Here is a 101,541-nt window from a genome sequence, read left to right as displayed (position 1 = left end):
ACTGTTTTTGCAACAGAGTTTGTCGTGTTTTACACGTTTACGATTGGGGGCATAAGATTTTATGGAGTTAATAAATCTAAAGTTATTTGAAAATCATAAAATTATTTATTTTTTCACATTAGACACTTTAACAAAAAGTACGCTTGATACCATGATACAAAAATGTATCCCTGTGTGTAAAATATACCAATATGAGCAAAGAGGGCACGATATCTCATACGAGAAATTGTAAAAGTGTAAAACACGACTTTATTATTTATTTTGTATGTATACGTAAACAAACATCAGCTGACAGTTTATATCCTCGAAAAGCTAAGTGTAACCAGCAAAGATTAACCCACTGGATCTATTAAACCCAGTGGGTTAACCTTCAATAGTGTAACCGGGGTATTAGACCATGTTTATATTATATCCTTTTGCAGGGTTAACCTTATTAATGGGGATTTATTTGACGTATACGCAAACTAATTTACATTTGAAACCCAGTGGGTTTCTTAAATACGGTTATATATAAACGTACTATTATATCCCGTTTGCACTTAACCGGATTAACCCAGTGGGTTTGGAGTTCAAATATCAATTCCATAGCGTAAACGTCAAATAGACCTTCATAAAGAAGGTTAACCAGCTCTAGTGCAAACGCCGTTTAATAGGCGTTTTAGTCATGAAGGCATTTGAAGATTATAAAATAAAGCTTATAGTATGTTTACATTTGCCAAGTCCACTCGATTTCAACTGTCAATTGTACCCCGGTTAACCCACTGGGTTTAATAGATCCAGTGGGTTAATCTTTGCTGGTTACACTTAGCTTTTCGAGGATATAAACTGGCAGCTGATGCTTGTTTACGTATACATACAACATAACACATAAATATCAAATCGACCTAATAAAAAAAAATAGTTTCCAAAAATTAAAGTGGTAACTGTAACTATTGATGCATTACAACATGTATTTAAACAGTATTGTGATTGATTGGAAAACAAAAAATATGGGACAAAATGCATAAATAATGAGCAAAGAAAACATTTACCGAAAATGTAATAAAGTCGTGTTTTACTCTTGTACGATTTCTCGTATGAGATATCGTCCCCTCTTTGCTCATATTCGTTTATTTTACACGCAGGGATACATTTTTGTATCATGGTACTTTTTGTTAAAAAAAGTGTCCAATGTAAAAAAATAAATAATGTCATGTTCCATGTGCTGGTTACACTTAGCTTTTCGAGGATATAAACTGGCAGCTGATGCTTGTTTACGTATACATACAACATAACACATAAATATCAAATCGACCTAATAAAAAAAATAGTTTCCAAAAATTAAAGTGGTAACTGTAACTATTGATGCATTACAACATGTATTTAAACAGTATTGTGATTGATTGGAAAACAAAAAATATGGGACAAAATGCATAAATAATGAGCAAAGAAAACATTTACCGAAAATGTAATAAAGTCGTGTTTTACTCTTGTACGATTTCTCGTATGAGATATCGTCCCCTCTTTGCTCATATTCGTTTATTTTACACGCAGGGATACATTTTTGTATCATGGTACTTTTTGTTAAAAAAAGTGTCCAATGTAAAAAAATAAATAATGTCATGTTCAGACGAGCGTTTCAATTACGTTGTTCGCCTGTCGAACGACGTACATGAATTAACCCGTTTCCACGACACCATTCGTAATTAACAGAAACATAAACAAAATTTCCTTCTTTTTTGTTTCCTTGTTTTCACGAAAATTTGAACCGAAAACACATAAAATATACATTAAATGAATAGGAAAAGCAATAGACTTTCCTTCAAATGTATCTTCTATATTTAACTACACACATTTCATTCATATTCTCCATAAATTCTGAATAATTTTGCATTTTCAATATATTTGTATATGTTTCTATTTTCAAAATTAAAGAGAGAGAGAGACGTGTCAAAACAATGTTTGTGTATACAGACTTTCAGTTACTTGTTTCCTTTTTGTTTCTGATTTTTTACGCGATTTGAACTAATGGACAACAAATGTGTGTGGAATTAAGAAGGAAACACATCCATCTTCGTTCTACATCTATATAAAATGTTTAGTTCATTCATTTCCATTCATCTTTTTCCTTTTTTCTAAAAATTTTTGTGTTTTAATAAATTTTTCAATTTTGAATTTAGACATGTCATAATTAATTTTTTCGATAAATTTTCTCATTTGTTAGGGATGAGACATACTTATTCGTCGTTCAGAGAGTATTTCTAATCGAACAACGTAGAAAAATCGTCGTTCGTTCATAGAATTTTGTGTGGGGAAATAAGTAATTTATTCGTAGTTATGGGTCGAACAACGAATACAGACCGAACGACGTACCGTGGAAACGGGCTATTATTCTATGATTTTCAACTAACTTTATACTATGTTTACATTTACGAAATCCACTCGATTTCAACTGTCAATTCCATTACTCAAACGTCAAATGAAATCCAATCGATTTCAGATGAGTTTTCATTTGACGTATACACAAAGGAATTGACAGATGAAATCGAGTGGATTTCGTAAATGTAAACATAGTATTATAAGTTTCTAAAGAGAAAGCCATTCAGCGCCATTTTTGTTCAGAGAGAAGTGAACATTTTGCAACTTTTTTGTTGTACGGAAACGCATTTCGGGGAAAAATGTTCAAAATGTGTTAAATGTGTAAAAACTTTTTAGTTCTGGAACGAAGCTAATATCTCATACGACCAATCGTACCTTAAAGGTAGAAACACAATGAAATACGCCGCTTTATCACGCTCAGTTTCATGTAAAAGACTAAGGGCCAAGTACTACCTAATTCAGATGAATTAGGCATCATTTGAATTAGGTAGTACTTGGCCTTTAATCTTTTACATGAAACTGAGCGTGAAAAAAGCGGCGTATTTCATTCTGTTCACACCTTTAAGGATTCGACATATAAAAAGCATGGCATTCTTGATAAAAGACTAAAGACCAAGTTCGACCTAATAAAAAGATTTCATATTTGAATTAGGTCGAACTTGGTCTTTAGTCAATTACCAGATATGACTTAAGCAAGAATGTCATGCTTCTTATGTTTCGAGGCCTTTAAGGCATGGGTACATAAGCTGCATTGCCTGCTTACCTTGCTTATTTCTGATAAAAGAATAAAAAAGAAAAGAGCAACCCAGTTCAAAATTTGCTCCTCCTCTAGTGCGATTCTCTCTTTTTTTGAGTTAACGACAAAACTAAAACGCAATATTACCCAGCAAAAAGTTTGCATCCACGGAAGCAGTTAAATCACTGGTGCAAGTGTCACGAAGTGCTTCTTTTTCTATGAATTCCTCAGTGAATTTTACAAGGGAGCGCGCAGAAAGGAAGCACTCCATTTTGCTTCCGCAGCACGCAGTTAGGAAGCACTCCATTTTGCTTCCGCAGCACGCAGCTAGGAAGCACTCCATTTTTACAATTTTTACCACTTTTACGAGTTTTGCGTTCCCGTACACAAAATTTGTATGAAAATCGTTTACGACTTTTACCACTTTGTAAAGTACGGGAACAGGCCATTAATAAGACATTTTAATTTTATTCTTATAGGCCGTTTATATATAACAAGGTTAACCCAGTGGGTCTGGGTTTCAAATGTCATTTCCATTGTATATACTTCAAACAAATCCTCATAAAGAAGGTTAACCCTGCAAAAAACTATAATATAAACGCCGTATTACTTTAATTTCATTTGTTGAATGAAAATTGAATTTTTTATCGTTTATACATAAAAGTGCTTGTTGGATGTAATCCAAATGTGAGGAAAAGGATTGCCTTTTTCATTAGTCCACTGGAAGCGCATCCATGCATGTAATGAAATCCTCACTCCAACTTGCACCACTTCCATTTTTTTTTGCTGGGTATGAATGAAACGCTCAATTAAAAGTTGACAACACTGTTGTTATCGGTAGAACTTTACGACTACTTTCTTTTGGTCGCTTACTTACCGAAAAATATCTTTAATTACCGAATTTATAAGCAATAATACAGGTAGCATTATCATGCCAGCTGATGGTAACATAATGTGTCAATTGCATTGAATTGATGTCAAATTTTGACATCTTATGTTGCCAACAATTACCGATGCGGCTACCTGTGTATTTGTACCATGCTGAGTTTACTTCCTCTGCTCTGCTTTTTATGACACCGCAACTGATATTGCTTCATCATCCAAATGGTTTTTCATTTTTCCTCCAACTCCAGTTCAGATTTCTAAAAAAACTCTAACTCCACTTCAAAAATAATTTGCGTCTCGTGAATTACAGCAATGTTCGTATCTTTAGTTTGTATTTCTTTATATTTTTAACAAATTCCTATAAGTTTAGACACTCACTCTTTCTTGTGTTCAGAAAAAAGAACTGCGACTGTAGGGATCAAAAAATTGGCTTGCTTGGCTAGGGATCTATAAGCGAGTGCTTCTAAAATATATCGAGCGGAGTGCATTTTTCATAACTCCGTGTGGACTGCATCGAAAGATGTATTGAAATCATAACTCTGCATTGAACTACTTCCAAACTTTTTGCTGGGAAAAAATGTAAGTGATGCCAAGTTTGTTTTTGAAGTTTTTTTGTCGCCCATTGTCTTTAAAAGGAAAAAAGCAATGGAAATCCGCTGCAAAAAAAAAGTTATGCACGTTTAAATTTTCGCTACTTTTACCGTTATAAAACAATAAAAGCGAAGTGACACAAACGAACCAAAGGTATTTTCGTTGTCCATGGCCCCCAACACGAGATAATTTTATAACAGAACGCTTGAATATTGTTCTGTAGTGGGATTCTGTAACTCATTTTTGTTGTTACCGACAAAAATCGGTAAAATTAAATCGCAAAATTATGACTAAAAACATAAAGAAAAGTTGGCATCACTGTTTGTGTCGGTAGAGGCTAGCGACTACTTTTTATTCATCGTTAACTTACCGAAAATTTTCGCTAATTATCGAAATTATAAGCATTTTAATTTTACCGACAATTATCGATAACAGCAAAAATGAGTTACAGAATCCCACTACTGGTCAACCTTTGTAGCACAGTGTCATTTATCGATAATGCGCAAAAGTCACGAAAATATAGAAGTAATCGATTTCGTGAAACACATAAGCCAGCCAAAACCAAGAACTGGGAGGGAAGGTAGAGGAATCTCCTGAAAAATTACGGCTAAACTGCCCTTAATTTTCTTGAAATTGGTCACTGAGTCCTAAATGACTTTCAGAAGATAGAAAATATGCACTTACATACCAAACAAATCGTAAGGATAAAACCTTTCATGGCCTTGTAACAGATCACACACCATCGGCTTAATTACATAACCAATAATCAAGTATAAATTTCCCCTTGATATACCTTTAAAACATGATGTACATCAGAAACTTGGTGAAAAGGAGTTAGTTTCAAAGACATAAAGTAATAAAGACCTGACAAAATGCATGCAACAAAAAAATGTTTACGAAACTTTGTATAGAAACATTACCCTTAACAGGTTGCAGTTAATTCAAAATCGCAACCAAGGAGGCACATTTCATGTAATGGTATCAGAAACGAAATTTATGAATTCAAGGATCTATTCAAGAATAATTCCATGTCAATTGGATTGGTAAATTCGGTTAAATACGTAAAAATGTATAAAAGAAAAAAATGTTATATCACCATATCGTAACATAACATTATGTTAAATTCAAAAGCCATTCACTGAAGAATGATAGCAAAAGAAATGTCTTATCTTGTTGTATTTATGTCTTTGTTAGTTTTGAATGTCTAAGCAGTAAAATCAGTATACCACCAAGTTTCCGGCCTTTCTTTGTACTCCAACACATAAAGTACAAAGGAGCTTCTAGGAGACATCTATTTATTAAGTGTGTTCTACACGGTATGTTTTTTACATATTTGTGCATACCAACTGTCACTTTTTACAAATCGGAATTTTGTACACATGGTGTGAACCATACAGAAATTTCAATGCATCAAAGTGTTATGTGCATACATATGTATATTTTTCGAATAGAACGCGCTCTATTCTCGTCTGTAAAACCAAAGGTAAACAGTTGTTTTGTCTGTACGCGATATAAATAAAGAAAACAACAGAAAACGAATGAAAAATAAAATTTTGCCGTGCAGAAGGAATTACATATGGGCGAAAAAAAGTGACAGTTGCTATGCATGAATACGTAAAAAACATACCGTGTAGAACCCCCATTAATGACTTATGATGTGTTACAAGGCCACGAAAGACTTTATCCTTACAATTTTTTTGGAATGTAAGTACATATTTTCTATCTTCTGAAAGTCATTTAGGGCTCGGTGACTAATTTCAAGAAAATTAAGGGCGGTTTAGCACTAATTTTTCAGGAGATTCCTCTACCTTCCCTCCCAGACCTTGGTTTGGCTGGCTTATGTGTTTCACGAAATCGATTATTTCTGTGTTTTCGAGACTTTTGCAAATTATTTAAACTATATTCGACTAAATATTCAAAAATAAGCAAAAATTCCCCTTATTTCTGCCGTTTTTATAATAAAATATAAACAGTTTTCTCTTTTCTAGGATAACGTTTTTCCTCAGCCCTAAATTTTGATAATTTGCTAAGAAATATGATATTTGTGCACATAGGAACAACGATTCTGTTCGCAATTATTAAAATGTATACTAATATTGCAGAAAAAGTTCGATAATGACCTGTTTTTGCCAAAATATTTAACAAAAGTTACAAAAACCGAATATTTTTGACGCATTGAAAACAGGGTTAACAACTTCTTCTTTGTTATTCTCGCTTATAGGGTTGCCATGGATCCATGTTAAATACATTTTTTAATTGCCACAGGACCAACATTTTTTTAAGTATTTGGTTTTTTGAATATTGGATATGGGCTTCTAAAATACTGAGGTGTTATTGTTGGTGAAATTTAAAACCGAATATTTTTGACACTCACTGTATAAATTGACCCACTCCAGTAGTGGAATTCTGTAACTCATTTTTCGAGTTACCGACAAATATCGGTAAAATTAAAATGCTTATAATTTCGATAATTTACGAAAATTTTCGGTAAGTTAACGATGAATAAAAAGTAGTCGCTAGCCTCTACAGACACAAACAGTGATGTGAACTTTTCTTTATGTTTTTAGTCATAATTTTGCGATTTAATTTTACCGATTTTTGTCGGTAACTCAAAAAATGAGTTACAGAATTCCACTACAGAAGCTGTCATCAACCCCCAAACCATAACACCATCCCACCATGTTTTACCGTGCCAAGAAGATTTTGTTTTTCAAGCACTGTTCCAACTTTGACGTCTTTTTATTCCAAACCAAGGCGAATTTAATTTAATTTCTTACACCATGTTCCAAACATACAGAACTTGCTTTCTTCCGAAAATATCACTTATTTCTAGAATTCTGGAGGCTTGTTTATGTATTCATAAGCAAATTCGATACGCCTCTGCCGTTCGTTCACTAGTGATATGTATGACATTCGCCGCGCGATTCTACCGTAATATCTAGCTTTATGCAGTACTTTTCTGGCGGTTTCTGCACAAATACTTTTTTTGGATGCCACTTTCACATTTTCGACAATATTCGAAGTTAGTTATCGGACGGTTTGTTTTAACTATATTATTATTGACGTAAAAAGTCCGGTTTGTTTATAGTTAATCATCACTCTCTGTATGGGCTAATATGTTCTACCACAGTTCCACCAATATTTCAATAGCTTTTTCCATAATTTATGTACCTAGAATTTTCCTTTTATCAATGCTAAATTTCTGACCTTCTTCTCCATTCTTGAAATAAATTACTCTTTTAAGTTAAACGTGCAAACGATCTCACAGAATGATCAGTTGTGACCATGACGAAATTATAAGGTGGCGTAAAACGGTCAGCTGATTGGTTTCAATCTGTCAAATATTTTGTTATTGTGAATAAATTGTATGAAAACGTAAACAAACATTTTGACATATTGAAGAATTTTCGGCCAAAATAGAGTTGTTGTTGTGCTACTTACGTGACCTGTTAAATATATCTTGGTTGTGACAATACTGAATAAAAAACTGGAGAAAACTGCAAAAAATTTCAAAAAAAAAAACTAACGGTACTACTACAATATTACTAAAGAGTTCAAATAAAATATTTATGAATGAAAAACTGTTCTGATTTACCCATTTATGTATGTAATGTTTTAGTATCTTTTTTGAAAAATAGTAAGGTGAACCAAAGACATAAATACAAGTAAGTAAGTAAGTAATTTTTATTTGAGTCTTCTTCTTTTCGATGGTACAGAGATACAAATTGAAATATTAACATGAATAGGGTTGTTAGAACTGTTGTTGTCTTATTCTAACGCACTATGAAAAAAATAAATATGCTACATGCGAACTGTGAAATATTAACACAAAATGGAACAAAGAATGATAAAGAAGAACAAGGTTTGCTCCCGACCTCAGCTGTGACGGGCAGAGCTAAGATGTCTGCAGAATAATAAATATAAACAAAACAAAATAAAAACAAAACAACTAAAACTAGATAACAATATCGAGACTATAAAAAAAATATAACAACAGTGCTTAAATACATAATAAATGTAAGTTCAGAGGAATTTACGGTATCACAGATGGATTTAAGTAATAAAAACGAATGCTCAGATGACGAGCTAATACATATACTATAAAGTAAGTATAAGTTGTGTTAAAGACGAAGGATAACAAAATTTTAAAGACTATAAGAATATTAGTAATAATAATTATCCCCTATGGGATCCAGGTACTGCTTTTGTGTAAAAGTGTGGCAGTGTGTAGGCGCCCGTATCATCGTCAGGAGGCTCGTTGAGGATTCCTACCGGCGAAAGATAAGACGATTCAGACCAAGAAGTGTATTTTTCCAGATCGTGTATTGCGCTTATAAGGGGATTTTCATGGATGGCCAGTTTTTCCACAAACTTCGTGTGTTGTTGCTGAGCATACTTACAAAATGGAACAACTTTGGAAGAGTTGTAAATGTAAGTATTTGAAAACTTCTTATTTTGAGTTTCATAATGTTTGTTGATACATTTTCTCAGGACCTTTCTTTCCAAAACTTCCAATTCGTTGGCAACTATCGGGGAAATAGAAAACCAGATTGGAAATGAATACGAAAGTACGGATCTGACAGCAACTTTATAAAACAGAAGTTTGGTGTTTTGGGGTAAGTATCTACTGTTGAGTATATTTGAAAATCTCCCTAATATTCCATTTACTTTTTGTATGATGGAACGGGCATGACTGTTGAATTTCATGAGGTTATTGAAATTTACGCCAAGGTATTTTATGGATGTTTTGAAGGGGATTTCTACCCCGTCCAGAGATAATCTCAGCTGCTTACTTTCAGGAACAACGTTTCTTGGACCTTTTCCTGATGCATTACGAATGCAAACCGCTACCGATTTTGAAGCGTTAATGTTGATACCCCAATGGTTATAATATTGGTTAATGGTATTGAGGTGATTTGAAGCCAGTCTCAAAGCGGCAGACGGTGAGGGGCTATGAGCATAGATCAAGCAGTCGTCTGCGTACAGGATCGCTTGAGAAGATTGCTGTGTGTGAGGGAAGTCGTGAAGGAAAATGTTAAATAAATATGGCGCCAAGATGCTTCCTTGGGGAACACCACTTCTCACAAGGCCCATTGAGGAAGTTGAATCTTTGATTTGGACTAAGAATTTTCGTGATGTGAAAAAACTGGTCATGATTTTGATGATGTAAGGGTCGGTCCCCAACAGGACCAATTTATATAGAATTCCTGTGTGAGAAACTGAGTCGAAAGCTTTCTGTATGTCCAGTGAGATGGCAACGGTACATGATTGACTCCTTAAATTAGTTGTTATATCACCATGGAACTTAAGTAATGCGTGTTGAGTGGAATGACCAGGTTTGAAGCCGAATTGATAGTTTGGTATTGGCTCAATGATGAAATCGTTATTTATCTTTTCTTTCAGAACCGCTTCCAGCAATTTCCCGATGTTGGACAAAAGGGAAATTGGACGAAAATCATCGACATTACAGTTGGAAATTTTCTTTTTTATGGGAATGATTTTGGCGATCTTCCATTGCGTGGGGAAGTATCCGTTATTGATACAATTGTTGAAAATACAGGTAAGCATATTTATTGTCGAAGTCGGAAATTTCTTGATGATGAAGTTTGATATTCCATCCGGACCAGATGATTTCTTTGACTTGATATTGGCAATAAAGCTTTTTATATTTTCAGATGTGATGAAATGCAACGTATCAGGGTTTTGAAGAGAATTGAAATTTTCGTCGAATGAATATATATGTGATGGTGTTGAATCGATACATGAAAGCACTCTGTAGAGTTGTAGCTATCCATATCTTGTAATAATGCAGTTTCTTCAAATATCGACGAATAAAAACTTTTAAATTTATCTGCAATTTCATTGCTATTTGTTATTATATTGTTGCCTTGTTTGATTTGTTGACAGAAAGGTGACTTATTTTTCCCTGTAAGACGAGATATTTCCTTGAAAGCGGTGGGCCCAGGTTTAATTTTTTCCAATCTTTTTTTAAAAATGTCAGCAGTTTCAATTTTGACCAGTTCTTGGATAATGGTTTTCAACAATTTAATTTGGTTTGAGAGGATGGAATACTCACGGCTAGTCCTGTTTCCTGAACGGTGGAAGATGCGTTTGAGATTACGTTGCCATTGATGTTTAATTTTAAGAAAATGTTTAATTCTATCTGAATAGGGCAGTTTTCCATCCTTTAATTCAAGTTTCTGTGAATGCAAATCATGAATACTAGAAAATTGATTTGTAAAGACATTGATTACATCATCTATTTCCTCATTCTGCAGGTTTCTGTTAATAGGGGGCATTATTTGGCGAGAGATTACATCCATATCCCGACGAAAGCTGTGCCAGTTAGTACTTTTATAGGAAGTGAAGTATTGAGGCGAATTTAGGGCAATACTATCGCAGTCAAGTTTGAGATCGAGCTTAATGGGGAAGTGATCAGAAAATGTAGGTTTACTGCTTATGCTGAAATTAGGATTGTTTCTATTAATAAGATGGGAACTCAGTAGGAAATGATCCAGAAATGAAGAACCATTTGGATACGAAGGGCTTGAATCACATAATCTGATTACTTCCATTGAATTGTTGTCCAACCAGGACCGCAGGACTTTGCCATTAGAGTTTTCATAGGAATCACCCCAAACAGGACTTTTGGAGTTCAGATCACCTCCCAGAATGAAGCCATTGTAGTTGTGGGAAAGATGAATTATGTTATTCAAATCAGCATCGAGTCTCTGTACAGGAAAGCTGCATGGAATATATACTGACCCAATCAGATAGTTATTAGATGAGTACATAGAAGATGTTTCAATGCTTATGAATGTTGTACTTATGCCCAAGTCTGCTGCGGGTACTCTTTTATATTGAATTGAGTTCTTCACAAGAATTGCAACTCCAATGGGTGAATTATCATATACGAATGAATATCCGCTTATTTTAATCCTCGTGTTGGTTCTCAAATGGCATTCTTGAATGAAGGCTATATCAACTTTGTTGCGATGTAATATGTTCTGCAGTTCCAACTGCCGACTTCTATCGATCAAAGATCGAACATTGAACGTTAAAAATTTTAGGGATCTATGGTCCATATTGTGACTGTACTTTTCTAAGAAGCGACAGAAATTGTTTCTTCGCTTCGGCTTTTGGCAAATTTTTATATTCCTTCAGGAAAATTTGAATTTCTTGCTCCAAAGTGAGTTCCTCAGGTTCCAGAAATATGCTGGCAAGTTTGAGAAAATCTTGGACTAATTGAGGTTTTGGATTATTTTCCTTTTGAATTGTAGGGCAAGCTCTGAAAAGACTAGAGAATGCTTTACCTGGTGAAACCAAAGGCATGTTTATCGCCTTTGAAACATTGTTTTGAACTTCAAGCTTGTCTTCCATGGCTTTGACCATCTTCTTTTTCCTTGCAAGAAGATATTTTTTATATGAGGGACAACCTCTCCAGTTTGCTGGGTGGCCGGGTTTACCGCAGTTTACACAATGCGGATCAGAAGTATCCTCCCTAGTTCTTTTACACTCCCTTGGGGCGTGTTGACTATCACATTTGACACAATTGTAAGCAAAATTGCAATTTCGTGAAACGTGTCCCCAACGTTGACACCTGTGACATTGAATTTCGCCCGACTTCTTCTTGGGTTTCTCCCATGTTATTCCTTGAAAGTGGATTTCGTCAATATGTGTTATATCTCCCATTTTCTTACCCGGGAGCAAAGATACAAGAAAAAGACCGGTCTCCCAGTTTTTCTTTATTGATGCTGCTGTTTTGAATTTTGTAACACTGGCAACCGTATTTGGTACCAAAATGTCGAGTTCTTGCTTTACGTCTTCCTCACTGTAATAAGAGTAAAGACCGCGAATGATCAATGAGACTCTCTTGTGCTCCTTTGGAGTGAAGGAGTATGATTCAATGTTTTTTGATTTTAAGACGGCCATCATTGAGGCATGCACATTTGGGTCGGCAAAATATAATTTGCTTTTGTTTTTGTTGGCGTTTTTGATTTTAAATGCGCTTTCTGGCACTGAAGCCTTCAACGTCTCCGTCAATGTTTTAATGTTGACATTAAAGACAAAGATGGGAGGACACCATGATTTTTTTGATTTTGGTTGGGGATTATTCATTTTTGGTTCTTTGGCTTTTGGTGTATTTAGGTTTTTTTCAGGAGTAGAAACTCCAATGTCAACGTCTGCCAAAGCACCTAAAATACCAAATTTGTTCTGATCTTGGGGGTTATAGTTTGCTAACCTCTGAGCAAGATCGGAAACATTTACATTAACTGGTGATGATGCGACGTCTAATCGCTGTCTTTTGCGTTCATTTTGTTTGATGGGTTTTGTTTTTGTAAACAATGGATTTGCTAACGCCGGTAGAGAATTGTTGGAAGTTGTTGCAATAACTTCCGCGACATCATGATCCATGTCATAAGGATTTGATTCAGGTTCCCCCATTGCAAATTAATGCAAGTGGATAGCCTGTGTTATTCGTTTTTTAATAAAAACGATGATATTTAGAAAAACTTTTGCTCTGATGAAAACAGTACGTGTTGTAGGTTTCAATGTTGCCACACTTTTTTGACATAAATACAACAAGATAAGACATTTCTTTTGCTATCATTCTTCAGTGAATGGCTTTTGAATTTAACATAATGTTATGTTACGATATGGTGATATAACATTTTTTTCTTTTATACATTTTTACGTATTTAACCGAATTTACCAATCCAATTGACATGGAATTATTCTTGAATAGATCCTTGAATTCATAAATTTCGTTTCTGATACCATTACATGAAATGTGCCTCCTTGGTTGCGATTTTGAATTAACTGCAACCTGTTAAGGGTAATGTTTCTATACAAAGTTTCGTAAACATTTTTTTGTTGCATGCATTTTGTCAGGTCTTTATTACTTTATGTCTTTGGGTGAACGCAGATACATAGTACTTGCATTCAAAAAACAACAAAACATAAGGATTTGTCAGACAATTTCCCTATATAAAAATAGCAAATAGCCATTAACATTATTGTTGTGATTCTTTACAATGTTGTTGAAGCTATTTAAGGGTGAAAGAGCATTATGAAGTTTTGCAAACATAGCCGGCATTTGTTGTTGTGGATGCATGTGTTTGTAATTGTTATACTTCCGCTTTATGTTTAAGTGGATATGGGTCATTCCATGAGGGGAAATATTAATAATGTAGTATATACATACATATGTATGTATTCTGTAAGTCCCAATCTCCATTTAGGCGAGTTTACTAGCAGCAAGTCTCTGTTTGTAGGAGAGTCACGTAAGGGAAATGGAAGTGGAAAAAATTGCTCGGCAATTTTCAGGTAATTCATTTTAATTTTTTCGTAATTGACATTATTTTGATTATTTTGTCCCAATAAACATAAGTCAAGTTTAGTTGCAGCGAGTCTCTGTTGGTAGGAGGGACACGTAAGGTGTAGCTCGTATTTTCAATGTTTTTAAAACAAGTCTTGCGGTATAGATTCAGGAGGCAATTCTAAAAGGGAACGAGAAATATCGGTGCTTAGAACCACAAGAGATTCTATTTAACAGAAAATGGAATTACCCATATAATTAATGATTTGAAGCAAGACAACTTCACGAAAACAACCTAACATGTGGGTGTTTGTAAGCGCATGCGTTTCCCCCTACTACAGCCGTATTGCAAATTTGAATTCGCATATGTATGGTATGCAACGAATCATTATGTACAGTACATATGTATGTGTGGCGTTTTGGACAAGTAACACTCTATGGACCATTTTTATATGTGTTCTTTTTCTATCTGATGGATTTCAAAACGCAAAATAAACCAAATTGGAGGCATTAAACATATCATTTTTACATTGAAATTTAATGTTAAGAAGCTCCTCCTTGAAATTCAATCATCACTTTTAACTTTAAGTTAACCGGAACGCTATAAATCTGTTCGGTAAATCCAAACTATAACAAAAAAGACTTATAATAATCACTTACAAGCCTCCAAACAATAAACTAACGAGTGTTTTGGTGTAATCGGGTGATATTTCCCCCACGTTCGTGTAATATTTGAATAAAATAGGTTTCTATTAAGGTTTTTGTCGATTTTTTTCGGCAAGTACTCTATGGATTTGTAGTCTAGAGACTTCAATGGGTGATCCGATATACATAGGTGTCAAATATAGCAACAGGTTATTCACAATTACAGCCGAATGCGTTAGATCCCTGCCCATATGTTACTTAAACCTTTGGTGTTAGCCCCATTCCTCTAGACTATGGTCTTTAATATCGTGTTAATAAATGTGGAAGATATTGTTCTCATATCTTGGAACATATAAAAGCCATTTATCCGCACTCCGTTACTGTAATGGACGCCCTGAAGATACAGGAGACTCTCTATAACCAACCTCATCGCTACTATATTCTGGCAGTTTTGGCTCAAGAAGTGTTCTGGCATTTTTACCGGTAATTTATAAAACCACCCTTGCAAGCCATTTTGTTTATGGTAGCAAACAATTGGATAAACTAAATACACCCACTCTCGTCCTTCATGGATTTTTGTGGTGAGTGATTTGATGACAAAAGGATTTCAACAGCAATAAAAGGAAAACAAAATAATAAACACACGCTCACACACAAACACATCGATAGGAACGCAACCACAAAGAACACCAAGGGGAAGTTAAAAGTTAAGAGGCAACCAACCATTGTCAGTTGCAATAAAGTAAGGAGTTGTTAATGTGTTGAAAACTTGTGACGCACACAATTCTAGGATTTGAAAAAATAATAAACGAAAAGAAAAATAATAAAAATAAATTCAAAAATAAGTTGAGCAAATCTATAGAAAAAAATCATAAAAAATGGGTGATGATGGCGGGAATCCGGAAAAGGAAGCTGATAAGAAGATAGTCCATGTATATCCTCTAGTTAAGGTAAAACTGAAGTGAATTGTAACATTTTTTGTAAGTTATTTTCAAAAAAAAAAAAAAAAATATATCCTTTCAAGCATTCGGATATGAATGAGGAAATGCGTACCGAGGCCATTGAACTGAGTATAACAGCTTGTGAAAAATATGCATCTAACTATGAGGTAAGCGGAATTAAAAATGGGATCTTAAATTATATACTAATTTTAACTATTTATTTACTATTTGTTGTTTTAGCAAGCTGCGCGCATTATTAAAGAAGCTATGGATAAAAAATTTGGCATTTATTGGCATGTTGTTGTGGGCGAGGGATTTGGTTTTGAAATTACCTACGAAACAAAAAATATTCTCTATTTATTCTTTGCCGGTAATTTGGCCATATTATTGTGGAAGTGCTCTTAGAAATAATTAAAACAATTTTACTCACAGATTATAGATTTAGATAGTTTTCTTTTGTAACTAAAATAATGTATTTTTGTACATGTTAATTGAGTGGGGTAGACTTTTGAAAATCCCTTTAAATATTTTGAAAATCTGTTAAAATTGCATGTATGTACCTAGAATAGTGGTTTTCTTATAAACGATAAAAATAATATATGAACTTAATATATTTTGTATAAATAAACAAATCTCGGTTGTTATGGAAAAAATTAACCATGGCAATGGAGAGGTAAATAAAAACCCAATTGCAACAGTTGCCACAAATCTATTTCAAATTTGGAACAAATCATGTTAAATTAAAAAACTTTAAAAACCATTTTTTAGACCTTTTTAATATGGATAAATAAGGATTATAAGTTGGCATGAAAGATGACAGTAAGAAGAAATGACAACCAAACTGACAGTTTCATGCTGTTTATAATGAAGAAAATCTGTTAACAGATGTAGAATTTGCAATGAGCGCGTATTGAAGAGTGGCGACCATAAAAACAATGAACTACTGCAAGGTATACTACCTTCAGGGTATACTACCTGTCCAACATCAATTCCACGGCAGTTGGTTTTACGCTCTACTGACTCGTCAACTCAACAATTATCAACCCTATTCTGAATGTATAACAAATCGTAATATTTTAGGCATCAATTGCTCAGCATCAAGAAGATGTAGTTATTCTCTTTGGTAGGTATGAATATACCATGTTAAAATCAATCAATCGCTAATTTTTTTGAGCTGGTTGATGCACCACCCGCCTGAATATATTACTCCATTCAGCATTTACATACCTAAGTTAAAAATCGTGCAATCACAAAATGGCAAACTAATTTCGAAATTCCCTCTCCCATTTTTTGCTTCTCCTACTCACTTCGTAGAGAATAGAGGGAGCATGACAATGGGACAATTTTCTCCCATGGAAAAAAAATCTCCCTGGGAATATTCGGAATAGGGCTGTATATTTTTTCATCATGATGCGGCGCCAGTTTGGTCCACGAATACAACTGCAACGTGATGGAAAAATATTCAAACCTGTCAGAATATAGCCCTGAGAATTGCAACAGGGTGCCTCCTCATACCTTCAGTGGACCATCTACATGAGGAGACAAAGATTCTTCAAGTACAACAACACAATGGCATGCATTCGTTGCAGTACTGCCTCGGGTGTTTCCGTGACAGGCATGTCAGAATAATTCATGATCTAGAAAGAGAGGTCCAACGTTATAACCCCTAGATCAAACCCGTTCGTGGGTATTGATTTGGTTACGAAGTTTTTCGGCAAATCACACACACGCGACCCGAACGCAAAGTAAGAGAGCAAATGTTTTGATTTTTTTACTTCAGTCTTGTACTGAATTTCATGCAAGCAGGTTGATGCCGCTTTATTTGTTTATTTTTGGGTACACAGAAAAGATTTTGCAGTTGTACAGCAAATATGTGGAGGGAAGAATTTGAAAATGATTTTTGTTTTGTATTAATATTTTTAATGACGCAGAATGCCTCGTCTGCAATGCAACAATAAAAAATGTATGTATGCTTAGAAAATCTTAAAAAATCATTTTCATATACAATTTGTTTTTTCTCTCAAAAAAATTAACATATGAAGAAAAATACTTTTCAAATTATGAAGTTATTTATATTATTTTTAATTTAAGTCATACAAAGCGAACGCGCCAACAATATATTTTTCATTTCACACTCAATATGAAAATCATCACCCTGTTCTGTCAGTGTAATTTTACCCACACATAAACAATTTAAGCGCTCGCTCTTCTTGGTCGGCTATGCCCTAGATCAACAAGCTTATCAAGTAGGTTTAAATAGCATTCACACGGATGCAGTCGCAGATGTCATAAACAACTATCGTGTGAATGCGGTCCTCAGTAGTTTTGGCTCAATACGCTCGGGATGGTGCAGTCGTCTAAATTCTTATAGAGCATGGTTTGATGACACCGTGCAAAACATCTGCCCTATAGCCCGTTTAGACTAGTCATTTTAAATCGACTCGATTTCTAAATCCAACTTTCAAATCCTGGTTGTTTAGACTAGTCTAAAATGATATAAGATGCCAGTCAGCTGATCTTTGTTTACGTATACATACGTGAATTTGCAAAAAGAATTGCTTTCAAATTAAAAATGGAATGGAATACTACACAAAATAATCTGACAAATTGCTATTAAATATGTTGTTTACGATTTATATTAAATTAAAGCTACATCCATTCTATTTTTATTTAATATTTTTTCTAATTTTCCGCTCCTGTTTGTTTTTGTGTGTTTGTGTTTACCGTTATTTGAAAAATGTAAATAATAGGGTTATGACTTTTTTACAACCTCATATCCCTGTGTCATATTTTGATGAGCTTTTGCATAAGATTAGATAAAATCTTAATTACAAAGTGATTCGATAGAAAAAAGCTCATGCACAAAAATCTTTTAAAGTTTTTTTAGATGAGCTTTTTGGAAAAATTTTGGAGTCACTTTAAGCTCATAAATAACTCAAAACAATCGTTAAAGCCACACGACATATCCAGAATGACATAGTTTTTTTCTCATAAATTTTGTCGTCATATTATTACATACATATAATTTTATATCATATATTATTCCATGTATCACATAAATTGAATGTGGTTTGTGCGGGACCTTTTTCAATATTTAAATGGAATGAACGTTGTTATTTTTGGCATTAATAGGCAAAAGTTCATTCACTCTCGCTACAGGAAATCATTTTTGAGAAAAAAAGGTCAAAAAGTCATAACCCTAGTAAATAAACGACACATGAACATAGTTGCCAATATTGGTACAGACTGCAATAGTTGCATTTTTAGGAGCAAAAAGCAGTGTTGTATATCAAAATATTTCGATTTAACATTTGATTTAAAACAAATCCAAGTTTTGAGTTGATTTAATTTTGTATGGTAAATCAGGGTGGATTTGGGTGGATTAAGCACTTAAATCGAGATAATGCCCTTAATCATCGTATAAGGGTATAGTCTAAACGGGCTACTACTCTACTAATTCCAGTAGCTTTGTGGGTATAACACATCAAAACAGCCACATTTCTAGAAGGCAGATCCAGAACCAGATCAAGCAGAAAAACGAACTTACAAATATATTATATACTGTTACAACAACAACAACTTTACTAAGATTTTCAAAAAATCTTTCAACTGAAATGAATAAAATATGTAATGTATTTTTCTCTATACTTACCACATTCATGAACAATCCCACGGCAGCGGGTTCTATCGTACCGGATTGACCTGAAACCATAGTGTTTCGGCCAGCGGCTGCCAACCCAGCATCAAACCTATGCTTCTACGTAGGTTTGCATGCTGCTACAACAACAACATTCATGAACTCGCCACAATGACTCGAGAGTTCTGTTTGCGCCCCTGCACTACTGTGTGTTGGTGATTTACCTCCCAATGCCTTGATATTTGCCATAAATGATATTTGCATTACTTAGCTAAACGCCAAACTGTAAAGTTGATCCGAAAATTTTTAAGTGGCTCTCGAATAGAAAAACACAATTAAGATATTGTGAAATCGTATTAAACCAATTCGTGAAATAATCAAAAGAACCAACATAGAAAAAACTCATTGAATTTGAGTATTCATTTTATATAAAAATTATTGTCAATTGTGTGGCAATAGAAGTGCAAATTAATAATCGTTGTATTGCTTAGGCAATACATTCGGAAAAAACGGGACAGGCGTCCCGTTATTTTTTACATATCGTTTCATCATTATTCAACTGGAATAAGACACAACAAGCAAAAGTGCGAGTGAGAAGTTAGACGATAGCGTTGGAATGGACGAGGACGTGGATTTGGAGTGGACTCCTCCATGGCCTCCGCGGCGGCCTGTAGGGAGTAAAACGAGCAGAGACAGAGACAGAAGCCGCAGCAAAAACCGAAAAGAAACCGAAGAACAACCACCGAGAAAAAAGAGAGGCGATGATAACAGCAATCAAGAGGGAAGAGTAGCTATGCAGAGTGAAGAAGACCCGTTAAATAGCCTGTGTGACAACAGAGAAAGCAACATTGAAGGTACCTCCACTGAAGAATCTAACGGTAAGAAAGAACAAAGAAATAACTACAATTTTACTTATGACGATAATCATAAAGGGCCTTTTGTCGTGTATATCGACAAAAAGCAAAATGAAGGTGAACGTTCACCAATCAATGTGGTAAATCTTGCAAGATTAGTGTATAACCTCAAAATTGAAGGTGTTACTGATATTATTAAAATAGGTTACGCTAGAGCTAAGGTGATCTTAAAAAGTGCTTTTACAGCCAATATGTTTGCAAATAATGAGTCTTTAGTTCAACAGGGTTTTCAAACAAAAATTTTCGCCCACTTCGTTTCTAAAATAGGTATAATCTTCGGTATACCGACCGATATCGATGACGAGGAATTAAAGTTTGCAATTCAATCCGAGGTAGAAGTAATCAGTATTACAAGAGTGAAAAGAAAAGATCAAGACAATATGGTACCGACGCAACGTGTGAAAATTTGATTCAGGGACCTTGAGCTACCAACACATGTAAAATTATACGGTTACCACAAAAAAGAAGTCAAACATTACGTCTCATTTGGCCAGTGCTATAAGTGCTTCAGGTTCAACCATTTTGCCGAGCACTGTAAGCAGAGAGTGCCGGCATGTAGGGACTGCTACTCTCCGCATGAAAACAGTCAGCCATGTAATGAATTAAGGGTATGCACGAATTGTGGAGGCGGTCATGAGCCTTGGAATAAAGATTGCCCGGCGAGGGAAAAGGCATATCAATTGAAGCGAATTATGACAATAGAGAATCTGTCGAGGAAAGAGGCCAGAGACAAGTGCTCTGCCTTCTTTTCTAATAGATTTGACCTGCTCGCCGAAAATATGGATGATACCTTCCCAACCCTAAGTGTAAGAAGGAATAATCGTACCGGCAATCCTGCGAATGACACCATAAACAACTTCCAGGAATCGGCAAGACTGATACATACTAAAGGCTCCTTTGCAAGAATGGCTAAGAACAATAAAAATAGGCTAAGAGAGGCTGAAAACGCAAAACGTACTATGGATGAACACCGGAGATTCTTAGCAGAGTCGAGCACAGGAGCGAGCAGTTTGCCAAATGGTTCGGCACTTCTCAAGAGCCAATCAACATTGGACACATTGTTGAGGAATGTAAATGATTTGACTTCAGGAAAAAAAGGTTCCTTAAACGAGGAACAAATGACCATGCTGAAAGAAATGGGTTCAAAATTGAGTAATGAAATCTTAGAATTAGATGTACGTCTTGTAAATCCTGGTCGGAGAATGATGAATGAACGTGAATCTATAATTAAAGAGGTAATACACTCAGGACGTTAACGCCCTTTTTTATACTTTTCAATATGATTAAACTGCTTCAATATAACATTCAGAGTTTAAACAAAAAAGAAAATAAAGACTTATTGGAATTATACATGGAAAATGAGAAAATTGATATGGCTTTGCTTACGGAAACATGGATTAGAGATGAAACAACAACCAACATAACCAATTATAATTTTTATGGCAAAAAACGTCATGATGGATACGGCGGTGTGGGTGTATATATAAGAAGGAACTTCAGGTACTCTTTGTTGAAATTTGATTTAGATATTGATATATTGGGAATAACAGTTTTAAATCTTAGGCAAAGGATGAATATTGTGGTAGTCTACATTCCACCCAATACAAGCAGAATGGCTTACAATACTATAATCTCCAAAATTTTCAATCAGATTAGCAGATTAAAGTTTCCAACGTTATTGGTTGGGGACTTCAACGCTAAAGCATCATTATGGGGGAATTCATATACGGATCACCAAGGGGAAGCAATCATCAATTCGATCAATAAACATGGTTTTTTGTGTCTCAACACGGGTGAACCGACTTTTATACTAAACAGTACTCAATCTGCAATCGATTTGGCATTCTTGAGTACCATGCAATTCCGAGTTAAGTGGGGAGTGGATAATACTAAAATTACGAGCAGTAACCACAGGCCAATTATTATGGAACTTGAAGGGAATTGTACGCCATATAAAAATACTAAAATGGTACTTCGCAGAAAGATGTATGAACAAGCGGGCTGCATCAGTGTAGGTGGAAACCTACAGGAGGCACAAAAAAATATGCAGGAATTGGTGAAAAATAATACGATTGATATTGACAGCAGAAATCGCTATGTCCCGAAAGCTTGGTGGAATTCGACTGTTGATGACCTCTATAAAGAAAGGACCATTCAAAGAAGGCGGTACGAAAGCACCAAAAATTATGAAGATTTAGTCAAATTAGCAGAAACGGAAAAAAAGTTGTACAAAATGATTGCTAGACTTAAGAGAAAAAACTTCAAAAAGTGCCAAAGTGAATTATCGGTAGGAAATCCAACAAAAGACATGTGGAACACTATGAGGAATGTGAAGAAATACCAGAAAGTTAAGCCTTTAAATAATAGTTGGAATGAAGAGCAAAATAGAGAATTTCTTGATCACATAAACTCATCATCGTTGATAGGATCTACGCCGGTTCCGGTAGCTTTTGGTGAAGTTTTGCATGAAAAACCAAAATTGGAAGTAAAAGATATGGAATTGTTCCTAAAAAATCGCAATCCCGATTCTGCGGCAGGGCCGGACTTAATCTCATACAAAATGATCCTAAATTTAAACAATACGGAGAGGTCTAAGTATTTAAGTTTTCTTGAAGATGTCTGGATTGAAGGAAGATTCCCGGATGAATGGAGGACCACACGAATTGCACCGGTGCCAAAAAGAGGAAAAAATCTAGCGGATGTTAAAAATTATAGGCCTGTGGCACTCATGTGCGTTGCTCAAAAGATTTTGGAATGCGCAATTAAACCAGTTATTCAGATGTTCATTGAGGAAAATCATGTGCTACCAAGAAGAACATACGCCTTTTCAAAGGGCAGGTCCACAAGTAATTGTATCAACGACTTAGTGAATACGGTTGAAGTAGCTAAAAAAACGGGGATGTCAGTTGTTGGTGCATGCATAGATATTGAGAAGGCGTTTGACAACACCGACATCGGGAAATTGGCCATGATTCTTTTCGAAAAAGGACTTAATACGCATGTTATCAAATGGTTGCACGAAGGAATGAGGTGTAGAACTCTGGAGCTGGGTAAGCAAAGAATCACCGTGAGTAATGGACTGCCTCAAGGCAGTAGTTTGAGCCCCATTTTGTTTAACGTGTATACGACAAAATTGCATAGTGTGGAGTCGCCAAACTGTATTCTGTTCCAGTTTGCGGACGACTTTTTTATATTATGTCAAGAAAGGAACTTCGATGATGCAAAAACATTACAAAGCAAGATTCTTGAATTTAAATCTCTTTGTGAGTATCTGAGATTAAGTTTCAATATGAACAAAGCAAACATTATGCATTTTAGCAGGAGACCCCGAAGTTTGGACATAATAATAGATGGGGAAAAGCTATGTCAAACAAATAAAATCAAATACCTAGGGGTAACCATTACAAGTAGCGGCACAGCAAGAGTGCACATTGAGGAATTAACGACCACGGTCAAAACGAGTTGTAATTTTTTGAGAATTTTGAGTGGATGCAGGTTTGGTATAAAGCCAATCCGAGCACTTCATTTTTATAAGGCTTATGCTAGATCCAAAATGGAGTATGGTGCAGCGACGTTGTCCAATTTAACTAAGGAATCCGAAAATAGGCTGAGAGTATGCACGCAGGATAATCTGAGAAAAGCTTTGGGGTTAATAAGGTCAACACCGGTGGAAATTATTTACAATATGGCAGCGGAGCTGCCTCCGAATTACAGATTCCAACTTGCGACGGCCAAGGAACTGGCTAAGGCGGTTGCCTATGACTTACCATGTGTAGAAATCTTGAAAACAAAACCACCGATAGATACCAGTTACGCTAGAGTATGGAATAAGTTCGAGGAGGTGCTCATTAATATTGCTCCAACCAAAATATACAGCAGTGCGGTCGGTTCAATCTCATTCTTCGAAAACTTCTTTAATAATATGGTTACAAAAAAGTCTGAAGCAAGTAAAGATGTGGTGGTTCAGCTAGCTGCAGAGAAAATGAATAAATTACAGGATGCAGGATATGATATTTTCTTCACAGACGGATCGGTAATCAACAACTTAACAGGAGCTGCGTTTGTACATGTAAACACCAACACTACTAAATCTTTCTTCGTTGAAAAAAAATTGTCATCGATGACGGCAGAAATTATAGCTTTTTTGCAAGTAATAGTATATTCAGAAGAACATAACATCAGGAAACTTGCCATCCTTACGGATAGTTTAAGTGGAATGCAGGCCTTAAGCAGCAAAAATCATAAGAATTATATCATCGATAATTTGGTAAGCAAGGTAAACAATCTTAATAGCATAATCGAAATTCATTATATTCCAGGCCATTCAGGAGTTAACTTTAATGAAGTTGCTGACAGGGCAGCGAGAAATGCTTTTCATGAAGGAACTAGATTAGAATTATGGTGGACAGTAGGCGATGCCATAAATAAAATGGCTAAAACCCTTTGGGATGAGTGGAAGCAAGAGTACGCAGAGAAAGCGAGTAATGGTAATTCTCATATTTTTAAAATTTTCCCAGAATTATTAAGGTCACCTTGGTTCAAGAGCTCAAAATTAAATCCAGTTGTAGATAAACAATTAAATAGAATATTGAGTGGTCACTGTTTTTGCAAGAGCACGTTGGCCAAAATGAATGTTGTCATAAGTAATGAATGTGAGGTTTGTAGAGTCGAAGACACACCGGCACATATTATATTTAATTGTGCGAAATATGACAGTCAGAGGAGATACTTTCAAAAGCTTTACGATTTCTTCACCGTAGAAGACTTCGTAAAATCACAATGCTTAGAGGGCCTAATCACAATAGCGAAATTCCTGAAGAAAGCTGACATCGATTTATAACTGGATACATTGATACTAATTTTGATGAATAATTGTAGACAAAGTCTACGTAATTTGTGGTGGCTCTGAACTTCTACTAACACCTAAAGAAGTGGGCCAAGGAGAAATTCTCTTAACTTAACTGAGGAAAAAAAAAAATGATATTTGCTTAACCAAGAGTTAAAAAAATCATATTCAGCCCAATCATGAATATCAACTCTCCGTGAGTTTTCTCACTTTCAACTTTAAGTTGAAATGGCAGAAAGACAAAACTAACGGGAGTTTACATTCATAATCACCCTGATTGTCGGGGGATGGCACACACATCGCTAACTTTCTTTTTCGTTGTAAAATTATAGCTTTGTTCCTTTACTTTTTTAATGGTAAGGTTGGTAAAAGAGAAAAGTGTCAAACTTGCTCCCTCATGAACATTTTTACCAGAAAAGTAAAGGAACGGAAAAATGGTAGATCTGGCAGCAATGTCAAAAAGAAACATAAAAAATCAATTTTCGTCTTTTATTTCACAGTTTTTAATTTGTCGAAGGTCACACTAGAGTGGTTTTATTGAAACTTTTAGGTATTTATAGATCGAGTTCCCCACTACAGCAACTTTATAATATCACTCTACTGTGAAACTCGACCTAGGAACCCTTGTTTTCATGAAATTGTTTCAATGAAACACTCTAGTGGAACCTTCGACTTTAGTTTTGTCAGCGTTCGACTTTTTCTTCTGTTTTTCGTCCATTTTCTTTTTCATTGTGAAATAATCGTCAAACAAAAGTCGAAAAATCAGTTCTGCCATTTTTTACCTGTAGAAATTTTGCTGGTAGCCTGTGGTAGAAGAGAAAGCCATTTTAGATCTCTCTCTCCACTCTCATTCTCTTAAAAAATGCTTCCAGTTTTGCCACTTTTCGGGGTTAAGGAACGCTTTGCAGGTTAAAAATGGTAACAAATGGTAAAAATGGTAACCCCGGGTAAGTAAAGGAACACAGCTTATTTGTTCATGAACCTTACTCAAAGAGAAATATATTTTAATTATTCACCAAAATCTCAATTGTTCCCTTTAACAACGTATAAAAATCACTTTAATTTGTATTAAATTTTGTATAGTATTTTTTATTTATAAATCTTGTTAAAAACGCATTATTGAAATAATTTGATGATATCTTCAGACACACACGCACAAATTATTTTTATTGAACTGTGTTGCATTCAAAAGTCTTGTATTCTTCATTAGGGCATCAAAATCGAAACAATATTTTTTTTTTTTTTTCAAAAGTTATTCTCTAAAATGTGTTCTTTTTTTTCTTGTAACAAAGGAAACTCTTAGTGACAAATAATTAGTTTAGATACTAAACTCTTAATAACTACACACTTTAATAATAATGTATGTGGATAAAACTACGCATAAACATCTTCACGATCTGCACCAGAACCATCACCACCATCTTCCAGATTGGCGAATAGTAAAAAGTGTGATGGTCTATGTATTTCATGATAGAATTCTTTAGGATTTGCCAGTTGTAGTTCATATTTCATATTCGGATCGTGGCGTACACCCATGAAGTTATAATTCCAACTACCCTGTGAGGGGACCATAAAGAATCCGAGGAATTTGTTGGAGAGTAACATTTGTACACGTTCATAGTGAGAGGGTAGGTAACCTTTGGGATTGTTACCCTTGTCTGTGTTCTTGGAACCCCATTCAAAACCGGAAGGAGTTAATTTGTAGGCGGTAAGGGAACAAGAACCTGGTGTAAATGAACAAGTTATGATTATTGTTTTTTCACCATCCCAGGTGGAATTCTCTTGCATTATCTTTGCATGTGTTGTAATGTCTTGTGGTGAAAGTTGAGGTAATTCATTTGGTTGAGTGTGAATCCAGCCTAGAGGCTCCATATCTTTGAGATATTGATGTGTTGGCAGGCTATTGGGTAAATTAATGGTTTGATGTGTACCCCATTGTGGGGGCATAACAATGCAACGGATTTCCTTTACTTGGGGATTGTCGGGTGGGCTAACACCATAGAGGTATCCAGCAATTTGAGCTCTTAAATCAGATATTGTGACAAATTTCTTGAGAATATTCTTGGGCAGAATGTAGGTATAACCGGTTTCTTTAATGTCATCCGATGACACGTAAATGTGATTTGTTCTCAAATGTAAATTAGTGGCTGAAATTGCACGAACACGCCATTCTGTTTTCGAGCTGAATGTTTGGGTCTCGTAATTTGAAGTGGTGGAGGTAATGATTTCATCACCATGTTTGTTTGTGGTTCTCGTGGTGGTGGCTGTCAATTGATTTTGTTCCTTGGTTTGTTTTTCAATTTCAGCAATCTGTTGTCTTTGGGCCGAAGGAGCACTAATTTCCATACCCAATATAATATCACGAATTTCCGATTGTGTTAGAGAGGCCACATTGACATTGTTCTTTTTACCATAATCGGCCAAGATTAAATCTTTAAGTTGAACTTCTACTTTAATCCATTCCTCATCGGTTAATGTGGGCCAAATGTGATGCGCTTCTGTTATGGTCGTCTTATCAGGTTTCAAAATAATCTTTGTTCTTTCAGTGTTTACATGGAGTGCTCTCAAAATCAAGATCAGACGACTGAAAGCGGTATAGGATGATATGGTTTTCAACCAATCATCATAGAGATTGAACAATACCATTTGTGGTTCGGTGGCCTTGAGAATCAAGTCTCCGAATTTCTCTACCTTCAGACAGGCTTGGAAGGGTAATTGCAACTCGGAACCTTTGATTACGATATTGGGGAAATCTAACAAATGCACTTCCAGGGGATCCAACATACCCTTACGGGTGACAATAATTTGTTTTGGTTGTTCTTCCACGGGTAAGGATCGAATTAGAGCAGCAACTTCTTCGGCTGTCTTCCATTTAGCCAATTGACCCAAACGTTTCTGACCAGCCCATACTGAGGTGTGAATAATCTTCAAGAATAGTTGACCAGTACGGGGATTGAAGATGAAAATTGCACCATTGATGGGTTTTGTCGTTAAATTACCCTCGAATGTCTTGTGTATGGTAACACGATATACATTGGTGTCATCAACGAACCAAATGATTTGATTGCTAAACAATTCACCATAATTTTGTGAACTCAAGTAGGGTTCTGTGGGTTCTGAGGAATATAGTTGCAAGGCCTTACGAATACGTTCTCTCAGCACATACAAAGCAGGATTAGCCTTCATAATCTTCGCCATGGCTTGTTGAATCAATGTCTTACTGCCTGGGAACCAATTGCCATAAGCCGAATGCAAATTATACGCCAAATCTATGGCAATTAGAACTCCAGTAGGTGAGGGATAAATTGACATATTATCTGTGGTATAATCTAAGAATTTCGCCCTAGCATAACGTTCCACATCATGAGAGTCATAATCACCCCAACGCAGCTGTATATCTAACCAATATTTCTGTGTCGTTGTATTGTCCATGGTGTCCTTAGTGTCGGCCAGCAACGATGGTCTGGAAACATTCCATTTATAGGCGGGGAAAAGTAAAATATCTGCACATGATGAATTCATTTTGTAGGATTTACGTGGATGAATAGTCTCTTTTTGTACCGTTTCAATTTCCAAAGCATCCAACTCCTGATCAAAGACCTGACACAAATCCATAACAATGGACTCGTGTATTTTTTGCCATAAATGGGCTCTGAAGATTTGAATTAGGGAAATTTTCAATGTGGGAATTTTACCGTGCATGAAAATACCCGTCAAATCCAATTGTACCTGGAAACCAACATAGACATTGGCTCTGTTGATGGTGGGCGACCACCACAAGGTGAAACGACGATTGGGAATTTGATTCAAACCTGATCTTTGGGCATTTGTTAGTTTTTTGTATTTCATTGATTCCTCGAAACCGGAGGCCTTCTCCCAGAAAAGTCCTTCCCATGTGGGGAAATAGGTACCCTTGAATAGTGTGTGCTCTAAAATACCCTCAACACCACCCAATGCTTGGATCATATCGGTACGGTAGTTATTTAAATTCCATAATTTACCATCATGCCGTTGGTGGGTCCACCAGAATGGATTTTGTTTGAGTACTTGATATTGTTTAAATTCGGTACGTATACGCCAACCTTTATCGTAAGCCAATGTGTGACGATCCTTTTGGAACAGCGTATTGATTCTGGGTATACCACGATCCCAACTATCTTCTAAATCTTCCAAAGTTAATCTACGATTTTGGGTGCTGGCTTCTTGTCTCTTCAGGGCATATTCTGCCCAAACACGTTGTGAATCAATGAATTCACTTTCCCATGGCTGAATATAACGATAAAGATTGGGAATCAATTGATCCTCATCATGAGACATACCTGAAAACGGAAAAATAATAAATTAAATTATTTTCTTAATATTGGGGTTTTATATAAAGAACCTACCCGATCTGAAATGTGTAATGCCCACATCAGTTTGTTTGGACCATCTCAAATCTGACTGAGGAATTAAAACGTGACCCATACTCAACATGCCCAAACCACCCAACTCTTTGGGTGTATAGAACACCACGGGAGGGAAACGGGAGGGCATTTTTGAATTTAGACCAATTTTTATACGTGTTTGAATTTTGTTTTCACATTTCACAAGCAAATCTAATAACTCTTGGGTATTTACCACAGCCTCACGGAAGTAGGTCATGAGACCAATTAAGGCCGTATTCCATTTGTTGACAATCTGTAATGATAGTTATTTGAAATAGCTGTCAAGTGAAAGTTTTCAGTAGCACCCACCTTTGTGAATGTTGTTGAACCAGATGCCATCAAAATTTGCCTAACACGGTTATGGAAACGACCCAACGACTCATCATCTACACGCAGGAAACACTGAGCTGTTCTTTCCTTCGTCACCTCATTTTGTAAATTCCAAACACCATCCCTGTGTGTGAATTCCTCATTTTGGGTGCGACACTAAATACAAAATAGGGGGAATTAAAAAAATCTGATCTTTTAAAATAGAGTATTTTTATAGGAACCTTTGGTAAAATTCTACATTCAAAGCCACACATATTAAACAACAGGTTAGGATTATCCTTGGAATATACAGAGACAAATGTGTTCTCCCAATTAATGGTGGTCACAGAACGTGGCAGGCGATTTTTAATATCCCAAAATACCGCACGACCCCTGAAACAAAGTGAAAATACAAACCAATGAAGAACTTTTTTATTTATAATGGATTAGTAGCTCGAACTTACAAATTTACATCATGTTTCATCAGACGCATTCTGGCATCTCTTGGCCAACATTTCTTGTTATTATAACCAACAATATTCTCGTTATTCGGATCAGGATGTTCGGTTAAATAACGTTGTATCAAATCTCTCGCCTCCTCGGCGGTAAATCTAAAGAACAAGTGGATGCGATCTACATAACGACAATATAAACGAATGGGATGGGCTGTTTCTGTTGTTGTATCTTGGAACGTTAAGAAATCATTGGGCATTTGTGGTGGTCCTGCCATTTCACTGGCACGATGTAAGCCCAATACTAATAAGTCCAATACCAAACCATAATATTGTGTAATAAATGAAGAGAATTGTAGACCACGTATAATGCCATAACTGTTGGTATGATTCATATCCTTGTAATTGATGACAACATTGTTTTTAGCTGTCATATAATCGGCAATATTATGATCCACAATTAAACGCAACAAACGATTGAGTAGTGTCAAATCAATTTTTTCATAAAGCTTTTCAAAACGTGATTCCAGCAAGACATTGCATTCACCCTCACCAACATCCCAGACATCTTGCAAATTGTTGATACCTGGCAAGGAAAAAGTAAACAGAAAGGAACTAATTAATTTTTATTAATAATAGCCACTTCCCCATTGTAATATTTTTCAAATATCCTCTATAAAGTCTTCCGTGTTAGTTTTGACTTCCTGGGCGGGATAAGTAAACTTAGAGCACTAAATGGTAGCTTTAGGAAAACAAATACGGAAACATTGGTAGCGACATACAATGGAGAAATTTGGAAACATCGCAAAACAATGCGCTCCGAGTTGCAATGGTTGTGTCCAGATGACCAGTGTGACATATAAGTTTGACTGGTTAGTTTTTCACACAGTGGATTAGTTGTTGTTGTAGCAGCATAGATTTGATGCTGGGATGGCAGCCGCAGACCGAAACGCTTTCGGTTGCAGGTCAATCTTACAAAGAACCCGATGCCGTGGGATTGTGACCGAATTAGAGGAGAGTACCACAGTTTGCCATACCGATATCTAAAACCGTCTGTAGTGTTCTTCTTCATTTCCATTCTCGTTTATATTTTTCATTCACATATTTTATCTCTTTTATCATGTTGTTCTAAACACCAAATCAGCGTGAGGTTTGCAACAAGGGGATTTCAAATACAAATCACCTTGCTTCAAATCACACGAAGAGTAGGCGTAATTCTAGCACGCGAATAACTTCAATAACACACACATACAAACTATTTATGTTTCTATTAACTTAAAAAATACATGATCCTTACCTTGACACCACTTGTAGGCCAACAATGGCGGTGGTTCAGTATCACTTGGTTTTATCCATGGTGGGAATAAACGCCTCTTATCTGCTTCATACCACAGATATTGATCCAAATAGGCATCGGTAATCTTCTCCAATGGTTCTACATCATAGACAGGTATAAGATGACTATAGAGATCCATAAATTCTATACCAACTTCCTTGAAAGCACGTTGTGTAAGCAAATGTCTTTTGATACGTGATAGAGCCTCATGAGGATTATCATAGGCCTGTTCAATGAGACCCAATTCTTCACGTTGACTTTGATTTAAACGTGATTTTACACTGTACGCCTCTTTCAAACGTTCCAAGGCCAAAATTAACAGTTTGGTATCGTGTTTATAGGACAAGGGAGGGAAAGGAATGGGACCAAAACGCCGAGACTCTAACCAATGCACAGTCGTGGTATAAATTGCCACAGCTTCTTCAGGTGAAATGTAGGGACCATCTTTCAAATAGTTATGTTGACGTTCTTGCTCGGCCTTTAAATACAAACGTGTTAAACGACCCAAATTCTTTTTGCACACTGTCTTATCAACCGTGGCACCACGTCGTATACGTTCACGATTGTAATGTGCCGTATTGGTCCACCAATCTGCTTTCATTTTAACATAACGTAATATCATATTTTCTATGGGAATGGGTAAACCAGGCACCTTCCAGGGGATATTAGCTTTCCAACAACGCCAAGCTTCAGATAAATGTTGTAATATGGTTCTGGCTTTGTTCTGTTTAATACCCTCAGGCATCATGTCAACGATATCGTGCATAACTGAAGCTCTTAATTCCAAATCGAAATGTGATTCAACGCGTTGTTTGGTCACTGTTTTGGCTACACCTTTAGAATGACGACCCTCAAATTGACGTGAAAGTAAATTACCCAACCAACGTTCCAGCAGAGGGGTTATGCCACGCATAAAGAAAAGCCAAACTCGCCAACCTGGGGCCCAAAAACCACAACCGGGACCCTTGCCAACAGGACCCTGAAATGATAAGAAAAAGAATAGATACCATAAGTTCTAAAATTACATGCAAGTTGGCGGGTAACAAAACTAAATTACCGTGTTAAAACGATAGTAAATCAAGTGTTTTAAATCCTTGCACATTCGAATTTGCCTCATAAGTTTGTATTTGTAACGATACATGCCGGTCAATTGGCCAACATGAGCAAAAATATATTGCAAACCATCGGCCAGTTGGAAGGCGTCGACGTTATTCAAGCGGTATTGGACATGAGAGTCAATGATGAGCTTTGTAAGACGCAGGATTTCACGACACAAATGGAAGGCTATTAAAAATACATATTCATTTAAATTCCATTTTACTAAAAATCTATTTTTATTTTACTTACCATTACCAAATCTACTCTTCTTACGTTCCTTGGTGGTCAATGTTTTGACGGGCTTCAAATTGAAATTATAATCCAAATGCAAATAATTTAAATTTTTACGATGAATCAATAGATTCAACATATTATAGCCCTGACGACAAACTTGTAGACCTGCCTCAACCCAATCCAAGGTGGTGGTTTGAAAGAATTTGGTTGATTTAAAGGAGCGGAAGAGATAACTAAATCAAAACAACGGTTAGAATAAAAGAAAATTAAAAGGATATTTAAAGTTTAGCTTACCGTTTTCTTTGTGGTTTGGGACGACGATGTTTCAATGCATTCAATACATAATATTTCAATAACTTTTGATAACTAACACGTACTTTAACCGGGTGACCTGGTGGACAATGTTCCTTGTACCAACTCTTTACCAGTGGTATATCAATTGCTCTACGACAACGTCCCGAACGTAAATTAAATGGTCTTGGAGCCCATAACAATGCAATACCATTGGCTGTATTATCAGTGTACAATGGTGTGTCCTGCAAGAAAGGTTGCACTTCTTCGGGCAATGAGAAATCTTCATCATCATCTGGCAATGGTTCGGGAATTTTTACTACATTAGCATGACGATGAGATATGGGATTAATTAAAGGATCAAAATAGAAGGCTGGCAAATCAGGATCTTCAGTTTTAATATACACCACATTAGGTGTGTGATACCTAAAATGAAGACAAGAAATATTTTAAAACTTAGTTTTGAATATTGAAATTATTATGTTCAAGGAGGCAGTAAGATCTGATCACCTTTAAATAGAGGGCAATGTATATAATGAAGGCCTTGCACCGAAAATTATAACTTTTTACCTATAAACAGACTTCAAAAAAGAGAAGCGAATAAAATTCATTTTTAAATTTTAATAAATCTTTGCAAAAAGTTTTAACTGGGAGAAGTTGAATTATGGAACGCCTAAAATGAAGTATGAAGAAACGAGAAAGGCGTCGCATTACTGTGTATTACAGCTGATATTAGATTTGAGTTTAGTCTCCAGTTTTACATGTTGGATACGGAGAAAAATAAATTCTTCAACATCAGTCTTATCTACCACTATATATTTTACTACCGTCTCGATAGACCATATGGCCCATGTCCCGACCATGACGATAATATAGTTCTAAGCAATTTAAATGCGAAAATTGGAAAAGATAATATCTCACGTCAGTCAAGGTAAGAGAGTCTTTATAGACGACCTGATGGAAGTCTTTATAGACGAGCTGATGGAAGTCTTTATAGACGAGCTGAAGGGAGACTTTAAAGGCGAGCTGAAAGAAGTCTTTATAGGCGAGCTGAAGGGAGTCTTTACAGACAAACTGAAGGAAGTTTTATAGACGATTTAGAGGGAGTCTAAAAAGACGAGTTGAAGGGAGTGTTTATAGACGAGCTGATGGAAGTCTTTATAGACGAGCTGACGGAAGTCTTTATAGACAAGCTGATGGAAGTCTATATAGACGAGCTGATGGAAGTCTTTATAGACGAGCTGATGGAAGTCTTTATAGACGAGCTGACGGAAGTATTTATAGACAAGCTGATGGAAGTCTTTATAGACGAGCTGAAGGGAGTCTTTACATACAAACTGAAGGAAGATTTATAGACGAGTTGAAGGGAGTCTTTATAAACGAGTTGAAGTGATAAGGCATCTTTATAGATGCTTATAACCGTCTTTATATAAGTTGCTTCTGACAACTTTTTTTAGTCCCAATGTAAGTACATAGTTTATGTCTAAAAGGTTTCCAGATAACTTATATTGAGTAGTATGTCCGACTTGTCCAGCAGCGTAAATTTTATATTTCTTCAAATAAACACTTGCGTCAACAAGTCACCTTGAATAAATTTATGTTTTTTTTTTTAATTTTAATAAATTTTGGTAGTAATTATTTTCTTATAAGGCGGTTTTATATATCACTTTATTTTTAAGTTCAAAATCTGTACTTATAATTTCGACTTTGGTTAAAAGTGACATTGAAGAAGACATAAACGATTAATTAAAAAATTACTTACCACGAGAGATGGACAAAATGTGGCATATTATTATACAAGTAGGGAAATGCAATTCTATATTCTGTACGTATGGGTTGGCGTATAATAACTTTGTTTATATCATTGAATTCATTCCAATCTTCATCACTAAAAGAAAGCAAAAAACCCCATGGAAAATTACTTATATTGCAAACAATATTGAATTTATTTCAACTTACCCCACATTATGATCTTTAATTAAAGGTTCAAACTTTGGTCCACCAGGTATAGCCATATTCAATGCCTTTGCTGTGAAAAAACTTTTCGGATCGAAGAGATAAAAGAAATTTGAATCTACCAAATCGGTAAGTAATTGATTAGCCAACCGATATAGCGTAGCCAATTGTGGTAGCGTTAAATTCCATTTACGATATGTTGAACCATTGACATATGGTGTTCCAACCAATGGACGATGATCATAAAACCATTTATAAACTGCACCATCTTCATCTGAATCCAATTCAATTTGTATAGCTTCCAATGGTTCAACATCTAATACGTTGTCAGCATAATCCAGTGGAGGCTCCTCATCATCGAATGGCGGAAAACGCATACGTTTAAAATGGCGACGATCACGCTTTTCACGACGCATCATAATCCACATAGTACCCCATTGGGCGATATACACAGGTTCTATAACCCAGGGTATTTCGTTGACAAATGTAATGGCACCCGTTATATGATACAGTACCTGGACATCACGAATTTGTTCCCAAGGCATTGGCATATTTTCCAGAAGTTTTAGAACAGCATGTGGCATATATTTTAAAGCGCCCAAATAGACACGTTTGTCATGGCGATACTTTCGTGAAGTCATGTCTCCATGATCTCTGATAATTTTGCGAATATGTTCTGGAGGCATGTCCTCTTTTTGGGCATCCACAAAACCAAACTTGCGTTTCTCGGCAAAGCGTTTCGACTGCAGCTGCTGCCATTTTATTGCCTTCTCCTGTAGCTTTTCTTCTGTTATCTCGGGTTTTGGTGTGGGAATTTGACCCAACTGTGGCTGCCCAGCCTGCGGTGGCATTCCAACCTGTGAAGGAGGTGGTAGCGGTGCTCCGGGTGGCGGTATTTGTTGTATTTGATTGGCCATTTGCTGGGCATGCAAGTGGGCCTGTTGGGCTTGGGCCGCAGCATAGGCATGTAGTTGTGCCGCCCAAGCATTGGGCGGAATCATATATGGTGGTATAGACATATTTAACAAATTATTTGCCTACACCCTCCACATATGAAAGAAATCTAGCAAAAAAATAGAAAAAAAAATACTTGATGAAATTTTGGCTTAAGTCTCGTTTAGTCTCCCGAGATATGGGTCTTGACATTTCGGGAAAGACCTAATTTAACACCATTACTTTATTTATGGGCAACTCTCGGATCGGGCTGTTTTCACTTTAGGTAGTCCTTGGGACCCTGATCACAACTATATATATCTTTCCAGGGGGAAGTCCATACTTCCAGAGATTTAAGTAGGCGGCCTTCGGCCGGGATTTAAGACTTTCTCCCATGGACAGGAGCAAAAGTGGGCTACGCGAACAAAAGTTTTTCCAAAATTATAAGTTTTCTTTAAGTAGCCGGCCTTCGGTTGGGATTTAAGACTTTCTCCTATGGACAAAGTCGTAAACGCAATCAAAAGTACTCACCACTAGCTTTAAAGTGATACCCATATTGCCCAAGTAAAAATAGTAAAATGTCAAGACCCATATATCGGGTAGTATGTACCCCCGGAAAAGTTATATATCGTTGTGATCAGGGTCCCAAGGACTACCTATGGTGAAAATTTCAGCCCGATCGGAGAGGTGCCCCTAACCGAGACTTGTTCCATTATTTTTTTTTTTTCACTTGCAAATTAGTGTCTACATATTTTTTGCGGCACATCGAATCGAGACACCACCACCGACGACCATAGTCACACACGCTCACACAAACAAGCCGATACATTTCTCAATACTTTTTTTCAATCACATTTATTGCAGTAAAATCTTAATATTTCAAATAAATTTTATGCGTACCTTGTAAAGTTTAGTTTGTATTTTTAAATGAAAGTAAATTTATTACGAATTTACATTAATTTTTTAATAAAATAAAAAAATTCTCTGGACCACGCACAACACACAGAGAAAACGTTTTCAGTAGATTTTAGGGATACGTAAGTCGATTTTAGATTTACGATACAAATACGAGTCGGGGAGAAATAAGCCTTAGTCACACTAGAGCTGTTTCATTGAACAATGTCATGAAACCATACATCACACTGAATGAAATAATTTCATGAAATTAGTCGTTCTTGAATTAAAGGTCTGCGTACATAAGCTGCATTGCCTGCTTACCTTTCTTGATTCTGATAAAATAATAAAAAAAAGAAAAGGCTTATCCAGTCCGAAATTTTCTCTGCCTTCTTTATTCTTTTATTTTTGTTATGTCAGAAATGAAGTAGGAAAGCAAGGCAAACAGTCGAGACAGCTTATGTACGCAGGCCTTGAGTTCCGCACTACGTCTTGTTCCAGACTATGAACATTTTCATTAAGGTGAGAACACAATGAGAAATTCATGCCGCAATCGCATTTGAATTAGGTAGTACTTGGCCTTTATTCATTTACATGAAATTGAGCGTGAATACATGTGCTTAATTGTCCTGTCGAAAAAAATTAAAAATGTCGTTGATTACTGAAATTAGTCCCGGGCCACGCTACAGTAATTTCACTGAAATAGTAGAGTAAAATCATAAAATTGCTGTAGTGGGGAGTTCGATTTAAGAACACATAATTTCATGAAATTTTTAAATGAAATTCACGCTAGTGTGGACCGGGACTTATAAGAATTTTAATTTTACGATTTTTGTCGGTAACTCGAAAAATGTGTCAGTCCCGGTCCACACTAGAGTGATTTCATTGAAAAAAAATGCATGAAATTGTGCGTCTCTAGATCGACCTCCATGGTACTCTTGTGCCAGACACTGACAATAACACATGAAAATATTTTAGCTTTTAGGAGAGAGCGGAGGTGAAGGAGCTTCCTTTCTCCCTTCTTACCCATAAGCTCAAAACATTTTCATGAAAATTTTCATAGTCTGGCACAAGACGTAGAGTAAACAAAACAAAAAAAAACATTGTTCCACAATATCCTATACGGGACAAGGGAGACTTCTCTCATATCAATGAGTGCACCCCGATTCATATTTAGCTCAATGAAATGGGACCTACTGTTTATCGCAGAGTCCGAACGGCGTGTCTTTAGAAACCACTTGTGGAGAAGTTTTTCAAGGCTGAAATACTCAGGAAATGTCGCCAACATTACTGAGGGGTATTTTGCCACCGTTGAAAAATGTTTGATGTTGCTTGGCCGGGGAATCGAACCCCCGACCTTCTGCGTGCAAGGCGGGCGTGCATACCATTGCACCACGGTGGCATCCAAGACGTAGAGTAAAATCATAAAATTGCTGTAGTGGGGAATTCGAATTAAAAAGAACACCTAAATTCATGAAATTTTTTAATGAAATTCACGCTAGTGTGGACCGGGACTTAGAGAATCGCACTACTGATGTTTTTTTATTTATTATTTGAAATAGCCCTGCCAACATTTTTTAAATTTTTGGAAGATTGTTCGCTTAGATTAATCTTCTGTGATTCCCCACGGCGATCATTGGGTGATTGCTTACATTTTTTTCTTACATTTTTCAAATGATCGCCGTTGGGAATCACAGAAAAGCCCTCGGCACATACGGCGCGTTCAGCGTTGCGTTACAACAACCACATGAAAACTTCAATAACAAACTTGGCATCACTTACACATTTTTCATGTGGTTGTTGTTTTCAACGCACAACGCGTCGCATAACGGACCGTATGTGCCGAAGGCTAAAGAGTCTGAAACTGAGCGTGAAAAAGCGGCGTATTTCATTCTGTTCATACCTATACTTGGCGTTTACACAAGACAGACTACCTAATTCAAGGTAGTACTTGGCCTTTAATCTTTTACATGAAATTGAGCGTGAAAAAAGCGGCGTATTTCATTCTGTTCACACCTTAAAAGTCGTGACAGAATCAGTTCGTTGCATGCTCTCAAATTATATAGGGGACGTCCAACGTTTGAGTAAAAGCTGGTACACATTGTCAGTTTTGAATGACAGCTTTGTTGTTGCTTGCTAGTGTGGCCGTTCATTTTTGTCATTCATGATGCAACCACAAAATGTTTTGTGGTTGCTGGATGGTTGGGCAGTTATCGATACTTGAGAAATATCGACATTCAAAACTGACAATTGGTGTGTCTTTTTACTTACTAAATGTTGCTGAAACATTTTTTTCTGCTACTTTTCCTTTATACAACTGTCAAAATCTGCAACATTAGTAATAATTATTATTAATTATCACGTAAAAAGACACAGCTAATGTCTACTGCTCTTTACGCAAACGTTGGATGTGTTTGTCCTGGTCCACACTAGAGTGATTTCATTGAAAAAATTGCATGAAATAATGCGTCTCTATATCGACCTCCATGGTAGAGTAAAGTCATAAAATTGCTGTAGTGGGGAATGAAATTCACTCTAGTGTGGACCGGGACTTTAGGGCATAATCGATTATGTCATGTTCACACGAGCGTTTCAATTACGTTGTTCGCCTGTCGAACAACTTACACCAATTAACACGTTTCCACGACACCATTCGTAATGCTATGTTTACATTTACGAAATCCAATCGATTTCATCTGTCAAATCCATAGGTTAAACGTCAAATGAAATCCAATGGATTTCAGATGAGATTTCATTTGACGTTTGAGCTATGGAATTTACAGATGAAATCGAGTGGATTTCGTAAATGTAAACTTAGCATAATAAACAGAAACATAAAAAAAATTTCCTTCATTTTTGTTTCCTTGTTTTCATGAAAATTTGAACCGAAAATACATAAAATATACATTAAATGAATATGAAAAGCAATAGACTTCCTTCACATGTATCTTCTATATTAAACTACACACATTTCATTCATTTTTTCCATAAATTCTAAATAATTTTGTATTTGCAATATATTTTTAAATGTTTCTATTTTCAAAATTAAAGAGAGAGAGAGACATGCCAAAACAATGTTTTTGTAGACATACTTTCAGTTATTTGTTTCCTTTTTGTTTCTGATTTTTTACGCGATTTTGAACTAATGGAAAAGAAATGTGTGTGGAATTAAAAAGGAAACACAATCATCTTCCTTCTGCATCTATATAAAATGTTTAGTTCATTAATTTTCATTCATCTTTTTCCTTTTTTCTATCAATTTTTGTGTTTTCAACAAATTTTTCAATTTTGAATTTAGACATGTCATAATTATTTTTTTTCGATAAATTCTCTCATTTGTTAGGGATGGGACATACTTATTCGTCGTTCAGAGAGTATTTCTAATCGAACAACGTTGAAAAATCGTCGTTCGTTCATAGAATTTTGTGTGGGGAAATAAGTAATTTATTCGTAGTTATGGGTCGAACAACGAATAGAGAACGAACGACGTACCGTGGAAACGGGCTATTAAGCTAAAAACAGATACAACGTTTGATTAAAGTTTTGCGTTGGGCGTAGAGAAAAAAACAACAACAACAGGGCGAAGACGATACGAAAGTCCAGCGTTTAAGCTGAAAACAGATACAACGTTTGATTAAAGTTTTGCGTTGGGCGTCGAGAAAAAAACAACAACAACAGGGCGACGACGATACCAAAGTCCAGCGTTTATGTGTTTGCCGGCATATATTTCAAATGAATTTGAATTTTTCGGCATCATGCCCAACAGTGTAAAAACGGCCAAAACGACACAAAACTTTACCCAAACGTTGTATCTGTTTACAGCTTTATCTGTTTGTCGGCATATATTTCAAATGAATTTGAATTTTTCGGCATCATGCCCAACAGTGTAAAAACGGCCAAAACGACACAAAACTTTACTCAAACGTTGTATGTGTTTCCAGCTTTATCTCCAGACAAAAGTCGACTGCGATTTTTAAGCGGGGTACACACGATCAGTTTTGACTGTCAGTTTTGCTCAAATAATCGGTTGCTTGCCAGTGTGGCCGTTCATTTTTGTCAGTCATCCGACAACCACAAAATATTTTGTCGAAAAATCGACAGTCAAAACTGAACTTTTGACCATGGTGGAATAAGAAGGTTTTACATCGATAACAATAATCGAGTCTTGTGAATTGCTTGTTTACCTTTTGTATGTAATTTTATTCACAATAATGCAACTTGACAACTAGTGTGATAATCAGCTGTTTTTGCCGCTGTACCTGTATTATTGTGCCATGCTTTTGACTGCAAAAAGTATATTAATCGATTAATTGAAAGTCGACTTACCTATCCCTAGTGTCGAGGCCTTAAGGGCAATCTAGTTCGAATTCGTCTAGGCCATTCTTTATTCTTTTTCCAGAAAAATCGACAGTCAAAACTGATTGTGTGTACCCCGCTTTAAGCTGAAATCACATCCAACGTTTGGGTAAAGCTGAAAACACATCCAACGTTTGGGTAAAGTTTTGTGTCATTTTGGCCGTTTTTACACTGTTCGGCATGATGCCGAAAAATTCAAATTCATTTGAAATATATGCCGGCAAACATATCAACGCTGGACTTTGGTGTCGGCGTCGCCCTGTTGTGGTTTTTTCAACGTCCAACACAAAACTTTACTCAAACGTTGGATGTGTTTTCAGCTTTAAGTTTTCTGTCGTTTTGCCGTTTTTACACTGTTCGGCATGATGCCGAAAAATTCAAATCCATATGAAATATATGCCGGCAAACATATCAACGCTGGACTTTGGTGTCGGCGTCGTCCTGTTGTTGTTTTTTTCTCTCAACGCCCAACACACAACTTTAAGCTGAAAACAGATACAACGTTTGATTAAAGTTTTGCGTTGGGCGTCGAGAAAAAAACAACAACAACAGGGCGACGACGATACCAAAGTCCAGCGTTTATCTGATTGCCGGCATATATTTCAAATGAATTTGAATTTTTCGGCATCATGCCAAACATTGTAAAAACGGCCAAAATGACACAAAACTTTACCCAAACGTTGTATATGTTTACAGCTTTAATCAAACGTTGGATGTGTTTCAGCTTAATTTCTCCAAAAAATAATCTATGGATCCCTATGTTTTATTCTATTTTCTAAAACCCTATACTTGTTTGTCTTCTTTTGCTGCCATTCGCTGTCAATTTTTTTCTTTCTTCAGGAAAAAAATTAATTTACACGTATCGAATGTGAAGTAAACATATTTTAAAGATCTAAATAAATTAATATTATAAACGCGAGTAATTGATAAACGACATGTTTGCGAATTTAAAGAATAAGTTGATCGAAGAAGTAAAGGCTTCACCATCGAAATTTTTCACACAATCAAATCAGGTAATGTACCACTTCCCCCTCCCAACATCCACAAACATTTTTCCAACAACATCATCATCTTTAGCGACCTCATAAACCATAACAGACACAGACAAGAGAAAATGACCAAATATCAAAACAACTCCATATAGGCCGTATAGGCAATGGACATTTCTGTTAAATTTGTCAAAATGGCAAAATGGGAACGCAGTTTGTGCTATAAATATCATAGTAATCCCCATATCCCCGTATCTATTGTTGTGTGTTTCCTTTTTATTTACACATTTTGTTTTATTTCTGTTTTTTTTTCTTTGTAGGCAACAACATCATCTGCGTCCTCTAGTACTACTACCGAAACCAATACTACGAATAATCCCACAAATGAAAACTTTTTCAGCATTACAGAAGAAGGTAAGAGGGCGGGGTTGAGGGCGTGGTGTGTTTGTTATAAATAATAATCTATTTATTTTTTGAATTTTAGATACACCACAAAATTCTCCTTATAAACCGTTAAAATTACCAGCTGGTGCAATACGTGGCAGGAATCCAACAACACCACCACAAAATGGAGGTGCTATACCAAGAACACGAAAACTTTCCAATTCATCTATCCAATCAGATATTTCATTTCGTTTACCCAATTGGGATGCTGGATCGGTAAGATTCGGGTTATTTTTTTAGAATCGTCATCAATGAATGTTGTGCTAATTTAATTGTAGAGAAAAAAGTGATAAAATATTTGTATAATCCCTAATACCTAATAATCCTGCCCCCTTCATTTGGTACATCACATTCAACGAATCCATTATCTTTTCTAGGTTTACAATTTCCAATCGGATTTGGATGAATCCGGCAGTGAAATGGGTGATGCGGCATCCACGGCTAAATTGGATGTCATAACAAAGGAACAATTGTTTGATGCCTATCGCAAATCATTGGATCGCTATCACAAATATCGATGTCGTTACACAGATTTGGCGAAAAAGTATAAGGATTTGGAGCGGGATAGTACCAAGGCAAGGGTATGCTTTTAATTTTTTACTTTTTATTTGTTTATTTTTACAGTTACTCATTCAAAAAGCGCGTAAATATAGGGCATATTGATAAGAAAATAACACCTACTTTAGGTAATAGTTGTGAAAGCAGATAAGAAACATAATTAGTTGTTGTTGTGATTTGTTTTTGTTATATGCATTACAGGCAACACTTCTTTATGATGATTTTTACAATAAAATTCACATTATATTGTGACAAATCATTGAAACAAAGGGACGTGGAGATTGCTGCTAGTTTTTACTGGAGGCCATTCTTCTAGTAGAAAACGGCAGACACACATGCATTGATATGAGATTTACTTAAGGTCTATTATTAAATAGAAGACCTTCGAGAGGTCTTATCAAAGGTCTTCTATCGATTAAATACTCTTTAAAGATCTTGTATGGGTCTTCTATGGATTGATTACCTCCCAAAGGTTTTCTATGGATAGAAGATCTCTTAAAGGTATTCTAAGAATAGAAGACGTTCCAAAGGTCTACTATCAATAGAAGACGCCTTAAGGGTCTCCGATGGGTAGAAGGCCTCCTAAAGGGCTTCTATAGATGGAAGATATCCCAAAGGCCTTCCATGATAGAATATCTCCAAAATGCTTCCTATGAATAGAAAACACCCTAGAGGTCTTCTATGAATACAACACTTTTTTTTATCCATAGAAGACCTCCTGTCAAGAGGATGATAGATTGAAGATAATAATGGCGTTAATTTTAGGTTTTAGAGAAACCGTCCCAATCAGACTTGAGGTACATAAGACAAATCATAATAGGCTGGATTGGATCCCACCCAGGCGTGTTACAAATAATCCTCATGACCTTCAAAGTTGGAGTGGCGAGGCAAAAATGGCTGCGGCATCCAACTATAGTCACCGAAATCCAGGTCTGGAGTAACATTAAGCGGTTGGTGTTCAATGTTACACATTGACTTCGACTTGGCAATCTTGGACGTTATAAGAGAGCCGTTAAGAGAGTACCTATCAGACATAGTCTCTAATTCAGCTCTTGTAATAAAAGAACGGTAGATCATAGCGCTTTCTACTGAGGTCGAGGGCAGTTTTTAGACGACTGTAGTCGCTGAAACGTCTTTGGTTGGGTCCGCTAAAATTAACTTTTTACATGCTAATTTGTCAGTTTAGTTTTCCTTTAAATCGTTTTCACTTTTCCTCCCAATCCATTAATCCTTCTAAAATATTTATTTTCTTTACCTTTTTATTTCTCATTACAGTCTGTATTAGTGGAAACCCAAGAAAAGGCCATACGTCGTATCAATGAATTGCGTGAACAATGCTCCTTGGAACAACAAGCCAAAGCCCATTTGGAAGAAGCTTTACGCATGGAAATCGATGATATGCAATGTAAAATGCAAGCTTATCAAACCAAATTGAAATTGCTGGGGGAAAATCCTGATAATATAGCTGCTGCATTATCGGGCCAGGTAGCAAACGAGCAATTAATCGATTTAGGAGACAACGAAGAAGCCAATAAAAGCAAAGACGACTCGAAGACGACATCCTCTACTAACAATGACGAGTTTAAGGAACGATTAGAAAGTTATGAGAAATTAATACAAGAACGAGATCAACACATTTCAGAATTAAACAGCAAATTAGAATTGCTTAAAAAACAAGAAGAAGAAAATGTTTTACTTTTGGCCCAAACTAAAGCAGCCATACATTCAGAATTGGAGAATAAAGAAGCTGAAGTCAAGAAACTCTCTGAAACAGTGAAACAAATGCAAACAGAAATGACTAAAAAAGCTGCCACAAATGAGGAACTAAACGAATTAAAAGAAAAGTTGAAACAAACTCTTGGCTCTAAGCAGGAACTAGAAGCAAAAGTCATCGCCACAGAACATATGTTGAGTGAGTTAAAGGAAAAACAAAATGACAAAGAAAAATCCACCAAAGCATTGGAAGAGAAATTGGCCCAACAGACAAAAGAAACTGCAGAAAAGTTGCAAGAAATGCAACAACAAAATCAACAACTAAATGAAATGGTACAACGTTATCAACAGAATCAAGTGTCCTTGGCTGAGGTGGACAACGAATTGAATCGCACGAAAAATGAAAATGATATTCTAAAGGCACGGCTAGAGGAGAGTGAAAGGGAATTCAATCAACGTTTGCTAACCATAGAAGAATTGAAAAATGAAATGGCCTCTAAAGAAGATTTACTAAAGCAGGCTTTAGAAGAATCCAATAAACTAAAGGAACTTTTAGAGGAAAAGGACAATTGTGAAAAGGAAATTCTCGAAAAGACAAAACAATTGGAAACTGAATTAAAAATGGCTGAGGAACAAAATGCAAATACCGAATCTGAGACAATAACAAATTTAAAACAACAACTTGAAAAAATGACCTCGGAATTCAACGAACAATTGGCAGCCACCAAAGAACAATTGGCCACTAAGGAGAAAGAACTAAAAACACTTACGAAAAAGTCCTCAAAATCTGAGAAACAACATGAATCCCACATGACCCAAATGCAACAACAGTTTGAAGAAATTGACAAACTGAAAAGCGATTTAATGCAACAAGAGAATCTTATTGAAGCTCTGCGTGAAGCTTCAACACAGCGGGAACAAGAAGCGGAACAGGAAAAGAGCGAATTAAAGGCCCAAGTAACGGGTATCCTTAGTGAAATTACCCAAATGGAGGAACAAATGCGCATTGTCCAGGAATCCCACAAAGAATTGGAAAACGAAAAACGTCTACTCGAAGAAAGAATTGAAAATATGCAACAACAAAGACAAAGCTCGGAGGAGGATAATGAAAAGTGGCATGATCTCTTGGAGCAGGCTGAAATGAAACTTCGTGAAATGGAAAGTAAACTTCAAACTGTAGAAAGTGAACACACCCAAATGGCAGAAAAGAATTGTTTACTTGAAGAGAATACCCATCGCTTAGAAATGTTATTGGCCGAAAAGGAAAGACAACAGGCGGCAACCGAGGAGGCCCTTATCAGTGAGTTAAGATTAAAACTGCAGACCACAGAGAATTCTCTGCAAAAACTCAATGAAAAAATGCAAGAAGTTTTACACGAAAATTCGCGGCTGCACAACAATCAGGAGCTAAATGATCACGACTACCGTAATCTTCAAGATAAATATGATGCCTTGGAAAAGGAAAAAGTCATTCTGGAGGATAATAGAGATTGTTTGCAACAAGAATTGGGTGATCTTAGAATTGAAATGGAAGAAAAACTGAAACAGTTGGAAGAAAAACAAAAAGTTTTGCAAGAGACTCAACACAAAGTGCTGGAAATGACAAAAGAAGTGGAGAGTAAGGACCAGGCCTTGAGTGAAGAGAAGAAACTAAGGGAACAATTGGAGAAGGAACAAGCAAGTCTCAATAATCAATTACAACATCTTGCGGACCAACAAAATGAAACCCATGGACTTAGTGAGAGGTTAAACGAAAAACAAACAGCTTTGAAGGAGTTGCAGAAACAAGTTGAGGAGTTAAGGGAAATGAGCGCGGCTTATGAAAGTACTAAGCAAGACTTGGAGGAAGAAAGGAAACACAAGGAACTACTGGAAGAGGAAAGAAACAATCTTAAGCAAGAAATCCAAGCATTAAATGAACAACAAAATGAACTGATAAATCTTAAAGAGAAACTCAGTGAAAAAGAAGTTGCCTTTGGAGAACTTGAAAAGCAAGTAAATGACTTAAAAGAGGCTCACAAAGAAATGGAAAAGAATAAACAAGATTTGGAAGCTAGATTAAATGATTACGAGTCCACTAACCAAAAATTAGAACAACAAAAAGAAGAAATTGTAATGCTTAAGGAACAAAATTCCTTCCTGCAAGTAGAGCTAAATGAAAATCACAAGAATTTAGAGCAGTTAACCCAAAAACTTGAGGAATCCAAGGCCCTACAAAACAGCAATGAACAATTGAACGAGAAGCTAAAGGATTTACAAAATAAAAATGATGGACTCTTCAAACAATTGCAAGAACTGCAAACACAACAAGAGCAACAATTAGCAGAACTAAATCTTGCAAAATCCAAAGAAAACGAATATGAATCCCTCAAACAAAATCTTGAATCACAATTAGAAACCAAAAACTTGGAGTTGCAAGAAATCATCAGCAAACTACAGCAGGAAGGCCAGGAAAAAGACAAACTTTTACAACTTGTAGCAGCATCACAAAAACAACTGGAAGAATTACAAAGGAAATACTCCTCGAATATTGAGGAAATGGAAAAACTGCAGGAACATGTAAACAAATTAAATTCTCAAGCCTCTAATACGGAACAATTACAGCTGGAATGTGAATTCCTTAATAAACATGTTAAACAATTAGAAACTGAACTTGCCCAGTATCAAGACAATGTCAAATTAAAGGACTCAGATACCCAAGAACTCAAAGATAAACTAAAATCTCTGCAATGTGAGTTGTATGTACTTAAAGAGAATGCCGAACAACATGAAATTGATATGTTGGCCAAAGAAAAACAATGCAAAGAGGCCGAAGCTGAAACCAAAAAACTACAGAATGATTTGGAAAAGGTGCAAACAGAATTACAACGTCAATTGGATCACATCAAGTACATAACCGAACAAGATGATACGGTTCAAACGGAATTACTTGCCACACAAAATAAACTTAAGGAACTGGAAACTTCAAAGGACATCTTGAACCAGGAATATGAACATTACAAATCCTCATCCGCTGTTAAGGAACAAGAACTACAAACTCTTAATGAGCAATTGAAGAAGGACTTACAAAACGCTGTGGAGGACCATGAAAAGCTACAAAATGATTTGAAACAACTCGAGACAGAGCTACAAGGAAAACAAAAATTGGAGGAAGAATTGAAATCTCTCAAAATTGAATTGGAGGAACGTGAAAATACCATTCAAAAAACTTCACAACAACAAAACAATGAATTACCAACGAATAATCTTCCTACAGATGCGGAACATTTGCGTAAACTTAACGACACCCTACAACGAGAATTGGAAGATCTAAAGCATAAGTCGTCAACAGAAATATCCAATTTACAACAAGAAATGGAAGATTTACAAGCCACCAACACCCAAATGTCAGAGCGTATCATGGATTTGGAACGTATCAAGGCAACATTACAGGCTCAAAAAATGTTTGGTATAGATATGCATGTCGATACCAATGCCGCAACCTCCTCCACGGCCAATAATAATGTCATTTCAAATGGCTCCTCCTCATCCGACTCCGATGCTGAGAAAAAAGAACTGGAGACCAAGTTAAAAACTATTATGGCCGAAGTCCAAGATGTCTCGAATCGTAATCTATTCCTGGAACAAAAATGTGAAAATTATCTCATTTTGGAACAATCAAATGAACGTCTAAAATTACAAAATGCCAAATTATCAAGGCAATTGGATGAAACATTGGTAAGATAAGAGGAAGAGAAATGTGATGGCTAATATTTTGTTTCTAATTTCGTGTATATTTCTCTGTTCTATTTGTCTACATTCTTTAGGTATCCATGCAACATAACGAGGGTATTGCAGCTAATACAGAATTTGAGTACTTAAAGAATATTATGTTCCAGGTAAATATAGACCACAAGAAAATTTACACGATAACTTAAAAAAAAAAACAAATGTGAAAAAGTTTTAAGGGAATTTTAACAAATCTTTAGTAACAATGAAGATCTTTGTAGACTGATATGTCGTTGTTAGGAAGGTGGATCATTAAGCAAGGCCCAGGATTTGTTATGGTCCGAAATTCAACGCAAGTGGACACTTACATCTATCGTGGTTTCAGCATTTAAGATCCTTACGGCAATTATCAGTTTGTAGGGGAGAGAGGGTGTTGAGAGGCAAAGGGTTACCATATGCCTCACCTCTCTCTACATCAAACTGACAGTTGCCGCAAGGAAAATTGCCTAATATAAATATGGACTAACATTGATCTTTAATTCTTATACAAGGCCTATACAAGGTCGGCCAATAAGCCCGCCTGATTATTATGTTTGTTGTCAAAAACATTATTGTGATTTAACCCTACGATCCATAACCACCTGGACGAACGGGAGTCCATAACCAGGGTACCCGGGTACCCAAGTGAAGTCTTTTCGTTTACATTCAAATAAAATAATATTTATATGTACAAATTATTAAAATCGCTTAGTTTTTACATCTCTACTGTACAAATTTCATGTTTGTTAGATAAAATTGGTTTCTATGAGCATTTTCTAGGCTAGAAAGGCTCACAAAAAAAGGACTGGTTTTGTGTTTTTATGTAGAAAATGTTGGGTTTTTTTATTTGTGTACCCGGGTACCCTGGTCATGTACCCCCGTATACATAAACTTTAAAGTCATTTTTTAGTTAATATATTTAACCAAATTTGATTAACTTTTTTCCAGTCTCTAAGTTTAGCCGAAATATCTGATGATCCGGAGTTTCATGTTGATACCTTCAATAATAAAGGTACAGCAGCACATTAAAGTTCAAAAAGTACCCGGGTACCTGGTTATGGACCCCCGGATACAAAAACTTTAAACTAATTTTTTAGTTAATATATTTAACCAAATTTGATAAACTTTTATCCAGTCTCTAAGTTTAGCCGAAATCTCTGATGATCCAGAGTTTCATGTTGATATCTTCAATAATAAAGGAATAGCAGCACTTTAAAGTTCAAAAAAGTACCCGGGTACCTGGTTATGGATCGTAGGGTTAAAATACAAAGAAACTCAAATCACAATAATGAAAAATCTATTATGTTTTTTGTCAAAAGTTGTCAACAGAATTCTGAATGGCCGACCTTCTGTAGGCCTTGCCTAGAACGAATGTGAACAAAAAAAGAATTATTAACATTTCTGTATCCGTTCAAAAATTTTGACGAGGAAAAAACGATTCTGAACCACTGTGTTAAGAATACATAACTGGTGAATCTACCACCTCATAAATAATAAAAGGTCGTCCTGAAAAGCTTAAAAGGGACTGTTAGGAGCAATTCTATAAAGAAAAAGGCGTGTTGTACACCTTTTTAAATATATTTTATTAAAAAAATCTATTTTTTAGTATCTTACCGGCTCAGCAAATGGCAATAATGAAACTTTGGTTAAAGTAATTTCCGCAGTTTTGAAATTTTCACCACAGCAGACACAAGTTGCTTTGGAAAAAGAACACCAGAGGCGGTCACTGGTAAGTATTGTCACATTATCTTCCTTTTCTACAAAATAATTTTCTTACTTTACTCTTTCTTCACACCACATTTTACAGCTTAGTAAAATTCTATAGCAAGAAAATGAGAAAAGTTACTACATATGGTAGCAGTAGCATATAAAAAAATATAGTAATATAAAAAAATTAACATGTAATAAAATTATTAGTATATAATTATATACCTTAATATATGTATAGTATAAATTATTATTAACAATTTTTATAGGTTTTAAGCAATAAGAAAGAAAAAATAATAGTAATTATGTTAACTAAGTAACACATAAAGTACCTTTTACTGAAAATCAACAACAAAGTAAAGCAACAATAATAAAAATTATAGCCTACACAAATAAAACCTAAAATGCTTTCTTATGTAACAAAACACGAAATTTTGTACGATAGCCGCAGACAAAAACCTTTATAATTTATAGTAAATGTAAAAAACAATCGAAAAAAAAAATATATTAATTGTAAAAAACGATAAGTATATGTATTTTAGTAATAGTATTGCATTTTATAAATATTTCATAATATCAAGGCTTACATTATAATTTATAACAATATTCGTTTCTTTTAAAGAATGCTAAACAATTTCCAGTTGGCTTTAAAAATATTCAAAAGAAATATTTATTTTTTTATTTTTCAAAGTGATGTCCATAATTTTATTTGAAAATTTAATTTTCATATTAACTGCCAACAACTTCAATCATAATATGCTTTATTCCTTTGAATGTTAAATTTATAAATACAACACTGTGCAATCCCTTATTGTTAAATAATCAAAAAGATAACACATTACAAAATGTCCAGTAAATGCCATAAATTATTGTATTATACTTAAAAATACATACATAAAATATCTATAACAAGTTCGTTGTAATATTTGGAATTTGTTTTATATTTCCCCTCCTGTATATACCTAATATATCATACACAAGCAAAAGTTTTAATTATGTTAAGAAGCAATAATTTCATTTGATTTCTAAAAATAAACAATTATATACAGAAAAATGTTCCTATTTGCCTTCTATAAAATCGTAATCCTTTAAGTGTCAAAAATAATTTCTGCCCATATAAAAACATTGCTAAATGTCAAATATATTCGGCAATGTCACTGGGGAGAGGGTTAATACGCCTCGTCTCTCTAATTAAGTTTGACTAATTATCCCTAATTGTTTCTTATTTTTCGAGTATTTTATGGACGGACTATGATGTTTTCTTCTTTTTAAATACCCAAATGAATCTTAGCCCCAAAAAATTCGCAAAAATAGGAGTAAATGCGTAAACAAAATGCTTGAGGCGTGAAGTGAGAGGTGAAGTGTGTCTCAGAACATACCCGAATAACTAATTACCTTTAAAAACTCTGGCATCATCTTTAAAATTATCCAGGTTAAACACAATGGACCAGAAATTAGCAGATTCTTGCAGTTCTGGAACAGACCAAAGGTGAGTATGAAGAATCTACTATTATTTTTCCGAAAAAACTTTTTTCATTGTGATGACGAAATAAATAGTGAAAATTAGTCGATTTTTGCGAGTCTGGAACAGTGCAAATATGTAAATATGTGCATAATACACCAACCGTTTCGTTTATCACATCTGGTAACACTACAATCAGCACCTATCATTTTCGATAACACTGTTTTTGGTAAAGAAAGTTTTAACTAGGGAATAACTAGGCAATTGTTCCTTCATGCCTTCGTTGCATTACCAGTAATTCAAATTCATTTTTATTAGTTTTTTTTTTCTAATCACCCTGTGCGAGACGTAACTGTCGGTGTAAGTAAAGCTGAAAACAGATACAACGTTTGATTAAAGTTTTGCGTTGGACGTCGAGAAAAAAACAACAACAACAGGGCGACGACGACACCAAAGTCCAGCGTTTATCTGTTTGTCGGCATATATTTCAAATGAATTTGAATTTTTCGGCATCATGCCCAACAGTGTAAAAACGACCAAAACGACACAAAACTTTACTCAAACGTTGTATGTGTTTCCAGCTTAAAGGTAGAATTAGTCATGTCATAAGACCTGTTCGATAACTTCGCAAGTAAAAAGTATTTGCAAGTTCTTGCAACGAATTGCAAGTACTTCTCATTTCTCTTGTACTGAACAATTTTGTTATCGAACAGCATTTTGTAAAAGTTTGTACAAATTTGTACAAACTTTTGAGTTATCTTACAGACCTATTATCATAAGGCCATATCAATCAGCTGATCAAACCAAACCTGTGAAAATCAATGTATTCAACATGGTACAATAATACAGATAGCATTATCATGCCAGCTGATGGTAACATAATGTGTCAATTGCATTGAATTTATGTCAAATTTTGACATCTTATGTTGCCAACAATTGCCGATGCGGCTACCTGTGTATTTGTACCATGGTATTCAATTAGTAGTGACATAACATAAGCTGTGTTCCAGAACTAAAAAGTTTTTACAATTTTTACGACTTTTACACATTTTACTCGAAAAAGCGTTCCCGTACACAAAAAAGTTGTAAAATGTTCACTTCTCTTTAAACAAAAATGGCGCTGAATGACGCTCTCTTTAAAAACTTTTTACACGACAAATTTGGGCGAGTAAAAAAATAGTAACATGGTTGCCGGCGTCTGATTGGCTGATACGCCGACTTTGACATTTGTTCCTGTTTTTCACGTATTTTCCATTTTTCCGTTCCCGAACTATTTCAAAAAACTTGTGTGTGAGAACAAATTTTTTGCAGTTCTCTCTTTTACGAGTTTTACCATTAAAAAGTACGGGAACGAAGCTATAATGTCAGCCATAACTGTATCCATAAAGAACCAATTGGGTTTGTACCATAACCATGGAAAACAGCTGATTATTGTTTACATTTTTGTGCTTTTCTTTTTTGGAATTTTCAAATTTAAAGCGCCCCATACACTATCAAATTTTGATGTCAACATTTGTAGTAGTATGTGTACATTTTTCAAAATATGTCCCAATTTACATTAGGCGAGTTTACTTGCGGCAATTGTCAGTTTGCAGGTGAGAGAGGGTGCTGAGAGGCAAAGGGTTACCATATGCCTCACCTCTCTCTCCTACAAAATGACAATTGCCGCAAGTAAACTCGCCCAATGTAAATTGGGACTAAGAGAATGTGTGTGTGTATTTTATGGATTGAGGAAAATCAAAATAGTTTTGATTTTCAAAATGAAACCCAATCAATCCGATGAATATGGTTTATTTTCAAAATTGTCAAAAAGAAATTTTGAAAAAAGAAAACATTGTGTTTGGGAAGAAATAACATTCATTCGTTTTTTAGAGGAAAATTTGAAGATTTCGGTTGCAGATTGAAGGCTGATTGAATGCTTTGCTACACACTTATCAAGCACACACGTACAGAAGGAGTTAATCGGATGGACAAGCCAATTTGATAGTGTATGCCATGCTTAAAGCGGCTGTGAAAAACATTGGATAGTTTTAATTTATATTACACATACCATGGCACAATTACCAAGGTAGTGGTGTCTTACCAGCTGTTCGAATATGAAAAGTCAAATCTACTTTATTAACAAATTACTTTTGTTGTAATTTCCCCAACAACATAAGGCCTGCTCGATAACTCAAAAGTTTGTACAATTTTGTAGGCAGGCCTTGGTTGTACTCAAGGCCTATAGAACGTCGGCGATTCAGAGTTCTGTTAACAAAATTTGACAATAAACATAATAGATTTTATATTATTCGGATTTGAGTTTCTTTGTATTTTAAATCACGAGAATGTTTTTGACAACAAACATAACAATCAGGTGGGCTTATGCTAAGTTTACATTTACGAAATCCACTCGATTTCAACTGTCAATTCCATAGCTCAAACGTCAAATGAAATCTCATCTGGATTTCATTTGACGTTTTACCTATGGAATTGACAGTTGAAATCGTGTGGATTTCGTAAATGTAAACCTATCATTAGTTTCCAACTGTATAAACTGTTGTTGTACTCATTTCCGACAGTTTTTTCTTTTGACTCGTTTATCGTTAAAAAATTACTGGAACAAATCTTATGTCTATGATTATAACCTTATGGCTATGTCGTGACTAATTCTAACTTTACGAAACGCCGCAATTAGTGATGAAGTATCGAAACTTTTTGGTAATGGGTATTTGTTTTTAACGGTTACCAAATACCCAAGTCAGCTTGTTTTTGTGCAATATATTTTTATGTTGTTTCTTATTTCATTCCTCAAACCAACCTTAACGTAACAACAATCAGATAACGCGTCAGACTGAAGAAACAAATTTTAAGTTTAATTGATTAAAAGTTAAAGTGTGCTAAATTTTAATAAAAATCCAACTCTTGGTATATAACAAAAATAACTATAGAAAAGACACATTACAAACAACAGAAAAACGACGGTAAACGCGAACGGTAACAACAACACGTTTATTTGGCAGGCAGACGAACAGAAGAGGAATTGGAGAAAGAGCAGACACCAACGAATAATTTTTGCAAGGAATCAAAGCATTTCTTAAAAAGTTCGTGAGAACATAACATATTCCCAATATTCTGATTTTCGTCCTGCTGGCCTAGACTTTCATTGGAAATTAAAACACAAAAACAAATATAATTTGTTATAAAATTATTGGAAAAAAAGAAATACCATAAGTGGGTGGCAATTAAGCAAAAAAAGAGATAAAGAAAATTTACAGCGTTAAAGATCCGATCCAAGTGCAAAAAACAAATTTATTGAATTTAGTGCCTAAAAAAGAAGAGAACATATTCAAAAATGACCACAAATCTACGACAAATTCCCCTAACCTGCAGTGGTCACACTCGCCCCGTTGTTCATTTGGATTTTAGTGATATTTGCGACAGTGGCTACTTTCTAATATCGGCTTGTAAAGGTAGGTTGCGTTTGATTTTTTGTTTGATGCCTTTTTATTTGTTGTTGCTGCTTTAATTTGTATCTGTCCATAATTACAAAACAACAAACTCAATAACTGTGATGATTACGAAAGATTCAAAGAAAGAAATTTTGGGAAGATATGAAGAGGTGATGAGTGTTTTGGTTGAAGTGACTGCAAAGTAAATATTATGGGGCCAACTTATGATCGAGTCTGATTTCTTTAGTGCACTATAGTTCTATTATTTACCCTCCTTTATTTGTCGTCATATTTCGATACTCCTTTTGTAGGTAAGATTATATAAGATTATTTTCATATTATAGTAAAATATTATAGTGGATTTTGAAGGAGGAGGTAATAGCTTAATTTTCATAAAAATAAAAATAGTGTTGTAGCGTGTTGCGGAATTCTATTTAGCTGCATATTTTCTTAGTGTATTTTGTAATGCCAATTCGATCATATATTTAAATTTGACCTAAGATTTTAGTCATGATGCCCACCAGTACCCACCTCGGAAATAATTTTCTAAAGTAGTTCATGGGTTTAAGGTTTATTCAGTATTAAAATCAGCTGCCATCTAGTCTATAAATGTTGGGCCGCTCACTAAAGCTGCCATAGAATAGGGTTTCTATGGATATATTAGCGTATAAATCTGTTATCTGACCACATATATTAACATAATTGGTATCAGTGGCAAGATGAAGAAATCTTCTTCCAAATTTGTCTTAAGTTGGCGGTACGTGCCTACCAGGAAGAACGATATAAGATCTTTATTAAAAATTTTACCAAATTTCAGACAAAAATGTTGATTTTTTTCTAATCCGCTTAATTGATTGGATTTTATGTTGTTTTGGAGATTGTTTTGTTTCCCCAAGCCTATTTTTGCATCATAAGATAATCGGGACCTTTTTCATATCATTTTGTATTAACTGCATAAAACAATTCTTATCGTATACCCCCTCCAGTGCGGGAAAGGGGGAGAATGTTACACTCGTGGTTTCTTAAAACACTCTTCGCAGCAGCACAAAGATGTTGATTTTTAAACTCTAAATATTTTTGGCCACTTTCTCCATACAAGGGGATCCACTGTGCAGTGCACAGAGAGACTTGATAGATGAACTCTGTTCTCTATCTTCGAAAAATATCCGATATTCTAAATCACACAGCGGTTAAAGGGTTAAAGATGAGCGATTGGCTGATAAAACTTCAATTATTTGCTATTATTATTGAGCTTTTTTATCTCTGCTCCGTTCCTCATGTTGTTGTAACAATATAGGATATGTTTGTAAGTTCGTTTTCAGGTTAATCTGGATCTAGATATATCTCCAGTTCTAGGAATGTGGCTGATTCGTTGTGTTGTAGCCACAAAGCTACTGGAGGTAGTTGAGTAGGTTTCTATGTCTGCACCCTAAGTGCTGCCGGCATGGTAGAACAAATACAAGGTAAAGTTAATACTACAACAAATACAACTCGAACAACAACCACAAAGGAATTTGTTTTTGTTTGTAAACCTTAGTGTCAACGTAAATGTAAACAAAACAAGGAAATGTCTATAAATTATTGGAATTTAAAAAACTAATATTTTTTCACATTTGATTGAATATTTTGGAAAACATGAATGAAAACTCGTTAGATTTTCAATTTGAATGTTTCCATATCATTCCACTAAATGCATAATTTCTCGCAGAAAGTAGAATACTTGCAAAAATGTTTCGGGTCGCTGGTAATTCATTGAAAAAAGAGAAGATGTTTCAATCATTTGCTTTTGAAAACAAAAAAGCACATGTTAGGTTAGGTTAGGTTTGGGGATGTGTAGTCATATATATGTATATTGACTACGCCACTCGGAGACCTTTCGGTCCATTGTGATCATCCATAAAGAAAAAGGAGGTTCAGAATTACCTTAAAAGAGAAGAGAAAAGAGAGAAGAATAAAGAAAAAAATGGGGGTGTGGTTTGGAGAATAATAATAAATGAATTAATTATAAGAAATAATGAATATGTAATAAAGACAGAGAGGGTGGTTTTTTGGCGATGGTGGAAAAAACTGTCAGAGAAGTAGTTACGCTTATGGGTCGCGCCGTCCCAGCCACTTCAGATTTTTAATGATGTTGTTTATGATTGTTGGTTCCATGTTTGAGTAGAAGGTTAAGCTTGGAGGAAAGCGTACTCCTGTTAGTCTATACCGCTTTCGAGTTAACATCGGGCAACGACATAGAATATGCTCGATCGTCTCCGTTTCCTCCTCATCTTCACAGAGCCTGCAATAGTCCACGCCATCATCCTGCCATTTGCCGATAAAAGCTCGGATGTAGCAATGGCCGGTAATGACTCCCGTCAATACCCTGATTTCTGATTTACTCAGACTTAAAAGCGAAGTTGTTCTCTTTGTTGAAAGATTCGGCCAAATGGCCCTTGACACGTTGCACCTTGGTTCATTATGCCATAGTTCCTTGGCCTGTTCTTCAAAGAACGTCTCCACCTTCCGAAAAACGTGACATATGGGTGGTTTAATAGAAACAGTGATAGCTTGACTTGTTGATTGAGATCCGTGTCTTGCCAATTCATCTGCCTTCTCGTTTCCCACAATGTCACAGTGACCCGGTACCCAGCAGAGTCGGACAGCGTTAGTTAGGTTCGCCAAAGCAGTTCTACACTCAAGAACGGCCTCAGACTTGATATTGGGGGATTTGATGGCTTTAAGAGCCGGCTGACTATCAACGAAGATAGTCACCGGTTCAAAGATTTCAGCATCCAGACTTTTTATCAACTCTGCGGCCATTTTGATCGCGAAGATTTCTGCTTGGAAAACGCTACAGTCGCTGTTCAACCTATAGGAGTACTCGAGGCAAAGCTTTTCGCAGTAGACGCCAGCTCCGGTACCTTCTTCCATCTTGGAACCGTCTGTATAGAAAGCCAGACCGTCCAGAGGAGGGTTACCACGGATCCAGTCATCTCTACTAGGGATAACGACCTCAAAATCATCAAATCTATGGATTGGTGATAAGTAGTCGCTGAACTTCCCCTGCTGATTTAAGCCAAGGTTTGGCCCTAGCTCTCGAAGAATGCATGCATGACCATAGGTGCTGTCACGCCAACGATTCAATTCATGTAGCCTTAGAGCACTACGTGCTGCTTGACCTTTGATGCTAATTCTCGTGGGCAAGAGGTTTAGCATCGCGTTCAGAGCTGCTTGTGGTGTACTTCTAAAAGCTCCAGTTATCAGGATCGAGGCTGCCCTTTGCACCTTGTCTATGCTGCCCGAGTTCGACTTGTGTCGAAGCGCATGCCACCAGACAAGACATCCGTAGGATAGGATGGGTCTCACCACAGTATTATACAACCAGTGTATAATAGCTGGATTTAGACCCCAACTTTTCCCAATCGAATTCTTACATGAATAGAGTGCGATCATACCTCTCTTCGTCCGTTCCTCGACGTTCCTTTTCCATCTCAGTTGAGAATCCAGGATTGTACCTAGGTATTTGGCCTCAGGAGATAGATGCAACTGCACTCCATCCAATGTTGGTGGTATGAAGTCGCCAAGCTTACGCTTTCTGGTGAACAATACCAGTTCTGTTTTCGTTGGATTTACACCAAGGCCATTTGTGGTGGCCCAACGAGACAGCTTTGATAAGGCTCCTTGCATAAGCTCCGAAATAGTGGACAAGAATTTGCCAGTTATTAGTAGAACTACATCATCCGCGTATGCGACAACCTTGATGCCCTGATTGTCGAATTCCGCCAAAATATTGTTTATCACAAGTAGCCACAGCAGCGGTGAGAGTACACCTCCCTGGGGAGTACCTCGTGTTACTGTCTTCCTTGTTGTCAACTCCCCGATACTGGAATTTATGATCCTGCTCTCCAGCATTCTCTTTATCCAGCAGATCAGGGTTTCCGGGGTGTTGACCGATCTAAGCGAGAGATGAATGGATTCAAGTTTTACGTTGTTAAAGGCTCCTTCTATATCCAGGAAAGCCGCCAAGGTAAAGTTTGAGTTCTCCATATTTCTCTCAATGAAACCCACGACCTCATGAAGAGCAGTTTCGACAGATTTACCTTTCATGTAGGCATGCTGCGAGTCGCTCAGCGAGGCAGTGTCTACAAAGCTCCTAATCTCCAGATCGATCAGTCGTTCGAGTGTCTTGAGGAGAAAGGAGGATAGACTAATAGGTCTGTAGTCTTTCGGTGCAGAGTGACTGGCTTTCCCCGCTTTGGGGATGTAAGTTACCTTTACCTCTTTCCACAGATCTGGTACGCAGGAAAGAAACAAACAGGCCCTAAAGATCTCCTCCAGAATTTGGTATATCTGCGGTGCAGCAAATTGAAGCATCGCAGGAATTACTCCATCTGGACCAGGTGACTTATAGGGTTTGAATGTACTTACTGCCCACTTTATTTTGTTTCTGCTTACAACCTTATCAATGAGGCTCTCGTCCACTGACTCTTGGACTTGGAAGTTGTCACATTCAATGTGAAGGTTACTGGCATCCGTGCAGTCAGGGAAGTGGGTCTCAGCTAGAAGGTTTAGAGTCTCAAGACCTGAGTCTGTCCACGTGCCGTCCGGTTTTTTGACACTACCGATGGATTTGGGGTCCTTCGAGAGTATCTTACGGAATCTGGCAGCGTCGTTTACCCCTTCTACAGACTCACAGAAACAAACCCATGACTTCTTTTTGGCGCGCTTGATTTCACTCTTGTATTTGGTGAAACTCGCTTTATACGATTCCCAGTCACTGTCAAGTTACGTCGAGTGCGCCTTGTTGTACAACTTTTTGGTGTTTTTCCGTAGTTCGCCAAGATCCTTGTTCCACCACACCGGTTGGGATTTCTTCCCGGGATAAGTTAATGGACAGGCATCCTTATGGCAGCGAAGAAGGATTTCTGTTAGGTTGGACACCTTACTGTTAAGCTCAGCAACTGTTTCTATACTTCCGGGGAGTGTCAGTTGGTGGTTCGTCAGATCAGTGAACCTTCCCCAGTCCGTCCTTCTCGGGTTCCTATAAGGATTTTGGCGGACTCCGTCGAAAGAGATTTCAAAGTATATCCTCATATGATCCGAAAAGGAGCATTTGTTGGATACCCTCCAGTTCTTGACGACAGAATCATCTAAATTAGACAGGGTTAGATCAAAGACCTCCTCCCTGTCTCTAATTTTAAAGGTGGGATCGTTTCCTATATTACATATTCTTAGATTGTAAGATAATATAAAATTGAAAATCGACTCACCTCTAGTGTTTGTGTCTTTGCTGCCCCAGTGAAAATGGTGGGCGTTGGCGTCACATCCGAGGATAACGTTACAAACGCCCAGGTTCTCCTTTAGCAGCCTGTGTACCCCCTGATTTGGTGGATCAGGGTCCTCATACGGCATGTAGATTGAGGACAGGAGAGTGGCCTTCTCCCTGCCGTTCTCCAGTCGCACCGTGCACATGTCTCCATTACTGTAATTAGATAGAAAGATTAGATTGAGGTTCTTCCTACCTACCACACAGGTCCTCACCTTGTCCCCTTAGGACGATGCGAAGACCTCGAAGTTGGCATTGTTCAGTCCAGAGATCTTATTTTTATTTATATAAGGTTCCTGGACTAGAACAATGTCTACCTCTGAGTTCGTGAGGGACAGGAGTAGTTCGGCGGCAGCTGCTTTACAATGATGCAGATTAATCTGCAAAATGCGTAGCACCTGCCGCCTACCTACTCCTACTGATTTTCGCGAGGTGGAATCAGTCGGAACCGAACCCATCCTTAACCGAAGTTCAGTTTTCCCTCACGAACCTTAAGGTACTCCTCTCCTGAGGAGTCTACCGCCATCTTGATGTCCACCCCTCCATTCTCCTTACAAGGGGTGAGACCCATTACAGTCCAGTCCTTAGTAAGGAGACCTGGGTTCTGGAGCTCCAGCATCCTCAGCAGAAGTTCCTTATCCACGGTAGGTGGGGGAACCCATGCTGGGAATACCTTCCTGGACGGAATCTCCGCTATAGACACCGCAGCAATTTTTGCCCCCCTCCCAAAGTTCATCAAAGCCATTAACGGTCTTCTTAAGGTACTCTTGCGAGCTCCTATTGAGACATTTAATGACTTTAACTCCCTTGTGAAGGAAGGCGCCACCAAACTGGCGGTCACCCTGGTTCGCCTCAGTGGACACAATGGCTAAACGAAGCCGAGTCTCGAAGAGCAACCAGTGACTTTCGCTGATTTTCCCGAAGGGGTCAGCTCGGTCGATGATTGCTACTAGGAGCTCGTCATCGTTTGCCACCGTGGCCGTTTTGGCGTAGGGTTTCCTACGTCCTCGCTCACGTGCCTTGGTAACAGCTTTTCCTGAGGAGGTGGACGCCTTCTCAGTACTGGTGCTGCTTCCCTTGGCTTTGTGAGCAAGGACACCAGCATAGGAGTTCGCCGTGTTGACCGTCTGAGAGATCATCGTCTTCTTTGGCGAAGGCTGAGGGCCTTCTGAAGAGCGAACTCGCTTCACAGTCTTTGACTGCGAGGACTTGTTCGTCTTCTCCGAAGTCGATGGTGTCCCAGTCGATCCACCCGTCGTTACTCCCGAGTGGCTTGCGCAGGTCTTAGACACCTTCTGTTCGTCCGCTTTACCCTCATTAGTTGGGGTAGGAGCCGGATTTGGGACAGTCACCTTCTCCAGTTGACTACTCTTACGAGAATCATTTGGAGTCGGATTATGCCCCTTATTCTTTTCCAGTCCCTTCTGGCTCGGGTTCGGCTTCGGAACAGCTTTAGGTTCCACCTTGATGTCAGAAACAGCAGGCTTCACCTCCACCTTTTTGCTTGTCGCCGCAGTCTCTACTGAGTCTTTGGCTGAAGCAGGGTTCGGGAGAAAGATTTTGTCCACCAGGAGCTCGCATCTGGGTGCATTTGGATAAATTCTTTCGAATTTCCGCATGTACTTCAGCTTGCTCTTGATGAACATGATCTCTCTCCTAGTATGCGAGCTCGCGTCCCTTCCCACGAACTTGCGCAGATACGAAGCTGCACGCTTGTAGTGCCTCGTATCTGAAGCCTCTTTGGCGGAAATTGCGTCTGCGTCGGTGTCCGTCGATGAGGTTTCCTTGGATTCCCCAACGCAGGCCGGAGACTCAGAGTCAGTGGCAATTGTTGGAGCTTCCGTTGATTCCCCCTCGATGGTCATCGACTTAGAGTCAGTGGCTGTTGATGGATCATCTCTAGGTTCTCCATCAACATCCATTGACTCCGTGGCAATCTGCCTTCGAAGCTTAGTATCGGCTGGTGCCGATACAGGACCAGACTGGTTGCGACTTGTCTGTGGTTGCGAACCAAGGTTCACAACCTCTTCGACCACATCACCGTCAGTGGACATGTCGTCATCAGACCTTCTTGTTGACTCAGCTGGGATCACCGTAATGTCCAGTTCGTCGTCAGTGAGGGTGAGATTGTTGAGCATGTCCTCTGGTGGTATGGTCGGAACAAGTCTCTCCAGTTGGTCAAGGAGTTCCCTACTCTGTCTCTCCAGACTGTCCCCAATCACTTTGAGATGTAGGTCGTCCCCGCCCAAAACTTCGGTCCTGTCAGCCGTGGACTGATTAACACCAGTTTTGGCTAAAGCATTATCCTTTTGAAAAACCGGTCCGTCAACAATATTTCGGGTTGTATATACTGCACTTGTAGCAGTTACGGCTGTAGGTGCCAAGGCATCCACACCTGAGACAGCCGGATCACAATCGCTTGATCTCGACGGTACGTGGCTTGTGATCTCACCAACGCTTACCGCCGGTACTGGGTTATTAACTCCCTGCACCGTAACTTTACTCCTTTTACGTCTTTTACCCATCTTAGTTGATTTATTTAAGGGAACTACCCCGATCCAATTTTGGTCCACGGGGGGTTTGAAAGAGAAACAAACCCCCAGGGTTTCTGAGATATGTGGAGACAGTAAACACCTTCAGTTTCCCTCGGGCGCTGCCGACCCCGCATATCTCAGAAACCCCCTTCCCATCCGCCACCCGGGAAGACGCGCCCAGTAGAAGATTGGCAACTCCCGTGGGTAGCACATGTTTATTAGGGCTTTATTCTTTTCAAGTTTAACAAAATACCACACATATTAACAAATATTGTACCGCCTCTATAAGCGATGTTTTAGTGTGCGGCATGTCGTTCGGACCTGGAGGAGGTTACATGTCAATGATATGAAGCCGTCTTTATGGGAAATAGTTTTTTTTTTCTGATGAATAAATTTGTTCTTCAAAAATATATATCCCTAATATACATCGAACATAGAAATAAATACATAAAATGTCGAATGGAATTTGACACTAACACTACAACCCAGTTCAGTCAGCTGGGTATTGCTGCTACCTTTTCTTGTTCTACCATGTGCTGCCGGCTAGAAATTGAGGACCTTGTTTATATATCTCAGCTTGTCGCAGATAGCTTTGGCATGCGCATACGACATGAATTAGTGGCGGAGATATAGTGAAGAAAATGTGCATATTCCTCGCGTGGAAATGTAAGATCCGTCAATAGGAGTTTAGCCTTTCGCAAGTGACATCAGGGAAGGTACCTGACACAAAGATCGTACCATCATATGCATAAATTATGATCTGGAGGGGCGGAATACAAGAGAGGAAGAGGTTAAATAGTTGTGGAGATATCACCTCCCCTTGGGGAACTCCCTGCTTCACTTTACGGAGCTAGGACTTCTTGTTTATGATTTCCACGTACGACTGGCGACAACACCTACCTATAATTGATTATCCAACGTCTCAAACTTGGCCTGAGGGTTGTCTGCTCGATGTCTTCAAACAGCGTGGATAAGTTAAGCGCCACCATCAATTATCTATCACAGGGTTTACTCTGGTTGAGTACTCGACTAATATGTGTGGGGATGGCGTGCTGTGCTGTTTACGGAACCCATGCTGATGTTCGGCAACTGGATAGCTATTTCTGACATTGGGAAGGAGTAAATTCTCAAGAGTATTTGCTCGGAGACCTTCCGGTCATCCAATGAAAAATGAAGATATAGGGAAAATGCAGTAAATGAAACCTATAAGATAAAAAGGGTAGAAAAAAGAAAACGGAAGACAAAAAAACAAATAAAGAAAATGTATATATAAAAAAATTAACTAACATTGAAAAAGGTGATATAAAGGGAAAGAAATAAGTTTGGGTGGTGATGGTTGGAAAAACGTTGGATAAACGGTTAACGTGTTCAGATTGCGCTATCCCAGCCACTTCAGATTTCTGATGATGTTGTTGATTAAAGCAGGCTATGTAGTTGAATAAAAGGTCAGACATGGTGAAAAGTGAACACTAATCTATGCCGTCAAGGGGCCAGAGCTCCTCCTCGTCATCACAGAGTCTCCAGTAGTCAGCAATGTCATCGATACTAAAGGCCCTAAAATAGCAGTGCCCAGTAATAACTCCCTTCATTATTCTTATTTCAGCTTTGTTCAGGTTTAACAGTGAGTTAGTTCTTTTGGCTGACAGAGTTGGTCAGATGGATCTTGACACATTTCACCTAGGTTCGTTATGTCATAATTCTCTGGCTATTTCGTCGAAGAACGTCTCAATATTTCGGAAAAAGTTACATATGGTTGGTTTGATTGATTCAGCGATTGCTAGATCTGTAGATGCGATCCTGGTCTAGTTAATTCGTCTGGTTTTTCGTCTTCCATAAAGTCGCAGTGTTCTGGTACCCAGCATAGTCGGTAGCTGTTAGTTAGTGTTTCCAGAGCTGTTCTACACTTAAGGACGCCCTCAGACTTGATGTTACAGGATTTGATGACTTTAAGAGCCGCTTGACAATCCACAAAGATAGTCACCGATTCAAAGATGTCTGCATCCAGACATTTTATCAATTCCGCTGTCTTCCAAATCGCTAAGATTTCGGCCTGGAATACACTACATTCGCTTCTAACCTGTACGTGTACTCAAGACCTAGCCTTTCACAGTAGACGCCAGCCTCGATACCTTCTTCCATCTTGGAACCGTCTGTACAAAAAGCCAGACCGTCCAGAGGAGGGATACTACAGTTCCAGTCGACTCTACTACGGATAACGACATCTACATCGTCAAATCTCAAGGCTGGTGATATATAATCGCATAGTTTTCCACGTTGGTTCACTTTGATACTTTCTCCTGTTGATTTTTGGCTGGATGAATAAAGTTCAATTAACCCTCTCTTCGCCATCTCCTCAGCATTCACTTTCCATCGTAATTTACAGTCCAGGATTGTACCAAGGTATTTTGCTTCGGGTGAGAGCTGAAGCTGCACTCCATTCATTGTTTGTGGAACAAAGACGCCAAACTTACGCTTCCTAGTGAACATTATCAGTTCTGTCTTTGTTGCATTAACTGTTAGATTTACCCAACGCGACCGCGTCCATAAGGTTACTTGCATAAGCTCCGAAATGGTGGACGGGAACTTGCCGGAAATCAATAGGACTACGTCGTCCGCATAGGCATCAACTTTGATATATCCATGCCCATAGGTACAATTGCGCCAAAGATTAATTATGAGAAATTCAGTTATAGTTTTTTTGTGGGAGTTTTCAGACTTAAACCACTATAACTTAGCCATTTATTAACCGATTTAAACAAATAATAATTTGTTCTAAAGATATTATTTATCCCTTTAAAAGGAAGAAGGATCACTACAAATCCGTTGTGAAAAAAATAAGATATGACTGTTTAAATTTGAAAATGTAAGAAACCCAGAAGTTCACTACTTTTACCGTTATAAAAAAATAAAACGAAGTGACCCAAACGAACTAGAGGCATTGTCGTTGTCCATGGATCCCAACACGATATAATTTTGCATCAGAACACTTGAATATTTTTCGGGTCAAATTTTGTAGCACAATGTCATTTATCGACATTTTCCGAAAAGTTTGCACATTCTTAAGGCCAAAACTGCCTGAAGGAGCGTTTCAATGCTTTTGCGATGTATTAGAGAGTTTTCAATTACTGTCTTGGCTAAAATGTTTGTCTTTGTGTTGGATCGAAAATCTCAATGGTTTGGCTGTTATATGCGAAAATATCCAAAAAACGTCAATAAAAAACTTAAAGTCAAAATCGGGAGGCTCGATTTTCACGGTAGATATATGGTCCAGTGGACTTTTTTGCTCAGTTCAATCCCAGGAATCAGAAACGCGAAGGGCTCATTAAGGTTTTTTTCCTCCCACACAAATCGCCCCACCCTAGTATATGCACTTTGATACGAAAAATGTCTGTCTGTTTGGCTTGTGCGCGCGATAACTCTCGAACAGTTCAACCGATTCGAACCAAATTTTGGGTATAGTAATAATTTGTCCAAACATAGTTTAAGTTCGACGATGGGCCGCTGCTTCTGGTACCTCCCCCACAAAAGTTCAAAAAATTTTCTGTAAAATGGTCTGAACGATTCCTCTCGAAGGGAGCAATCGATTTGGTCAAAACTTTGCAAATCGTATTATTCCTTCCAGATATAGATCTGGTTCGAATATGAACTATATCTGTCCACTCCTTCGGGTACCTCACACACAAAATTCGGATAAAGTGACGTTTTAGGGCTCCTCTCGGATGGTTTTGCATTGTTTTCAGTAAGTTTTCCTTGCGGCTCCCTTTATGACGGTACAATTTTTTTCTTGCGGCAGTCCATACTTCCTGAGATATTGGCCTAAAAGCTCCAAGAAACCCTGACGGCACCAACCAAAATGGCAAATCTGAAAGATAATCCTCGCAGGGAATTTCTGATTGGTGCAGGCTTGGAATATGGATCAGGTTGGAATATGGATTGTATCGTCCACTCCTTCGAGTACCTCCCACACAAAATTGGGATAAACTGAAGTTTAAGAGCTGCTCACGGATCGTTTTGAAATGTTTTTCAGTAAGTTTTTTTGTGGCTCGCTTTACGACGGTACAATTTTTTGACGGAGTAAGTCATTGGCCTAAAAGCTCCAAGAAACCCTGACGTCACCAACCAAAATGGCAAATCCGCAAGATAATCCTCGCAGGGAGTTTTTGATTGATGCAGGCTTTGCACATAGTATTATTTCATCCAGTCCAGTATGGGATTGAAATAGTCCACTCCTTCGGGTACCCCCCACACAAAATTCGGATAAAGTGAAGTTTAGGAGCTCCTCTCGCATCGTTTTGACTCTTTTTCAGTACATTGTTGGAGCGGCCTCATTTACAATGGTACATTTTGTTCCGGAGTATGTCAATACTTCCTAAGATAATGGCCCAAAAGCTTCAAAACCCTGTCGGATATTGTGCAAGATAACTCTAAAACTTGTTCAAAAATTTCTTTCAAACTTATTTTAACATAATTTAATATTTTGAGTCCTTTATGAGGAAGTTTGTTTGCTAAAAATGTTTGGTATATGTCCATGATATGGTGTAAGCCCACGTTACGGTACCTACAGATTTTAAAGCAAACTCTTGATATAAAATCATTATATTTTATATACGGCATAATTATTGTGTTTGGTTTGGTTTTGTTGTTTTTTTCTTGGTCAGTTTCTGAGGGTATTTCTCCGTCAGCACAGCTGACTGATACGTGCTTACTTGTTAATTATTAAATGTTATATAAATGGATAAAACATATTTCTAGTCGTCGGATTATGTTAAAGTTAATTTTAAATGTTAAATTTTAAGTTTAAAATTTTAACGTCTCTTCCTTCAAAATATGTACCCACCATACCATTGGTATCGAAAACGATATCGTTTTCGAATGTTTCTTGATAGTTTTGCGGATATTTTGTTCGAGAACAACACACGAGAATGAATTGAAAACGATTCACTCGTCGTTCAGTTAGTGTCAGGATATTCTTCGATTTTGAATATCGTTAATATTATTTGCGAATGATTAACGATAGTTTTTACGATAATGGCGAAAAACATTTTTGGTGGAGTTTCTTGATGTTTCTGTTATGCGCCTTTTTCGTCTTTATTTCTTTGTTATGTGCTTGCAATTCGATGTGTAACTGTTGATAAACATTGTTGCTGTTGTTGTAACAGTGTTTTATTATTATGTTTGTATGTTCGTTCTCCTGTTCAATCTGGCTCTGGGTCTATCTCCAGTTCCAGGAAGGTGGCTACTTCGATGGGATGTAACCACAGATCCACTGGAGTCAGATGAGTAGGTTTGGCGGGGCAGTGTACATGTGTACATAAACATTGTTGTCTTGTATTGTGTTTATCAACACTTACACGGCGTTTATATTATAGCTTTTTGCAGGGTTAACCTTCTCTATAAGGATTTATTTGAAATATAAACAATGGAATTGACATTTAAAACCCAGTCGGTTTGTTAAATCCAGTTATATATAAACGGGGTATTACTGTTTGTATTATACGCAGCATTTATATCGTAATTATTTGAAAAAAGAAAATTGGAATTTTTTTACAAACTACAGAAAATTATTTTTGAAAAAAAAAAAAAATTCCAAAGTAAAAATGTTTCTCGAAACAATTTTTCTTGTGAAGAAAAACCATTTGCCAAATGTTTGAAAACGATATCGTTTCCGAACATTTGTGGCGAACATTCAAATAATATCAGCAACTGGTATGGGGGGTTTATCCAATAACAAACATTTTAAGTTGATGTTTAAAATGTCAATCCTGCAAATTACAGGTTTTAGTACGATTCCGATTGACTACAATCGGTGGAAATTTTAAATATAATTTATTTTAAAAATCAAGTTTTTGATCATTCTAGGAATTAATTTCTTAATATGTTGGCAAACAATATAACCTTGACCTAAATATTACGACTCCTTCGACAACAATAACGTAAAAACCATTGTTGGTATATAGCATTGCCATTAAACTACATATTAACAGTCTGCAGAACAGAGCAGTAAACCCAAATTAACTTTAGCTTAACAACAGAACGTGTTTTACTGTAAATAAATACCTATGATCTGCTTTGTTTTTGGTTGATATTGAAAGTGTTTACAAAAAGCTTATAAGAAATGTTCCTTATAAAAACTGGTTTTGTTATTACCCCTTGGTTGTTTACGACTTTTTACCTATATTTAAAAACTCATGCATACATATGCGCATTCATATTGTAATGGGCAATCCTTATTAAAGCTTATCCCCTTATATATTAAAGTATATATGAATTATTATTAATAAATTTTCCTCATACCTATCTATGTATGCCGGAAGAATGTGGAAATGTTAAAAACATTGACACTTTTACCACTATTTCCGGTAGAATGTCATTGTAAATTTCTTTGTTTAACATTTGTGGTAATATAAATATATTTTTTTGTTCTATCAATATGCAATATGAAGGTTACAATATTACGTACACATACATATTATATAGAGATTAATTTATAGGTATTTCATTATTAATGGGACAATACTGCATAGCTTTGTCATTTGGGATAATCCTTCCACAAGGAAAAATAACGCCTGTATTATATGTAGGGGTTTAAACCCTCACAGTGATTCAGAATAATTTTTAAAACAAATGTAGCATTAATTAAAACAAGTAAAAAGTGTCTGTGGCATAATGAAAAAAAGCAAAAAATATGGGTTGTTTTTCGCAGTACGTTACTGTTGTAATCTATATATATAAAAGAGTAGTGAGGTGAGTGACTGACTGACTGATTCATCAGCGCCCAGACGAAACCGCTGAAGCTAGAAAGTTGAAATTTTGGGTGTAGGTTGCTGTTGGTGTGTAAGGGTGAGATAAGGCTGGGTTTTTGGAAATTCGACCTAGAAGTGTACGAAAAGTACTAAAAGGTACTAAATATGGTACCCTTTGTATTAGGCAAACGGTAAGAGCTAGAATTCTGAAATTTGGAATGAGGGTAACTGATGGAGAGCTAGAAAGATGTACCAAAGGGTTTTTGGAAATTCGACCTAGAAGTGTACGAAAAATACTAAATGGTACTAAATTTAGTACAATTTGGATTTGTGTGAACGGATAGAGCTGGAATCCTGAAATTTGAAATTAGGGTAACTTGTGGAGAGTAACAAAGAAAGGTTTTTGGAAATTCGAACTATAAGCGCACGAATAGTACTAAATGGTACTAAATTTAGTACAATTTGGATTTGGGTGAACGGATATAGCTGGAATCCTGAAATTTGGATGAGGATCACTGGTGAAGAGTAAAAATGAAAGGTTTTTGTAAATTCGAACTATAAGTATACGAAAAGTAATAAATAGTACTAAATTTAGTACAATTTGGGTTTGGGTGAACGAATAGAGCTGGAATCCTGAAATTTGAATGATTGTCACTGATGGAGAGTAAAAAAGAAAGGTTTTTGGAAATTCGAATTACAAGGGTACGAAAAGTACTAAATGGTACTAAATTTAGGACAATTTTGATTTGGGTGAACGGATTGAGCTGGAATCCTGAAATTTGTAATGAGGGTCACTGATGGAGAGTAACAAAGAAAGGTTTTTAGAAATTTGAACTATAAGTGCACGAAAAGTACTAAATGGTACTAAATTTAGTACAATTTTTGGAGTACAGGTTTTTGGAAATTCGAATTAATAGTATACGAAAAATACTAAATGGTACTAAATATAGTACAATTTGGATATGGGTTAACGAATAGGGCCGGAATCCTGAAATTTGGAATGGGGGCCACTGATGTAGAGTAAGAAAGATGTACCAAAGGTCGAAAAGTCTTAAATGGTACTGAGTTTAGTATGATTTGAATTTGAAGAGTTGGAATCCTGAAATTTGGAATTAAGATTACTGTTGGAATATAGAATTGAGATATGGAGGTAGCTTTGGAAAATCGTACTAATGTGCACGAAGTAGTACTAAATGGTACGAAATTCGCTATGATTTGTATTTGCGTGAACAGATTATTGTTGGAGTGTAGGATTGAGGTAGTTTTGGAAATTCGTACTTATGGAAAAGTGCTAAATGGAACTACATTGGCTATAATTTGGGTTTAGGTGAACGGATAGAGCTGAGATATGAAAGTACATTTTGGAAAATCGTGTACGAAAAGTGCTAAATGGTACAAAATTTGGTACCTTTTGGTATTTGCTATATGGTATAGAATATTGTACAATTTGTGATTTTGTACCGCTTTGGTATGTAAATTTGAAAACGTGGTCCAATGCGACAATTTGTTAACTAGAGGGTATTTACCCCTTATATTAAAAAATCCTAAATTTAAATGCCTTCAAAAAATTTTCCGTTATATACGGTTGACATACCCGTGCACTTTAAGTACAATTTTTTGTAAAGAAGTTTTCTAACCTATCATGCCACAAATTCCGAATTTCTTCAAAATATCTCTTCTAATAAACGTGGATTGAAGTGGAGATTTTTTAAATTAAACTTTTATATCCTCTGAGTGTTCAAGGTCCAAATTTAAAGAAAATTGGAAAATATACATTTGTTCTTCTTTTAAAATACACTAAGTCGAGAGATACCGTTATATGGGGATATACAAAAACGTGGATTTTTATGGCCATTTTGAATGCCGAAAATTTAAGGGACCTATTCGGGTTCTGGGCGAAACCGGTAAAGCTAGAACCTTGAATTGTGCGTGATAGTTGTTGTGAAGGGGTGAGATAAAGTTTAGTGTTTGGAAATTCGTACTGGAAGGGAATGCTGTGTTAGTGTAGGGGTAAAACCAGGAGTCAAATCTGAAATTTGCAATATGATACGGAGTTTTGGAAATTCAAAATAAAAAATATGGTAGCTGTGTAGGGGTACGATACGGCAGATTGTTTTTAAGTTCTGACTACAATTGGAAATATATTGGTAGTAAAAATAGGTCGTGGTACAACAGAATCTCCAGTATTCACCATTCCCGTATTAAATATTGTTTATATATATTTTGTTTCCTTTCCGCATACGAAGTAGCGGGCATTTTGCTAGTACGTAATATAATTGTTCCACAAACATCCCAGGCGGGACAAGGGAGACTTCCCTCATATCAATGGGACCTACAGTTTATAGCGAATTTTGTGAAAATGTTTGTTGTTGACTGGTCGGGGAATCGAACCCACGACCTCTGTGCCAGGCGGGTGTGCATACCATTGCACCAAGGCGGTGTTATAAGTAGTGAGAGAAATATCTAAAACAGTTCACAATTTATCCGCGAACAGGTTTCAACCTTTAGGTTAGGTTTAGGATGCGTAGCTGTCGTGCTGGCAGCCACTCCACTCGGAGACCTTGAGGTCCATTGTGATCATCCAGACTATTGAATTATGTGTATTGTAGAGATGATGATGTTGTTGTGATGTGATGGTGTGTGAATTGGGCTATTTGTTTGTAGATGAAGAATGTGGCTATGTGTTTCGTTGAAAAGGTGTTCAGGTTATGGATTCGGCGATGGTATGGAAGAGATGTAAGGTGTGATGTCGGTTATGGTTGAGGTGATTATAGATGCGGCTATATGCTGATGTGTGCATACAGATGATGGTGTGTAAGAGACGTATGATGATGATAGATAGATAAGACTATATGGTGCTGAGTGACTGCAGATGATGATGTATGGTTGTTGATGATGATGAAGTGTGCTATGTGGGAGGAGATGGTGGATTAGGTAAGGTTAGGGGATGTGCAGCCACTAAATTGTGACTGCGTCACTCGGAGACCTTCCGGTCCATTGTGATTATCCAGTAGAAAAAAGCTGCAGGAAAGGAGGAGGTGGAAAAAGGGAGGATAGGGGAAAAATAAAGAGAGAAAGTTGTTAGCAAAGTGAAAGAACGAATAGATTACAAGAATGTTTAAGAGTGGAGTAATAGTTTTAGAGTAGGAGAAAATATTTATTTTTAATGGTAGGCAGAATAGTTGAATTAATTCACGCGTTCAGGTTGCGCTGTCCCATCCACTTCAGATTTTTGATGATGTTGTAGATCACAGCAGGTTCCACAGTTGAGTAGAAAGTTAGACACGGTGGAAAGTGAGCACCTACTAACCTATGCCGTCTACGAGCCATTGCTGGACAACGACACAGGATGTGCTCGATCGTCTCTAACTCCTCCTCGTCCTCACAGAGTCTGCAGTAGTCAGTAACATCCTCATTCCATTTGTTGGTATGGGCCCTGATGTAGCAGTGTCCAGTAATGACTCTCGTCGTTACTCTAACTTCAGCTTTACTCAGGTTCAGCAGAGAGTTCGTTCTTTTGACTGACAGAGACGGCCATATGGATCTTGCCACAATGCACCTAGGTTCATTATGCCACAATTCACTGACGTTTTAATATTTTGAAAGAAATGACAAATGGGTGGTTTGATAGAGTCAGCGATAGCTAGGTCTGTGGACTGCGATCCTCGCCTAGCTAATTCGTGTGCTCTTTCATTACCCAGATAGTCGCGGTGTCCTGGTACCCAGCATAGCCGGAAGCCGTTAGTTAGCGTTCCCAAGGCTGATCTACACTTAAGGACGACATCGGATTTGATGTTGCAGGATTTGATGGCTTTAAGAGCCGCTTGGCTATCCACAAAGATAGTCACCGGTTCAAAGATTTCTGCATCCAAACTTTTTATCAATTCCGCTGCCTTCAAAATCGCGAAGATTTCAGCCTGGGAGACACTACAGTTGCTGTCTAGCTTGTAGGTGTACTCAAGAGATAGCCTTTCACAGTAGACGCCAGCCTCGGTACCTTCCTCCATCTTGGAACCGTCTGTATAGAAATCCTGACCGTCCAGAGGGGGGTTACTGCGGTTCCAGTCATCTCTACTAGGTATAACGACGTCTATATCGTCAAATCTCAGGACTGGTGATATATAGTCGCTTAGTTTTCCGCGTTGGTTCACATTTATGCCTGATTCATTTAGGATACAACCATGCCCATAGGTACAACCGCGCCAGAGATCCTGTTCATGCGGCCGTAGGGCACTGCGAGTTGCCTGACACTTAATGCTGATGGTGGATTAAGTTGGAAAGGTGGGAAGGGAGGAAAGTGGATAGCGATAAGACAAGAGAGAAGAATAGTTAACTGTAGAGGAGAAATCAGATTGTTTCAAGAAGAAAGATTTATTAAGAAGTCTGTACTGACCCGCCCCAGAGCCACTTAAGGCTCTTGCAGTAAACTACCAGGACTGTAGGGTCAATAGAGGGGAAGTAAGAGAGAGATTCAATCACATATACACCAAATAGTCTAAGTCTTTTGACCATCAGTCTAGGACATCTACATAGAAGGTGCTCGATTGCCTCCGTTTCCTCCTCATCCTTACATGACCTACAGTACTCAACGTTATTGTCATCCCACTTGCATGTCATAGATCTTATTCCGCAGTGGCCAGTTATGACCCCTACAGCGATTCTGATTTCTGACTTACACAGTGAGAGGAGGGACGCAGTTCTACGCCCTGAAATTGCCGGCCAGATTGACTTAGATACCTTACAACCAGGTACGTCCTGCCAAGCTTTAACGGCTTTCTCTGCGTAGAACTTACTGAGCTTGTCGAGGAAAAAGCAGAGATGTGGCTTGACACAATTCTCCACCCTGAGGTCCGAGTATTGGGAGCCTCGTCTTGCTAATTCATCAACTATCTCGTTTCCCTCAACATTCCAATGTCCTGGAACCCAGCAAAACTTAACAACTATGTTACATGTTTTTAAGATAGACCTACAACTTTGAACAGTCCTAGATTTAATAGTGTATGACCTTAACGCTTTTAGAGCACCCTGACTGTCCACGTAAACAGTGACTATCTTATCTACAAGGTCTGTCATTCCCACTAGTAGCTCCAGGGCTTTCCAAATCGCAAAAACTTCTGCCTGAAAAACACTACAATTGTCATTAAGCTTATACGAGTTCCTGATTTTAAGTTCTTCACAAAACACACCATCGGTGAAGATTGATAAGCAATCGGGAAGTGGTCTGCCTTGTTCCCATTCACTCCTGTCGGGGATTATTACTTCAGCTATATCAAATTCCAGGCTTCGTGAGATGTAGTCAGTCTCAGCTCCCCTGTCTCTTAGTCCAATCTGACCACATATCCGCTGTAGAACACTAGCATGTCCAAGATGTGAACAACGTCACAGATTTAACTCCTTAAACCTCAAGGCAGATCGTGATGCTTGATACTGAACAAGAATATCCATGGGTTGGACGTTCAGTATGGCATTCAATGCAGCCTGAGGGGTGCTTCTTGCTGCTCCAGTAATGAGAATTGACGCAGCTCGTTGCACAGTAGCTAACTTGGACAGGTTGGAATTATTGCATAGGGCATGCCACCAGACGAGACAACCATAGGTCAAAATGGGACAGACCACTGTCCTATACAACCAATGTATTACATGTGGTCTGAGACCCCAACTCTTGCCTATGGAGTTCTTACAGGAATAGAGCGCGATCAAACCTCTCTTGGTGAGCTCCTCCGTGTTCCTTTTCCATCTTAGCCGATGGTCCAGGACCACTCCCAGGTATTTCGCCTCCGTAGAGAGATCCAACCGCACACCATCCAGCATTGGCGGCACAAATTCGGCAATATTTTTTTTTCTGGTGAATAGTACCAGCTCAGTATTTGCAGGGTTCACCCCAAGACCATTGTGGTGAGCCCAGCGAGAGAGCTTAACCAGCGCACACTGCATCAGTTCTGATAGCGTCGACAAGAACTTTCCACTAATTAAAATGACAACGTCATCAGTATATGCTACTACTTTAGTGCCTAAATTGTCGAATTCCTTGAGTATCCCGTTCACAACTAGAAGCCGCAGTAGTGGTGATAAAACTCCACCCTGTGGGGTGCCCCTAGTGACTAACTTCCTTACGGAACTCTCTCCAATACTGGAATTGATCAGTCTGCTCTCCAGCATTCTATCAATCCAGTTGATTAGGATAGAGGGGACACTCAATAGCTCTAGAGAAGAGTGAATGGATTCAAGTTTCACGATATTGAACGCCCCTTCTATGTCTAGAAAAGCGGTCAATGTGTGATCTGTGTAGCGCTGTTTCTGTAGATTTCCCTTTCATATATGCATGCTCGATCCATAGTGAACTTCATCACCGTATCTGGGAAGGATCTTACCAATTTCCAGCTGTCGGTCTGGATAGGACTGTTTTGCTTCCTGATCAGCTTCAACACCTGTGCCACAACCTTTTCTTAAGGGGTTATGGCTACTCGCAAATTAAAAAAAAAAAAAACAAGTAAAAAAGTATCAGTCGGCTTTGCCGACAGAGATATACCCTCAGCCTGTGTATATTCAAACAAATTTTCCCAAAATACGCATGTATTTAGGGGGTTTTAAAAATTTTGGGCGTTTGAACCGACGAAAATGTTGATTAGGATTAAAGATCAAAAGTTTTGCGGAGGAGATACTAAAACGAATGGATCGACATTGACCATTATGAAAGTAGATCTCCAGCCACAACATATGGTGCCATAGGGGGTTTTTACACTCTTCGGGATGTTTGCTCAAGAAGTATGGACTTGCCCCTAAAAAACTTTTACCATCGTAATTGAGGCAGCAAGAGCAAGTTGCTTGAACAAAAATCAAAGTGATTCGATATAAGGTCTTAAAGTGAACTTATCCGAAATTTTGTGTGGGAGGTACCGGATGGAGTGGACAAATATAGCACATATTTTAACCTGATCTATATCTGGTAGATATATTAGGATGTGTAAAGTATAGACCAAGTCGGCCACTCCCTTCAATAGTTTCCGTACGAACAATTTTTCCGAACATGTTTGAACTTTTGTGGGAGAGGTACCTAAAGGAGTGGACCGATATGGCTTATCTTCAAACTTAAACTATGTTTGGACAAAATATTACTAAGGCCATATTTTGGACCGAATCGGTAGATCCGTTAGAGAGTTATCTTTCGCTCCAACCACCTTACACGGTGTCATAGGGTTTTTTTGCAAGTTTCAGGCTATTCTCTCAGGAAGTATGGACCTGCCCCTGATGAAACTTGTTCCGTCGTATGGAGGGCAGTGAATACAAGTTGCTAAAAGAAAAATCAAAGCGATTCGAGAGATGGCCCTAAACTGAACTTTTCCGAAATTTTGTGTGGGAGGTACCAGAAGGAGTGGACCGATTGAGTCCATATTGAAACCTTATCTAAGTCTGGTATACACTTTACGATGGGCAAAGTATGGACCAAATCGGTTACTCCCTTCAAGAGTTATCGTGCGCACAAAATTTGCGAACATTTTCGAACTATTGTGGGGGAGGTACTGGAAGGAGTGGACCGATATAGCCCATCTTCGAACTTTAACTAAGTTTAGGCAAAATATTACGAAAGCCAAAATTTGAACCGAATTGGTGCATTCGTTCGAGAGTTATCGTGCGATCCAGCCAGACAGACGGACGGACATGGCTAAATCAACTCCAAATTGTCTGAAACACATTTCGTCCAAACATACTTGGGGTCTAAAACCATTATTGCGATGAGGCACATTTTGCCCGTATGCAAGTGTATATACCCTCGTTAGCATAAATGCTGAGGGTATAAATATCGCGAATAAATTTATTTTATTTTTGCATTATCGTGGTGAAAAGGTCAATGGTAGAAAGTATATTTGTTTCGCATATTTTGGCGAACTTTTGTAAAACTTTATGAAGTGGTCTGCTGGGTATAAACAAACAACACAAACATCGTCTGTCAGGGTAATCCGAACGGCGTGTATTCAGACACCACTTGTAGGGAAGTTTTACATGGCTGAAATACTCAGAAAATGTCGCCAACATTACTGAGCGGTATTTTGCCACCGTTGAAAAATGTGTGATGTTGACTGGCCGGGTAATCGAACCCACGACCTTCTGCGTGCAAGGCGGGTGTGCATACCATTGCACCACGGCGGTGTTATAAGCAGAAGAGAAATATCCAAAAAAAGTTTACAATTTATCCGCGAAATTATCCTTTTATCCTTTTCTTAAGGAGTTATGGCCACTCGCAAATTAAAAAAAATCAAAAATATTTTATTCGGTTATTTTAAAGTGTGTCGATCGGACAAAAATGGGCTGAGATATGAGCGTTGGAAGGGAAAAATTAATTGTGATTTGTATCCAAGTTTTAAACGGACTGTAGCTGAAAAACGAACAATTTGATCTTCACATGCCTTTGTGGTATTATTATACATATAAATAGCTTATTCTTAAGCGAGAGACTTAAAAAACATTTTTTGATGAAATCATGAAAATGGCTTTTTTGTGCTCAATAACTGGCCATAACCCCTTAAGCCTAATATTTCCGAATTAGATGTAAGTTTGGAAGAAAAATTGCCAAAAATGATTTTACGGTAATTATCTCAGGAATTATTGACTTACGCGTGAAAAAATATGTGGTAATAGCCGCGACGAAGGTACCTGAAGGAGTGGACCGATATACTCCATATTCGAATTTGATTAAAATGTGGGCGAAATATTACGATGCACAAAGGTTGGACCAATGTCAATCAGTCCTTTTGATAGTTATCGTGCTTATTGATTTATTATTATCTTATCACGTATTTTACTAGGTCATCGTGGATGTATTCAGAGCTTTTGGGTCATAATGTCAGAAAACATGGACTTGTCCACAAAAAAAAAAAAAAAAAAAAAAAAAAACAAGTGAGCCAAGGCTAAATGGGTTGTACGACAACCATCAATAGGCTACTTTCTCTGTGAGAACCCCATCAACCACAAAAATTTCGTGAGGATCCGATTAAAATTCCGACCCGTAGAGTGGTTGCACCAAAAATGGAAAAACGCAACCTACTTCACATCGTTGTAAGGGTGATATTTTCTACTTTCCTTGCCAGGTTTTGCTTTCGATATACCTCTTACAGAAGAGAGATATTCGCTTTGAAATAAATCGTTGGCCTTTTCTACAAATACGTTTTTTTTCACATTCCGACCCCTGAATAATATCCGACCATTACCAAAATCAATAGGGTTTTTCCTCTGTGGGACCCCCATTAACACCCAAAATTTCCTGACGATCCAATCAAAATTGCGACGTGTAGCGTGATTACAAAAAAATTAAAAAATGGGATGTATTACCGACCATCGCGATATCTCCGTTATTTGGCCACCTACGCCAACCTACTTTGCATCATTGTAAAGATGGGATTTTCTAATTTCATAGTTAGACTTTGTTTTTGGAAGGTCCCCAACCAAAGCTGTGATATTCGTCATTATTATTAAAATCGCAAAAATAAAAAGTTTGGTTCTATTAGCGGCTATTGCGATATCTTCTTCTTCTTGTTTGACCACCTACGACAACCTACGTCACATCGTTGCAAAGGTGATAGCTTCTACTTTCATTATGGTGTATATCATTGCTTTTGATATACCCCATATAGAAGCGAAGATATTCGCTTTGAAATAAAATGTTGACTTTTTCTCCAAATAAGTTTTTTGCATATTCCGACCCCTGAATATTATCTAACCATCACCAAAATCAATAAGTTTCTTCCCCTCCGGGACCATCATAAACACCCAAAATTTGGTGACGATCGGATTAAAATTGCGACCTGTAGCATGATCAAAAGATGTCGGGAGTGGGTGCATCTCAGGGGTTGTTCTGGACTCATCCATGCGAGGGACTACGACATAAATTACGTTGCTGCATCCTGCGTGAACACAGGCAGGACAGTGAATCGTCGTCATCAGAATACGCGACTCCGCCGCTGTCCACCATCGTGTCAGCTAATCTGATAAATTACGTCACCTGACAACCCGTCGTTTATCTTGAGTCAGACCATCTCCCTATAATCAGCTCCATCAGCACACCGTCCGACATCATTGCCTCTGAACGCCGCACTTTCATTAATCATTGGAAAGCTATTTTCAGAGAGTTCACTAATCACCGCTTCAGAGATCCGCCCAACCCTTCAGATGTTCGTGTAGCAGAAAGGACCTTCCAAGGCGACGTAAGCGACGCGATTAGAAAATTAGCGTGGTGAGCTTCGTTGTGCCAACTCCAGTGATCCCACAGTAAGGAAGGAGACACTGGAGGTTAATAATCATCTGAAGAGTTACAACATTGGTGTCGGAAAAAGTGAATTGTGGACAACGGTTAAGTGGCTCTCGAACGCTGGATAGAAGGAAGAAAGAACCTCAGTCACGTGTGGCGATGTTAAGCTGACGGATCCGAAGGGGTGCACAAATTAAAATCGACACTTTGTCGAGTACCCTGGGAGTGAGCAAAAAATAGAAGAAGAGAAAAGTACAACGTCGCATTAGATCTACCACAATTTACCATGGATGATGGCATTCGCAACCATCAGGAACGCTAAATCATGCAAAGCGTTGGGTCCTGATGAAATCTCTATGGTAATGCTGAAACAGTTGGATGTGCCGGGAGTCGAGTATTTCACTAAAGTTCTCAACTTCTCGCTAGCCGCCCACATCGTTCCCGAAGTCTGGATAATGGACAGGGTGGTCCCGCTACTGAAGCCAGGCTTGGGTGAATCGTACAGACAGATTTCGCTTTTGTCGTCCGTAGCAACATTCCTCGAACTGGAAATAGACCCAGAGCCAGGTCATTTACTGTTAGAACAACAACAAAAATAACATATTTACCGGAACACTATTTTATAAAATTTTAAGTATGCCCCAAATGTCTACTTTTCTAATTACAACAATTTAATTGGAAATAAAAGTAAACAATAGGCTTATTATATTACTTTGCTTTACGTTTCTCCCCGTTGCTTTTCATTAAATTTCCTTATATGTATCAATCAACCAATTATGCACATATCTCTGGCAATTGTTGATTTTTTTCTCATTTAATTCTGTTACACCGTTGCATTTTGATGAAATATTTTATTCTTAAAATAAAATGCATGTTAATAAGTGAAGTTTGGTCTGTGTGATTTTTCTGAATTGGTGTAACACCCGTTCCACTTGTCATCCCGCTAGCGTCAAGCTGCTGCTGGCCAACCAGCCAGCCAGCTGTAATTAATTTCCTTTTGAACAAAATATGAAATGTTCGCGGTGCGTTCGGTTATTTTGTTTGTAGGTATGACGATGACGGTGTTTTGTTATTGAATTGATGATAAACTTGTTGAACGTACGGGAAGCACCTTGAAATTTCACGTTGTACGCGTACCCATAGTGTATGTTTGTAAGCGACGTTGTTGTTGTTATTATTATTATAAATGTGAGAGAGTGTTTTTTCCTTTTTGCTTTTTTGTCGTATCTTTTTGCGGACATAGTGTTTAGTTTGTTTATTTTTACATTAATATACATGTGTATATATTTAAATAATAAAAACAATATTAATGATTTGTTACATTGTCTAGGAAAGCTTTCAAATATAAATATATATTACGTACGCACTGATTAGTTGTCACTATTTTGTGCACTATTATTTTAATGGAATTTTGAAAATATGTAATTCTGAGTACATATAAAATTTTCCTTCCGCCAGTAAAGTAAGGAAGTATGAAACATAGACCCAAGTCCACCAATATATTTAAATAATACTTATGGGTACTTTACACGATATGTTTTTTTCATATGAGTTGTCACTTTTTATATAGAAAACATATACGCAACGTGACAATACATATGTAAAATAACATATCGTGTAGAACACCTATTACTTACCATGTTTACCTCCATAATTGCATAATCCGCTAGGACCGGGCGCCTCTCTCTCTCACTCACAGTGTAGGTGAACAAAAACAAACGATTAGCATCGTCAGTAGTGCCATTTAGCAACTTATTTGTCTTACCGACAAAAATCATGTTCGTTGATCTAGAGTACAAGGTTTATACCTTTGAACCACTCTCCCTCTCTCTACAAGATCTCTTATGATGTACCTGGGACGGTGGTGCTCAAAATATTTTGTGCATTAGTCTCTCTGAGAGAGTATTTCCTTTGCTAAATCACGACAGATGAGAATAAAGAGAACATATTCACATCTGGAACCCCAATGCGTATGATTGTTTTTAATTAGAAAGATTATAACAACAATCATACGCACTCGAGTTTCTATGTTAAGAAACTTAAAATATTAAAACATTCTGTTAAGTAGTTAACCATTTCAGGCGTTTTTATTCAAGGAACTGGAAACTGCTATGGAATACAATCCTGAGTCACACTTTTTGTTTTCCTACAATTTGTATAAGCCGAATTGCGCTTTAATGGGGTTTTTATCACACAGTACAACAAAATCGAACTTTTTTTAAAATTACAAGAAACCCCGCACAGATTATGAAAGAGGACCGAAAAAAAGAAGACACGTGTATCGGCGTTTTGAAAGTTTACGTCGGGAAGTAACCTAAATAGCGTGGTAAGTTCCGCCCATTTCTACAGGTTTTGAAATATTCGACATCAGATTCCTTGGAATCCGTGCATTCTAGGTATAAAGTGTCTTTGACAATATTGCTGACAACAATACGGGGTATCTTTTTGTTGAAAAAATTAACCCTCATGCGAGTCACTAAAGGGGTCTTTTTGGCCCCTTTTTTCAAAAACATTTAAAAACTCCTTTGAAATGTGTTCGTATCAGATCAGAATATTCTACAAAATTATTTGTCATAAAATTTTACTATAGGTCCCCGAATACACCAAAACTCTAAATCGTACCTAAACGCCAGGAATCTGCCAAATATAAAATCACGTTTTAGGGTTAATGTTGAACTTTATCTGAGTTTATTAAGTTTTGTCCCACAAAACTTCATTCTAGATAGAAGGCGTCAAAGACAAAAATAATCTCCATCAAATTTCAATATAAGTCGCCGAATAAATGAAATATGTATTTGCAATATATATCAAGAAAATATATACATCAAGTTTGCCAACAAAACACCCAAATATTTTTTGAATAAATTTGTTTTGTTCTTTTTTCGAGTTGATGCATGAAAGTAACATGAAATTTAGTTCTAGACGAAAAGTGTTTAAAGAAGAAATATTCTACACAAAATTTCATTGTAAGTCCCAGAACAAACTATGTGTCTAAGTAAAATACTTTGTTAAGAAAATGACGTTACAAAATTAGATATTATAGGTAAAAATTATTTGTTAAACTTTTAGACTCTTAATTAAAATTTATTCCATACTGAGTCAAAATCTCCTAAAATACCTCACTTTTTGGGGGTTGTGTCAAAAGAAGAAATTTTCCAAATCAAATTTCATTATGAGTCTCTGAACAAAAGAAATTTGTAGCTATAATATTTAACATCTCCAAAAGCTTCTGCTTTTTATATATGATTTAGGACAATACTCTACCGTTTTTATTCACATTTTCGTTATCTGCGGTCACAAAATATATTTTATTGATGTTTTTTGATAAAAAATTCTTTCAAAAGATTATGTGTGCTCGATCCAAACTGTTTTTGAAATATCTATGGTGAATATATATAGGGAAAATATTGATAACTCAGATCGGACTTTGTAAAATTTCGTATTTTAGTACTATAAACTAAAATAACGTCATCAGGATAAGTCATAGGTTCCTGATATTGTATGTAAAAATGCGGGGATAGTCTACGGCTATTGTCCAGTAAATATATGTCTGACATACGAGTCCTAACATCCATGATTTTGGCATGGTCCTAAATACTATAATGATGGCAGCTACTCCTGCTCTGATAAAATTGACTGAATTAACCCTAGAAACTGACATACATGTATGTATCATGAATAATCATAGCAAATTTAGTTAGGATATGGCTAGTTACATCGATTGCAAGGGTTAATTCAGTCAATTTTATCAGAGCAGGAGTAGCTGCCATCATTATAGTATTTAGGACCATGCCAAAATCATAGATGTTAGGACTCGTATGTCAGATATATATTCACTGGACAATAGCCGTAGACTATCCCCGCATTTGTACATACAATATCAGGAACCTATGACTTATCCTGATGACGTTATTTTAGTTTATAATACTAAAATAAGAAATTTTACAAAGTCCGATCTGAGTTATCAATATTTTCCCTATATATATTCACCATAGATATTTCAAAAACAGTTTGGATCGAGCACACATAATCTTCTGAAAGAATTTATTATCAAAAAACACCAATAAAATATATTTTTTAAATCATATATAAAAAGCGGAAGCTTTTGGAGATGTTAAATATTATAGCTACAAATTTCTTTCGTTCTGAGACTCATAATGAAATTTGATTTGGAACATTTCTTCTTTTGACACAACCCCCAAAAAGTGAGGTATTTTAGGAGATTTTAACTCAGTATGGAATAAATTTTAATTAAGAGTCTAAAAGTTTAACAAATCATTTTTACCTATAATATCTAATTTTGTAACGTCATTTTCTTAACAAAGTATTTTACTTAGATACATAGTTTGTTCTGGGACTTATAATGAAATTTTGTGTAGAATATTTCTTCTTTTAACACCTTTCGTCTAGAACTAAATTTCATGTTACTTTCATGCATCAACTCGAAAAAAAAAAACAAAACCAATTTATTCAAAACATATTTGGGTGTTTTGTTGGCAAACTTGATGTATATATTTTCTTGATATATATTGCAAATACATATTTCATTTATTCGGCGACTTATATTGAAATTTGATGGAGATTATTTTTGTCTTTGACGTCTTCTACATAGAATGAAGTTTTGTGGGACAAAACTTAATAAACTCAGATAAAGTACAACATTAACCCTAAAACGTGATTTTACTTTTGGCAGATTCCTGGGGTTTAGGTACGATTTAGAGTTTTGGTGTATTCGGGGACCTATAGTAAAATTTTATGACAAATAATTTTGTAGAATATTCTGATCTGATACGATCACATGTCAAAGGAGTTTTTAAACGTTTTTGAAAAAAGGGGCCAAAAAGACCCCTTTAGTGACCCGCATGAGGGTTAATTTTTTCAACAAAAAGATACCCCGTATTGTTGTCAGCAATATTGTCAAAGACACTTTATACCTAGAATGCATGGATTCCAAGGAATGTGATGTCGAAGATTTCAAAACCTGTAGAAATGGGCGGAACTTACCACGCCTATTTAGGTTACTTCCCGACGTAAACTTTCAAAACGCCGATACACGTGTCTTCTTTTTTTCGGTCCTCTTTCATAATCTGACCGAATCATCTTGTAATTTTTTTATGTGTTGTACAGTGTCATTAACATACCCCTGTTGTTGGTAAAATGTTCATATACATTGTTTCATAAACATTTGTGCATTATGCATCTTTTCCAGTCTTTACAGTTCTATGTCTTTGATTTATGGTAGTATGGGGCGCCTTCCTCAACATTTTTTTGTAAGTGCTCTACTTTCAACACCGTTCATGTATTTACAGTGTTTTGAATTTTATTTTTTATAAAATTTGTGTGGATGTACACTATAAATGTTAAAGATAGCGTTATTGATGTTATGTTTGTTTTAGAGTGGGTGGTGTAAACCTGTGGCAGGGATGCTTATGGCGATAGCAACCAATGAGGTGCTGCATAGACAACATACAGTTGTTATGATGAACCGGTAAAATCTTGTCCAAAGATGGTCCACAACTATAGGAGCCATACTATTGTTATTTCAATGAAATTCGGGAACATTCGGGCTATAATCGTCGGATCGGTATGAAAATTTTGGTATAGATAGATTTCGATGCCCTGATTACGAAAATGTTAAATTTTATTGGTGCTCATAACTGGTTATCTGTTTATTTCAACCGAAAACCCGTGTAAAAAAGGGAAAATAATCGGTTTTTCTGAACCGATATGTGTATCAAATGAAAGCTTCAGAAAGCACGTATCCAAAAATTTAGCATATCCCGCTGTATCTGAACCGGATAGAATTCTGTAGCAATTTCGGCTACGTGGACAATTCTTCCTTCAAATTGTACGTTTTTATAGGTAGCCGGCCTACGGGCGCGGATTTACAACTTTTTCCTATGGACTTGTGCAAATTTCGACTACGTGGACAAAAATGTCCTTAAAATTGTAAGTTTTCTTAAGTAGACGGCCTTAGGCCGGGGATTTTATTAAAACTTTCTCCTATGGACAGCGCATATTTCGGCTACGCGGTCAAAAATTTTCCCTAAATTAAAAGTTTTTTATTTGAAAAGTTTGCTTTTTAGGCGAAGATTATTTTTTTATTATTAATTTTTTAATTTATTAACCGAGCTTTATTCTATAATGCAAGTGAAAAAGGAATGCCGACGATTCGAACCCACACACCCATCACTATGTGACATGCATGTTTCGCCTTCTGTAAATTCTCTTCAGGCATATCGGATGTGGAGCGGCTTCGTGGTCCTCGAACTTTTCTTCTTTCAAATGCATTTTTGTTTTGTCTTTTACAACAACAATGATGATTTTCCCATTTAGTTGAGCTTTCATGACAAACGCTTAGCGCTGCATTTGAAAGTTATGAGTTTGGATCTGAACGCTAACACGCCGTGACAACACTTTTTCCCGTGTTTTTCAAGAACGTGGGTTCAAACCCCAGCCTGGCTCAGCTGATTTTATTTATTTGAAAAGTTTGCCTTTTTTTGTTAACCAGAATTTTTAAGCTACGAGGGCAGTTCGGAAACTTCTTAGCCTAGCACAAAAAGCGCGGTATAAACAGAAAAAAGTTAAGTGTTTTGGAAACTTCCATCTCTGTTATGAACACATGTTAAATTTTGTTTCGATCTGGCAACTCCTTCATATAGAAATAGATGTTCATAAAAGACGCATTCGCAATTTTTTTACAATGGAAAAATTAGAAATGGGTGCTGTCATTAAATATTTACATAAAAAAAGGTTTATCGGGACAAGAAATTCATAATGATATGGTGAATGTGTTAGGTGAAAGTGCTCCTTCATATGCAACAGTAAAAAATTGGGTTGCTGAATTAAGGGCCGGTTTACGTATGTCGATAAGAAAATGAATGCGTAAGAAAAATTACCAAGTTTGAGTGTGTTTTTCAAATTTGTTTTTTGTTTTGAAGCAAAAGCAAAGGAAATAATATTTCCAAAACTAAAGTTTGGGTGTGTTTCATGCGCACACATTGAAGATGAACCACGTAGTGGACGTCCAAAAACAGCAACAACAACAGAAATTGTAGCCAAAGTGCGAATAAAAGTGCGTGAAATTGCATATATCATGGGCATCTCAAATGATCGAGTCCATTTAATTTTGCATGAAGAACTACAGATGAAAAAGCTTTCTTCAAGATGGGTGCTGCATTTGTTAACAATCGATCAAAAACGCATAAGAATGAACATTTCTCAAGCTTGTTTGGATCGTTTTAAGCGAAATAAAATGGATTATAAGCGTCGTTTCATAACTGTTGTAGAGACATGGATTCACCACTATACTAACAATGGACTGAAGCTGGAGGAAGTGCCTCAAAGAAGGCAAAAACAATTCAATCGGCTGGTAAGATTATGGCAACGGTTTTTTGGGACTTCAAAGGTATTTTATTGATTGACTATCTGCAAAAGGGTAAAACAATAAATTCAGAGTACTATTGCAACCTTTTGGATCAATTAAATGTACAAATTCGAGAAAAACGTCCTGGCTTACAACACAAAAAAATAATTTTTCATCAAGACAACGCACCAGCGCACAAGAGTGTTTTAACAATGGCTAAAATCAACGAATTAAAGTACGAGTTGCTTGACCACCCACCTTATTCTCCCGATTTAGCTCCCAGTGACTTTTACTTGTTCCCAAATCTAAAAAAATTCCTTGCTGGCAAACGTTTTACTTCAAATGAAGATGCAATTACAGTTGTAAACCACTATTTTGAAGACCTTGAGGAAAACTATTTCAATCAAGGGATATAATTGCTAGAAAAGCGTTGGACTAAGTGTATTGAAGTTTCAGGAGATTATATTGAAAAATAATTATATTTTTGAAAAACTAACTATTCTCTTTCATTGATAGGCTAAGAAGTTTCCGAACCGCCCTCGTATGGTTAGAATGATCGTAGAGAAAATCTGATTAGACTGAAACTAGTTCTATCACAAAACAAAACGAATTTTTTGCATATAGTGCATATTTTTACATATTTGCATAAAATGAGCATATGCAAAATCATATGCAAAAATATATACAAGGATTTGTGGTCTAAAAATCCCACCGAAATGGCTGAAATGTGGTATTATGTTTTCGTAAGGGGTATGAAACTGTACACCTGAAAATTGTCCGCATGGGTCCACGTCTTCATATAGCCCCCATAGAACGGTACCTTCCGATTTCCGATATTTTGAAGGTTGTGGCCTCAACATCACACTTAAATGGCTGACATTTTATATAAAGTCTTCGCTGGGAGTATAAAACTTTCCACCTGAAATTTTTCAGTGTAGGTTCACGTCTTCATATAGCCCCTATAAAACGGTACCTCACGATTTTCGGTATTTTGAATGTTGTAGCCTCAATATCCCACCGAAATTTCTGAAATTTGGTATTTAGTCTTCGTTGGGGGTAAAAAAAACTTTCCACCTGAAATTTCTCGGTATAGGTTCACGTCTTCATATAGCCCCCATAGAATGGTACCTCCAGATTTCAGATATTTTGAAGGTTGTGGCCTCAATATCTCTCCGAAATGGCTAAAATTTGGAGGTATAAAACTTTCCACCTGAAATTTGTCGGTATAGGTCGACGTCTTTCATATAGCCTCCATAGAACGGTACCTCCGGATTTCTGGTATTTAGAAGGTTGTGGCCTCAATATACCTCCGAAATGGGTGAAATTTGGTATTAAGTCTTCCTATGGGATATAAAAATTTCCACTTGAAATTTGTCGGTATAGGTTCACGTTTTCATATAGCCCCCATAGTACGGTACCTTCCGATTTCCTGTATTTTGAAGGGTGTGGCCACAATATACCGCCAAAATGCCTGAAATTTGGTATTAAGTCTTCCTTCGGGGTAACTTTCCACCTAAAATTTTTCGGTTTAGCTGCAGGTCTTCATATAGCCCCCCATAGAATGATATCTCCCGATTTTCGGTGTTTTAAAGGTTGAGTCTCTATTTTATTGACTTGTCTGAAACGAATTTTAAACAGAAAAATTTTACATACAAACATTTTTGTACCTATTATTGAAATATTTGTTGCATAAGAAAATATGTAAAATGCATAAATTTTGTATATGTCATATGTTTCGATTGCAATTTAATCAGAAGCCAAAAATATGCCCGGTCCCAAAATTTGACATGAATCGGACCAAAAATAGGGGTTGCATAAAATTTCGCTGTCTATTCATTGGAGACTTATAACAAAATTTAGCGGAGAAAATTTTTGTCCTTGACGCCATTCTGCTAGAATTATGTTTTGTATGACAATTTTGCCAAAATTCACACGACGTACGACTTTAACCCTAAAATGTTTTTTTTTTAATTTTGCATATTTCTGCAGGGTAGGTAAGATATAGAGTTTTGATGTATTCTACGACCTATAATAAAATTTTATGGCGAACAAATTTGTAGAATATTTTGATCTGATACGATTACATTTTATAGGAGAAGGGGCCAAAAATTCCCCTTTTATGACCGTCTGATGGTTAAAAAGTAAATGAAAAATGAAACCAGCGATCCGAAAAACATAAGAACCCAAGGTTAGGTCTAAATCCATTAATTTTTAAAGTTTTGGCCAGGTTTTTCGTAAAATTGTACTCTCTGGAATGTCCTAAATATTTAGTGTTTTTGTTTAATTTCTCCTACTCTACTAGAAGAAATAAATTGAATATTTATAGTGCTGCTCTAAGAGTAGCGCGACTTTATACTATTTTGCCCAACAATTTAAAGGTATTTAATATATCACCGGCATCTTTCTCAACACATCTTCTGCATCACCATCACTTAGACTGATCAGTTGATATCCCTTTTTCCATCGTTTGATGAACGCCAGATTGGAATTTTTTCCTTAATATAGCCTATTTTACTTTCAGGCGATGTTGCAATACACCCTCAAATTTTCAGGAAGATTTTAATCGGTCCGATGGCTTACAATTATTGTAAAGTCTTTTGTTAATTCATTTCATGCAACTTGTACATTTTCGCAAAAATGTTTCTCACATTTATGTCACGATAACTTTTATTTGAATGTATATTTAGTTTTTATAAACGACTTTCTATTGTAATTGTTGTTTTATTTCAACAATTATACAATTTAATAAGAAATAGATATTTATTACATTCTATATTCTCGCCTTACGCTTATGCATGTTTTCTCTATGCTACGCAATCTGGTTCACCTTGATTATTTAAAAATATGTTGATATGTATTTATTTATAATTCGTATGAAATTTTAAAAACGGCATTCTTATTTAAAATTGCAATTTTATTAAAACCAGAACATATGAGAATTTTCATTTTAAAATAGAAATTAAGGAGTGCCAACATATTACGTTTTTTTAGAGAAATTTTAAGGATTAATGTATAAATCTTGTTATAGTTGGATTCTATTGAAAATACTTATTAAGGTAGCATTTCAGGTTAATATACGATGTTATGAAGACTGATAATGAGCCAACGATTTGTAAAATATTATATGTTGTTACAACAGTTGCTACAACACAATGGATAAAATTGTCGACATTAGTGCCCGCATTGGTAAATAAAATAATCCATTCTGGTGTAAACAAGTAAAAAAGTATCAGTCGGCTTGGCCGACAGAGATATACCCTCAGCCTGTGTATATTGAAACAATTTTTTTCCCAAAAAACATATGTATTTAGAGGGTTTTACAAATGTTGGGCGTATGGACCGATTACGATTAAATAGCAACAGTTTTGCGGAGGAAATACTTAAAGGAATGGATCGACATTGACCATTATGGAAGTGGATCTCCAGCCACTACATATGGCGCCATAGGGGGTTTTCACATCCTTCGCGCTGTTTGCTCAAGAAGTGTGGATTTGCCCCTGAACAAACTTTTACCATCGTAATTGAGGCAGTGAATGCAAGTTGCTTCAACAAAAATCAAAGAGATTCGATAGCAGGTCTTAAAGTGAACTTGTCCGAAATTTTGTTTAGGAGGTACTGGATGAAGTGGGCAAATAGAGTCCATATTTAAACTTGATCTATATCTGGTAGATATATTAGGATGTGTAAAGTATGGACCAATTCGGACACTCCCTTCAAAAGTTACCGTACGAACAATTTTTCCGAAATTTTTTGACATTTTGTGGGGGAGGTACCTGAAGGAGTGGACCGATATGGCTTATCTTCGAACTTGAATATAAATAAAATAAAAATTGCCCCTGAACAAACTTTTACCATCGTAATTGAGGCAGTGAATGCAAATTGCTTCAACAAAAATCAAAGTGATTCGATAGCAGGTCTTAAAGTGAACTTGTCCGAAATTTTGTTTGGGAGGTACTGGATGAAGTGGACAAATAGAGTCCATATTTGAACTTGATCTATATCTGGTAGATATATTAGGATGTGTAAAGTATGGACCAATTCGGCCACTCCCTTCAAAAGTTACCGTACGAACAATTTTTCCGAAATTTTTGGAAATTTTGTGGGGGAGGTGCCTGAAGGAGTGGACCGATATGGCTTATCTTCAAACTTAAACTATGTTTGGACACAATATTACTAAGGCCAAATTTGGACCCAATCGGCAGATCCGTTCGAGAGTTATCTTGCGCTCCAACCACCTCACTCGGTGTCATAGGGGTTTTGTGTACCTTTCAGGCTATTCTCTCAGGAAGTATGGACCTGCCCCTGATGAAACTTGTTCCGTCGTATGGAGGGCAGTGAATACAAGTTGCTAAAACAAAAATCAAAGCGATTCGAGAGCTGGTCCTAAACTGAACTTATCCGAAATTTTGTGTGGGAGGTACCCGAAGAAGTGGACCGATTGAGTCCAAATTGAAACCTCAACTAAGTCTAATCGACATTTCACGATTTGCAAAATATGACCAAATCGGTTACTTCCTTCAAGAGTTATCGTACGTACAAATTTTCCGAACATTTTCCAACTTTTGTGGGGGAGGTACCGGAAGGAGTGGACCGATGTAACCCATCTTCGAACTTAAACTAAGTTTGGACAAAATATTACGAAAGCCAAATTTTGGACCGAATCGGTTCATCCGTTCGAGAGTTATCGTGCGCACCAGCCAGCCAGACAGACAGAAAGACGGACGGACATTTCTCAATCGACTCCAAATTGTCTGAAACACATTTCGTCCAAACATACTTGGAGTCTAAAACCATTATTTCGATGAGGCAAATTTTGCCCGTATGAAAGTGTATATACCCTCGTTAGCATAAATGCTGAGGGTATAAAAATGGTGTAAAACATTTACGTTTAAGAATAAATTTACCCTCGTAAGTGAATTAACTTATTCACTTTGATAGACATAATATAACGGGTGATCCAACAAGAGGTACTTTTTTTCAAAAGCCTTTATTTGACAGATCACGCGTGAGTCGTGTCACGTGTTCATGTTACTTTTGTTTAGTACTGTTTGACATTTTATCATGGAAAAGCTAACGCCTCTAAAACATAGCCGACCAAGAAGAGCGAGCGCTTAAATTGTTTATGTGTGGGTAAAATTACACTGACAGAACAGGGTGATGATTTTCATATTGAGTGTGAAATGAAAAATATATTGTTGGCGCGTTCGCTTTGTATGACTTAAATTAAAAATAATATAAATAACTTCATAATTTGAAAAGTATTTTTCTTCATATGTTAATTTTTTTGAGAGAAAAAACAAATTGTATATAAAAATGATTTTTTAAGACTTTCTAAGCATACATACATTTTTTATTGATGCATTGCAGACGAGGCATTCTGCGTCATTAAAAATATTAATACAAAACAAAAAATCATTTTAAAATTCTTCCCTCCACATATTTGCTGTACAACTGCAAAATCTTTTCAGTGTACCCAAAAAAAAAAAAACAAATAAAGCGGCATCAACCTGCTTGCATGACATTCAGTACAAGACTGAAGTAAAAAAAAATCAAAACATTTGCTCTCTTACTTTGCGTTCGGGTCGCGTGTGTGTGATTTGCCGAAAAACTTCGTAACCATATCAATACCAACGAACGGGTTTGCTCTAAAACGTTACAAATCGTTCAATTTTATTGCGAAAATTCGCGTTATGTGGGGAGGGTGTTTCGAGCCTAATTTTTTTCAGTGGTGAGGCACATTTCTGGCTTAATAGGTATGTATGTAAATCAGTAAAATTGTCACATTTTGGAAGAAGACCAACTTAAAGACATCCCAACATACCAACTAAAAATAAAAAGTAATAGGACTTGAGAATAATATTATAAATATAGAAAATTCACAATCAATTTGTAACAATGCTTGTAAAACTATTACTGGCACAAACTTTTCTAAAGTCTGCCTGACTTTTGTTGATAAATTAGTTTTCGTAGAATTTTTTTCTTTGTATTTTACATCGATTTCTTAGTTTTAATGTGATTAAATGTATATCCGCGTTGTGCGAACTAAATAATTATATCCGTGTTGTGCTAAAATATAATTGCCGATGCCTACAAAATATAAAACAGTGTTAAGAGGCAAAAAAGTCATTGAACATTTGAATCATAAAAAAGAAGACGTTTTCAAGATTTGGTGATGTAAATAGCGGTTGTGATGAAACTAGAAGTGAATGCGAACATAGTGAATGTGACGAAACTATATAATATAATTGTTCCACAACATCCCATAGGGACAAGGGAGACTTCTCTCATATCAATGAGTGCACCCCGATTCATATTAGCTTAATGATATGGGACCTACAGTTTATCGCCGAGTCCGAACGGCGTGTCTAAGACACCACTTTTGTAGAGAAGTTTTACATGGCTGAAATACTCAGGAAATGTCGCCAACATTACTGAGGGGTATTTTGCCACCGTTGAAAAGTGTTTTGATGTTGCCTGGCCGGGGAATCGAACCCACAACCTTATGTGTGCAAGGCGGGTGTGCTTACCATTGCACCACGGTGGCACCCATGTGACGAAACTACGAATAATTATATATTTGACATTCATACATATGTTCCCAAACCCATTTTCTAAGGGACACGGTAGATTTATTTCATATTAAAGAGTACATGCCGCTTCATATTGGCTTAATGACATACTTGTTATCGCCAAATCCGAACCGCGTGTTTTACGACACCATTTGTATAAAAGTTTTTCATTGTTGATCCGGAAATGTCGTCTACATTAGCTGAGGAATATTTTGCCACCGTTGGATATTTTGCCCGACCTGAGAATATCAACCATGCATACAGAGTGCAAGGCGCACAACAGTTGCACGAGAAACGCTATATAAAGTAAGTTCAATTTACAAAATTAACTGCAAAAATTATCACTAAATTTCTACTTTTCATAGATGCCGCAACTCCAACGACACATTCATTCAAGACGGTTCGCGAAAAATCCTATAAAGACGCGAAACAATTATAAAACCAAAAAACTACACACTACACATTTTGTTAATTTATAAGTAAATCTCAAAAAATGAAATGAATTTATAAATTTTTAATAAAAATTTAAAAAAAATATATGTAAGCTTGTTTTACTATTACAAGGGTAAGCTTAAGATAATATTAATTGCATAAGCTTGTTCTACAATTACAAGCGTAAGCTTATAAACAAGGGTTCCGTTTCGAATTTTCTACAATTATGACATAAGCTTTTAACAACAGATTTCTCAAGTCTTTTATAAGCTTAAGGCTTGTGTTGGTAAGCTTATTATAATATAATTCTTAAGCTTTTTTGGTATGTTGGGATTTAAGACCTGCCACTTCATCCAGAAAAAATAACGGTTTGTGGGTCAAAATTGAATCTCGTAATCTCGGCGACATTTGGTTTCAACAATTAATGGATTTATTGCAAGAACACTTCGGTGAGCACGTTTTGGACCAGTCGATTGGCCACCAAGATTGTCTCATATCACTGCGTTAGACTTTTTTCTGTGAGAATATGTAAAGTAAAAATTGTATGCCGGATAAAGACGCTTCGATTCCGGTCTTGGGGGAAAACATCAGAATTGTCATTCGCCAGTTAACAGTCGAAAAGCTTGAACGAGTCATTGAAAATTGGACTCAACGGATGGACCGTAGCCTAGGCCAATATTTGTTAGACTTAATCTGGAAAAAATAAATATCATCGAATGTTCTTTAAAGAAAGTGGGATCCTCTAAATGGATCACACTTTATTTTTGTTAAAAAAAATTATCGACTTAGATTAAAACTTTATCCAAGGAAAAGTATTTTTACGAATCATTTTGTTGATAGGAAATTTTGCATCCGATTATGCCAAACAAATGTCAGTCTTAATTTAATATACCGGTACAAATGGTTAAGGTTTACACCATACATTCACACCCACCGCATCTCTACAAAACTGTGTGACAATGCGATTTGCTTGCAATGCACTGCACCATGCGTTGTTGTTTGTGTTTGCATTCGAAATGTTTGTCGTTTTTGCTTGCAGTTGATGTTTGGGCGATTTTTCTTGTTGTTGTCACCACAAGCTAGTCAGTCACTAGGTGTATGTGGTTGACTGGTTAATGTACATTGCGGTGTGCAGTCCCAGACGACAGCCAACCATTTACACAGATAGAGGATGAGAGAAAGAGAAGGAGCCAATGAGTGGCGGGTAATCAGGTCGTTGGCATTGATGCAAGTCATTGAGTCAAGGTTATTTCCGTGAAATACACCAACTATGATTGAACGCAACTGCAAAAAAATATCTGAACGCACATACAAACCACTTAGCAAAATGACATTAACAGCTTTGAATTCGCTTTTACTTTACTAAACATTCTTTGTGTGTGTGTGAATTTTATTTTAATATTTGGTTTTTTTGTGTTCTCCTTTCAGATGGCAGTCCCATGTTACGACAGGGTGACACTGGCGATTGGGTTGGCACTTTTGAGGGTCACAAGGGAGCTGTCTGGGGTGTAGCTCTCAATAAAACTGCCACTCTGGCGGCAACAGGTGCTGCCGATTTTACCGGAAAAGTATGGAATGCCATAACCGGCACCGAAATTCATAGTTTCCAACACAAGCACATTGTCAAGTCGGTGGGCTTCGATAGTAGTTCGGAGAATATTGTTACCGGCAGCAATGAGAAACTGGTGCGTGTATTCAATTTGGAACAACCACAGGTGGAACCAGAAATGTATAGCGGGCATGGTGGTGCCATCAAGCAGGCATTGTTTTGCCGCAACGACAAATGCATTATATCGGCTGCCGAAGATAAAACCGTTCGCCTGTGGGATCGTTTAAGCGGCAACGAAGTCCAACGTCTAACATTCCCCAATAATCCCAATAGTTTAGAGATATCGGCCGATAATCACATACTTACCGTGGCCCATGGCACCAGTATTAGTTTTTGGGATGTGGAGACATTGAAGAAACTGAAAGAAGTGAAAGTACCAACAAATGTTTCATCGGCCAGTTTGCATCCCGACAAGCATGTGTTTGTATGTGGTGGTGAAGATTTTAAAATGTACAAATTTGATTATATAACGGGCAATGAAATTGGTAACTATTAATTGGATGATTGTATGTTGTTAAAATATGTAATAATACATTTTCTTTATTTTACAGAATCATTTAAGGGCCATTTTGGCCCCGTTCATTCGGTCAAATTTAGTCCTGATGGCGAGCTGTATGCCAGCGGTTCAGAAGATGGTACTCTACGTTTGTGGCAGACAACGGTGGGCAAAACCTATGGTCTCTGGAAATGTACCGAACCCAATGAACTAAACAACTCTCTCAATTCTCCCCGTGAAGTACAAGCCAATTAATTGTAATTGCATTCAATGTCGTCTTTTAAATAACACCATCATATTTTATAACATATTGTCCATAATTTGCCCATTTGTCGAATTCCTTTCATTTTCGGCTCCTTTATAAAGTAATTTATAAAAACTACAAAATATTCATAAATTATGAACATTTGCGAAATTTACTAAAACAAAAATAAGAAAAAAAAAAAAAACTCAGCTATCTCGTATATTTTAAGATTTATATTTGAAAACACACACGAACATACATAAAAAAAACGAAAATAAAAAACAATAATATTTGCTTCAAATATTAGAATAATAAAATTAAAATACATATAAAATAACTGTATTTCTTTCTAACGATCTTTTACTTGGTCTCTCTAATTACTTAGTTATTTATTTAGTTGGCCCTACACAGAAGATTTGTCCAACAAGCCGAACTAAGAAACGATTTCCATTCCTCTCTAGTTGTTGCTTTGCTTTTTCCAATTTGGTATACCCCGTTTTTTGATCTCGTTTTCCACTTGTTTACTCCATCATCTTGGTCTTGTCGCAGTTTACTACCAGACCCACTTTAGCAGTTTCTCCTTCGACCTTCTTAAAGGTATCAGTTACTTCGTTTACTAATCGATCCATAATGGCAATATCGTCAATTGTGCCATCTTATTTAACATCTGCATCCTATTCCAGCAGAGTGTTAAATAGGTCACATGAAAGGCTGCCTCCTTGTCTAAAACGTTTTTAGTATTAAACTCTTCGGAGAGTTTCTTCCCTATTCTAACTGAGGACATAGTAGCAGTTAATGTCATCTTACAAAGCCGAATGAGATTTGCGGGGATACCAAATTCAGATAAGGCTTGTAATAACTTTGAACGTAAGGGGCTGTCGAAGGCTGCTCTATAATCGATACCAAGATGGAAAGTGTTGGTCTGCAGTTTTGCCGCAAGGTGAATATCTGGCCAATTGTGAATTTGCCATACGGCCCAATTATTTCGTTGACCATAGGCTTTAGTCGTACAATATACAATATCCCTGACACAATTGGGGTTATCCTGAACGAAAATTCCCCTTCGGTTTTTTTCACTTTCTCCCTTAAGTTGAAACGGCCGAAAGACAAAACTCACGGGAAATTTTCGTTCAGAATAACCCCGAATATTATAAGCAATAGGGAGCAGACTTCCCTTCTTGTGAACGGGACACATGATGCTCAGGAAAGCTTGGAGGAAAGCATATTCGTGTTAGTCTATACCGCTTTCGAGTTAACATCGGGCAACGACATAGAATATGCTCGATCGTCTCCGTTTCCTCCTCATCTTCACAGAGCCTGCAATAGTCCACGCCATCATCCTGCCATTTGCCGATAAAAGCTCGGATGTAGCAATGGCCGGTAATGACTCCCGTCAATACCCTGATTTCTGACTTACTCAAACTTAAAAGTGAAGTTGTTCTCTTTGTGGAAAGAGTCGGCCAAATGGCCCTTGACACGTTGCACCTTGGTTCATTATGCCATAGTTCCTTGGCTTGTTCTTCAAAGAACGTCTCCACCTTCCGAAAAAAGTGACATATGGGTGGTTTGATAGAATCAGTGATAGCTTGACTTGTTGATTGAGATCCATGTCTTGCCAGTTCATCTGCCTTCTCGTTTCCCACAATGTCACAGTGTCCCGGTAACCAGCAGAGTCGGACAGCGTTAGTGAGGTTCGCCAAAGCAGTTCTACACTCAAGAATGGCCTCAGACTTGATATTGGGGGATTTGATGGCTTTAACAGCCGGCTGACTATCAACGAAGATAGTCACCGGCTCAAAGATTTCAGCATCCAGACTTTTTCAGCCCAATTATGAACGGCATCTCACCGTGAGTTTTCTCTTTCTCGCCTCCTCCCCTATTATAAACATCATATCGCCGTGAGTGCTGTTATGTTCTCACTCTTCCCTTATTATAAACAACAAGAGGGTAAGCAAAACTCACGTTCGTGAAAAAATTAGCTATTACAAATGTAAAAAAAGTGAGAAAAAGAGGCAAATTTGTGCTGAAATTTCTCACTACCGAAATCAAAGTGAGTTGAACAAAAAAATTTAAGTGTGGTCATTTATTTTAAAAAATACGAATATTTTGTATCTGTAATGATAATTAATTGTTGTTTAGGTTGAAAGCAACAAAAAATAATTAGAAATTTTTAATGTTTTGAGGTTATTGTTGACCTTTGGACGCTTTTTTCTTTGGTTTTAATTTTGGCTTGAGGTCAACTTAAGAATTAAAATTTTTTTGTTTTTATTCTTATAAAAAGAAAGAAATATCATTGTTATTATAAATTTCTACCATATTGTTTATAGTTGCATAAAACAAATGTTCTTGTTTTTGAAAGCCAATCCCTGAGGATGACCATCAAAGATGGTTGAAATATTGGAAATGGAATAGATTCTACCTTATTGTGATAAGAGTTTCTTTATATTTTTAATCGCAATATGTTTTCGACAAAAACAAATATTAGGACATTTACCGCTAACATTTTTTCAGAGTTCTTTACGAATTCGGTCTGAATCTCTGAATTCTTTCAGAATTTGGTACAAAATTGGGTCTAACTTCAGTTCCAAGAATGGGATGTAACTATCCACTGAAGTTAAATGACTAGGTTTGGCATCGCACCTTTAAAAGACGAAGAGTGCTATGCATGGTGCTATCAACATTTGCCCTATAAGAATTTAGACGACTGCAATATCCCGAGTATAGTTGAGCAAAAACTACTCTGGTTTGTGGTGGACTTTATTCACACTATATTTGTTTACATTAGAAACTGCGACTATGTGAAAGCTATACAAACCTACTTGAAATGCTTGTTGAGCAAGGGGTTCTCTCCTGTATCGTTGGGCTTTCCTCTCTAGAAAGTGAAGATCATTCTTGATGGACCTAGTGTGTCGGGCCAACCTACTAGATGGTGATTGGGATGGCTCTCACGGTAACTCCCAAGCAAGTACTGTAACTAAAGCGTTCCCCGTTTTCAGGTATGGACAGATCAAAAAGGTGCATACTGTATAAAGCGGATCACAAATATACAAGGACCCAATCTGGAGCAACCCATGTCTGCGATTGTTGTTCCTAGAGAGAGTAATGTACACGATTTGGAACTTTTGGGGTCGCAGTCTTGGAAAAAATGGGTGCTGGTGCTAAAAAGATGACATGTCCAATCACTTGCCCTCAAGCTTGAATAGAATCAAATATTTTGATGGAATATAAGTCCAGACCGTTGCCCCAAAAAGATCCAAACCATTTTGAGATCTTAATCACGTCATCGTCGATAACCCAGTGGAATGGTATCTACACCAAGCAATTTCCTGGAATAGTATTTTAAGTACCGGTTGTTATATGCCATGAACAAAAAAAAAAAAATGGAATTACAATTGAAATTTATTGAAATTGTATTTAAAATTCATTAAATTGGTTTAAGTGTTGAAGAAAGCATTAGGAATTATACTTAGCATTCATAGAATTGGTTCTTATACTGGAGAAAATATCGGATGTTTCACGAATTGTATTTACAATTCTTGGAATTGGCTAAATGCTGAACCTCATTTGAACCAATCATTGATCTCCTGTGATGTCCTAACATCGCTGGTACGGCTTCCACTCCATTTCCTTGGTATTCCTCAGAACTTGCCATTTCTGTTATCACCCAAAATGCAACATTAAACATTTACTTATTTTAGCCATTTAATGACGTTTTTAAACGACATTTGTTCACTTTTTTACGATTTTCCAATAAATTTCACGAATTCTTCAGTGTAAATAAACAATTTTCACATATCTGTCAAAACAAAAGAACAGCTGTTACAGATGTTGCCATGTTGTTTCAATGTTGTATTTTCTTTTACCAATATTCATGTTCTTTTACAGTGGATTTTTAATAACCGACATTTTTCTTGCTAGAAATGTTTATTAATTTGAAAATTTATTTACTTTTTATGCAAAAAATAAGAATTTAATAATCCCAAAGTTATTTGTGCAAAAAATGACGGTATGGTAACACAAATTATTATTTCAAGGGTTCACAAGTCGCGCCATTATTTTCCATTTTCCGACTTGTCAACCCTTGTTCACTTTTTGTGCTCCTCCCTGCCCAATCGTAATAGCTCGAGCAGGTGAAAGTGAACTGCAACTCACTTGTGAGTAGCTCCCTACGTGAAGATTCATAATCGCTATGTTTATCAACTCTGCGGCCATTTTGATCGCGAAGATTTCTGCTTGGAAAACACTACAGTCGCTGTTCAACCTATATGAGTATTCGAGGCAAAGCTTCTCGCAGTAGACGCCAGCTCCGGTACCTTTTTACATCTTGGAACCGTCTGTATAGAAAGCCAGACCGTCCAGAGGAGGGTTACTACGGATCCAGTCATCTCTACTAGGGATAACGACCTCAAAATCATCAAATCTATGGATTCGTGATAAGTAGTCGCTGAATTTCCCCTGCTGATTCAAGCTAAGGTTTGGCCCTAGCTCCCGAAGAATGCATGCATGACCATAGGTGCTGTCACGCCAACGATTCAATTCATGTAGCCTTAGGGCACTACGTGCTGCTTGACCTTTCATGCTAAGTCTCGTGGGCAAGAGGTTTAGCATCGCATTCAGAGCTGCTTGTGGTGTACTTCTAAAAGCTCCAATTATCAGGATCGAGGCTGCCCTTTGCACCTTGTCTATGTTGCCAGAGTTTCGATTTATGTCGAAGCGCATGCCACCAGACAAGACATCCATAGGATAAGATGGGTCTCACAACAGTATTATACAGCCAGTGTATAATAGCTG

General features: G+C 36.9%; 5 protein-coding genes across 5 annotated transcripts; 4 read left to right on the top strand and 1 right to left on the bottom strand.

The window, feature by feature from the left end:
- Positions 1-15,041: 15,041 nt before the first annotated feature.
- On the top strand, positions 15,042-16,157 carry LOC141406364 (dynein axonemal light chain 4). The gene is made up of 3 exons (XM_073991704.1): positions 15,042-15,484; positions 15,559-15,642; positions 15,716-16,157. The coding sequence occupies exons 1-3, from the start codon at positions 15,413-15,415 to the stop codon at positions 15,878-15,880; spliced, it is 321 nt and encodes a 106-aa protein (XP_073847805.1). The 5' UTR covers positions 15,042-15,412; the 3' UTR covers positions 15,881-16,157.
- Positions 16,158-23,826: 7,669 nt separating this feature from the next.
- On the top strand, positions 23,827-24,516 carry LOC141406209 (uncharacterized). Its single transcript, XM_073991406.1, has 2 exons — positions 23,827-24,293; positions 24,346-24,516. Exons 1-2 carry the CDS (start codon positions 23,949-23,951, stop codon positions 24,418-24,420), a joined length of 420 nt encoding a protein of 139 aa, XP_073847507.1. The 5' UTR covers positions 23,827-23,948; the 3' UTR covers positions 24,421-24,516.
- A 1,418-nt stretch (positions 24,517-25,934) lies between these two features.
- On the bottom strand, positions 25,935-36,974 carry Prp8 (pre-mRNA processing factor 8). The gene is made up of 12 exons (XM_073956315.1): positions 36,806-36,974; positions 34,976-36,035; positions 34,779-34,904; positions 33,020-33,442; positions 32,741-32,958; positions 32,451-32,677; positions 31,355-32,372; positions 30,070-30,643; positions 29,848-29,998; positions 29,606-29,782; positions 29,258-29,549; positions 25,935-29,191 (listed from the first exon to the last, which is right to left on the bottom strand). Exons 2-12 carry the CDS (start codon positions 35,989-35,991, stop codon positions 26,247-26,249), a joined length of 7,167 nt encoding a protein of 2,388 aa, XP_073812416.1. The 5' UTR covers positions 35,992-36,035; positions 36,806-36,974; the 3' UTR covers positions 25,935-26,246.
- A 4,942-nt stretch (positions 36,975-41,916) lies between these two features.
- Positions 41,917-50,571, top strand: Golgin245 (golgin subfamily A member Golgin-245). The gene is made up of 8 exons (XM_073991690.1): positions 41,917-42,168; positions 42,465-42,558; positions 42,629-42,804; positions 42,966-43,169; positions 44,422-48,576; positions 48,666-48,737; positions 50,213-50,335; positions 50,414-50,571. Exons 1-8 carry the CDS (start codon positions 42,091-42,093, stop codon positions 50,429-50,431), a joined length of 4,920 nt encoding a protein of 1,639 aa, XP_073847791.1. The 5' UTR covers positions 41,917-42,090; the 3' UTR covers positions 50,432-50,571.
- Positions 50,572-54,488: 3,917 nt separating this feature from the next.
- Positions 54,489-97,084, top strand: wmd (serine-threonine kinase receptor-associated protein wmd). Its single transcript, XM_073991703.1, has 3 exons — positions 54,489-55,227; positions 95,830-96,495; positions 96,562-97,084. The coding sequence occupies exons 1-3, from the start codon at positions 55,110-55,112 to the stop codon at positions 96,759-96,761; spliced, it is 984 nt and encodes a 327-aa protein (XP_073847804.1). The 5' UTR covers positions 54,489-55,109; the 3' UTR covers positions 96,762-97,084.
- The last annotated feature ends 4,457 nt before the right edge of the window (positions 97,085-101,541 follow it).

Source organism: Musca autumnalis, unplaced genomic scaffold (genome assembly GCF_047663935.1).
Source record: "Musca autumnalis isolate F117 unplaced genomic scaffold, ASM4766393v1 scaffold_5, whole genome shotgun sequence".
Classification (NCBI taxonomy): Eukaryota; Metazoa; Arthropoda; class Insecta; order Diptera; family Muscidae; genus Musca; species Musca autumnalis.
This window is presented reverse-complemented; position numbering and strand designations above follow the sequence as displayed.

What these genes read in the sequence shown, in the direction of transcription:
- LOC141406364 (XM_073991704.1), top strand. Translation starts at nt 15,413, where the DNA reads ATGGGTGATGATGGCGGGAATCCGGAAAAGGAAGCTGATAAGAAGATA. An exon ending in ATGTATATCCTCTAGTTAAG is followed by an intron (nt 15,485 to 15,558) that starts GTAAAACTGAAG and finishes TATCCTTTCAAG; the next exon opens with CATTCGGATATGAATGAGGA. An exon ending in AATATGCATCTAACTATGAG is followed by an intron (nt 15,643 to 15,715) that starts GTAAGCGGAATT and finishes TTGTTGTTTTAG; the next exon opens with CAAGCTGCGCGCATTATTAA.
- LOC141406209 (XM_073991406.1), top strand. Translation starts at nt 23,949, where the DNA reads ATGGTTACAAAAAAGTCTGAAGCAAGTAAAGATGTGGTGGTTCAGCTA. An exon ending in ATTATATCATCGATAATTTG is followed by an intron (nt 24,294 to 24,345) that starts GTAAGCAAGGTA and finishes ATTATATTCCAG; the next exon opens with GCCATTCAGGAGTTAACTTT.
- Prp8 (XM_073956315.1), bottom strand. Translation starts at nt 35,991, where the DNA reads ATGTCTATACCACCATATATGATTCCGCCCAATGCTTGGGCGGCACAA. An exon ending in ATGAAACATGATGTAAATTT is followed by an intron (nt 29,999 to 30,069) that starts GTAAGTTCGAGC and finishes ACTTTGTTTCAG; the next exon opens with GGGTCGTGCGGTATTTTGGG. An exon ending in CATTACACATTTCAGATCGG is followed by an intron (nt 29,192 to 29,257) that starts GTAGGTTCTTTA and finishes TTCCGTTTTCAG; the next exon opens with GTATGTCTCATGATGAGGAT.
- Golgin245 (XM_073991690.1), top strand. Translation starts at nt 42,091, where the DNA reads ATGTTTGCGAATTTAAAGAATAAGTTGATCGAAGAAGTAAAGGCTTCA. An exon ending in CCAATTGGGATGCTGGATCG is followed by an intron (nt 42,805 to 42,965) that starts GTAAGATTCGGG and finishes TATCTTTTCTAG; the next exon opens with GTTTACAATTTCCAATCGGA. An exon ending in GGGATAGTACCAAGGCAAGG is followed by an intron (nt 43,170 to 44,421) that starts GTATGCTTTTAA and finishes TTCTCATTACAG; the next exon opens with TCTGTATTAGTGGAAACCCA.
- wmd (XM_073991703.1), top strand. Translation starts at nt 55,110, where the DNA reads ATGACCACAAATCTACGACAAATTCCCCTAACCTGCAGTGGTCACACT. An exon ending in TCTAATATCGGCTTGTAAAG is followed by an intron (nt 55,228 to 95,829) that starts GTAGGTTGCGTT and finishes TTCTCCTTTCAG; the next exon opens with ATGGCAGTCCCATGTTACGA. An exon ending in TATAACGGGCAATGAAATTG is followed by an intron (nt 96,496 to 96,561) that starts GTAACTATTAAT and finishes TTTATTTTACAG; the next exon opens with AATCATTTAAGGGCCATTTT.